This window comes from Miscanthus floridulus, chromosome 7 (genome assembly GCF_019320115.1).
Source record: "Miscanthus floridulus cultivar M001 chromosome 7, ASM1932011v1, whole genome shotgun sequence".
NCBI lineage: Eukaryota > Viridiplantae > Streptophyta > Magnoliopsida > Poales > Poaceae > Miscanthus > Miscanthus floridulus.
The window spans coordinates 40,627,701-40,771,879 of record NC_089586.1 but is presented as its reverse complement, the minus strand read 5'-3'; the positions used below and the strand labels follow the sequence as shown (position 1 = coordinate 40,771,879).

The 144,179-nt window shown below is 44.2% G+C and overlaps 3 protein-coding genes, 3 long non-coding RNA genes and 2 pseudogenes across 11 annotated transcripts; 6 read left to right on the top strand and 2 right to left on the bottom strand.

Annotated features, from left to right (window-relative positions):
* The first annotated feature begins 41,570 nt into the window (after positions 1-41,570).
* Positions 41,571-42,679, top strand: LOC136466912 (uncharacterized). Its single transcript, XR_010761500.1, has 2 exons — positions 41,571-41,972; positions 42,271-42,679. It is a non-coding gene; the product is annotated as an uncharacterized lncRNA (long non-coding RNA).
* Positions 42,680-43,003: 324 nt separating this feature from the next.
* On the top strand, positions 43,004-64,949 carry LOC136466911 (cyclic nucleotide-gated ion channel 1-like; annotated as a pseudogene).
* A 2,755-nt stretch (positions 64,950-67,704) lies between these two features.
* On the top strand, positions 67,705-71,134 carry LOC136463094 (cyclic nucleotide-gated ion channel 1-like). Its single transcript, XM_066462127.1, has 6 exons — positions 67,705-68,076; positions 68,202-68,414; positions 68,852-69,132; positions 69,216-69,327; positions 69,914-70,150; positions 70,436-71,134. Exons 1-6 carry the CDS (start codon positions 67,705-67,707, stop codon positions 71,132-71,134), a joined length of 1,914 nt encoding a protein of 637 aa, XP_066318224.1.
* A 1,813-nt stretch (positions 71,135-72,947) lies between these two features.
* LOC136465405 (uncharacterized) lies at positions 72,948-73,430 on the top strand. The gene has a single exon (XM_066464152.1). It carries the CDS (start codon positions 72,948-72,950, stop codon positions 73,428-73,430), a length of 483 nt encoding a protein of 160 aa, XP_066320249.1.
* An 18,013-nt stretch (positions 73,431-91,443) lies between these two features.
* LOC136466910 (uncharacterized) lies at positions 91,444-99,335 on the bottom strand. Its single transcript, XR_010761499.1, has 3 exons — positions 97,900-99,335; positions 97,570-97,629; positions 91,444-91,608 (listed from the first exon to the last, which is right to left on the bottom strand). It is a non-coding gene; the product is annotated as an uncharacterized lncRNA (long non-coding RNA).
* Positions 99,336-100,468: 1,133 nt separating this feature from the next.
* LOC136466909 (spermine synthase-like) lies at positions 100,469-110,884 on the top strand (annotated as a pseudogene).
* A 1,539-nt stretch (positions 110,885-112,423) lies between these two features.
* On the top strand, positions 112,424-117,956 carry LOC136463093 (uncharacterized). The gene is made up of 3 exons (XR_010760908.1): positions 112,424-112,632; positions 113,123-113,312; positions 117,357-117,956. It is a non-coding gene; the product is annotated as an uncharacterized lncRNA (long non-coding RNA).
* Positions 117,957-118,594: 638 nt separating this feature from the next.
* Positions 118,595-132,477, bottom strand: LOC136463092 (uncharacterized). Of its 6 annotated transcripts, none has more exons than XR_010760907.1 (8): positions 132,325-132,477; positions 129,747-129,838; positions 122,169-122,288; positions 121,988-122,066; positions 120,930-121,016; positions 120,216-120,278; positions 119,906-120,138; positions 118,595-118,996 (listed from the first exon to the last, which is right to left on the bottom strand). XR_010760907.1 is itself a non-coding variant. In XM_066462124.1 (8 exons), exons 3-8 carry the CDS (start codon positions 129,800-129,802, stop codon positions 120,061-120,063), a joined length of 483 nt encoding a protein of 160 aa, XP_066318221.1. In that variant the 5' UTR covers positions 129,803-129,838; positions 129,989-130,098; positions 132,325-132,477; the 3' UTR covers positions 119,734-120,060. The 6 variants fall into 6 exon arrangements, 5 of the variants coding, with proteins under 5 accessions (XP_066318221.1, XP_066318220.1, XP_066318219.1 ...); XM_066462124.1 differs by lacking the exon at positions 118,595-118,996 and adding an exon at positions 129,989-130,098 and having other exon boundaries at positions 119,734-120,138; XM_066462123.1 differs by lacking the exon at positions 118,595-118,996 and adding an exon at positions 130,041-130,098 and having other exon boundaries at positions 119,734-120,138.
* Between the last annotated feature and the right edge of the window lie 11,702 nt (positions 132,478-144,179).

Genomic DNA, 144,179 nt, shown 5'->3' with positions numbered 1-144,179 from the left:
TGGCACTCGGTTCCTGTCCATGTCGGCCACTGAACATTTTGATTCAGTCGATTCAGACAAGGAATGCCGAGCCTGACAACGTGTTTTGACGTTCATCTAACTACTAATCCATAGCTCTATTGCGTAAACCATCTAAATGGAACTTGTAGACCGATGTACCATCTACAACTTTCATTCAAGAATCTAGTTCTCATTCACAACCGAGACAGAGTAAAATCATGCTCAAGGTCAGCTTGTTAGGTTGTCAGTGATCCAGGACTTAGAAAAAATCGTTAAGTGTTGAAAGCTTGATTTTGCTGGTTTTTGTGGGACCCATTCAAACATGTTAGAAGCTAAATCAGACCATGACCTAAAAATAAAAGTTGTTCCTTATGTCAAACACTACAACTTTGCTTTAGTGATCTCCTCCATGCAAGGTCTCTAACACCTAGTTCAACTTTAGTCAAACATGTCACTTTTAAATGATGATACACATCAAAGCATGGCTTAATGACCTTCTTACCCCTAACCATGAATATCAAAGTTGTTCATAATGATACTCTAAACATGTTTAAGCAATTTGCAAGGTCATTCAATCATTTCATGTAGTAGTCACTCATAGGGCTAGCTAGTGTAATCACATGGAGCTTAAATGTTGGTTCATGAAATGTAACCATGAACAAGGTCCTATTTGCTACCCTAGGTGTGGCTACATGTTTGTGTGACTCACATCCACCAAGTACATGTGTCCACTCATGATCATATGCATAGACACATGGAGATAGGAAATGATGAGAAAAGTTGCATATGTTTAAGAAACATGCGATAATAAGCAAACGTTGCAGGTGTTTCAATCCAATGTTTCAAGTGTCAAAGCTTATATATGAATGCTTTCTGATCATGCTCATGCTATGTAAGTCAAGTTATGCAAGGCTAACACCTAAGGTGTTACAGATAGGTGGAGAAAAAAAGATATGAAGGTACATGTTGAAAGACAAGAAGAAGAAATAGTTGCAACAAGCTCATTGTTGAGATTCAACATATTATCCAGGAAGTCAACAATACTGAATTCAAAAGCAGCAAAAAATGAGGAAGCCATGGAATACCTTATGGCAGAATTCAACAAGATGAAAATTAATTTAGATAGAATGTTATCTGCTCAGCAAACAGGTGAAGCACAAAATGACCAGCAAGGAAAACTATAGCAGCACAAGCTAGAGATCCACAGACTGAAATAGATGATCCACAAAGAATTTAGAGAAAGGGAAGGCCACCTAAACCTGTCCGAATGAAGACACATATAGAAGAAATAAAGATGAAACTAGTGGCAGCAGAAAAGAAGAAAAAGAAGAAAACAAATGACACAGACAGTGTAGGTAAAAAATTTCAGGACATACAAATAGAATTTCAGTACATACAAATAGAATTTGAATCCAAATGCAAAAATTCTTATTTATGTGAACTAATAATGTTTTGTAGGCTCCCCAGTGAAGCCAAAAAGAAAGAAGAGAAAGGAAACACCAAATGGTAGCATTGATCACCAAGCAACAGAACACTGAGGACATGGTAATCAAATATGATCAACAGAAGGAAAGCAAAATTTATCAATCAGAAGGAGGGATGTAGTCAAATTCAATGGCCAATTAATTTATGTAATTTGTTTAATGAATAGGATGTTATATTCTTAAATTAAATTATGCCCAGAACTACAATTGCATATGCTGAGAACTAAAATTGCAGTGCCCAATAGCTGCAAAATTATATTGTTGATGATTGCAATTGTGTAACCGAATATTTTATTTGTCTCAGAGGGCAAAAAATTGGTGTGCTGGCACAAATCACAAAAAACAAACTTCAATATATGTTAGCACAAATTACATTAAACAATTTTTTCTATGTAAGGACAAGGACAAAAAATGAGATGTGCGTTGGCACAAATTAGAATTATCAAAGTTCATGAAGTGTTAGCACAAATCACAAGAGAATTTTTTTTCTATGAAAGAAAAATGACAAAAACTTGGTGTATGTTGGCACAAATCACAAAAAAAAATTTAACATGTTTTAGCATAGATCACAAGAGACATTTTTTTCTATGAAAGGACAAGGACAAAAAAGAGGTGTGTGTTGACATAAATAAAAATAAACAGATTCAAAAATGTGCTAGCACAAATCACAAATGATATTGACTTGTAATCACTTATCAGAAAGACTAATATTGACCTATATACATAGTTCACTACAAATAATATACAGTCACACAGAACAAGTAAATGGAAGAACACTTACCAAACTATATAACTTTAGGAAAAGGCAACTTCCTCAAACAGGTTGCAGCTCCTGATAAGAGTTCTACCTCTAAGGGTGAACATCCTCCAATGGTAACTGAAAGCAACCAAATATTTACAACAAGGAATGGGAGAAAGCATGTATCAATACAACATACATCACATTCATTAAAGTATATCATGCTTAAACTAAAAAAACAGAATGCATGTAAGATCACTAACCGAATTAGACTGTCACCTTTACAAGAACAAGAGGGACCTCCACAACCCTCAAGCTTGTTCTTGTCTTCACTATCAAAGGTTACTACACTAACACATAGTGGACAAAAAAGACACACTAACACAGAAGGACATAAACTTAGAATAATGGTAAAAAACAGTTAACATCAAGCATCCAAACAAACCATCCAACCAAATATTATCATCCACTTTAGTTTAGCCTCTTGATTGTAGATTAATATTTACAACCATTTGAGCACCAACTATTCTCATCAACGCAGCTGCTTCTTTACAAAGTACCATGCACTCATAGCATGAACCTACACACTACATGATAGGAACCTAAACATAAGATCTGAACACAACACGCAGGTCATGCTCTCTTATAGTACTATTCATAGACCTGAGAAAAAAATATTAGAAACAACTATCAATTGAGTACATGATGGAACAATACACAAAGTGATATTGCAACTGGAATTACCTCAGCATCATATTTCATCACTTTAGATCGACCATCATCAGAACTATTGTATTCATTGAAAATCATGTCATTGACGTACTTGATACGAAGATGCCCAATATCAGCTTCAGAAAACTTATCCATCAAATAGACATTTTGCTCTCAAAGCTCTAGATTCTTCATCACAAAGATACCACTATCATTGCTAAAGCTGAAACAAGATATGAGAAAGATAAGATAGAATATTATAACCACCACACAAAATGATATGATCTAAAAAAATAAAAAAAACACTATACATCACCTACTTCTCAATCTGCTGAGGTACATCTGCATAGATAACTTCATACTCATAAAACCCAAAGTCAATTTGAACAACTTCACTCCAGATTGTGGTCAAGTTTGGTATCTAAAAGCAGGTAGAGGAAATAATTAGAGTGCGGATATATACTTTTTTCTTATTTGAACAAAATTACACATTGCATTCAAACAAAATGATGTGAATCCATGTGCTGCCAATACTTACAAATTCATCTCGGACAGCTTTATGGAAATATGAGTCTACTCCAAAATGTAGAGTACAGGAATCCAAGATTACAATCAATCTTCGAGTGATATACACAACAACCACATACCACCGATCATGGAAGAGAATTGGAAAATAAAGCTGATAAAATAACATAAAATAAAAAAGAAGGGATTATTAGCACAACTACAATACACACAACATATGTGCTAAAGCTTAAAAAAATAAAAAAGGATGTGTTACTCACATATTGGCTATATGATAATGACTTCGCACAACCAACACCCTTAAAGCATTTCACTGCATTATCATATAGCTCCTTCTCCATGCTATCCTTAGGACCATGATTTCTAATAAAATAGTCCCACAAAAATAGATTGGCCAATATTATTTTATTTGATATAGTTACCACATGTAATTGAGAAAAAAAGAAATAAATGACACTTACACCAACTTTAGAGAAGAAATCATGCTTGTAAGAATTCTTAGGGTGCTTCCTATAGAATAACAATCTGCACAAAGCATTCACTACAAAGTAATGGATCTTTCCTTGAGGCTTAAGAGAACTTGCAAGTGCACTTAATTTCACAACCACTTGCCCATAATCGATTACCACAAGACCGAGACAAATGAAAACAATTCATAATTACTTGGTTCAAGTGTACTCATGAGTGGTGAAAACGCTAAGGAGGTTGTAAACATTTAAAACTTACTCGGAATGTTCAGTTTCTGCCATCTTTAAAACAACAGCATACACATCAGCTTCAAGCCTTGACACTGTCATCTTTGAATAAGACATCATATAAGGGCTCAACTTGTATTTGCTTGGGATCACTGTCCTCCTAGGACGATGAACAACCAACTTTGCACTAGAACAGTACCAAGGACCTTGGTTTGAAAAGGACTCAGAGTCGTCTGATAAACCATTGCTTCTCATACTTTTTGTAGAAACAGAAGTCCCACCTCAAAAACAGAGTCTAGATGCGTCTTGGGTGACCAGTTTAAGGCAAACTGGTCCTAGAACCCGAGATGGGCTCCAACTTCAGTTGGACTGGGCCTCCACCATGAGAAAGATGAATTGGACGCCCATAGTGGTCCTCCTCCCCTCCTTAGCTTGTATGTGATGAAGAAGTGATGTCCTCATCAAGAAGATAACACTCAGGCTTCTCTCTGAAGATTATCATCTAAAGTACAAGCTGTACCAGATACTGGACTGACACAATGTCTCAATTTAGGACCTTCAACATAATTTCCTAAATAGGGAGCCTTATTCTTCATACAAGGTTTCTGAACAGGTGCTTTCCCTACTTTATCAAACACTAAATTGGTAAAGAAGGTTCAAACTTATAGGTGACAAAGAACAGATATTGCACATGTCAAATACCATAATTGTAGTATTTTAAAAGTGCAATTTACTGCTAATAAATGTGCAATCTAGAAATAGGTAGTAACCAGTACGATCCAAAGCAGGAGCTACATTTTCAGCCAGTTGAGTTTTAAATGGCAGGGAATAGCTTTTGGGTCTGAAAACATTGTCTGTGCACTAGAAGTTTGGACATTCTTCAATGCATCTAATTTCACATTGTCCTTGGCCTGAAAAACAAATAGGAAAAATGGCTATCAACTATCACATGATCAGAACAAGATAGTCTGGACTAGAACACAATTCAGTTTTAGTTCAACCTTCTGATGTTTGGTTGTACCTAACAATGGGCCTTCTTCAACAAGTACATGATTATCCTTTGTACCTCCATTTCTAGTATGATCCAGCATAATTACCTAAAATTGACAAATACAGTATTCAGGCAATAGATAAGCCATGCACTACATATTATATATCTGTAGTGCATTAGTGATCAATCACAGGGATTTATTGTCCATGACACTAGTAAAAAATAAAGCATCAGTGATCAATTGTAGGGATTTATTTTCCATGACACTGGTAAGGTAATAAATATTACCCAATGGTGGAAGGGAAATGAGCATGCAATGAGGATAACCTTAAGTTGGCTCTATTAATTGAAATTAATTATCTTATTCTAGGACACAAGGTAATGCACGATGCAACACTGCCAGATTGTACAAGATCAATACTTTCTGTGTCCAAGCATATCATACAAAAGAATATGCTCATTTCTTTGATAAGGCTCAGCAGCATGTTTTAAAAGGTACATGGAATAAATTAGCTTTTAAGTGCTATGGACAATCTTTTACGCCCCACTTCTAGCTTCAGTTTCTCTTGCTAAACGCTAAACAGAGACCATATAGCTGCCTTCTACTATTGGTTTTTAGAGAACCTGAGGCTGCCATCAAGAAAGAAGCCAAGAGTTTTTCCTTCCTAGCTTTTGTCTAGCTTTCCCTCTGTTGCCCACCCACCAACCTACTGGGTTTCTCCCACAAAATAGTTTGGAGTGCCATCCAATAAGATGCTAGCATCTACCAACCTAAGACAAGCAAAATCCAAAAGCCAAAAAATTGGACCACTGCCAAACATGGATATACAGACACAATCAGCATGAGATGAAGACTTGCTTCCCAGTTCAGTGGATGACCACAACGGGATGCTGCCACTGGCATTGCCCGCACCTACCCAATGGACCATGTCCACACCTACCCAATGGCTTGGTCACTGCTGCATAGTATTCTAAATCTGGAGCACTGCAAGAACTGTGTGACTTGATGCGAAGCAGAGAGAAGGTAAATGGAGGAGAAGAGATGTGTGGAAGCGGAACACTTCTCAACAGAAAGGACCTTGGTTAAAACCTTTGATGACCCTGTCCTATATATAATTTTGTTCCCCAAGGCTAGGCAACGCTACACCAAATTCTTATGGACTTGATTGCCCTTTTTACATACTGCACCAATGCCATTTGGACTTAGTTGTTCAACCATTGGAAGATAAAATAAACACTACATTTTTGGTAGAAAAAAGATTTAAGAATTTTGTAATGAATCTAAACTAGAAGTGAAGATCATGGGACATCATCGCAGATGTTAAAGGCACCGGTGCTGCTAGTGAGATGTTTAGTAGAGATGTTCAGTAGAGATGTTAAAGGCACCGGTAAAGGAAAATCAACTGCTGGTGAGAGTTCATCTGCTAAAGAAGGAAGTAGGTGCAATAACAAGTATTTTGGAGAGAAAATAAGAGAATTGGATGAGCGTAAGAAAAAGATCATCAGGGATCATGGATTTGGGATCTTGCTTGAGTATGATGGATGTTCAGTGCCTAGAAACTTTGTCTAATGGATTGCGGATCAAGTCGATGTCAACTGTTGTGATATACTTGTTGGAGGCAAAATAGTTCCTTTTTCTACAAAATCAATTCACCTATTCTTAGGGATTCCAATTGGTGGTGAAGACATTAGGCAGGAGAAAGATGAGTCTACAAAGGCTAATTTTCTTAAAGAAATCAATGAGACTTCTTTGTCCATCATCAAGACCTTTGGCAAGAAGTTGGTAGGCAACACTTTGTCTAATGATGACATCTTTTGATACTTCATGGTTGTTGCATTGTCAACTTTCCTGTGCCCAAACTCAAGTACTCTTTCCAGCCCCAAGTATCTAGGTGCTTTGATTGATGTTTTGACTATGAAAGATTGGGACTGGTCCAAGTTTGTATTTGAATGGCTGTTTGCTTCAATATCATTATACAGAAAAAAGCAAAGAAGGGCAATCGGTGGCTGCATATACTTCTTTGTAGTATATCTTTTTTCCATTGCTTGTTTTCCTATCAATTACTTTTTGTCATCTATATGTAATGTATTTACTGACCACTTTGTAATTTCTTGTAGGCTTACTATCTAGACTTCCTGAACTTCGGATCTCGTCACCAGCTTCCCCCAAATTTACCAAGAATTCTATGCTAGAAAGGTTCTATGATAAAAAAAATATGCTTCATATGATTGTGTCTCTGTTGATAAGTTTGGAAAGCATCCGGTAAGTCTTGGTTTGAGGTTTTATGAGTGTTGTCATGTTTGTTTTGTTCTTGTTTAGATTATTGACTGACTAATTGTAATATATTTTGTGTAGGTCAAATCTATTGAGGAAACTTGTTATGCTGAATCATTGTTATCAGTTGATGCTTGTGCTTCTTTTAGGGATTATCTGTATACTGATTATAGATTATTTGATGAACAAGTAGGTGCCTTGTTCAGTATGTTCATGAGTATTTCATTTAGTTTAATATTTGTGAATAAATTAATGGTTTAGTTCATTGCTATTTTAATATGCTTAATCCGCAATTTTTGCTATTTTAAATTACTATTAATTTGACATGACAGGACAATGAAGCTTTGTGTGGCATTTTCCAAGAACATCACACAGCACATGGTTTCAGGAGTCCTGGCAAACTTGTCATCTCAATGTTCTAGTATATGAAAAACCTATCATGGTCATGCAGTTGATGATGATCCACTGCCTAAGAATTCTATTGCCGGAATCCCTTCTCCAGCCAATGTTAGTCACAAAGATGATGATGCAATGACTCATGAATTTGAAGTCCCAATGCCTGCTGCTTCAACTTATACAATTGTGAAAGATGTTTTGGATACCACATTGTCTACTGCTACTGCATTTAATGTGGAAGTTGTTGATCCCATAATGGTTGCTGCTACTAAAACTAATGATGAAGAAGTTTATGTGACTAAAAAAGTTGATTCAGATAGTGCGTACAATGTTTTTGGTAGTGACAATTGTGGTGTTTCTCAGGCAACTATAATTATTTCTTCCAATAACTCATCAGCTCAAGGTACATAAAGTGTTTTGTAGCATTTTTTCAGCATTGAGTTAACTTTGTATCTCTTGTCCATACTCTTATGAATATTTTTGAGGTGCAGATTCAGGTAGAAGGAAGAGGAGGAGGAAAAACTATGCATCACAAACTTCCACTCCTGATAGTGTAGCTTCAAGGACTCGACATGGACTATCTCAATGTCTTGGAAAATCCCCTCTCAGTTGCAGAAAAGATGATGATGATGAGGTCAATGTTTTGAATATGTTCTTGTGTTTTGAATAGAGATTTTAGTTACAAATTATTTTCGTGAATAATATGTATTTGTAAATTTTAGTCAAGTGTACTAGATTATGCTGGAAATGGAGGTACAAAGAATAAACTTGTACTTGTTGAAGAAGCCCCAATGTTAGCTTCTAAAGCTGCAACCAAACGCCAGAAGCTTGTTCTAAAAGTGAGTTTCTGTGTTTTGCTATTTTTTTGTTTTCTGTGTGTGCACCTCACTGCTATATATAGACAGCCTAAATAATATGTCTAGTTGACGTGCACTATTCTCACCTGGTAGTCCATCATTTAGCATAAGTTACATCTTTTTCCTTCCATTTTATCAGCTATGTCATTGAATAGCCTTGTTTAAGGCAGTAGCATACTGCTCTGCATAGCTACATTATTGTGTCTATCTTGATCACTGATTCCTAAGGAAGATATGCATAGCAGAAGTAACACTTTTGATAATTTGAGCAACTTTTTCTTGTTGGAGAGAATATTCCTATAACTGAAATACGATGATGTCCCATGATCTTCACTTCTAGTTTAGATTCATTACAAAATTCTTAAATCTTTTTTTCTACCAAAAATGTAGTGTTTATTTTATCTTCCAATGGTTGAACAACTAAGTCTAAATGGCATTGGTGTAGTATGTAAAAAGGGCAATCAAGTCCATAAGAAGTTGGTGCAGCGTTGCCTAGCCTTGGGGAATAGAATTATATATAGGACAGGGTCATCAAAGGTTTTAACCAAGGTCCTTTCCGTTGAGAAGTGTTCCACTTCCACACATCTCTTCTCCTCCATTTACCTTCTTTCTGCTTCGCATCAAGTCACACAATTCTTGCAATGCTCCAAATTTAGAATACTATGCAACAGTGACCAAGCCATTGGGTAGGTGTGGTCATGGTCCATTGGGTAGGTGTGGGCAATGCCAGTGGCAGCATGCCCGTTGTGGTCATCCACTAAACTAGGAAGCAAGTCTTCATCTCATGTTGATTGTGTCTGTGTATCCATGTTTGGCAGTGGTCCAGTTTTTCTACTTTTGGATTTTGCTACTCTTAGGTTGGAAGATGCTAGCTTCTTATTGGATGGCACTCCAAACTATTTTGTGGGAGAAGCCCAGTAGGTTGGTGGGTGGGCAACAGAGGGAAAGCTAGACAAAAGCTAGGAAGGAAAAATTCTTGGCTTCTTTCTTGATGGCAGCCTCAAGTTCTCTAAAAACCAATAGTAGAAGGTAGTTGTTTGGTCTCTGTTTAGCGTTTAGCAAGAGAAACAGAAGCTAGAAGTGGGGCGTAAAAGATTGTTCATAGCACTTAAAGGCTAATTTATTCTATGTACCTTTTAAAACATGCTGCTGAACCTTATCAAAGAAATGAGCATATTCTTTTGTATGATATACTTGGACACAGAAAGTATTGATCTTGTACAATCTAGCAGTGTTGCATCGTGCATTACTTTGTGCCCTAGAATAAGATAATTAATTTCAATTAATAGAGCCAACTTAAGGTTATCCTCATCGCATGCTCATTTCCCTTCCACCATTGGGTAATATTTATTACCTTACCAATGTCATGGAAAATAAATCCCTGCAATTGATCACTGATGCTTTATTACCTTACCAGTGTCATGGACAATAAATCCTTGCGATTGATCACTGATGCACTATAGATATATAATATGTAGTGCATGACTTATCTATTGCCTGAATAATGTATTTGTTAATTTTAGGCAATTATGCTGGATCATACTGGAAATGGAGGTACAAAGGATAATCATGTACTTGTTGAAGAAGGCCCATTGTTAGCTGCAACCAAATGTCAGAAGGTTGAACTAAAACTGAATTGTGTTCCATTCCAAACTATCTTGTTCTGATCATGTGATAGTTGATAGCCATTTTTCCTATTTGTTTTTTAGTCCAAGGACAATGTGAAATTAGATGCATTGAAGAATGTCCAAACTTCTTCTAGTGCATAGACAATGTTTTCAGACCCAAAAGCTATTCCCTGCCATTTAAAACTCAACTGGCTAAAAATGTAGCTCCTGCTTTGGATCGTACTGGTTAGTACCTATTTCTAGATTGCACATTTATTAGCAGTAAATTGCACTTTTGAAATACTACAATTATGGTATTTGACATGTGCAATATATGTTCTTTGTCACCTATAAGTTTGAACCTTCTTTACCAATTTAGTATTTGATAAAGTAGGGAAAGCACCTATTTAGAAACCTTGTATGAAGAATAAGGCTCCCTGTTTAGGAAATTATGTTGAAGATCCTAAACTAAGACATCGTGTCGGTCCAGTATCTGGTACAACTTGTACTTCAGATGATAATCTTCAGAGAGAAGCCCAAGTGTTACCTTCTTGATGAGGACATCACTTCTTCATCACATACAAGTCAAGGAGAGGAGGAGGACCACCATGGGCGTCTAATTCATCTTTCTCATGGTGGAGGCCCAGTCCAACTGAAGTTAGAGCCCATCTCGGGTTCTAGGACCAGTCTGCCTTAAACTGGTCACCCAAGACTCATCCGAACTCCGTTTTCAACGATCCACATATGGTTGGAAAGCTAATTTGATAAGGAAGCCAATGCAAGTGGTCTTAGGTCAAAAGCCCTTTAGAATCAATAGGAATCGTCGAAACAAGTCAGCATCCAGAATCTATTAGGGTGCTGCGACACCGTCTTTTGGTCCATTGGAGCTCTTCTCATTCTTAAGGATAGCTACTTGATCATTAACCAAGGAATATTCCTTAGTCAATTTCCCAATTGAGTTATTGGCTAAAAACAATTATATGGTTAACTTCTCAACCTTTATCTCTTCCTCGGCGATAGATGCTTCAAGTGCAAGGTTTCTCTCTCTCTCTCTCTCTCTTGAGTGATTATATCTCCTTGCGTCTCTAAGCATCTATCCCTCTTCTCTAATTTCTTCATTAGAGTTTTTATTTTAGTGAAGGCCTTTTTACCAAATTTCTTTATCATAGTTGCTTCAATTTCTTCTATGTTCTCATCACAACTATCATTCTCATCTCTAGAGGAAACGGGTGTAGTATATACCTTCTCCCCTTTTGCCATGAGACAAGTTGGGGTGTAGTAGTCGTTGTCGATGAGGTTGGGGAAGAGTTTTGGTGGTGAAGTTGAGTCTGAGAATATCATGGTCGGTGAAAAAGAGTGGTGGATGGCGATGTTTGGAGCTCCCTTCTTCTTCTTCTCATCATCACTTGAGTCACTATCACTTGACTCCCATTCTTCCCCAAGATGAGCTTCACCTCTCTTCTTGCCTTTGTTCTTCTTGTCTTCATCCTTGTCATGCTTGTGCTTCTTTTTCTCAATAGGACAATCAGCTATGAAGTGACCGGTTTGATCACTTCCATAGCAAAATCTCTTTTTGAACCTTCTCTTTCCATCACCATAGGTCTTGCGGTTGCTTTTCTTCTTCATAAACTTTCTAAGATTTCTAATCAAAAATGCAACCTCCGCATCAGAATCTTCTTCTCTACTTGAGGAATCATCCTTCACTTTCTTCTTCTTTTCTTGACTTAAACCTTCACCTTCATGTTGTTGAGTTGCTTTAAGGGCTGCACTCTTGTTGAATCTCATTGCATTAGCATTTTGATTGTGAGCATTGATTGCATCTTTATCTAACACTCATGATGCTTGAGTTTTGAAAGAACTTCTTGAGGTGTCATCTCATCATCACTGGGCCTTTCCATGATCACGGACGCTAACATGTTATTCTTGGCTCTATAGGTTCTCAACATCTTTCTAGCAACCTTGTTGTCATCCCATTCGGTGCTTCCAAGGGCTCTTATGCGGTTGACCAATGCCATGAGCCTATCAAACATGGATTGTGTTGTTTCATTTTGCAAGAATACAAATCTTTCCAATTCACCATGAAGTAACTCAATGTTGCCTTTTCTCACACTTTTATCTCCTTCAAATGACACTTTAAAAGTATCCCAAATTTGTTTTGCACTTTCCATTCCATTTACTTTTCTAAACTCATCTAGAGCTAGGCTTGACACAAGCAATGCTACGGCTTGTGCATTTTGATGGAGGTTGTGCACTTCTTTCGGAGTTATCTCTCTATCTTCATCGGTAGGAATCATCACACCAACATCCACAACTTCCCAAAGTCTTGCGGCAATGAGATGCATCTTCATCTTGAAAGACTAATCAGTGTATCTTGTTCCATCAAAGTGAGGTGGCTTGCCAATGTTGATGGACGGAGTATGTAGTGTTGAACCTTTTATGAGTTGTCCATAGTCAAAGCTCATGTTTGAATATATTCCCTTTCCATGAGCATGCTCACCGGCTCCAATATCACTAGCGACATCTTTGTTTGCTTCATTCTTGTCACTTGTATCATTCTTGCCACTTATTGCATCATCAACCTTCTTGCTCAATTCTTCATTCATCTTGCTCATCTCATCTTGCATATTTTTCATTTCATCTTGAAAGAACTTGACTTGAGCACCCATCAACTCTTCAGCTATTTTCTTGGCCATCTCGGCAGCAACAACTTGCATTTTGTTGGACTCCGACATTGTTTCTTCTCACATGGTGAAGCGCAAAGAGAAGACCTTGCTCTGATATAAATTGAAAGAATCTAATAATGCCTAGAGGGGGGTGAATAGGTGTATCTAAAAAATTACTACAAATGCTAAGTTCGAATTTGTCAATCAACGTCGGAAGTCCTGGCGTTTGGGTCAGAACTCCCAACGTCGTCAGAAGTTCTGGCGCAAACGTCAGCAGTTCTGATGCCTACATGAACTACAAAAGCAGTGCCAAATTTAACTTTGTGGATAAATAATCTTACAACCCCACTTCCTAGTGGTTTGGTGAAGATGTTGGGTCACTCCCTTGATGCCGGAATGCCTCCAAACTGTTGATCGAGTCCAAGCCCTAAAATGATAGTTTGGGAGAGAAAGAGACAAATAGATATAAGTAATCTCTAGCAACCACAACAACAACAATAAGCACGCGGGACACGGATTTATCCCGAGGTTCGGCAACCCCAAAAAGGAGCTCCTACATCCTTGTTGTTGAGGTGACCACCAAGGTCAAAGTCTCTTCCACCTCCTTGCCTCTCTCAAAGTGACGACTAAGGTCACTTGAGCTTTCCACTAAGAAATCAAGGGTAATACAAACTTCCCAAGGCTCTTCCACAAGATGGAAGCTCTTGGACAACGCCTAGATGGCTAGGGGCAAAGCCCCAAGAGTAATAGATGTAAAACCAACCGGCTTGACGAAGAAATCAAGTGCCCAAGCTTTCCAAAGTGATGCTCTCACTTAATCCACTCTCCTTTCACTCAAAACCCTAAGGGAATCAAAGATTGGAGCAAAGGGGGGAGGAGAGGGGTGCTTTAGTTGCTTGGGAGCTGTTGAGCACAAAGTGGTCCAACTGTGAATGAGTCCGTAACTGTTAGAAGTGAAGAGAGGGGTATTTATACTCCAAGTGAAAATCTAACCATTTAGATCTACGTCGAAAGTTCTGATGCAGATCTCGGGACTTCCAACGCTAATAGAAAACACTATTTACATAGGGTCAGAAGTCCGCGTGTGTAAGTCAATGTCGGAACTCCCGGCAAACATTGGGACTTCCGACGGTCGAAACTTCTGACGTGCGCAGTTAAACAACTAGCCAGCACTGCTGATGCTGGAACTCCCGGCTTGTGTCATGACTTCCGACGAGCGCAGACAGCTAGCCAACAGAACCACCAATGCTGGGACTCCTGACTTGGGTCAGGACTTTCGACGTCCATAGTCACCGCACAGGCTAAGTGACTAGGAGTCAAAACTTCCAGCAAGAGTCGTGACTTCCGACTATCGGGAGTTCTAGCTTATGTCGGGACTTCCGACACCGACAGTCACAGAAAAATAATCTACGTGCCCGTGGAGTGCTAGAGTGTCTCTCTTTTGATTTTATTTTAATGCTTAAGCACTCTATCTTCCTTAGACCAACTAAATTTGCATCCCTCTTTATAGTGCGGCGGATCCTAAACTCAAAAACAAAATTAAAACCTTTGGAGAGTATTTTGAGTTCGTCCGCCTTTTCAACTTCAAGAATTGAGGGATACCATTTCATCTTTATCAACTCTTTGAATCTTTTATGGGACTAATATCTGCGACATATCTCATTAAGTTCACATTAGTCCCTAATTTGGATGTCATCAATACACCAAACCCACATAGGGGGCAAATGCACTTTCAATCTCCCTCTTTTTGGTAATTGATGACAACCAACTTAGGCTTTTATAAGAATAAAAGAATTTAAAGCTTTTGAACCCCAAAATTTATGAAGAGCTCCCCCTTGATGTATTCATGAATTTGAATATCAATTAGAATCATCTATACATGATTTGCATACCTCAAGACAAAAGCTCCCCCTAAATTTTGCAATCTATGGGGTGCAACAAGTGTGTGTGAACAAATATACATCCATGAAAATAAATGCAATATGACATGTTATTTCACACAACAGGTAAAAGAGAATATGATGGCCAAGATTTCAAAATAGAATTTAAAGCAACACATGGCCATCCAAAATACATTCATCATCATAAGTAGAGACAAGTATAAGCTAATAAGATGAATAGATAACCATAACTTGTCCTACAATCATTCATCACAAACACATATAGATAGTTGTCCATCACAAGCTTGCCACCACACGACATAGTTCATACACGCTAAAGGTTTTAAAGTTTCAAAACAAAAAGACCAACTAACTTATTAAAAGACAAATCAAAGCCTAACACTCCCCCTTTGTCAACAAGTGCCAAAAGGGGTATGCCACATGAAAAACCAACTACTCATCCTCGTAGGCATCATCCTCATCTTGGTCACCGTCCTCACTACCATCGTCGTCTTCATCATCATCATCCTCTATGCATTCCTCATCTTCTTCCATTGCCTTGCCCTTGCCATGAGGGCGATAAGTCGCATCATCTTCGTATGCCGCACAAGCCTCATCATATAAGGCCAATGGATCATGGGGAGGCACAAAAAGTGGCGGCGGAGAAGACACAATCCCTACGTGCTGTTCCAACCGACAGAGCCTCTCTTGCATATCATGCTCACGTTGAGCACTAGCACAACACTGTCAAAATATGTATGTCATGAGACAGGTTAACAGTGTGTAGATCTAGTATAGGGTAGAGCATTGAAAACAAATCAAAGAAAGAACAAGGGTTTGATCCGTTTCGGATTGAAACCCTAACCCTAACCGGGTAAAAGAAAATAGAAAAGAGACCAGGAGGGTAGCGGGCATCACTGACTGCCGGTCACCACCGCCACCGCACAGGGGAAGTTGCACACCGCCGTCTTCGCTGGCATGCGGCAAGAAAAGATTAGAGGGTTCAACCGAACCCAAACCGAAAGAAAAATGAATCAGGTTAATCCTAACCCTAACCCTAACCCTAATCCCCAATCAGCAAAGAACCAAGAAGAAAACAGCAAGATCTCCAGACAAAGAAGGGGAAAGGGGAAAGGGCATGGGAGGCGGCTCGTCGGAGCTAGACCGACGGCCGCCGGTAGCTAACCCTAATCAGGTGAAGCACAGAGAAGAGAAAGGGTGTCAATTTTGGAAAGGATCTCAAAGCCGAACCCTAACCCACGAGTCAGTCTCAGAGAAGAAGAACAGTGAACCAAACCCTAATCTCCAAATCGGACAAAACCGAGAAGAAAAGAAAGGAAAATCAAAGAAAGAAGAGAAGGAGGGCTCGGCTTCAAGTCTACTCGAAACCGAACCCTAAACCCACAATCAATTCGGGAAGAAGAACAGAATGAAACCCTAACCCTAGATCCCCAATCGGTTAAATCCGAGAAGAACAAACCAAACCCAAATCAGAAGGGGAAGAAGGGGAAGGGGAGGCCTGCCTCAACCGCTGTTGACACCACCGTAGTGCATCTCATCGGCGTGCTAGGAGAAGAAGGCTGAGCCAGGGGCGCTGCTCACCGAGCTCTGGCCAAGGGGGCGCCATAGCCAGACCACATGACGACGGCACGCTCACTCATCGGGGAACACGCTCGCTGGTGAGGGGGTCAGCGACAAGGCTCTACTCGCCCGTCGTCATCTGCTCACTCAGACTCGCCTCGTTGCGGCTGAGAGAGTGAGAGAGAGAATAAGGAGGCACAAATGAGCGTTTAGGGTTCGGGAGAGACCGACGTCCGTGGTTTTGTTCGGGTGAGACGATTGGGCGACCGTCGGATGTGATCCGATGGCGAAGCGCGACTGGGCCAGTTTCGGCCCAGGTAGGGCACGCGGCCGCGTCGCTTTGCCGACCTAGGCCCACGTTGCGGCCTAGGTGGCAGTGCGCGCGCGAAAACAGAAACAGGTCGGGCCATATTTCACTGTTTCAGTTGGTTTGGGCCAAATGAACAGTGTTCATATGAGTTTAAGTTTTATTTTTCTAGAAGCAATTTTTGATGAATTTTGTCTAGTTTAATATCTTTGTTAAAATTTGAACCAACAGGATAATTTTTTAGAGAATATTTGAGAAAGTTTAATGCTTCTGAAAAATAGATAATGAATTTTTTCATGTTTTCGCTGCTAAAGAAATTGTTTATTCTCCAGTTATTTTGAACCAATGTGATATTTAATTAGAGAAAAAGAGATTTAGACATGATTATGATGTTGTTATTTTCTGACCAATGTTGTTAATAACAATATCGTAATTTTAATGATTTTATGCATTAATTCTATTTCTGCCCAACGGTGATGTAGAATTAGTGTATAAGAACAGTTGCATGTTTTAATTTTGACCAATGTTGGAATCAAGGCATGCGATTGCTGTTATTTTTTATGTTAAGAAAAAGATTGACCTGGCCTTTATCTTGGCTAGGGTGGACTGGGTAGTCACCTCACCATGTCCCACTGATCCTGTGGCATCGGTGAGGGAGACAAACGAGGCTGATACCGCTTGGGCAACTAAAGAGAAGGATTTTGAATCCCAAAAGATATCATATGACCTTAAGCATAGGAAGTGGGTCACTGCCAATAAAAATGTTTGGCTGTGATAAAGAATATGATTAAGCCTGTAATTGTGGGCTCAATCCCAGAGTGTGACACAGTCACCGAATACCTCGATAGAATAAAGAGTCAGTTCACTGGCTCTTCAAAGATATATGCTACCTAGCTGATAAAGCAGCTGGTGACAGAGAGTTACTCTAGAAATGGTGGCATAAGAGAGCTCATCGAAATTATGGCACTATCGTTTAGGTCATATTTCGAGGGGACAATAGAAAGACTAGTTAAGAATGATATTCTTCCTCCATTAGAGTTCTTAGATTTAGAACAATGTAGAGAATGCATAAAAGGAAAGTATATAAAGAAAATTAAGAAAAATGCCAAACGAAGCGCAGAAATTTTATAGATTATTCACAAAGACATCTGTGGTCTGTTTTCTGTAAAGAGTGTAGATGGTTATGATTCATTCATAACATTCATAGATGACTACTCCTGTTATGGCTACATTTATCCAATCAAAGAAAGAACATAAGCATTGGATAAATTTAAGATATTTAAGGCAGAAGTTGAAAACCAACACAATTTAAAGATTAAGATAGTTAGGTCAGACCGTGAGAGGGAGTACTACGGTCGGTATACCCCATATGGCCAAGTTCCTAGACCTTTTGCAAGGTTCCTACAGGAGAATGGCATAGTAGCCTAGTATTCAACACCGGGCGAACCTCAGTAGAATGGAGTAGCTGAAAGACGCAATTGTACCCTGATGGATATAGTGCGCAGTATGATAAGTTACTCCACCTTATCATTGAGCCTATGGATGGAGGCGTTAAAACCGCCATTCATATTCTCAATAGAGTACCAAGTAAGTCGGTGCCCTAAACACCGTATGAGTTGTGGACAGGAAGAGTACCCTCACTAAACCACTTACATGTGTGGGGGAGTCCTGCTGAGGCTAAAGTATTTAACCCAAACATTGGGAAGCTAGATCCCAAAACAGTAGGTTGCTATTTCATTGGCTACCTAGAAAAGTCAAAATGTTTTTGTTTCTACTGTCCAGACAGACATGTAAAGTTTGTGGAAACGAGACACACTGTCTTCCTAGAGGATGAAATGATGAGGGGAGCATGGTAGCTCGAGAAATTGACCTTGAAGAGAAGTGGGTGTATGCGCCCACACCGATGATTCATGGGCTATTTTTCTCACTACCTGCTATCGCTGCACCGACAGTGTAAGATACTGTGGTGCCAGCACCTATTGTTATTTCGCCTGTGGCAACAATCAATGACGATGAGGAACCTATTCTTCAGGATCCTATAGACATTAGCGGAGCCAAGATGAGCACCTCGGGGGGGCTAATCAATAGAGATTTAGAACAAATGTCGAAGATTAACGGTGAAATCATGTTTTTTCTACAGTAAATATAAAGGAAAATCACTCTCACAGGGGGGCTACTGCCCCCCTAGCCCCCCCCCCCCGGTGGATCCGCCACTGCCTATAGAACCTATTTCCACACATGAGGGGGAGCAACAACAGCCTCAAACAGAAAATTGTGCCAAATTTGGAGGCCCCTAGAAGGTCTCAAAGAGTTAGAAAATCAGCTATTCCTGCTGACTATGAAGTATATAACACTGATGAATTTCAAATGGAGGATGATCCCACCTCATTTGAAGAAGCCATGAGAAGTGATCATTCATCAAAGTGGCTTGAGGCCATAGAAGATGAAATGAAATCTATGAATGCCAATAAAGTTTGGGACTTGAAAATAATTCCTAAAGGAGCCAAAATAGTAGATTGTAAATGGGTCTACAAAACAAAATTTGACTCTCAAGGAAATATAGAGAGATATAAAGCGCGACTTGTGGCAAAAGGCTTTAAGCAAAGAGAAGGCATTGATTACAATGAGACATTTTCTCCAGTCTCATATAAGAATTCCTTCAGAATCATAATGGCATTAGTGGCATATTACGATTTAGAATTACATTAGATGGATGTAAAGACGACATTTCTCAACAGGGACTTGGAGGAAAATTTTTACATGGCACAACCGAAAGGTTTTATCATGGAAGGAAAAGAACGAATGGGATGCCACCTAAATAAATCCATTTATGGATTAAAACAAGCTTCAAGACAGTGGTACTTGAAGTTTGATCAGATAATAAGAAATTTTGGATTTAAAGAGAATATAGAGGACAATTGTGTCTATGTAAAGTTTCAGAATGGAAAGTTTATCTTCCTTGTCCTGTATGTGGATGATATCTTACTTGCTAGTAGTAATGTCAGTCTACTACTGGAGACAAAGAAGTTTTTGTCCTCAAAATTTGATATGAAAGATCTTGGTGAAGCTTCGTTCGTTCTAGGGATCGAGATTCACCGAGATAGAAGTAAAGGGATATTAGGACTGTCACAAAAGGCATACATAGAAAAGATCTTAAAGAAATTCAGTATGCATAAATATAGTCCCTCACCTGCTCCTATAGTCAAGGGCGACAGATATGGGGATTTTCAATGCCCCAGAAACCAGTATGAGATCGATCAAATAAAAATGGTTCCATATGCTTCTGCTGTCGGAACCTTGTAATATGCTGTATGTACGTGCCCTGACTTGGCATTTGTTACCTGGTTACTTGGCAGATTCTAGAGCAATCCTAGAACATAACACTGGAAATTGGTAAAGAAAGTCTTGTGTTATTTGCAAGGAACTAATAGCCTCATGATGACGTATAGAAGATCAGATTCACTCCATATAGTGGGATATTCTGATTCTGACTATGCGAGAGATGATTGAAAATCCACGTCTAGATATGTATTCACTCTCGCATGGGGAGCTATTTCATGAAAAAGCTCAAAGCAAACCGTCACTACATCGTCCACAATGTATGTCGAGTTTGTAGCGTGTTATGAGGCAACGGGGCAGGTGAATTGGCTAAAGAAGTTCATACCCGGTTTAAAGGTGGTTGACGACATCTATAGACCACTTAAGTTATACTATGATAATAATCCGGTAGTACAGTATGCTCACAACAATAAGTCAAGTGGTGCTGCCAAATACATTGACATAAAGTATTATATTATGAAAGATAAAGTCCGGGATCATGTCATAAGTCTTGAGCATATAAGTACTAAAAAGATGCTCGTGGATCCACTTACAAAAGGCTTACCACGCAACGTGTTTAGAGAATATGTAGCTAGCATGGGTTTAAGGGAAAGCCTATAATTCCTGGATAAAAGAAGGCCTAAAGTTAAGTATCTATTTCAGAACAGAGTGGTGTGTTGTAGCTATTAAATCTATCGGTAATTGACCGTGACGATGAAACATGCTCTATGCGCTAATCTGTAATGGAATGAACAAAAGTAAATGATATGAAATTGAAAGATGGTAGTGAGATCAAGGGGGAGAATGTTAGTTGATCTCCACCAATAGGCCTATTGGGCCCTTGGATCTACGCTCTGATCGAGGGCGCCCAACCCTAATATAGTTGGTGGGCCCCTATCGCACAGCACTACAAAGAGAGGTGGGGATCAGGACTCTAACTACGAGGTTGACTAGAGCCACCGTGACCGACCAACAGCTAAACCTAACCCAATCTAAAGAGAGTGTTGCCAGCTATACTTGGCCATATGGCCCGAGGCCTGTTGGCCCAGCCCACGGCACGATGTTTTGGCCTGGCCCAGGCACGGCATGGCCTGGTGGCTGGTGGGCCCGGGCTGGCCTGGCCTGACCCTTGGACCGTGCCTGGGCCTCACTTTCGGCACGGCGTGCCGGCCCGGCCCGGCCTGACACTTTGCAGGCCCAGAAATGGCTTCACAGTATATATACGTTGAGCATAACTAAAACCCTAACCCTCTCTGTCTCCCTCAGGCACCGCGCCCTCCAACCCTCTGTATCCGTCTCCCTCGGGCGCCGCTCCATCTCTCTCGCTCTCTCTCCCTCCCCCTTAGGCGCAACTCCATCCCTCTAGCTCTCCCTCATCCCGAGCACAACCGATCGGCCACGGCCAGGGCACGCTCCATCCCTCTCCCTCTCCCTCTCCCTCAGGCGGCCACGGCGGCGCAAGAGGCGCGCATGGAGGCCAGGGCTGGCTCGCGCACATGGAGACCACGACGACGCAGGGTGGGCTCACGTGGGTTGTGGGCATGCGGATCCGTGCAGCAGCGCTCCTGCACCTTCCTCGACAACGGATCTAGCGCCACCACCTCCACGTCGGTGGCTGCGCACATCGTCATCAACTCTGACAGCAGATCAGGCAGGAGCAGCTCCTCCCTCGTGCAGATCCGGTGGGCTCCATCTTCCCTCCCTCTCCCTCGGTGGATCTGGTGACCCGATGGAGCTGGCAACCCCAGCGGCGGCCGGCCTTGGGCGGATCCGGCGGGCTCCCTCCCCCCTCTGCCCGTGCGGATCCGGCGCATCTAGATCTCGGCGGCGGGCATCTAGATGGGAAACTTTGTGTAGCTTGTTCTAACTTCTATCGTTTTGCAGGCCGCAGGCTTCTTGCTCAGCTGCGGTAGCCGCCGTTGAGGGACCGGAGTGCCCGCGATGGCCGATGGCGACGATCCCCCTGTGTAGCGCTGCCTACGACGCTGGGCCAGTCGGGCCATCGGGCCGGCACGGCATGGCGCGAGGCCTTTTAGGGCCGTGCTTGGGCCGTTAGTGCTGCCCGTGGGCCGGCACAGCACGGCCCGATGCACCTGACGGGCCATGCCAGCCTGATGACCTCCGGGCCGGGCCGGGCAGCCCGAATGGCCATCTATACTGCCAGGCACGGGAAGACCCACTGACTTCGCCGCCACAAACTTCACCGTCGCCTCTGCATCACCACTGGACCTCGCCACCACTACGCTGGACTCCACCGCGCCGAGCTCCCACTCACCGGCGTCCAAGCCGCTGCGGCGCCATGGACCGAATGATGACCTAGGGCGAGTTACATAATAGATTCTCCATCTAAATAAGATGCTTACCCCTGATCTACGGTTTAGAGGCACTTTGTTTTTTCCAACAGACCTCTTATCTGATCTTCATGGAGCCACCATCTCGGTCCACTTAGAAATGCCTCCACCGAACGAAGGCACTGCCTCCAGCCCGTGCCCGGCGAGAAGCATGCCCATCTCGGTCCACTTAGAAATGCCTCCACCGAACGAAGGCACTGCCTCCAGCCCGTGCCCGGCGAGAAGCATGCCCTGAGCCTGTTCAGGCGAGTGTCCAGGAAGATGTCGTCCAGATAGCTCCCAGTGGCAATGGACATGCGCTGCCTGTTGCCGAAAAGAAGCAGATCACCAAGGCAGCCTCCGTCGTCGTCGCTGGCGGAGGGGTGCTGCTGCTTCCTCAGCTCGAGGAGGTGGGACGCAACCTGGCGGATGGCGGTGTTGGTCGGCGCGCACGTCAGGACGCGGCAGCCTCTGCTCTGCTGGCTCATAGTAAGAGCAAGTATAATAACGCTTTTGGGCCGGCGAAGAGCAGTCCACGTCGACAAAAAAGACGCCACGGTAGGAGAGGAGACTGTGGAGCGAGCGATTCCCTTCTCGCCGGCTGCAGCCGGCTGCAGCACAAGCCACGAGAAAAAAGCTTGTCTCTCAGCCCGCAATGCTCTGAACATCTGAACGTATATTGATCTGAGCATTAAATACTACAGTCAACCCTACAATCTGCCCCACTGTATCAGTCTTCGTTGCTGAAGGCTGCAGCAGACTGACAAGTGATGTGGCATGGGTGTGCAGCCTGCTGCCGGCGTTTTTATTAAACTTGCTCTAAGTCATAAGCTAGTAGCAGCACGCTGATGGTCTTGGTCTTGCCTGTGGAAAAAAAAAAGTAGCATAGGGAGCTGCACCGTACGGACGTACACAGAATTCTGACCAGTGAACCTCTTCCTACCGTGCTGCATCGTATGTTGCTCCTAAACCTCTTTCCACCTGGCGCAATGTGACTGGACGTCCGCATGCTGCTGGGTGCGGACGGTCCCTACCAAATTTGTTTCCTGTGCTGAGTGGGCCCCATATGAGGCTGAAATTGTTCTCCCCGGCCCCGCCGCCGTGCTGCGTCGCCGAGATGCAGCTCAGTATGGCTTCGGCCTGCGAATCGTTGAGCCTGAACGCGGATAGTCTGGTCACCAGCACGTTGGCGGCGACGAGGGCAGCTTCTCGGCTTGGAGTGGAGCCCAGGAACGACGTGGTCTGGCCGGAGATCAATACACGGCCGATAAATTAAATTAAATAAAATATGTGGTGAAATGAGAGCAGAATTACGGATTTTTTTTAGAAAGACAGTAAGAGTTTTGCCGAATTTTTATTAGACGAGGAAAAAAGAAAGAACAAGTAATTACAACACAGGATTGGAGATTAAACTCCCCGCCAACACTACTACTGCTACCCAACTAGAGGCCCCATGGGCGACGAACTACAACTCTGAAAACAAGCAGCGAAAAAAAACATGAACAAGCAACCAAGCCCAGGGCAGATGGGCGGGAATGAAAGACTGAAAGAGAAATTTAGACTTGCTGGAGTCCAACATTCGTCCTTGTTGCCAACTGATACTGCTCCAAATCTTCTTTGTACAGCAGTGCTACTTGTCGTGGCTGCAAAGTCTTGTTCTGAAATGTTCGTCTATTGCACTCCTTCTAAACATTCCACCAAAAATATATTATGATTCCATCAAACTTCCTTCTTTGCTCCTTATCAATCTCTGAACGACACTTGCGCCAGTAACCGTGAAGCGACCCCGTCATTGTCACCGTATCTATGACTGATAATCCCAGCCATTGTTTTAGGATGGACCAGACCTGCTTTGTGAAAATGCAATCCTTGCAGAGGTGTGCTGGGGTTTCTGGGTCTGTACCGCAGAGCTTGCACAATGGGTCGTTTGGCCAGTTGCGTTTGGTCAAATTGTTCGCTGTTAGAATTCTTTTGTGCAGCAGCGTCCAGGCAAAAAAACGGCATTTGGGTTCCGCCTTTGCCTTCCAAATTGGTAGTAGCTTCAGCTTGCTAAAGGTTCCTTGGAATTGGATAGCAGAATTACAGATGTATGTAAAAGAAAAATACAAGATCAGTGCAGAGCACTCACCATGTCATGCGCATCCGTCGACGTCGCCGGCGACCAACCTGACAAGCGCAGGTTTCCTCTGCACCGCGGCGGCGTAGTCGAGGCAACGCCAGATGCGCTCGTAGGGTATCAGACTGATCAAACTGACACCAAACGCGTAACACGTCGAGGCTTGCTCAAGTCTCTCAGACGCCACCACCTCGAGCTCGAAGGCCAGCGCACTGTCGTTGACATACCTGACGTGCGCGAGACAGCATGAGCGGCCGTTGCCCTTGAGGTCGGCCGGCCGCCGGCACAGCGACGTCGCGTCCGAGAGAAGGACGACGTCGCCGGTGCACGGGAAATTACAAGCCCCACGGCGGCCGCGGGCGACGGTGAGGCTGTACATGGACGGGGAGGCTTGCACGCCGGATTTGTCCTTCCGGGCGGGAAGGGTTCGTACAGCGTCGATGGGGGAGTGGCGGCTGGACGAGAGCGCGTCCACTAAGTTGGCGCTCATTTCCTCTCGCATCTCCTCCAGGAGCGGGAGCCTGAATGCCTCCAGGTAGCCCATCAGCCTGGAGAACCTGTCAGGGATCGTCTTCACCGCCTGAAGCATTGGATGATTAGTTTCAAGCAATCAGTGCATGGTACAAGTCCATCCAGAAGTAAAATCAAAGCGATCATGAACAAGGAGTAGATAGCAGAAGCAACCAACTACAGATGCAAGAGCTAGCAGGATCTCGCAGGATGGAGAAGGAACCTTGTCTGTGAAGAGGTTGTGGTTCATGATATCGTGGAAGGACCAGGAAAAGATGAGCCTGACGAGCTCGCGTCCCGGATCAGGGGAGCTCTCACCCCTCGATCTGCGACGAGCCCTTCACTTCACCCATTCTGCGCGAAGTCCTTGGCCATGGCTGTGCATAAAGTTTACAGAGCTTGCTGGAGTAAGCGTGGCGCCGGGCCGACTTCCTAGGATACAACGGGGCGCTTCTGGTTTCGAGGACGAGGCGGCGGCCGTTCGTCCCCTCGGCTTCCGCTAGTGTTTTACTACTATCGTACGGTGACACTGCTGTGTGCCTCGCGTAGTCAAACAGGGGGCAACACGGGCCGTTTGGTATGGCTCGCAGGGCAGCTCCTGAAGCTGTTTCGTTGCTCCATCAACTAAACGGCCAAAAGGCAAAGGGCTCCTCACGAGGATCCACGGAAAACCCGCTCTCACATCACCATCTCTATGCACGGAGCCAGAAATACTAGCTTCACCTGGCACCTGCTCTCACAGCACCATTTTAGCTGGAGCCGGAGCTCTACTAAACGGGTCTTTAGGCACGACCGGGAAAAAATTCTATGCACACGTGGTGTACAGCACCCCCGCGTGCGGCACCACTCAGGAGCCGTCCATGTGTTGATGGGCTATGTTGCGTGCCGTGGAAACATTGAGCTGGAAGATGGGCCAAGACCTGCATGTTACATGCAGGGATCAGGAGTTCAGGACCATCGATGAGGATGAATCAACGGCGACAGAGCCGTGCTGCACGGAAGTAATGTGCATCACGGGTGGATAGAATTTTTTTTCTGCCACGACCCGGTTTGGACATGGAAAAAATTACGCCACCATGGAGGACACAAACAAATCGGACACGTCCTTAATTTGGGCGAGCCGTGCTTCCAATCCGTGAAGACGAATGGGAACCAAGACATGGACACACGTCAAGAAACCAAGCCATGTATGCATGGCACCACGGTGAATACATTTTGCACGTGATTTTTTTTCCTTGGACAAGAGCTCACACGTGAAGGTGTTTTGAAAAAGGGTGTTTGGCAAAAAAAAAAAAGCTCATGGAGCTGTTGGTGAAGCTATGCCAAACAGACTCTAAGAAGTTGTGCGAGAATTGTAGCGTTAGGAAGGATGGGGCCAGTTTTTTTTACCAGAAGATGGGCAAAACCTATCCCAAACAGCAAATAGGGTCATTGTTTCTTCCGCCGCCTCTCGCCTTTTCTTCCGGTGTCATGCCACGCCATCAGTAGCTTGCTTCTGCCACACAACACAATCACCGTTGCTCGAGTACTCGCTTCCTCCACCTCGATGTTTCAGTACTATGATGAAGCTCTAAAAATCTTCCCTGAAATAAAATCCGACCAAAATTTGATGCGTATGTTTAGTAAGTACTACAAGAGCAAGGTTATCATCATGTTCATCGTATATCGAGGCCCTTCTGATCCATATGAGACAGTCACGAAGTGGGATTTTAATGTTGATAGCCAACCCAAAAGCAACATAGAGCTTAATGAGGATGATTACCTTAGAAACCTGGCACCACAGAGTGAACATGTAGGTGTAGATGAAGAGGCATTGTACTTGGAGACTGTACCACTGAATGCACTACTGGTTGTGAATTATCTAATTGAAAAAGAGAAGAGAGGTGATGAGTCCGAGGATGATAGTGAGGATGATGATGATGATGATGATGAAGTGCAGGAGGACAATGAGGTGTCATGTAATGATGGAAATAATGCTCCAAATGCAGACTATGGCACAGATGATCCACCAATGGTTGTAGGCTCCACTTATTCTAGCGTGGATATTTTCAGATTGGTTATTTCTTAGCATGTAATCAAACATCAGTTTGAGTTCAATATTGCTAAAAGTGGACCTCAAAGGTTCAGGGCATATTGTTCAAATAGAGACTTGGACAAGTTGTAAGGGACCGTGACGTCTAAGAGGGGGGGGGTTGAATTAGGCAACTTAAAATTCTGACTCTAAACTATGGCCTCTTTTTCTACCCTTAGCAAAACCTATGCAAAAGATAAACTATCTAATGTGCAACTACGGTTTTGCTAGTGTGTTGCTATCTCTACCGCAAAAGGAGTTGTGCAAACAATGTAAATGCAGAAGTTAAAGACCAAGGTAGAGATATACAAACTCCCGTCGATGACTCCAGTACTTTTACCAAGGTATCGAGAAGCGCGCAAGCTTCTCCCTAGTCCTTGTCGGAGCCCCTCGCAAGGAATCCCTCGCAAGGGCCAAGGGTAACTCCGCGGATAGCCCCGTGCGTTCCCCACGCGCAAGTAGGTCTCTGGTATGTCTTCCGGCAAGCCTCTCCCGGACCGCTCCCCGCCGTCTTCACTATCAAGCTTCTGGCCAAACCGCTGCGGGCCTTGTTTCCTTTGGTACACGGTGGCAGCCACACCATAAACGTGGTTGGTGTGATCTCGCAAGACTACAAGCTCCTCCGATGTACAACAATAGTGTGCGCAAGCACCGAGTGGTAAGAGGTATGCAAACCTCACTAAACACTAGGCCTAAACCTAGAACAAGCGTATAAGCGGTGGTCTAATCAACCTAAGCACTTCGCAAAGCACCTACGCTAATCACCTAATGAATCACTACGCACTATGCAAGTGGAGATCACTAAAATGGTGTATCAACTCCCAAGATATGTTTCCTCAGCTCCACTCATGTCAAATGGCCGGTTGGAGGGTCTATTTATAAGCCCCACTGAGAAAGTAGTCGTTGGGGACGAAACTCACTTTTCTGCTACTAACCGACGCTGCTTTCGTCCTAACCGGACGCATCCGATCCTCTCGACCGTTAGAGCGTGCAATCAACGGATTGGACGCTGATGGCGTCCGATCATATGCCACCGGACGTGTTCGGTCGTAACTTCGCCGCTCTGGAACCTCTCTGGACTCGATCGGACGCTGCAGTTCCTGTGTCCGGTCGATTTACCGCCAGCGTTCGGTTAGTGCTGAATGTTTTGCTGGGATGATGAACAGTGCCATTGGTGCGTCCAGTCACTTTCAGTCCTCAACGTCTGATCGCTGCTGCTGACGCCTGCTATTGCCAAGCAAATGATCGGTCGTGTCTGGTCCCTATAAGGGTCGCGTTCGGTCGCTGCGTCCGGTCACCTCTATAAGCTCGTTTCTTCGCGATCTTGCGTCCAGCTTGGTTCCTATCTTCATGCTTGGACTTTGCTTGATATCTTAGGTCTTCTCTTGTGCTTCTAGGGTCTTGCTTATGGTGTTGATCGTGGGATCACCATGTCGCCTTCGTCCAAGTCACGTCTTGCATCCTATTGAACTACAAAACAATCTCTTTCAAATTCATTAGTCTAATTTGATTGTGTTGGTCATCAAACACTAAAATCCAAAGTAAATGGGCCTAGGGTCTATTTTTTTTACAATCTCCCCCTTTTTGGTGATTGATGACAACACGACCAAAGCAAACAAATAATAAAATTTTTGGAATTTAAAAACTATCTACTTGCTAGGATGCAACGCAAAGGGTAAGGTTATATGATGCTAAAAGATACCAATTTGAATATACTAATTGTAAAGCTAAAATGTACCACATGTAAACATCTTTGAAAACTTATCTTGCCCTTGCTTTTTGGTCCTACAAATTCTCTCTATTACATAGACTAATCCATAATCCACTATCCTCTCTTTTTTGGACCATTACCACTTGTAAATTATTATGATCGGACTTGATTTTAGTCCTACAAATTTTCCCCCTTTGGAATCAAACACCAAAAAGGAAGACAATAGTAGCACAAGGGATGGTCAAACTTTGTGATCCTTTGTATGTGAAGTGGAATAGGTCACAAACTTTGACTCTCACATTACATAGACTAAGATCCCCCTAAATATATGCATACATATGATGGAGAATGAAGTTTATGCATAATTGGTAAATTAATGCTCAAGGGAGTTTAATCTATATAGTGCATGGAGAAAGCATATAAATACCAAAGTAAAATCAACATGATGATATCGGTTTAGAAATACCATATGTGGAAACCAATTTGATTTATACCACTTGCAATAGGTGGTGGATATTTGAAGTATGATGCTTAACTACGGGGACTCTATTTTCCTTGCAATGAGACTACTACACACATGATAAGCTTGAAAAAGTGTTAGTCTCAAAGCATCCAACTTATAGAGTAACCTCTCCCTAAATTTGTGCACACAAGTATGGAATACTTGTAAGAGATATGCACATTGATTTTAGAACCAAAAATACCACTTGAAAGATGACATCACATGAATGTGAGAATAATTTTTGAAAATGATATTCGGAAGAAATTATCTACAATTTGGACTTTGGCACATATTAGATGAACAATTGAAAGACAAGCTATGTGATGTGCTCCTAAACAATTTAAACCATGTAGGTTTGCTCCAAGGGTTAAGAGTGAGACCAAGCAATCCTACCATAAGATGTACCTAGTGTATGCATGACAAAGGATTTAAGTATGCAAATGCAAACCTAGGCATGAAAGGGAACTAGATGCTAATTGAAATTGCAAGAAATTAAATCTTGATACCAATTGAAAGGAATTAAATCTAGTTACCTAACATGGGAAGGGGAATTTGGGTCCATAGTATTCACTAACCCACTTGGCAATTGACATGATCCAATGTGATGCACCCCATAAAATGCACCCATACTTAGCCAAGTCTCCAAATTCTCCGAAGTCCATCGGACTTCTCACTTCCCTTTCGGGATCCAAACCTTCTTGGTGCTTTTCATGTTGGAAATGATTTCCTTTGGCACCTAAAAGCGTTTGACCCCATTGTTGGCTTGCTTGTTCACCTTGATGGCCACCACCTTATTATTTTTCTTCTTCTTTAACAAGTATGGTGTGGAGGCCTTCTTGTCCACCTTGTTGGTGTAGGTGTCGGAGAGCTTGTTTGTTTCCTTTTTGTTTTTCTCTTCCTTCTTAGCTCCTCCCCCATTCTTCACCATGCACTCATAGGACTTGTGACCTTCCTTGTGGCACACGTAGCAAACCATGGTTTGTCCTTCATCAAGCTTCTTCACTTCCTTGATGGTGTTATCTTGACGAAGTGGGGCTTGCTTCGTCTTGCCTTTCACTTGAGTCAAGTCCTTGGTGAGGCGAGCCACTTCTTGGTTGAGTTTCTCATTCTCCATTTCAACCTCTTGTGTGCATGTATCTACAACAATTTTCTCAACACAAACTTGGTTGCACAAGGGTGAGTCTAAACATAAATCATTGCAAGAAGTAGAGACATCCTTTTTGGACATGTTAAAAATTAAACCTTTCTTTTTAGGTGCCTTGGTGGGGGTGGTACCGATAGCTTCAAGATTAGCAACTTTATTAGTTAGCTCATCACAATGTTTGCACATGGTTTCCATTTTAGCAAGCAAACTTTTATAAGCATCTTGTGAGCTAGCTAACTTTTCTTTAATTTTTCATTTTTCTTTACAAGTTGCTCATCATTGATTGTGCATGTATTTGTTGTTGCACTAGCCTCAAGTTGCTCAATTTTAGTAGATAGCTCCATATTAAGATTGGCAAAAGTTTTATATTGTTCAAGCAAAGTAGCATAAGCTTGTTGTGAACTATCTAGTTTTTCTTTTAATTTTTCAAGCTTCTTTTGTTGACTAGTGCAAACTTTAGCAAAGTTAAGATTTTCTTGCATAATTTGCTCATAAGAAGGTAGCTCATCATCACTATCACTATCATTGTCACTATCACTTGGGATAGACTCTTGGTTACCTCATGCCATAAGGCACACGCGTGAAGAGCTTGATAATGAGTGCTTGTGACTTCGCCTCTTGTGATGGTCTTCTTCTTCACTTGAAGAATCATCCTATGACCTTATTGATATGAGAGCTTTATGCTTGCACACCTTCTTATTTGTCTTGGGTGTGGGCTTGTTTGGATAAACTTCCATAAAGTGCCCCAACTCGCCGCATCCATAGCCTCCTCTCTTTCTTTGCTTATTTCTTTGATTGGTGAAGATGAAATCTTGAATTTGATGGGCACACCCTTGACATTGAGTATTCAGATCATCTTCTCCACCTTGTTGATAAGCTTGATAGATTCTTCATCAAGGTCGGAGGTGGAGGAGGAAGATTGATCATCATCACTTGATTCATCATCATCATCCTCTTCTTCTTCTTCATCTTCACTTGAGGAGCTTGAGCTTGTCTTAACTTGCTTGCCCTTCATCTTCTTTTTCTCACTACATATGAGAGCTTTGCCTTTGCTTGATGGAGAGGCTACTTCTTGACCCATCTTGCGTGACATTTCAAATGCCACTATCTTGCCAATGACTATGGCTAGGGTGATGGTGCTCAAGTCCTCCATGTTGTGAAGGATGGTGATGATACTTGCATATTTCTTTTGTGGTAGCACGGAGATGATCTTCCTCATGATGTCCACATCATCTAGCTTTGTTAATCCTATTGAATGGAGCTCATTGATAATTAGATTCAACCGAGAATACATACCATGAATAAGCTCATCATCATTCATTTCAAAGGAATCATAACTTTATTTAGCTAGACAATGTTTTTGCTCACGGACATTAGTTGTGTCGTCATGGAGCTCTTGGAGTTTTAACCAAATTTCATGTGTTGTATTTAAAGTGAACACTTGGTTAAACACATCCATACTAAAAGATTCAAATAAGTAATTTTTAGCTCTAACATTGAAATGAATTTATTTTTCTTCACTCTTTGTGGGTTTATCGGGATTCTTAATGGGTTTCATCCCATCACGAGTGACTCTCCAAACACCCAAATCAACCATCTCAAAATGACAAGCCATTCTAGCTTTATAGTATGGGAAGTTAGTGCCGTCAAAGTGCGGAGGCCTAGAGGTATCCATCCCAACCACTCTAAATAGCGTCGGCTCAACGGCGGTGAAGCCAAAGGTCCAAATTGAGCCAACCGGCTCAGATACCACTTGTAGGGGACCGTGATGCCTAAGAGGGGCGGGGGTGAATTAGGCAACTTAAAATTCCGACTCTAAACTATGGCCTCCTTTTCTACCCTTAGCAAAACCTATGCAAAAGGTAAACTATCTAATGTGCAACTACGGTTTTGCTAGTGTGTTGCTATCTCTACCGTAAAAGAAGTTGTGCAAACAATGTAAATGCGGAAACTAAAAAGCAAGGTAGAGATATGCAAACTCCCATCGACGGCTCTAGTATTTTTACCGATGTATCAAGAAGCGCGCAAGCTTCCCCCTAGTCCTCGTTGGAGCCCCCCACAAGGAATCCCTCACAAGGGCCAAGCTCCCGGTCGGGTAACTCCATGGATAGCCCCGTGTCTTTCCCACACGCAAGTGGGTCTCTGGTGTGCCTTCCGGTAAGCGTCTCCCGGACCGCTCCCCCCGTCTTTACTATCAAGCTTCTGGCTGAACCGTCGTGGGTCTTGTTCCCTTTGGTACATGGTGGCGGCCACACCATAAACGCGGTTGGTGTGATCTCGCAAGACTACAAGCCACTCCGATGTACAACAATGGTGCGTGCAAGCACCGAGTGGTAAGAGGTATGCAAACCTCACTAAACACTAGGCCTAAACCTAGAGCAAGCGCATAAGCGGTGGTCTAATCAACCTTAGCACTCCGTAAAGCACCTACGCTAATCACCTAATGAATCACTAAGCACTATGCAAGTGAAGATCACTAAAATAGTGTATCAACACTCTAGATATGTTTCCTCAGCTCCACTCATGTCAAATGGCTGGTTGGGGGGGTCTATTTATATGCCCCACTGAGAAAGTAGCCGTTGGGGACAAAACCCGCTTTTCTGCTACTGACCGGACGCTGCTTTCATCCTGTCCGAACACGTCCGGTCGTCCCGATAGTTAGAGCGCGCGGTCAATTGATTGGATGCTGATGGCGTGCGATCACATGCCACCGGACGTGTCCGGTCACAACTTCACCGCTCTGGAACCTCTCTAGACTTGATCGGACGCTGCAGTTCCTACGTTCGGTCGATTTGCCGCCAGCGTCCGGTCAGTGCTAAATGTGTTGCCGAGATGATGAACAGTGCCATCGGTGCGTTCGGTCACTTTCAGTCCTCAGCGTCCGGTGGCTGCTGCTGACGCCTGCTGTTGCCGAGCAACCGATCAGACGCGTCTGGTCCCCATAAGGGTTGCAGGCGGTGGCTGCGTCCGGTCACCTCTATAAGCTCATTTCTTCATGATCTTACGTCCGGCTTGGTTCCTATCTTCGTGCTTGGACTTTGCTTGATATCTTGGGTCTTCTCTTGTTCTTCTAGGGTCTTGCTTATGGTGTTGATCGTGGGATCGCCATGTCGCCTTCGTCCAAGTCACGTCTTACATCATATTGAAGTATAAAACAATCTCTTGTAAATTCATTAGTCTAATTTGGTTGTGTTGGTCATCAAACACCAAAATCCAAAGTAAATGGGCGTAGAGTCCATTTTCCTTACACAAGTGTACATGATGGTTGTATGCATCTACCACAAAGGACAGTACCACTAACGGCTAGGTAGTAAGGATGTTAGAACTACAAATATGCCACTTGACAGTCCATCCATGGGTACAAGAAGCAAAAAAAATACAACCACCTAGCCATCTAATGAGCACAAGAAGTAAAAGAAGGTTTAGGCTTTGATTTTAGACATGCATGTTCTCATATTTGATGCCATGTGTGCCAATGTTTGTAAACTTAAACGTCTTCTGTATGCACTACACCACAACATTAATATAGCGTCACATGTGTGTCGTTATAAGTTCAATAATAACGTTAAATGGTTGGTCGGTATAACTGCTCCACAGATTGAGTGTCGTTACATGTACTTTTGCAGAGTAAACATCGGTCGCTAAAAGTATTTAGCTATAGCGTCGAACGAACAGTCGGCATAAAATGATAAAGAAAACCCACAGTGGGTTGGTATAGGGTCATGTCTATCGCGCGCGCTGGCAATGAAAAGAAAAATTTCGATGCCCATCCTCTCCAAACCCTATCCCTTCACCTTTTTCATCTGTCGCTGTGGCACCGCCCGCACAACTCCCTAGCCGCCACCAGCCTGCCACCCTCCCCTCAAATCCCGCCGCCCTCCACGGTCAGTGCCAACCCCGCCGCCACACTAACTCATCTACACAGCGCACGGCGCGCCGCAGCCCACCCAAATTCCCCGCCGCCCCTCCACTTGTTCCTAGCCCTTCATCTTCCTCCAAATGGAGCTCGATTCAGTGTGAGCTCAAAGCAGCAGCCCAAGGAGAAGAAGAAAAGAGCAGTGCTCGAGAAGAGAAGCGCGCCACCGCTGCTTTGTTCGAGATGGCAACGAGGCACAGGGCGTGGTCCTACCCCACCTCCCCGCTCACCCCATCCTCCGGCACTAGGTAACCGACCGCCTACCACACCTTATTGTCTTGTGCCTTTCTTCCTTCTATGCAGGCCCCCTTGGTCCTGATCTGATCCGCTGCAGGCGGGGGTGGGATTTTCCGTTGCTACTGCTACTTATTTGGGGATAGGGGATCCAGATGAGGATGTCATGGATTTATTCTCTCTTGATTCAATTACGATGTATTCAACTGCACTGCCGGCTGCTTGGTTATATACTTAGATTCTACTAGATCGCGCACCTGTAGGCGCACATATTATCCATGGGATTGATGTTAATGACCCATGTTCTCTTCCAAGATCTGTGCGAATCTACTGATGCTATTGTTTTGTTCCTGCTCTATTCCTAAGTGTCACCAAGATCTTGACAAGCAGATGAGTCAATGGAAAAGAAAAACCATAACCAAACTTACTTTTCTAGCCTAATCTATTTACTGTACTATCCCCCCCCCCCCAATTTTAGGTATCAACTTACTTGCACTACTTTGTTTTCAAATAATCTGCAAATCCACAAAATTGCACTACTTTACAATGTTTCTGAGTTTTTCATTACCTTTTTGATAGAGTATTGCATATTTGCATCTGTGAGTTGGTGTTAATTGTACAGAATTGTGATAGGTTGGTACCTTTGTAGGAACTTTTCTTCGAAGAATTTGAAAGGCCCAATTCCTACAAAGATTGGTTAATTGATAGAGCTAAATAAAATGTATGTTTCACTATCTGCTTTCATGTGAATTCATGCTTTTCATTTGCTGCAAGGTGTTGACTTGATTTTCTTACTTGGGTGCAGTTATATGCAGTATGATAACATCACTCGATGTATTCATGCATCTTTTTCTGCCCTCGGACACATACTGATGCTTTAAGAATATGCTATCCTCTCTTTTCTCCTTATGATATATACATAGATAGTTGAGTTGAGCATGTAGGATTTCTTTATTATGTGTTTATATGTAGGAGAAAATTAAATTGTATAGATCTTGATCTAAAATGTAGGGCAGCATTTTATATTAGATCATAATGTGGGCAGCATTACATCTGTACACCTGCATTAACAAGATCAGTTCGAACTGTATATATTGCTAGTTCTTGTTCATTGCCATTTAAATGTATCTGTTGGGCTATTTGTTAGGTAGCTAGTACCCCTGCCCCTATATAATCATCCATCTAGCTAGTTCTTGTTCGGCTGGAATGTGTGACTGTTTGTTTGTGCTTGGATTTTGGGGGCTTGGTTTGGTTTCATGTGCCTGTTATTTTCACTGGTTAATTCTGTGAGACCAAGCTTAATTCCAATTGCACAATAATTTAGTTATTATGCACAAGAGGTTGCATACTTGCATGTCCATTGCCTTACTCCATCAGTTAAGAATTGAAGATACTGAGTTACTTGCATTGGGATTAAATTGAATGTTGACACATCATAGCTTATCTGTACGTTACCTTGCCACAAGAAAGGCTGCGGCACAATTTCACTTTGTTATAACATCTACAGTCTCTAGATTCATATCCCTACTTATGGATAAACGCTAACGTGGAGCTACTGATTCTTACAAGATACAGATCCTCCATAGCCAAACCTCCGCTTAGGCACTCAATACAAAATAAGTTTCCATGTCCACTGCAAGGTGCAAGCTCTCAGTTAATTTCTCTGGGCTTCTTTAGGCTTGCCCTTTATTTATAATGTGAGGTGAGCATCTCTTCTTTGCTTGTTTTTTATCAAATATGTTTGTTACATAGACGAATTAGAATGGAGTATGATTTTTTAGAGCCTATGCAATGATCTTGTGTAGCAGGATTTTTTTATGTAAGCACATACTGAAGTTCATACATTGCTTTCTCTATTATTTTACTTAGAAAGTCTGTCCAACTAGCAATACATAAAAAAGCACATCCATTTGTCGGGGCTCTACAGCCAGGGGTTTTCCCCTGCGCGAAACCTCTCCCCTCAGATTAGAAGCAATCCAGATGTTGATAGGTAGAGCGGCGCATGGATTTCTTCCCTGTTTTGTTCAGCGATTGCTGATGCCAAGATTGCTTCTTTGCCCCCCTTTTCTTGTTCGGTTTAATCGATTGATGATACTGTGATAGCTTTGACACTGATGATTCATTGGTTTGTTTGGTTTCTTGTGCAGTCAGTACTTGGCCGAGCTGCTCGCCGAACACCAGAAGCTGGGGCCTTTCATGCAGGTGCTGCCCATATGCAACAAGCTGCTGAGCCAAGGTGAGATCCTTTGATCTCTGCCTTGCTGTTTCCTGCGGCCCCCGAATGCCCGATGAGAGTTTTCTTTGGTTACGAGTGAGCTTTTCATCTGCAATCATGAATTGGGGACTGATGTCCCCAATGCTTGGATGAGTACTCAGTTTGGATGGCATTGGATTCTACCTCTATGCTTATGATCTTTGGTCCTCACGATTCCTTATGTTTCGTTGGTTTAGATTTGTATTGCGAAGCTTAATCCATTGGTTAGAATAGATGATCGGACTTCTGGGAGATAATGCCACCTTGCCGATCGATCTAACTGTTATAATTTATAATGTTGATGGTTGAGGTCAACTTCTTGGTCGAAACAACTGTGGCTTATGGCCCATTGATATTTCGTATGCTTCAAAGGATTAGAGACTGTAGTTGATCTTAACAAAAGCACACAAAAGCAATGACAAAGCTCCTGTATTGTGCAAGTGTTAGATGTTTTGGTGGTGATCATCATACGTTTTCCAGTGCACATTACCAGCAAGAGGGTGAATACATCACACAGCATACACATAACTACTTTGATTATTGGAAACAAAATTTCTAACCTATTATGAACAGTTTTTTTGTGAACGAAATTATGCTTCCTATAATACAATTTTTTCCTGTTGCTGATACTGGAAATGCTGGAGCCTTGATTGGGCAATTGTGATATGTCAACTGACTCTACTCTTTGTGTTCAATGCATATTACCAGACCAGTCTTTTAGGGGGTTCCCTTTATTTTAACATTGTAGATTGAATAATGCATTGACTGATCAAGTGTCCATTGATTGACTTCGGTGTTATTTAGTTGGACCATCCTGTAAAAATAATTTTCCGTATAGCTAAGTGGTCATCTGTATATTGCAGGCATAATAAGGTGATTTATATCAATGTGCATGTCTTGGTATTTGCTGATAATTTTTCTCTTGTTGATTCTCGTGGTGTAGTGGGAGTGTCATCTTCTGACCTCTGTTAGCCTAGTTCTAATGAACGACTTATCTATTTCTTATTATATAAATGAAATGATCTTCTGAGTTCTGACCTTTGTTGTACACCCAGAGATTATGTTCTGAGTTCTGACCTTTGTTGTACACTCAGAGATTATGCGGGTATCAAGCATTGTCCACAACCATGGATTTGGCGATTTCGACAGGCATCGGTTTAGAAGTCCTAGTCCGATGTCTTCTCCAAACCCTAGAGCTAATCTCCCTGGCAATGGGTTCAGTCCTTGGAGTGGACTACAAGAGGTAACACTTCATAATATATTTGCAATCAAGTGGGTGACTCTTCTGTACTTCATACACAAATGGATGTGCTTTTTCCTCTAGGAGTCCTGCCCCTTATCATTGATAAAGATGAACCACATAGGACTTTTATGCTTTGGGCAGGATTACATCATTACACCCTGCCGGATTTTTGGAGCTCAAATAATGAGTAATACTGTACATAGGCTATGGTACGCAGAAAAAGAACACTAGGCTGATGGTTATTTTATTAGTTATATCAGCATGTATAGGCTATGTTTAATTCATCATCTTATATGTTAACCTCCAGTGCCAGCCCATATACTAAATCTATATATTGCTTTGAGTTAGGTACTATCAGTTTACTTATTTATTTCATTTACAATGGTTTGCGACATTGAACTTTCCTTTTTATGAAATTTGGCTATTAATTTTAGAGAACCTCTTGGAGTTGATCTTATTGGCTGTCTTTCTCTAACTTTGGTAAAAATTGTCGCTAATTGGATATTCATATTGCATTTCAGCCATCCTGCAAGGCCTAGGCAGCGTACCTGATGGTGTCGACAAGTTAAAATGGCTCATCGAAGCTGTGTTTTGTTTTGAACCTATTAGGGACAAGACTCTGAGCTCACTGTTAGTGAAATTTGAGCAGTGAGCTTTAGGTGTTAGTGAGCTAAGCTTTTGGTTACAAGTGGTGGATGTATGACTTTTGGTCACATGAGGTAGATGTAGGGATGTTGATGGCTTGCTCATCCACAAACTTCATGTTTGCGAGCTTCTAATCTATTTTGTACTTATGAACTTGAATCTGACCGACCTTACATTGGGCTACTCATATATGAATGAAACAGTTATGGTTAATATATCTTGTAATGAATGCGTGTACATTGATAATAGATTATTTTTGGGTTATTATGTATTGCTGATTAGCAACATATATATTGTTTCTATGTGAATGATTTGCGTTGGATTGTTAGTTGCTAAAAGTATTTATAGCTTCAAACTATGTGTCGGTATATGTAGCCCCTAAGGCGTCAGACTGTCGGTCGCTAAAAACTTGTCGGTCGGCGTAGGCTATACCGACGCCACTTTCAGCGGCTGCAAGTAAGTGTCGGCATAGATCTATACCGACCGACGGAGCGTCGCTATATCGACCTATACCGACCGACGGTACGTCCCTAGTCTGGGGCTGTGGTGTAGTGATGTGTGCACCTTGTTCATGTATGACCTGAACCTATCTCCTTAATGTTTCATACAACGATTTGTCATTATTGTGTATGTGTGCACTTGGATTATAATTGTAGATTTTATATGCGTTTTAAATAGTCAGTATGATGCTGTCACATGCAAATATATATTCTACCTCAATTTTATGTACATATTTCTACCTCAATTTTATTGTGTATGTGTGCACTTGGATTATAACTGTCAATTTTATATGTAATTTAAATAGTCAGTGTGATGCTGTCATGTGCAAATAATGTATTATAAAAAAAAAATTCTAGCTCAAATTTGAGAAATTGTTGATATAAGCAACCTGAAAGACACGTACAGTGCATTAGTAGGTTTGAACTGTTTAATTCGGCGCTAGGGGCAAAATAGTAATTTCTCATACAACTCAACGCTGTTATCCTATCAAACTAATGGAAGGGCGAAGAAGCCAAATAAAATTTGATTCTGGGCCAAATAGCTAAGTTTGACAAAAAAAAAATGGCCAAAAAGCTAAGAGACACTTTTTTTAGGGTCAAGGAAATAATTTTCTCTTATTTTATTAGCAAGAGTCCGCTATAAATCTTTTACGTCATAAATGTTGCAAACTTAAGATAGTTTGACTTGCACAGATTCTAACATAAAATATATTCTATGATATATCTAATTATATTAATTTAATATTATAAATCTTGATGGTATTTTTTAGAAATTCGATCAAAATTTTAAAAATTTGACTTAAGATAACTCTATAAATCTATTTATTTGGTGCAACTGCGACCACGTGGCGAGACATGATGGCTGTGACAGGGCAAGCACTGGCGCAACGCGACGCTGCCTGGCTCGGGTCGCACGGCAAGCACAGGTGTAGCGCGGCACGGCTCAAACGGAGGCAGACGCTCTATAGGCTCCGTTCGCATGCTGTTAAACCCGACTTGATCCGCTTCTTTTTTTATCCGCAACAGTGTTTTCCTCTCACAAATTCATTCAGATTCCTCCAAAATTCCTCAAAGGGCCTTGTTGCAAAAGAGACGTCACGGGGCCATGGTGGTTTCATGCAAAAGAGACGCCACGTTGTTGGAGCAGCCTACCGAGGCAAGTTCATCTTCCAACGCGAGCAGTAAAGAGCAGCCTCAAACTTCAACTGTATATGTTACATCGAGGCCACATACTCATTTTGCATGCTTGGTTTAGCCTCTGCTGCGAGGCCACTAGCTCTGATAACGTGGATAGCCAGGGCCGAGGTGGAGTTTGGGGGGGCGCCCTCAGGGTGCTCAGCGAGGCACCCTGGCCGCGACGGTGGAGGTAGAGGGAGCGCAAGCACAACACTATGACTAGACGACAAACAATTTTTTTTTTTGAACTTGGCTGATTCATTACTCTTCTGACAAACTGTCAGAAACGATTACAAGAACATCATCAGGGATAGCGCTAGTGATTAGCGCCTCACCTTCGACACACCCATAACCTAGACTCGCCAATACATGGGCAGCCCTGTTCCCAGCTCTACCCAAGAAATTACAAACGAAATCACTGAAATTTAACCTAGAAAAGGACTTCAGCTCCTCAATCAGCCCCCCTTCAGGTCGAACATCGAATCTTTAGGACTGCATAGCCTTCTGAATATCGAGCGCATCTGTCTCAAGGATCAGCTTCCCAATACCCAAACTGCTCGCCACCTGGACACCTTGCAAACAGGCTATCAACTCAACATGGAAAGCACTCAACACGTTATTAATTCTTCCTCGTCTCGACATCACCACATCTCCGTCGTGGTCACGAATCAGGAAGCCCCAGGTACCGATCATTGATTCCTGAACGAAGGACGCATCACAGTTTAGTTTTAGAAAGCCCTCCGGTGGTTTTTGCCATCTTGTTCTCTGTATTGGTCTCATCGGTCGTGAAGGTCGTTGAGATTGTAAGATTTCATTAGCATATATTGATTGAACGTGCTAACTCCTCGGCTCTCCTCCCTCTTCCTTAGAAACAAGAGGATAAAGACAAAGGCAAAAACAATATTTCCTGGCCTTTTCTCTTCTCAGGTATAAGAAAATCATTAAAACAAATGTTACGATATGCTATGACAAATGATCAAGATTTTATAATAGTATCTAGCAAATTTTAATGTTAATGTTGAGTCAATTTCACTCTTGTTCAGCCATGAGCAAAATTTGCCTTAATATAATTCTGTAATTCCTCTTCCTTTGGGAAAAAATATTTTTTCGATGATACATAGTACAAGCAATTCTCCTTAAAATAACGCGGGCTCGCTTTGGAGTGCCTTTTTCACAAAACAACCGGGTACTCGTCTGCTTCCTACGACTTTTGCTTCTCCCATTCACCGCTCTGTCTCTCGTGCGGCAGTTGGGCGGCCGCTGATCGCCGCCGCCGTGTCCCGTGTCCGTCACAGTTAATCCTCCTCTGTCTCCGGGCTCCTACTCCCGCGCGTCGCTGCCTCCAAGATCCACCGCCGCCGCCGAGCTCCTTCCCCGCGCGCGGCCGCTGGACTCCTCCCCACGCGTCGCCGACTCCGCGCTTCAAACTCCGTTGCTGGGCTCCTCCCCGCGCGAGCTCCGAGATCCTCCACTCCCGAGCTCTGAGATCCGCCGCCGCCACCGAGCTCCTTCCCCGTGTGCGGCTGCTGGGCTCCTCTCCAGGTGCCGCCAACTACGTGGAATCGGGCTCCTTCCCTTCCCGGCGATGCAGGCAAGGTCCCAGCGGCTTTTCTCCTTCCTCACGCAGCGGACGCCTCCCAAACGCTACGCTTCAACTTCCTTCGTTTCTTGGGAAAAGAAAGCTAGCTTTTGCTGAAATCGAGCTTCGAATCCAAGCGTGGGCAATTTAAGTTGTTCCAAACAGGGCCTTCTACATTTTGCTTACTAGGCAGTTACTGAGAATCTACTATTTGTCCATTTTGCTTACTACTAGGCAGTTACTGAGAATCAACGATTTGCCCTATCTGCTTTTCGAAGGCTCTTACACCTTCGTGGTTGGTGATTTTCAGGGAGGCTGATACTTCCATGCTGCAGTTGAAGATTTGATCAGCTATTGCCTTCACTGCTGGCCTGTTCTCCTCTGGTGTTACAAGGAAGCCATGGTGTTCGGCTGGCTGGTGGCTGGCTGTCCAGCCCACTCACTAAAGCACTGCTCACATGAACAGTGTTTTCAGATAGGACATTATTTTTCTCTCGCAACAATCAGCCAAGACAGTATTTTGATTTATTTTTCAGTCCTGCCAAGCAGGCCCAAGCTTATCCCCTTGTTGTGCACGGCATTGAATTTGTTGTGAGAATTGCACTACAGTGACACAAGTTCAGCATGCGTCCAGACTCAAGAATATATTAGTGACTTGGTATCTTAGTTTTGAAAGAAAAACATCAGTTCAGTGGAAATGTACGGTACCAGATTCATTCTATGGTGTACAGAAAGTTAACATATCCTAAGAGCCCCTTTGGTGGGGCTCTCCGAAGAGCATCTGCTCTGGCTCCGGTTCTGCCAAGAATGGTAATCAAAACAGCTCCGGCCAGGGAGCCAGCAGAAGCCGCTGGAAAAAATGAACTACACGCATGGTGCTGGAAATTATGGCTTCCAACAGCTCTGTTCGTTTCCCTGCTTCACATGGCACAAATTTTGAAAGTTTGAAAGCAATTTTTTTCCAAAATATGTACTGATTTTAAATCCGTTTTGACCATGATGTTATTTGCACTTAATGCAATAAAACAAGATCAGACATGAATATATTTTGAAAAAAAAAACAACATTCTCTACTTCAAAATTAGAACATTGGATTTTTTCTTCTTTTGTTCGGGACATTTTTCTTTGTTCCCATAACACCTTTTGTGCTAACACTTTCTCGCAAACGTGGTGCAAAATAGCAGGATATCATAGACATTATACACCTTACATTCATTCTAGAAAATACAAGAGAAGCCGTTCTAGCAAACGTTATCCAAAAGAGCTTCAGCTCCACCAGAGAAGGGACTTCTCTGAAGGAGCTAGAGCTGGAGCTTTGGGAGGAATTTGAGCCCTGCCAAACAAGCCCTAAGTACAATTTTTTCTGTTGTTTCTGTCATGCACAGGTTTCAGGACTGGAAATCAGAGCAATCTGTTTCTGTTATTTCAGATAGGGTAAATTCAGAAAGAGGGCATAACATCTTTGGCTTGTTAAAGGACAGAACTGCAGGAGCCTTTTCATTCCTGGGGAACTCTTCACATTCTGAAGCTCTAAACAAATCAGGCCCAGAGGAAAAGAAGTCCAAAACAAGAGTTCTTGATCCTCAAGGGCCATTTTTGCAGAGATGGAACAAGATATTTGTGATATCATGTCTTTTTGCAGTTTTTGTGGACCCATTGTTCTTGTATATCCCAGTAATTGATGGTGGCAACAACTGCCTGTACTTGGACAAGAAGTTAGAGACCGTAGCAAGTATCCTGCGCTTTTTCACAGATATCTTCTATTTACTCCATATGCTATTTCAGTTCAGAACAGGCTTTATTGCTCCCTCTTCTAGAGTGTTCGGTCGGGGTGTCTTGGTTAAGGACACATTTGCAATAGCAAAGCGATATATGTCAACACTGTTCCTGGTGGATTTCTTAGCAGTTCTGCCCCTCCCTCAGGTACTTGATATGCCATCTACTTAGTGAACATTTCATAATGGAGCTACTTCAATCCGATCACAACTGCTTGTCTTTTTGGAAAAGATACAGTCAAACTTTTGAAACTTAGACTGCCAATAACTTTTATAATATTTAGTTTGAAATCATGGAAATAATTTGTAGATATTATGCCCTAAAAATGCTTAATAATGTCATAAAATTTCTTGCATTTTATGGATACACTCTAATAGAAAATAGTTGTCAACAGTACATATTGGAGACTGTCATCCAAAACGTCAAGTGCTTTTCTTGACTGAAGGAGTATCTAATGGCATACAGTTGTTATGCTAGTGTTTTGTATAAACATAATATATTAATATGCATGCACTTTGGTTCTAGGTAACACTTATACAAGAATGAGGGGCTATGATAAAATGTTGCTAGCAATTTTAGGTTACTTTAATGAACTTCAATGCACCAAAGGCACAGAAGACATGCATGCATAAGCCATCGGTGCAACTGTGCAACAAAATGAAAAACTGGAAACCGGTACCTTACTGATTAGGTGATCTGCACCAAGCGTTAGAATAGTGATGCATAAATGTCAGTTGGTTTTGGTTCTCCTAAATCCCATGCCTGGTTTTCTTTGTTTGCTGTATATAAAACTCTTCTCTTATGATGGTTTTATCTTCGACACTGAACAAAATTCGTTACTAAGTTCCTCTTGGTTCAAAAAATCTGTCTATTTCCCATTCAAGGTAGATGCAAAATCTTGGCCAACAGCAGCAGATCTTGTGCGCCTGATCTGCTCCATGCCAAACTGTTTCCTGTTTTCCCTTTTTTTATGGTTTGTATGTTTTCTTCTAGTGCAATGGTAGAAATGTAGAATAGGTAATCAACATTATTGTGTTTGAATTAATGCATCTCATAATTACAAGGTTACACACATTTAAAAGTGCTGACCATGGGAATTAACACGAGGATCAATTTTTTGGTCTGGGAAATTGAGAGGGAAGAGAAGAAACATTAGGTTGTGATGCACCTAATGGGAGCTGTGCTGAACAATTTTTTGGTCTGAGGAATTGAGAGGGAAGAGAAGAAACGTTAGGTTGTGATGCAACTAATGGGAGCTGTGTTGTCTGTCCATGAGGTCTTTATTGTTTGACCTGGACTTGCCTGAATTAATTATCTTGGCATGTTTTCCAGTTGCCGCAGCCATGGCATGCACCGCCTTATGGTGGAAATCTGCTCCGTAGAAAATGGCATCAGTGAAGGGACTTTCACCTTTTGAATTATAAACTATGATATGTATAGCGCACTCCATAATTGTCTTGCTGTGTATTGAGCTAATGCCTATAATATCCAGTTACATGGTATGAACAATGCTTTGAGCTACTTTCAAAACGTGCCTGAAAGGTAGATAAAATCATGAACATTCTGATTGTTCTTTATCATGAACATGGTATGATCAATGCTTCGTTCTGCTAATGCCTATTATCATGCTTTGCAGCTCACTTATTATTAGATTGAATTGCTCTTTGTTTTTCAGTTTAGATCTGATTTTTCATTATTAGGTGTTTGTGTTGGTGGTGCTGCCTACTCTCCAAGGTCCTGAAGTTATGAAGGCAAAAATTGTACTACTGGTTATTATTATTTGTCAGTACACTGCTCCACATAATACCACTTTACCTTCAAATCATGAGATCTGCTGGCATACTTACAGAGACAGCATGGGCTGGTACTGCTTTCAACCTTATAATTTATATGCTTGCCAGTCATGTAAGCCCTCTCAATGAATTATTAGTGAGAATTTATTTTAAAATGTTTCCCTTATCCTCACTATAATCAGTTAAACAATCACTTACGATTCTGAATTTGTACTGATTGATTTCTTTGGTGTATGCTCCTTATCTCTTTTCTTCGTTGCAAGTCGTAAACCAATAAGCTGTATGTTTTGATTAGTGAGCGTGTAATGAAGCTCATCAAGGTATAAACACTGCCAGAGGATATCTAGGTGGTAAACAGCTGCTTGAAATGAGGGACCAGCAATGTTTTCAAGTCATCCGATTAATCACGATTAATCGCGATTAATCGTCCTAATCGGTCCCTGCTGACCGATTAGGGGTACTGTCGACTTGTACAGATTAATCGTGATTAATCGTCCTAGTCGGTCCCATGGCGACTAGGTTCGACTGGACGACTTGAAAACATTGGGGACCAGACTAGATTAAATAATTCGAGTAGAACAAGATTTTAACCTAGTGGCGGAAGCATAGTTTTGCATATTCTGGTGGCATTCTGAATTTTCCTGTCAGGAAATGAATCCGAGAATAATTGTTTTCTAAACATACCCTGCAACTAGAGATGGCTACACTAAAAGATAGTGAAAATATTGGATATCTATTAAAAAAGTGGCATGCATCAACCACATTTACATTTCTGATTGCAAATTCTGGGATTGCTAATTATGGGCATGTTTGCCAAAGGGCCTCTAGTCCAACTGGTTAGAGCGTCCCAGCGGCACTCCTCAGGTCCTGGGTTCGACTTCCCGTGGGAGCGAATTTCAGGCTGGGGTTAAAAAAATCCCCTCGTCTGTCCCACACCAAAGCACAGGTCTAAGGACCGGTTCGTTCTCACAGGGCGACGGTGCCGCTGTGTAAGGGTGGGGCAGGAGTTCGGGGGTTTTCTGGGCCTGCGTGAGAAGGTCTTCTTCTTGCCTGGGGGTGGTCATACCCTCGCAGGTCCAGTTTTAATTATGGGCATGTTTGGGACTGCTCCACTCCACCAAATTCAGCTCCATGGAGTGGAAGGAGTCCCAAACACCCCAATTCCACCACACTCTGGAGGAGCCACAGCCAACTCCATGAATCTGGGGACCAAATCCACGGATTTGGTGGTTATCCTCAAAGGGTGCTCCAGAAATCTATTTTTCAATATCCTCATGGAGTTGGGGGAAAATTACCCACCAATACATTACACCCCATCTTTTTTGGTAATGTTTCGTTCCCAATCGTCGGTCCTTGTCCTTCACACACCCAGCTTGCTGCCTCTTCCTCCAATGTAACCCTAGACACCACCACCTTGGAAGCCACAAAATGGATCTGTGTTCAGGCTCGCAGCATTCCCAGACTTGCTCCGTGACGACGGGCGTTTGCAATGTTTTCAAGTCGTCCAGTCGAACCTAGTCGCCATGGGACCGACTAGGACGATTAATCGGATGACTTGTACAAGTCGACGGTACCCCTAATCGGTCAGCAGGGACCGATTAGGACGATTAATCGCGATTAATCGGACGACTTGAAAACATTGGGCGTTTGCCTATGGCAGTTGCCGTCGCGGAACTTGAGGTGCTCTGCCACAAGGCCAGGGCACCAACATGATGCTTAAAAACTCTGGCACACCGCCAAGCATAGTTGTCTGGAGACCCACATGAACTGGACAGTCAAGCTCACCGTTGTCCTGTACTCCTGTTCCTCTATTCCACTGCTGCTCCTCATGGGCATCTGGCTTGGTGACCACACTCTTACACAAGAGGGACTTCTTGCCCAAGGACAACCCAGACGACACATACAATTGATACAGGATGGCTGTGGAGGTGGTGTTTCACGTTCATGAAGGCAGTTGGCAGTGATCCAGTTACAGGTGATGATTGTTAAGAATAATAGTCAAAGGGCATTAGTTTAATCTCTCTAGTATAGGGTTTCCCTCATGTAATGATCCCCATTGCGCTGCACATCTCCATGGTGATCTTGCCCGTTAGAAGTCTGTAGAAATTGTGCTGTTAGCCCATGTGGTACATGAGGTGTTGTTGTTGGGTTTAGTACCACCTTGAAGTTTAGGAGGGTGAGGGCCAGCTTATAATCCTTGTCGTTCCAAACGTAGCACCTCCGGGTTAACCTTTTTACATGAAGCGAGGACGGAAGTGTAAGAGAGGTGCTACATGTATATGCGGGTCTGTTCCGAGTGAGGAGCTGGGCCGTAAGCAGATTTTGGACGCGGGGGGCAGGCCTTCTTCATTGTGTAGTGCAGGCACATGTTTGATGGCTAGTGTCAACCGGCAAGCCAAGTTTTAGTGCCACACGCTCAACATAAACAGGACCTAGAGCACATCAAGTATGTGTTCTTCTGACAAGACTGGCATACTCACCGAAAATAGAATGGAGTTCTGGTGCACCAACGTGCCCACAGCTGACTTCAGCAACACTGCTGACAGGCATTCTCATGATCGGTAAGCATGTTTGTGTTCGGAGAGTTCAGCTCAGAATCATGCGCTGTGTTTTAGCATCGATCATGTAGGTATCTTGTTGAAATGTTTTTTTTTCTCAAACAAGCAGGAGAGCTGCTCATCATTTCATTAAGAAAAAAAGAAACAAAGGGGACGAAATCCCCACACACAAACACACTCACACCAGGACACACAACAAATCCAGCAAGACCCTAAAAACACCGGTGACAAGAAACAGAAAAATGACCCATCCAAGGCGGCAAGAGCCTTAGCAACAACAACAACAACAACATAGCCTTTCAGTCCCAAGCAAGTTGGGTAGGCTAGAGTTGAAACTCACCAAGAGCCCCAAGTCACGGTTCAGGCACTTCAATAGCTGCTTTCCAAGTACTCCTATTCAAACATAGATCTCTAGGTATATCCCAAGCTTTCAAATCTCTTTTTATTGCCTCCCCCCATGTCAATTTCGGTCTTCCTCTACCTCTCCTCAACAACAAAAAACATCAATGGCCTCCAGCAAGTGCCTTAGCAAGCAACTCCTGAAGCCCTTTTGCTGCGCAGCACAAAATGCATTCATCGGTGATAGTCTGCAGTAAGACACGGATGCTTGGGCTAGTGCCATTGAAGACACACTCATTTCGGTGCTTCCAGATTCCCCAAGAGTGTTATTCATGCATGGTTTGGTGAACTAGAATGTGAAATAGTTTAATTATGTTGGTTTATCAAGCGAGCACAGATGAACCGTTGGGATGCTTTGGAATGGTTCTAACTTCTAAGACCTAAGACGTGTTTACAGAGAAGAGGCAGGGAGAGGATGGAAGTAGCTATGTAATGGAAAATATATTTTTCTCTAATTTCTCTGATAGTACAAATGTCCATTAAGATTAATGATAGTTTTATGTGTAAACTACAACTCTAGTGTGATCCATTTGAGTTTATTTGAGCTCAAAAGCCCTTATAGATTTGGCATTAAAATTCAGTAAAGTTTGGTACTTTTAGGAATTTTTATTCCTTAAAGATAGTTTCCAAAAGTCTGCAAGAAACTCTGTGTTCGAGAAAAATCTGCAAGAAACTCACGATTATTTGTATCACTCAATCTACATCCAAACAAGAATACAAGATACATACAATGCACAGGGTCACAATAGATCATTCCCACAAAACCTCCAATTCCTGGAACTGTAAGCCAAACACCTTTCCCTGCTCCATGGTGGAGCTACTCCACTGTAGAGTTTTTGTTGTGGTGCTAAATCTGGTGGAGTGGAGTAGTCTTAAATAGACACTATATTGATGCACATCTTATATAAAGTACTGGTTCACTAACCAGTAAGCAATACAAATACTACTAATCCTTGTAATATGTGAACCAGCTAGTTTTCCATTCTTGAAATACAAGTGATTTGCCTACATTTTCCCATTAGCTTAAGCTTTTTGGTTAACTGGTTGGCACATGCCACTCAATATGGTATCAGGGCTAGAGGTATCGAGTTTTAATCCTAGCTAGCTCAATTTAATAAAAATAATTGTTGCTGTTCCTATTAAACATCTGAGGGAGGCGTGAAAGTGTAGTATTGAAATATAAGTGAATTGCCCACCTTTTTTCATCAGCTTAAACTTTGGTGCAGTCAACTCAATAGTCATCAGATAATTGAGTTTTCCATTAGATGGTTCGCCTCCAGATAATTACATGAGATGTATTACAAGTTACAACCCTTGAGAAGTACCTCATGTACCTTCACATTAACATTTACAGGCCGTTGATCTTCCCAGGAAAAAGGTTAGGAATAGAAATTATTATAAACGTGGTCATTTCGGTAATTGTTCTTATAGCTCGTCTCCCTGTGTCAGATTTTTGTTGTTGGTTGTCTGTCTCAACCCACCAAAACCAACTGCTCCTACTGTTCATAACCAAACACTGCAATAGTGCTTTAGCGTCCGGTTGGCCATGATGAGAAGCATCAGGGAGGGAATGAAGATGAGAAATCGATAGATGGATTGGTCGTTTGCTGTTTGTCAGTGTTCTCTTGTTAGGGTTTCATCAGGGCTGCGCTACATGGCTCATTCATTGCGTTGTCCTTCCCTAAACGCGAGAGTGCGTAGTGAACAGCTCCACATCCACCTTCTCCAGCAGTGACATGAGAGCTCTCGGCCGGGGGGCTGGGTCAGGCGCGTGTGTGAGCGCACTGATTCAGCAAATGCCTGCCACCATGCTCTGGTGCGCCCTACATCTACCAGCCATGCTGTTTGCTGCTAGGTTCCTTGGCTCACCTAGTCATTTGCTCTGCTTCTTCATCTCAGTTCTCTTTGAAGTGCAGACAAGATCACCCTGGCCTTGCTGTACTTTAAAGCTTAGACAGCATCGTCCTCGGTCTCCGTTATATCGTAAACTCAAGAAAGGATGAACAATGATGGAAGATCTAGCACTAAATTACCCTCCTGCTATAATCGGATGGGAGGACGAAAATACCAATATGCCCTTGCTCTTAATAACTCCGCCTATGGTGGGGCGCCTTTGGTGTCCCAGCATAGCAGGTCCTAAGCCCCAGTAAAGGAGAAGGATTGTGTTAGGCGCGGCGAGCCACTATAAAAACTTAGCCACTTTTATGGAGATGAAACCCAAAGGAATCCTATTGGGGCGTAACCCTCTTAACGACGCGCCATGTCGGAACCCGGGTATGGTGTTAAATGAGCAAGGGCCGGGTCGTCACCCCTGTGACGCGCCGTGTCGCGATCTGGACACGGTGTCAAGTGAGCAAGGATCGGGTCGTCGCATCCTTAGTTGCGCGCCACATCGGTGCCTAGGTGTGGTGCAAAATGAGCAAGGGGCTTCACACCTATCTCGGCAGGTGCGAAGGGTAAGGAAGCTAGTCGAGCCAACTAGGATCCGTTTAAGTAGCTGAAATGTATGGTCCCTTACTAGTAAGTTAAGAGAGTTAGTGGACACAACGGTTAGGAGGCGTATAAATATCTTATGCGTCCAAGAGACTAAATAGATGGGGCAGAAGACGAAGGAGGTGGACAACACCGGCTTCAAGCTCTGCTACACAGGGACAACTTCAAATAAAAATGGAGTAGGAGTTTTGATTGATAAGAGCCTCAAGGATGGTGTGGTGGAGGTGAGAAGGCAAGGGGATAGGATCATCTTAGTTAAACTTGTCATTAGTGATATGGTCTTAAACGTAATTAGTGCGTATGCCCCCAAGTAGGCCAAGATGAGAGTGCTAAGCGGCTTTTCTGGGAAGACTTATATCGTTTGGTTAGAGCTGTCCCTAGTAGCGAGAAGCTCTTTATAGGAGGTGATCTTAATGGCCATGTAGGTACATCAAGTGCAGGTTTTGAGGCGGTTCATGGGGGTTTTGGATATGGTAGTAGGAACCAGGAGGGCGAGGAAGTCTTAGACTTCGCCATAGCTTTTGATCTGATGATAGCTAACACTTTCTTTCGTAAGAGACAGTCTCATTTAGTGACCTTTAGTAGTGGCCAGTACTCTAGTCAAATCGATTTTGTCCTTACAAGTAGTAAGGATAAACGAACATGCGTGGACTATAAGGTGATACCTGGAGAATGTGTGGTCGTTCAACACAAGCTGGTGGTGGCTGACTTCTGTTTTCTGGTGCAAGCTCGTGGGAACAAACAAGCTAGGGTTGTTAGAACGAAGTGGTGGAAATTAGAATGGTCATTGAAGAGGGTCCTTGGAAGGATGAAGGTGATGCAAACAGTATGTAGGAGAAGATGGCAACATGTGTTCGGAAGGTTGCTTCAGAGGTGCTTGGAGTGACCAAAGGAAGCAGATGCGACTCGAAAGACACTTGGTGGTGGAATGAAGATGTGCAAAAGGCTATTAAGGAAAAGGAGTGCTATAAGCGCTTGTATCATAACAGGTGTGCAGACAACATAGAGAAGTATAAGGTGGCAAAGAAAACTACAAAACGAACGGTGAGTGAGGCAAAGGGGCGGGTCTATGAGGACCTTTGCCAACGTTTGAGTATGAAGGAAGGAAAGAAGGACATTTATAGGATGGCTAGAGTTCACGATAGGAAGACAAGGGACTTCAACCAAGTCCAGTGCATCAAGGATGAGAGGGAGCAACTGTTGGTGAAGGAGGATGAGATCAGACATAGATGGCAAGAGTATTTTGATAAATTGTTCAATGGTGAGAACGAGAACACCACCGTTCAGCTGGACGGCTCGTTTGATGACACTAACAGGCGCTTTGTGCGGAGGATTCAAGAATCGAAGGTCAGAGAAGCCTTGAAAAGGATGAAAGGGGGCAAAGCGATGGGCCCTGATGGTATCCAAATCAAGTTGTGGAGATGTCTCGAGGATATAGCTATAGTATGGTTAACCAAGATGTTCAACAATATCTTTCGATCAAACAAGATGCTTGAGGAGTGGAGAAGAAACATATTGGTACCAATCTACAAGAACAAGGGAGATATCCAAAGTTGTACTAATTATCGGGGAATTAAGTTGATGAGCCACACTATGAAGTTATGGGAGAGAGTCATCGAGCAGCGCCTGTGAGGAACGACGTAGATATCAACAAACCAATTTGGTTTCATGCCCGGAAGGTCAACCACAGAAGCAATCTTCTTAATAAGACAAGTTATGGAGCGGTTTAGAGAGCAGAAGAAGGACCTCCACATGGTTTTCATTGACTTGGAGAAGGCTCATGACAAGATAACAAGAAATGGTATGTGGTGGACTTTTGACAAACATAAAGTCCCATCAAAGTACGTGACCCTCATCAAGGACGTGTACAACAATGTTATGACTAGTGTTCGAACAAACGATGGTAACATAGACTACTTTCCGATTAAAATTGGACTTCATTAAGGGTCAGGCTTAAGCCCGTATCTGTTTGCCTTGGTAATGGATGAGGTTACCAGGAACATACAGGGAGATATCCCTTGGTGTATGTTGTTCACTGATGATGTAGTTTTAGTGGACGAAAGCCAGGCGGGAGTAAATAGGAAACTAGAGTTACGATGACAGACCCTTGAGTCTAAAGGTTTTAGATTGAGTAGAACTAAAACCGAATACATGAGATGCGACTTTGACAGAGTTGCACGGGAGGAGAGAGATGTGAGTTTGGAAGGTCAAGTAGTGCCTAAGAAGGATACCTTTCGGTATCTGAGATCAATGTTATAGAGGGATGGAGATATTGATGCGGACGTTAGCCATAGAATCAAAGCAGGGTGGATCAAGTGGCGACAAGCTTTTGGCATTCTCTGCGACAAGAGGGTACCACAAAAGCTAAAAGGTAAGTTTTATAGAACGACGATTAGACCAGCTATGTTGTATGGAGCAGAATGTTGGCCTACAAAGATTCGACATGTTCAACAACTGAGTGTTGCAGAAATGCATATGTTGCGATGAATTTGTGATCATACAAGAATGGACCGAGTTCGGAACGATGATATACGTGATCGCTTAGAGGTAGCACCAATTGAAGAAAAACTTGTCCAACATTGGTTGAGGTGGTTTGGCCATGTCCAACGGAGACTTCAAGAGGCACCAGTGCATTGTGGAGTCCTAAGCCAAGCTAATAATATGAGGAGAGGTAGAGGAAGACCGAAATTGACATGGGGAGGCAATAAAAAGAGATTTGTAAGCCTGTGATATACCTAGAGATCTATGTTTGAATAAGAGTGCTTGGAAAGCAGCTATTGAAGTGCCTGAACCGTGACTTGGGGCTCTTGGTGGGTTTCAACTCTAGCCTACCCTAACTTGCTTGGGACTGAAAGGCTATGTTGTTGTTGTTGTTGTTGCCCTTGCTCTTAATCTTTAAATTGGTTCCTGTTATGCCCCATGGCCGCGGTGATGGCCGGCGACGTGAGAGAACAGCTAGGCTCAGATGCCGACGAACGAGACGAGGACACTCCCTCGATGTCTCGGTTTTCTTTTTCAGAAATGCAATAGTTCCCAGTTCAGCTTACAACGCACGCTTATACCCAGTTCTGGCCTATGGCCCACATGTCACAGATACATAAATAAGCAAGCAAATAAGATACGTTTGATAACTTGTAAAACGTAAAATGCCAGTGCGCCATCTTCAGTCTTCCGTGGGTGTAGGCCTGACAACTCCCCCCGCTGAAGTTCCTGCTTGACCCCAAGCAGGTGTGTCGGGGAAGCGCTTCCTGAGAACGTCATAGTCCTCCCATGTAGCTGATGTCGAAGGTAGAAGGGACCACTTCACGAGCACTTGTGGTATGGCAGTGTTGCCCTTCTTCACCAGATGGCGATCAAGTACTTGCTCAGGCACAGCTGCAGCGGCTTCCAGATCGGTTGTGACCGGTAGTGTGGAGTAGACAGGTGTATGATCTACAACAAATGGCTTAAGTTGGGAATTGTGAAAGACTGGGTGAATCTTACTGTCAGGAGGGAGTTCCAAGCGATAAGTTCCCACACGTTCCAGAATCTTGAATGGGCCGAAATACTTGTAAGCCAGCTTGGGGTATGGTCTGTTGACTACAAATGACTGAGTATGTGGTTGCGGTTTGAGCAAGGCTTGATCCCCCACCTGAAGCTGCAAGTCTGAACGCTTTCTGTCAGACATGAGTTTCATGCGGTTTTGCGCATTGGCCAAGTGTTGTTTCAGCAACTGAAGATGTAATTCCCCGTTTTCCACCAGCTCTGACACTGTGGTTGAGGTAGATGGTTGAATGGATGAAGGTACTCCAATGTTAGCTTCCATGCCATAGAGCAAAGTTCAAAAAGGCGACGCCTTAGGCACGCCTAGGCGCGACTAGTCGCTAGTCGATGGGTTCCCGCCTAGCCTATGGGGGTAGGCGGACATCCAGGCGCAAGGCGGCGCTAGACAGGAGGTCGCCGGTGGGGGAGGTCGCAGCGGGAGGTCGCCGGTGGGGGAGGAGGAGCTGCGAGCGACGGCGTGCGTGGGCGGGTGCGGGCGTGGGTGTGCGTGGGCGGCGGCGGGCGCGCACTAGAGCAGAGAGAGAGATGCCGGAGAGGAGAGGAAGAGGAATCGGTGGTGGCGGCGGCTGATACGGGAGGAAGCGGATGCGGCGTCGAGAGGATGCGGGAGACCGAGATGCGGCGTTGTACGGGAGACGAGTAGATGGATAAGGTTGGAGACATGGAGTGGGATAAGGATGGAATAGTGGGCTGGACTGTTGCCTCTTGGGCCTTTCTATCTCTCTAAGCCAGCCTTTCTATCTATCTAAGCCCACTATTCAGCTGTTTATTTTTTCTTTTAGAATATAAATATATGTATATTAGTATATATACAAAACGCCTAGAAAAACGCCTTGGAACGCCTAGGCTGGCCTAGGCGCTAGGCTAAGGGTCAGCGCCTAGAAAGCGCCTAGCGCCTTCTTGAGCCTGTTGAGACCACTGAAACTGTGTGTGCTTGGGGATGTTTGTTAAGGGCTTTGCTATAATCCCATATCCCTTGACAAATTTTCTGTAGTAGCCTGTCAGGCCTAAGAATGCTCTCAACTCAGTGGTGTAGGCCAGTGCTACATTGCTTGTACCTTGCTTGGATCAGTAGAGACCCCTTCTGAAGAAATGATATGCCCTAGATATTCCAATTTTGGTTGAGCAAAAGAGCACTTGGACTGCTTTAGATATAATTGATTGTCCAGCAGAGTTTGCAGCACTGACTGAAGGTGTTGACAGTGTTCATCCAAAGACTTGCTGTATATTAGTATGTCATCCAGGAAGACTATAACAAATTTTCTCATGAAGGGCTGCAACACTTGATTCATTACACACTGAAAGGTTGCAGGTGCATTAGTGAGACCAAAAGGCATCACTTTAAATTGATAATGTCCATGATGTGTTTTAAAGGCAGTCTTATACTCATCCTCTGGAAGCATTCTCACTTGGTGATAGCCTGACTTCATATCCAACTTGGTGAAGATCTTGGCTCCAGGCAACTCATCCAAAATCTCTTCTATGATTGGTAGAGGAAATCTGTTTTTTATAGTGATGTCATTCAACTTCCTGTAATCAACACAAAACCGCCAGGTTCCATCTTTTTTCTTCACTAAGAGGACAGGAGAGGCAAGAGGGCTGTGACTGTCTATTATAAATCCTGCCTCCAACAACTGTTTGACCTGATCCTCAATCTCTGTTTTCAATTGTGGAGAGTAATGATAAGGTTTGGCATTGATGGGTACTGCTCCTGGGGTAAGTGGGATAGAGTGATCATAACTTCTTGCAGGGGGAAGTGTTTGGGGATCATTAAACACTGTTGCATATTGTTGGAGCACCTGCTGGATTGCTGGTGGTACTGGACTGCTGCTATCTTCAGCTGTAGTAGACAGAGATGGTTGAGCTGTGTTGACAATGGCAAAGGCCCATGCATCATTGCCCTTGGTGGCATTGTACAATTTGGTAGCTGAAATTGATGTTGCACCCAGTGGTGGTGGCAGGAGGCCCTGTAACTTTATCTGCTGATCTTGATGTTCAAATTCCAATGTTTTTGTGTCCCAATCACACTTCATTGGACTGTGTTGCTTGAGCCAATCATACCCCAGAATGGCATCATATGGTGCCATATCCAGCACTGTCATCACTAGACAAGGTGTGTCCTTGGATGTACCATTGGAGATTAGGAACCTGGGTTGCTGTTGTAAGATAGTGACCATTTGCCAGCTTCACTTTCCTTGGTGGTGAAGGTACTGTTGTCAATTTTGCTAATTGGACAAAATTTTTGCTGACAAAGCTGTGAGAGCTTCCTGAGTCCAACAGGATAAGCATCACTTTGTCTTTGACCATGGCCCTGAGCTTAATGGAATTTTCTGTTTCTGAGCTACAGAGGGCATTTAGTGAAAGCTGACCAAGGTCTTCAGTTAAGGCATCCTCCACTGCCAACTGGTTCAGCATATCTTCTGTGATTTCAGTTTTGTCCAGGTCATTGACCACCAGTGCATTGATCTGAGGTTTTTGTTTCTTTGGACAAATATCAGCGTGCCCTGGTTCATACTTCTCTCCACAAGAGTAGCATAGATTGTTAGCTCTCCTGTAGTCCCTCAATTGTCTGATCCTCTGTAAATTGACTGTGGATGTGTTCAGTAGGGCCTCTGGTTTTTGGTTCTGAAATCTTGGTATTGGATTTTTGTTGGACTTGGACTTGTTTCTTTCCAAAGTCCTCTGCTGTATTTTAGCTATCACTGCCGCTCTATCCAGTCACAGGAACATGAGGTTCCACAGTAGCTTTAATGTCATCTCTGAGTCCCTCCACATACTTGGTTGCAAAAAATAGCTCATCATAGTGACTATTGTGCATGGTCAGCTCAAATTGTAGGGCTTGAAATGCTTTGGTATAGTCTTCCACAGTTCCTGTTTGCTTGAGATTCAGCAAATCAGATATTGCAGTCCTGAAATCATCAGCACCAAATTTATCTTGTACTATTTCACAGAACTTTTTCCAGCTTGGAATTTGATGATTCTGTTTGTATGCTTGCCACCACTTGGCTGCATTGTCATGCCAATGCATGGTTGCAGCAGTAACCTGAAGATTTGTTGGAATGCTATAGATTGTGAAATAGTTGGTGCAGTTATCAATCCAAATCTTTGGGCTGCATCCATCAAACTTTGGGAAGTGCATCTTAGGCAGAGTATGGTGTGGCAAAGAGTCTGTCTTGGGTTGCTCTCTCTTGTTCTTGGATTTTCAGGAGGGTTCTGCAATATCTTTCTCTTTGCCAAACACATTGGTGAAGGAAGGTTCTTCTTCAGACAAGATAGATTCTGCTTCTGAGTTATCATACTGAGCTTCAGCTTCCATAGTACGCAGCGTCAAGGCCGCCACTGCCTGTCCATTAGCTTGGACCTGCTGAGACATAACTCTCTGAGCCTCGCACTGGTCCTGGAAATCTTTCTTCATCTCTTGCTGAATGAGGCCAATGTCGTTCACCCGAGCAAACAGAAGATCAAAACCCTCCATAACCTGATCCCACCGTCCCTTTTCTTCGTCTGTTTTGCTGGACATGGCTTCCAAGATGATGTTGGTTTGTGCTGAAGGTTTTGGTGGCGCCGTGATTGACAGATCAAAGAAACCCCGTGCAAATCAGAAATTGGATGTGGCAACTGGTTTGGTGAACACCTCCCTGTTTGCCTGCCACACCCGATCGCCGACTACGCCTGAAAGTGCGGCACGACCAAGGAATTTTACACAGGAACACTGTCCTGCAACCCGAGTGCGTGGGCACTTTCCCGCCGTCACCTCCCACACCCCAATCGGCTTGAGGAAGCTCTGGAATTTTACACAGGAACCTGAAACCCTTACTCCCACCGATTGAGTGTACCGAAAGAAATTGGAGCACGGATGATGTGGTGCTCACCAAGGTTCACACCGCCGAACCAGAATTGTCGATGTAGTCCCCTAGTCGAGTGTTGTGCCGAAGAGGTTGATTAGGGTTTGATGGAGGTGGAGATGGTGGGGCTCAAGCTCGGTAGTATCGCTGCCGGTGCTGACCCAGTTCAACCACAGGAGGGACCTCTGGGATCTTGCCTCGAACACCCCAAGATCACCTGCCCACCGGAATTACGAACTGAAGATCGAGGCACGCGGTGTTGGAATGTACCGTGGAACAGCTGAGCGCCTTGGTGGTGGTGGTGGTGACGCCGGATCGCCGGATCCGTCGCCTGGGTTGTCGGAGATGAAGGATAGGGCGGAGACGATAGGTTGTTGTGGAAGCCGGGTAACTGGCGGTGGAGAGAGCCCACTGGAGCCTGCGCCCACGCCGAGGAAGGACGGTCTCTGATACCAACTGTTATGCCCCGTGGCCGCCGGTGATGGCCGGCGACGTGAGAGAACTAGGCTCAGATGCCGACGAACGAGACGAGGACACTCCCTCGATGTCTCGGTTTTCTTTTTCAGAAATGCAATAGTTCCCAGTTCAGCTTACAACGCACGCTTATACCCAGTTCTGGCCTATGGCCCACATGTCACAGATACATAAATAAGCAAGCAAATAAGATACGTTTGATAACTTGTAAAACGTAAAACGTCAGTGCGCCATCTTCAGTCTTCCATGGGTGTAGGCCTGACAGTTCCTGGTCCATATATTTGTGGTATCAGCTCACAACTCAAGTACCTTTTACTAGGTACCTTTCATTTTTAAGTTTTAACCATTGGATCTGGGTAATGAATGGTTATTATAATTCCCAAGCACCGTAAATCTCTTAAATGAGATGGCCAACCTCCGGATAAAATGCATTTTAATACCCATGATTCATCGTACGTGGTGAAGGTATCACAAACTGATGTTATTACTACTTACAGGGCTTTGGAGCTCTTTGGTACGTTCTTTCCATCCAGCGAGAAGACACCTGTTGGAGACAAGCATGTATCAATCAGACTGGCTGTGAGCTTACATCTTTATACTGTGGGTATCATCCACTTACAAATAATTCTTTCTTACAAAGTGCATGCCCAACAAATAGCACTTCCAATCCCAATCCAGACCCGATATTTGGAATCTTTCTACCTGCTCTCCAAAATGTTTCACAATCAACGAGTTTCTTTGAAAAACTATTCTATTGCTTTTGGTGGGGCCTACAGAATCTAAGGTTTGCTAAGAAAAATTAGCTTCCAGTTTTTTCCCCTGTCAATGCACATTTATATATTGGTCTATTTATTGCAGTTCCCTTGGCCAGAACATGAAAACAAGCACTAATACTTCTGTTTGCTGTTTTTGTCTCGACATCGGGTTTGGTTCTATTTGCACTACTTATTGGTAATGTGCAGGTACAGACACTATTTTGGCATTGTTGATATTTTCTTGTAATGTATGTTATTCGATTAAGTGGTAACTAATTAGTATTAATAAGGCCGACATATCGAAAGGAATCTTTTGATGTGCACCTGCAGATCTAATCTGTTATGCTAAAATCTCACTGCATAATGTTGATGCATAGTCACGTGATTATAGTCAAATTCATTGGATAAATGTGAAAATGGAACTGCCTATAGATTGAGCTCATCCATCTTAATATTCACACCATGCTAGTACCAAATATACAGGAACATTTTGTTTACATAATTCTCTGAAGTTAAGTGCTCAAGTGATTCTGCACTAAATGCTTTTCCTTAATACACTGATGGAAAAAAACTGAAATTGGAATGCATCAGAAATCTTATTTTATTTATTTTTAAAGATAATCTGTCTTTTATTGCCTTCAATGTTAATATTTGCCTCAAACAGCTAGATCCATATATTTTAGGCCTGTATATTCATAAATGTGGGGGCCATGCCCTGTACCAGGTCTGCAATAGTTGCTAACTGTGCAGTTGACACCACAATCATCCCTCTAATTAGAGCTGGTGCTGGTAACAACTTGGTTGTTTTGAAAAATAAAATAGGCTAACATACATGTTTAGATATTTTTTTCTAAATGTTTTGATTGATCTTCTCATTATAACCCACAATTAATTAGCTATACCAGTCCATTTCCTTTATTTATCATCTCTGGTTTACCAAAATTTATCCTGCAGTGTACCATGCCATATCTGAAGACAACCGCGTGTTTGAGAAAAATAAAAAGACAACAGCCTCATCATTTTAGTTTGAGGCAGGAACTATTAGTTTAACCATTAATTACTTGGCTACTAACTAGTCAGCTAAGCTTTGTGCATGCCATATTATATAGTTTTCTTTTTTTGTTTGGTGAATTGCAGACCTATTTACAGTCAGCTTCTGTGCGTATAGAAGAAATGCGAGTGAAAAGGCGTGATACAGAGCAGTGGATGGCACATAGGTTACTCCCTGAGAATCTCAAGGATCGGATTATGCGCCATGAACAATATAGGTGGCAAGAAACAAGAGGGGTTGACGAAGAGGGCCTTCTTAAAAATCTTCCCAAGGATCTTAGAAGAGAGATAAAGAGACATCTTTGTTTGTCACTTCTCATGAAGGTGCTTCTCTGAACCTCTATCTGATTTGTTTTCTCCTTGCTCGTCTTGTGGTGTATGGTTGAATGGTTATGGGTATACTAACAACACTCTCAAGTACTTTCTCCTTGAGATAACATTTATCTGCAGCATCCATGCTGACTGGATATTTTGACTTATTGCCATGCGCCTATGTGCTGATGATATATATATGCCTAGCCTTATTTGCCAAGGACCACAAGTTCTTGAAGTAGTAGGTGTTTTAAATCGTAAATGGAAGCTCCTGGTTTCTTATGTTGTATGGTTCTGCTAAGCATAGGATTAGCAAGTGCCAGGTGTGGTTTTGTTCTGGACCAGGCAGGCTCTTATCTGGGCTTTAGTGCAACTCATGGCTGAAGTTTGACGACGTCTAGTGGAAATTTATTTGTGTCAGCAAGGCAGAATGTTTAATTGGCCCCATGTATTCACCATGTTCGCTTGTTGGTTTCAGCTTAGCTTATTCAACCAGCCAACAGTGTTTTTCTCTCACAGAAAACCAGCACCAGCCAGTCCAAACCAGCACCAGCACCAACCAGCGAACAGGGTGATTGTTTGACAGGCCTAATGGTACTTTGAAGTTTGAACTGTGTATATGAGGAGCTTGTTCATACAATTCATACAACAACAACAACAAAGCCTTTAAGTCCCAAACAAGTTGGGGTAGGCTAGAGTTGAAACCCAGCAGAAGCAATCAAGGTTTAGGCACGTGAATAGCTGTTTTTCAAGCACTCCTATCTAAAACTAAGTCTTTGGATATATTCCATCCTTTCAAGTCCCCTTTTATTGCCTCTACCCAAGTCAACTTCGGTCTTCCTCTGCCTCTCTTCACGTTACTATCCTGACTTAGGATTCCACTACGCACCGGTGCCTCTAGAGGTCTTCGTTGGACATATCCAAACCATCAACCGGTGTTGGACAAGCTTTTCTTCAATTGGTCCTACCCCTAATCTATCACGTATATCATCGTTCCGAACTCGATCCCTTCTTGTATGACCGTAAATCCAACGCAACATACACATTTTCGCGACACTTATCTGTTGAACATATCGTCTTTTCGTAGGCCAACATTCTGCACTATACGACATAGCAGGTCTAATCGTCGTCCTATAAAACTTGCCTTTTAACTTATGTGATACCCTTTTGTCACATAGGACACCAGATGCTTGACGTCATTTCATCCACCCTGCTTTGATTCTATGGCTAACATCTTCATCAATATCCCCGTCTCTCTGTAGCATTGATCCTAAATATTGAAAGGTATCATTCCTAGGCACTACTTGACCTTCCAAACTAATATCTTTCCCCTCCCGAGCAGTAGTGCCGAAGTCACATCTCATATCCTCAGTTTTAGTTCTACTGAGTCTAAAACCTTTGAACTCCAAAGTCTCCCGCAATAACTCCAGTTTCTGATTCAATCCTGTCCGGCTTTCATCAAACTAGTACTACATTGTCCGCGAAAAACATACACCAAGGGATATCCCCTTGTATGTCCCTTGTGACCTCATCCATCATTAAGACAAACAGATAAGGGCTCAAAGCTGACCCTTGATGTAGTCCTATCCTAATCGGGAAGTCATCCGTGTCTCCATCACTTGTTCGAACACTAGTCACAACATTGTTGTACATGTCCTTAATGAGCCCGACGTACTTCGTTGGGACTTTATGTTTGTCCAAAGCCCACCACATAACATTCCTTGGTATTTTATCATAAGCTTTCTCCAAGTCAATAAAAAACATGTGTAGGTCCTTCTTCTTCTCCATATACCGCTCCATAACTTGTCTTATTAAGAAAATGGCTTCCATGGTTGACCTTCCAGGCATGAAACCAAATTGGTTCATAGAGACCCGCGTTATTGCTCTCAAACGATGCGCGACACTAAGGAAGCGACGACCCGATCCTTGCTCACTTGACACCATGCCCAGATCGCAACACGACGCATCGCAAGGGGGTGCCGATCCAGCCCTTGCCCATTTGACACCATACCTAGGTTCTGATATGGCGCGTCGCTAAGAGGGTTACACCCCAACAGTTTTCTTTCGGGTTTCATCTCCATTAGAATGGCTAGATTTAACGTTGGCTCACCACGCCTATCACAACTCTCCTTCTTTACCAGGGCTTAGGACTTGCTATGTTGAGACAACATAGGCGGAGTTTTGTTCATACAATTCATGCCTTCAAAAAACAATAATGTTATCACTTGACCGCCTTCATTCACTCCAACAGCACTCTGTCATGCTAGATGGAGCTTGATTCAATTTATGTGCTGATCGCAGACGCAGAAGACGAGGGGAAAGCCCAATTAGATAATGTTCTTGGGTAATAGATATTGACAGAAAAGGAAATTCTGAGATTAGCTTCCTTTGCTAGCCTATGCGGCATGGACATTCACTTTCTCTTGAATCTCTGCAAAGCTAGTTATACTTTGCCAACTTATTTTTAAAAAAAGGAAATTAAGGTATTCTAGAAGGTTTCATTCTATCATCTCAATTCCAGTTCCCTTCAAGATGTGTCTGAATTGCAATATGACGTGTTTCAAGAAATTCCTTACATGAGCTTTGATTGCATGACCATAGAAAGTTGAATAGCAGTTAATAACATTTGAAGACTTTATTGAGCCTATAAATTTCCGGATGGGATCTATGCCTTTTATACTTGATTCAATATTACTTTCTTTTAATGTCATGTTTTAATGAACAGCTGCCATACCTTACTATGTTATTAGCATGGTTAACCTTTTGCTGTTGTTTGCAGGTTCCAATGTTTGAAAACATGGATGAACAACTGTTGGATGCCATGTGTGATCGTCTGAAGCCTATGCTGTACACAGAAGGAAGCTGCATCATTCGCGAAGGTGACCCAGTGAATGAAATGCTCTTCATCATGAGAGGAACACTAGAGAGTACCACAACAAATGGTGGACAAACTGGCTTCTTCAACTCTAATGTTCTAAAAGGTGGAGACTTCTGTGGTGAAGAGCTCCTCACATGGGCCCTTGACCCCACTTCAGCTTCAAATCTTCCTGGCTCAACTAGGACAGTGAAGACGTTGTCTGAAGTTGAAGCTTTTGCTCTGAGGGCTGATGACTTGAAGTTTGTTGCCACGCAATTCAGGAGGCTCCACAGGAAACAACTCCAACATACCTTCCAATTTTACTCACAGCAATGGAGGACCTGGGCTGCTTGCTTCATACAGGCAGCTTGGCACAGATACTGCAGAAAGAAGCTGGAAGAGGCTTTATTTGAGAAGAAGAGGTTACAAGCAGCAATTGTAAGTGACGGCACTACTTCGCTCAGTCTTGGTGCAGCGCTCTATGCTTCACGTTTTGCTGGCAACATGATACGGATCTTACGGAGAAACGCCACCAGAAAGGCCCGTTTGCAGGAAAGAGTACCTGCAAGACTGTTACAAAAGCCAGCAGAACCCAACTTCTTTGCTGAAGATAGCTGAACTTGGACCCTGTAGCAAGTAGGCATTCATGATCCAACCGGTAAAATTTGTTCACAATTTAAAATTGGATGCTGTAGATAGACACAAGGGTGGGTCTGGTGCAAGCGGTAGAGTCTTACTTTCTGTGACTGGAAGGTCCCAGGTAGGGCTGGACAAAATACTCGCGGCTCGCCAACTCACTCGACTCGTGGTCGGCTCAGCTCAGCTCGACTCGGCTCGTTTTAACTTTTTCACGAGTTGGGCTAAAAGTCTAGCTCGCTAATTTAACGAGCCAGCTCGAGCCAGCTCGTGAGCTGCTCACGAGCTGAAACGAGCTGAGGCCTATCAGCCTACGACCATGAATCCAGAAGAGGATGATGTTAACCTAGAAGTGTACACCTATTCTATTGGTATGCAATCCTTATTTTCAGTTGTTTCATATGAATTTTAATTTTATAATTGTTGTGGTACTTAAATGTTGATTTATGGATTGTTTTTTAGGGAGAAGATAATAATGCTGACATTGAATCTTTAGACTTTTCTAAGTTTGTGGTGGCAAGCAACTAGTTAGTATGCTGGAACTGTATAATTATGGATGAACCGGCTATGTTGCATAATTGATACTTTTGATGAACCTAATATATATTAATCATGTATGGTTGCATTATGATGAATGTCACCTTCTGGAATTAATGTAGCATAAACATTATAAATATGAGTGTCCTATTTTTTTAGTAGCTCGTAAGCTAAACGAGTCAGCTCGAATTCAGTAACGAGCCGAGCCGAGCTGCCCCTCTAGCTCGTAATATTAACGAGCCAAGCCGAGCTGAACCCAGTCGAGCTGGCTCGATATCCATCTCTAGTCCCGGGTTCGAGTCGTGGTCTCCTCGCATTGCATAGGCGAGGATAAGATTTACCACTAACATTCTTCCTCAGACTCCGCACAGAGCGGGAGCTCTATGTCCTTTTTATGCTGTAGATAGACAGATCAGGCGCTCTAATGCCGTCTGGTTTAAATCATGTAATTTAGTGTATATTTCGATTGTATACATGTTGCATGTATTCTAAACATCCGAATTCCTCTTGTGCATTTGAAAAAAAAAGAAGGTGCTGTGAATGTAATCGATCAATTGTTTGTTAACTTATTTCTGATAAGGATGTTTGTTAACTTTGGATATTCTCACGTGTAATTCTGTGTCGAAGTTTGATACGATCAAAAGTGTTAAAAATTCCAAACCACGTGTACATGTGGTAAATTTATGTCTTCGTAGCATATATTTTTTCAGACCAGAGGTTCGGTGGAATTTCAAGAAAAAAAGCATAATTTTAGGAAAGAATCTAGCCCTGCCCAAAATAAGACCTATTTAAAGCTCATCAACTCATTAGTTTTTCAATTGTTTTCTCATTCAACTACCAAAACCCACAAGAGTACCTAGATGCCTTAGGGTGTGTTTAGTTCGCGAAATAAAATTTTTTAGGTGTCATATTAATGTGTTGGAAAGATGTCGGGAGGGATTTTTTTATACTAATAAAAAAACAAATTACAGAACCCATCAGGAAACTGCGAGACGAATCTAATGATACTAATTAATCGGTCATTAGCACATGTGGGGTTACTGTAGCACTTAAGGCTTTTCATGGACTAATTAGGCTTAAAAGATTCGTCTCGTGATTTTGCCGAGAATTGTGCAATTAGTTTTTTTATCGTCTACATTTAGTACTCCATGCATGTGCCGCAAGATTCGATGTGACACTTTGAGTTGAAAATTTTTGGAAACTAAACAGGGCCTTAGTATAGTTTTTGTTGTTGTTGTCTTGAGCTTGTTTTCCGGTGCTTTTTTTTCCTCTCTTCTGAAGGGATGAAAACGGATCGGATACGGACGGATATCACCAATATTACATTTCTTTTCATATTTCTGTCCGGATTCGGATTCGAATACGGATAGTGTCAACTATGTCGGATATGATACGATTGGATATCGACATCATAAATATGCGATTTGAGTATTCGGATACGGATACGGTATCGGATGTTGGATATCCAGACTCGGATACGGACATATCTCAATCCCTCTAAATGGATTCGGTTTCGAATGCGGTCGGAAAATATCCGTACCGTTTTCATCCCTATTCCAAGGCTTCTTTGTACCGCCTTTGTTTCTGTTTAATATAATAATGTCTACAGTGGGGGCTCTCCCGTGCTGTATTTTCTATTCCAAAAAAAAAAAACTGGAGTACCTAGATTCATTTTCAATGTCATGTCTTATATCTTGTACCTACTATCTCATGCCATGTGAACAATCATTTGAATTTTGGCCAGAACAATGACTGTTCTAAATTACATGTCTTTCAAAATACTATCTCTTATGTCGTGTGAACAATCATATGTTTTATCAAATCTTACCGTGTTATCAGCTTATTTGACGACAGAAATAAAGAAAAGGAGTTCAGGCTCCGTTCTTGGTCCGCTACTGTCAACATCAGACGCTATTTATTAGCCATTCTGTTCCGTGTCCAGTGGACAGCAGAGCCAAGTGAGCAGGAGAAGCTGGAAACCCTCGGCAGCTTGTTCGTTTCGTCGTAAATAATTATGAATTATTTACTGCTGACTGGTTTGGTGTGAGAGAAAAATCCGCGATAGTACGAGCAAGCGAACAGAACGCGGTTTGCTGGCGCCGGCTGACCCAATCAAATCGAGTCCAGGAGTCCAGCATGCACGGCGAAGCAGACTATCCAAGGCTGTCCGTTGAGCTTGGTCTTCTCCGCCACCTCGTCGACCCTTGTCCTTTGTAAATGTCCACATCCACGTCCCTGCTCCGTCGTTCCCAACTCCGCCACCTCGGCCGCCACGCCTCCTCGAAAGAAAAGCTGATTCTTTCGAGGTTTTGTTCTCCGTACGTCGGCGATTGGCACTTTGGCAGGTGATTGTCATTCAGAGAGGCGTAAGCTTCACGAATGGAGTAACTGTTTCTGCCTTGCCGCCGGAAGTGAGGAACCAATGGCACTGTCATTGCGACTGCGGGGGGTAAGCTTCTCTGATCCTATCCTGCATTCATGCATTGCAATGCAATCTTTTGTGTCTGTCAGCTCTATCAAGTTCACACTGGAGTGGACTGAATCCCCAAGTTTCGATTGGTGATCGATCTTTGTCGAAATGTCTTACTCTGACAACTAAATTTCGTGTGCAGCACGTGCAGGGTTTCAGAACTGGAGATCAGAGCAGTTCATTGGATCGGATGACATTGTAACCTGCTAGTGCTAGCATCCTGCGCTGTAAAAAGGAAAGAAAGAAATGAAGCCCAGCGCAAGAGTTCTTGATCCTCTGGGGCCATTTCTACAGAAATGGAACAAGATATTTGTGATATCATGCCTTGTTTCAGTCTCCGTGGACTCGCTCTTCTTCTATGCCCCGGCGATCGATGGCGACAACAGCTGCCTGTATCTGGATGACAATCTTCAAAAGATAGCTAGCATCCTGCGCTCTCTCACCGATATCTTCTATTTACTTCGCGTAATATTCCAGTTCAGGACAGGCTTCGCAGCTCCCTCATCTTCTAGAGCGCTTGGTCGCGGTGTCTTGGTTGATAACATGTTGGCAATAGCAAAGCGGTATCTATCGACATATTTTCTGATTGATATCTTAGCTATTCTTCCCCTTCCTCAGGTACCCTATCTTTCAGTTCTGATGGTCTTATACTTACTATTACTAAAACACAGAAGATTGATTCCACAATTTTAAGGATATCAGGATGTCTTAACTCTGCACTTGACCTTGATGTTTTCTATCAGGTTTTTGTGTGGTTAGTGCGGCCACGTCTCCAAGGTTCAAAGATTATGACCGCAAAAAACATATTGATGTTCATAATCTTGTTCCAATATGTGCCCCGACTGACCAGAATAATACCACTCTACCTTGAAATCACGAGATCAGCTGGTACAGTAATGGATACGGCATGGCCGGGTGCTGCCTTTAACCTTCTAGTTTACATACTTGCTAGTCATGTAAGTCCTCTAATCATTTATCAATACTGTTGAAATATAAGTGATCTATACACCTTTTTTTTTCTTATCATCTTAGTCTTTGGGCTGAACTACGGCATGCTAGAGGTCTCGATGTCAAATCTTGGCAGGCACAATTAAATTAAATAATTGCAACCTACTCGTAATTTCATATTTTGTTCGCTTGTCTTATAAGCCGTACTTTTTCAGCGAAGGAACAGTGTTTTTCTCTCACAACAAATCAACCAACAATAATTGTCTTTTTAGCAAAGCGAACAGTGTTTTCTCTCTTCATTAAAAAGGGTTTTCATCTGAAACTATTCATTCTTTTCTCGATTCACACAGGCTAAGCCTCAAGATAGATTAACACAATTAATCTTGCTACATATCACATTGTGCATGACCAAGATAGTACTAACCGATGCATTGACTTCTTACAGGTCCTTGGGGCTCTTTGGTACATTCTTGCCATACAACGAGAAGACACCTGTTGGAGAGAAGCTTGTAATAACCAGGATGGTTGTGATCTGGCAACTCTATATTGTGGAAGTACTGCATTTGGAAACAATACTTTCTTACAAGATGCTTGCTCAACAAATGGCGGTGCTGATGTAGATCCAATCTTTGGAATTTATCTACCAGTTCTCCAGAATGTTTCACAATCAACAGATTTCTTCGAAAAATTATTCTACTGCTTTTGGTGGGGGCTACAAAATCTATGGTACACCACCAACCCACACACACACCACCACCAAAGACTAATGCCCTGGGACTTGTACTTATGTGTTGCCATTTGTATTGCAGTTCCTATGGTCAAAACCTTAAAACAAGCACTTACATATGGGAGAATCTGTTTGCTGTTTTTGTCTCAATGTCAGGTTTAGTTTTGTTTGCTCTCCTTATAGGAAATGTGCAGGTACAGTTTTAACTTTTAAACATTTATGAAATTTTATTGTTATCTGTGCTTTTAGATTAAGTGTCAATTTATTTAAAGTAGATGTTATGTAGCTCTGTATTTGCTGTCTAGAGATGATGTCGCTCCTAGTAGGCTCATCCTTCGGGATTCTAGCCTTCCAAGACCTTTATAAAGAATCTCATGGCCTTATGCTGGACAACATAATCATGTTTGTTGCCTCTAATCTAATTGATACCGGTACCAGCTTGGCTATTATCTAACTCTTATCAAAATAGCATGGACTAAATCAACTTTAAGATCTTTGTTTCATTGTTTGCAAGAAATTCAAGTGACATTTTTGATACAATCCTGAATGAGCTAGCTATGAAAACCCATTTCTCTATAAGAATTGGCCATAGAGATTTATCCTTAAAATGATTCCGTATGTTTTGACTTCGTTGTACTTATGCTAGCTATATGCAAGAGGTCATTGTTTAAGGAGTAAGTCTGGACAACATGTTGAATTATATAACTAGTGATGATTTTTGACCTGATCATATTTTTCCAAATTTATTTTCTTTTTCTTGGTTGGATTGAATTGTTGCAGACCTATTTACAATCAGCCTATGGGTATATAGAGGAAATGAGAGTGATAAGACGTGACACAGAGCAATGGATGGCATACAGATTACTTCCAGAGCATATCAAGCAACGAATATTGCGTCATGATCAATATAGATGGCAAGAAACACAAGGTGTGGATGAAGAGGGTCTTCTTATAAATCTTCCTAAGGATCTCAGGAGGGATATAAAGCGTCATCTTTGTCTATCACTTCTCATGAGGGTACTACTTCCCTATACCTTTAAGCTTTATTTATTGATAGTCATAAGGAATTGCTTTGATCTTTGTCAAATTCAATACGTGAGACTCAAACCCATCATGATTCCGATGACAATGGCTACATGATTTACACACCATTTAAACGTTACACAGTGGTATATCAATTTCCATTTAATCGGCCGCATTTCCCATTTAACATTTAGCGTTTAGAATATAACTAGATAATATGTATCATCGACCAAAGAAATTAATTTAGTTAATTGACATTAATTCCATCTGGTGTTGCAGGTTCCAATGTTCGAAAACATGGACGATCAGCTCTTAGACACCATGTGTGATCGTGTAAAACCCATGCTGTACACAGAAGGAAGCTGCATCATTCGCGAAGGCGACCCAGTCAACGAGATGTTCTTCATCATGAGAGGGAGACTTGAAAGCATGACAACAGACGGTGGGCGAACGGGCTTCTTCAACTCCAATGTTCTCCAAGGCGGCGATTTCTGCGGCGAAGAGCTCCTCACATGGGCTCTGGATCCTGCTTCGGGCTCAAACCTTCCCAGCTCAACCAGGACGGTGAAGACGCTGTCGGAGCTCGAAGGTTTCGCCTTGAGGGCTCATCACCTGAAGTTTGTGGCCAACCAGTACAGGAGGCTCCACAGCAAGCAGCTCCGGCACACCTTCAGATTTTACTCCCAGCAATGGCGTACGTGGGCTGCTTGCTTCATACAGGCAGCTTGGCACAGGTATTGCAGAAGGAAGCTGGAGGATAGCCTGCATGAGAAGGAAAGGATGTTCCAAGCAGCAATCGTGACTGACGCCTCTAGTTCTCCCAGTCTTGGCGCGGCGCTCTACGCTGCCCATTTCGCTTCCAACATGGTACGGATCTTACGGAGAAACGCTGCCCGAAAGGGCCGTTTGCTGGAAAGAGTGTCTTCAAGGCTGTTGTTACAGAAGCCAGCAGAACCCAACTTCTTCGCTGAAGAATAGTGTGACCTTTTTTTTTCTCGAACCACGCAGGAGAGCTACGCATCATTTAATTAAGGTAGAAAAAAAATGTACACGAGTCCAGAAGGACCCAAACTTGAGTAAAAAAACACCACTCACACCAATACCACTCATACAAAAACTGTTAGATACTCCTATGTGCTAAATATAGTTAGTTTGCATGTTTCCCTTATCCGGCAGCATGCGTGCAGGATCCGGCTTGTGGACTCCGCGCGCTTAGGACGTCGTGGCCTGAGACTCGCTCAGCCACGAACTGGAGCATGCAGCAATGGCCGGCGATGCAGTGCGTGGGGATGGACGCGCACACTCCTTGCGTCGTGCGCGCTTTGCTCGGCATGATTTTTTTTCTTCCAATAAATAGAATACAATGCATAAGAAAACGCTGCGCTTTGCAGCACCAAAACCTATGTCCAGACTTCGCGTTGAGTTTTTCGCTCTTGTGTTCTCGTTCGCCCTCGGCGCTCGCCGGAGCTCGGCGACGGCCTTCCTCGCTTCTCATGACTGGCAAGTGGTATCAGAGCTAGGTGCGAGGAATCCCGCCGTCGCCATGGTGTCTCCGACGAGACCTCGTGGCCGTTCACTGGCCGGCAAGAAGGATGACTCCAAGAAGACGGTCGACGGTTCCAGCGGCTCCAGCAACAAGACGCCGAAACGCATGCCTTCACCGACTCACTCTCCCCCTTGCCGTTCGCGCACGCACGGCGCACGCCGTTCGCGCACCCGCGACACACGCCGTCCGCGGGAAGTCGTCATTGAGCGGATCATGCGAGAGGGCAGCAGCTCCGGCAACTGGCCGCAGCTGACGCGAACGAACTACCACGAGTGGTCGCTCCGCATGAGGTTGAAGATGCAGGCCCGCCATCTGTGGGACGCCGTCGAGTTCGACGACGCGGACTACGACGACGACCGCAGCGCGCTCGACGCGATTTGCAGCGGTGTCCCGACAGAGATGGTCCCCATCCTGGTGGCCAAGGAGTCCGCAAAGGAGGCCTGGGAGGCCATCAAGACCCTCCGCATCGGCGATGACCGGGTGCGGAAGGCAACGGCGCAAACCCTTCGCGCCAAGTATGAATCCATCGCACTCCGAGAAGGCGAGCCCATCGAAGACTTCGCTCTACGCCTGACGGGGATCGTGCAACGTCTGGCAACTCTCGGTGACCCAGAGCCCGATGAGAAAGTGGTGGCCAAGTATCTGTGCGTCGTCCGCCCGCGGTACAAGCAGCTCATAATTTCAATCGAAACCTTGCTTGACATCTCTCAGCTGTCGATTGAAGAGGTGACCGGAAGGCTCAAGGCGGCCGACGATGTCGAACCCGCCCCGACGCACACCGCGAGCGGCAAGCTGCTTCTCACTGAGGAACAGTGGGCCGAAAAGTACAAGGGCACGGAGTCCCGCCGGCGTGGCTCTGGCTCCGGCGGTCGGGGAAAAGGCCGTGGCCGAGGCCGCGGTCGTGGCACCGTCGACAGCGGTGACTCTCGGAACGGTGCGAACTCAGGCCGTGCCCCTCCGGAGGACCCATGTCCACGCTGCGGCAAGAAGGGTCACTGGGCCCGTGATTGCCGTAGCAATAAGAAGGAGGAGCCGGCACAGCAGCAGGCCCACCTGGCCCAAGAGGAGGAGGCCACGCTCATGATGGCCATCGCCTCGTTCCCATCCGACGCGTTGTCACAAGTTCCGCCACCGGCGCCACACCAAGCTCCCGCACCGGCGCTGACCCACGTCTTGCACCTCATCGAGCGCAAGGTGTTCGCCGCACTCGACTCCGACACAGATCCGTATCCGAAGTGATGGATCATGGACACCGACGCCTCCAATCACATGTCCAGGTCCAAGGCTGCCTTCGCCGACCTCGGCACCGGCGTCATCGGCCCCGTCAAGTTCGGCGACGGCTCCATCGCGCGGATCGAAGGGAGCGGCACCGTGCTTTTCACCTACAAGAACGGGGAGCACCGATCGCTCCCCAACGTCTACTATCTGTCGCGCCTCACCGCCAACATCATCTCCATCGGCCAGCTCGACGAAGGTGGCTTCCAAGTGCTCGTGGAGGAAGGCGTGATGCGTGTACGGGATGAGGAGCGCCGCCTGCTCGCGAGGATCCCACGGAGTCCAGGCCAACTGTACGTGCTCGACGTCACCATAGCACGGGCAGTCTGCCTGGCCACGCGCCACGACGATGTAGCCTGGACGTGGCATGCACGGTTCGGCCACATCAACTTCGCCGCGCTCCGGAAGATGGCGCGCGAAGGGCTGGTCCGTGGCCTGCCCCTGCTCAGATAGGTTGAGCAGGTCTACGAGGCGTGTCTCGCCGGCAAGCAGCGTCGGGCGCCGTTCCCACAGAAGGCGCTCGGGCTTTCGACCGAGGTGTTGCAGCTTCTTCACGGTGACATCTGCGGCCCCATCACACCTCCAACACCGAGTGGCAACCGATACTTTCTTTTGCTTGTCGATGATTACTCACGCTACATGTGGATCGCCCCTGTTGCCGAGCAAGGATGCTGCCGCCGCCGCCATCAAGAACATCCAAGCCGCAGCTGAACGCAAGTCCAGGAAGAAATTGATCGCCCTACGTATCGATTGTGGGGGCGAGTTCGCCGTGGCAGACTTCACCAACTACTGCGCTCATCTGGGGTCCGACGCGAGCTCACAGCGCCGTACTCGCCCCAACAGAACGGCGTCGTGGAGCGTCGTAACCAGACCATCGTAGGCACGGCGCGCAGCATGTTGAAGGCCAAGGCTCTCCCTGGCGTGTTCTGGGGGGAGGCCATGGTGACAACTGTGTATCTCCTGAACCGGTCCTCCTGCAAGGCCATCGGGAGAAAGACGTCGTACGAGCTGTGGACAGGGAGCGCGCCGGCGGTGCACCACCTCCGCACGTTCGGGTGTGTCGCCCATGTCAAGGTGACCACACCGAACCAGAAGAAATTGGATGATCGCAGCCGGCGCATGATCTTCGTCGGCTACGAACCCGACTCCAAGGCGTATCGGGTCTACGATCCATTGACCCAGCGTGTCCACATCAGCCGCGACATCATCTTTGACAAAGCGGCGCAGTGGGCATGGACCGCTGACCATGACATCAATCCTGGTGGCTTTGTCATCGAGGAATCCAAGCCCCTGGAGCCAGTGGTGATCACCACTACTACAACAGCAGCAGCTACGCCCTCGACGTCAGGAACTGCTTCGCCTACACCCTCAGCATCGACGCCGTCATCAGCCGTGGACATGTCCACGGCGACTCCCACGACCAGTGCCCCTGCGTTCATGACGTCGAGCCCGGTGCCACATCAGGACATCGAGTTCGCGTCGCCGCCTGGAACTGGAGCCAGCGAACTGTTGGACGCTGACCACGACGACGATGCGCCCCTCCGTTTTCGCCACATCGACAACATCATCGGGCATGCAACTCCGCCTGGGTTCGCAACACGGGACCTAGAGGAGCACTTGATGCTGGCAAGCGACGCCGAGCCATCATCGTTCTAGGAGGCGCTGCGTCATGAACATTGGCACCACGCGATGTTGGATGAGATGACATCCATCGAGGCAAGCGGTACATGGGAGTTGGTCCAAACTCCCCCAGGTGTGAAGCCGATTGGGTTGAAATGGGTCTACAAGACCAAGAAGGACGCGACGGGCGTGATCACCAAGCACAAGGCTCGTCTCGTCGCCAAAGGGTACGTGCAGCAGCAAGGAATTGATTTCGAAGAGGTTTTCGCTCCGGTGGCGCGGCTTGAGTCCGTACGGTTGCTGCTTGCTCACGCCGCCTCACGAGGCTGGGCAGTGCACCATATGGACGTCAAGTCCGTGTTCTTGAATGGCATACTCTAGGAGCAGGTCTATGTCGAGTAGCCACCGGGGTTCGTACTGCGCGGCCACGAGCACAAGGTCCTGCGCCTGGTGAAGGCACTCTACGGCCTGCGCCAAGCCCCTTGTGCCTGGTATGCTAAGCTTGATTCATCACTGATCGAGTTGGGGTTCCAGAGGAGCACCTCCGAGCACGCTGTGTACCTGCGTGGAACGGGCGACCGCCGGCTGGTCGTCGGCGTCTATGTTGATGATCTGGTGATCACTGGCGCAAACACCACCAACATCAACAAGTTCAAGGAGGAGATGAAGGCAACATTCATGATGAGTGATCTCGGCCTGCTTCATTACTACCTGGGTCTAGAGGTGTCCCAGACCGAGGCCGGTATCACCATCAGCCAGAGCGCGTATGCGGCGAAGATACTGGAGAATGCTGGTTTGGCTGGATGCAATCCAAGCCACACCCCCATGGAGCCACGACTGAAGCTCAGTAAGTCAAGTTCTGCTCCATCTGTTGATCCAACCATGTACCGCAGCATCATCGGCTCCCTCCGCTACCTGGTGAACTCAAGGCCAGACCTCGCGTACTCGGTGGGATACATCAGCCGGTTCATGGAGAAACCCACCACCGAGCACATGGTTGCAGTAAAAAGGGTGCTCAGGTACATTGCCGGCACTCTGCATTTTGGCTGTCATTATGAGAGGAAGAAGGAGGCACAGCTCGTCGGCTACAGCGACAGTGACTTGGCCGGCGACATTGATACTCGCAAGAGCACAACCGGAGTCGTCTACTTCCTTGGCGACAACGTGATAACATGGCAATCACAGAAGCAGCGCGTTGTGGCTTTGTCCTCATGTGAGGCAAAATACATAGCTGCAGCTACTGCCTCTTGCCAGGGAGTATGGCTCGCACGCCTTCTTGCAGAGCTCAAAGGCGAGGAGGCAGGCACCGTCTCACTGAAGATCGACAATCAGTCTGCCATCGCACTCAGCAGGAATCCAGTGTTCCACGACCGAAGTAAGCACATCGACGTCAGATTTCATTATATTCATGAATGTGTCGAGGAGAACAGGGTTCAGCTTCAGTCCATTAGGACGGTGGAGCAGCTGGCGGACATCCTCACCAAAGCTCTGGGGCGTGAACGTTTCTGAGAACTACGTTCCAAGCTTGGTGTTTACAATGTAGAGTAGGAGGAGAATTGTTAGATACTCCTATGTGCTAAATATAGTTAGTTTGCATGTTTCCCTTATCCAGCAGCATGCGCGCAGGATCCGGCTTGTGGACTCCACGCGCTTAGGACGTCGTGGCCTGGGACTTGCTCAGCCACGAACTGGAGCATGCAGCAATGGCCGGCGATGCAGTGCGTGGGGATGGACGCGCACACTCCTTGCGTCGTGCGCGCTTTGCTCGGCATGATTTTTTTTGCTTCCAATAAATAGAATACAATGCATCAGAAAACGTTGCGCTTTGCAGCACCAAAACCTGTGTCCAGACTTCGCGTTGAGTTGTTCTCGGCGCTCGCCAGAGCTCGGCGACGGCCTTCCTCGCTTCTCGCGACTGGCAAGTGGCATCAGAGCTAGATGCGAGGAATCCCGCCGTCGCCACATACTACTAGAAACAAACGACCAGCAACCACAGGCATAAAAACCAATGCAAGCAACGTTCATCAGCTTGCAACCTGTAATCCTTTTAGAAGCATCAAGTGATAGATCTTGTTAATATATCGTCAGCATCTATGATTGGATGCTGTAATAGCAAGACACCAAATGGTCTGAAGCTGTCAGGTTTGATCGAATAACGTAAATCAGTTTTACCCATTTATTGGTTGGTTATCTGTACATGACGAAATGGGCTTTAGATATATGGAATGCGTGGATTAGTATACGCTTTCCACGCTGAATTTTTTTCTCGAACAGGCATTTTGCCAGTATTATTTCATTAAGCACAGTGGAAATAGGAGTCTTACAGACAGTGCACGGAAGCCCTGCGATTAAGAACCACAGCTGCCTGCTGACAGGGCATCCCAGTAGCAAGTGGCTGACCGTCTCTGCGTGCTGGTCACAGAATGTGCAGGCGTCCTCATCTTGCAATCCATGCCGACATCGCCGCTCCGCAGTCCATATTCGTTTATGAGACAAAGCCAGAAGAAGAATTTGATTTTCCCCAGCGCCTTCACCTTTCCACGCTGAATCCATAACTAATAAATCAATATAAAGCCCATGGAGCAAGGTGCTTCCGCGGAGCAAGCACTTAGGTGCCCGACCTGCTCAAGCTCATCAAGCGCGAAGAGCCTAGGTTGTCTTCTTCAACGAGTAATACGGTAGTCGAGTGTAACTTTAGGGAGGGCATTTGCTTAATGGAAATTTCTAAAGCCCCCCAACCCCTGTAATCAAATTCTCCCCACTTAATACAAAAACACGCAAATCTTTTGTGTAATCGAGAAAATATAAAGCCCACGGTCAAATTTGTACACAAAGCTCATCTTTTGCGGGGAGTAATCTGTACACAAAGCCTATGGTGCTTTGAGAGAACTCTCTTTATCTTTTCCTTGCAATAGCCTTTCCATGGAGCCTCTCCTTTTGCGGGGAATAATCTCTTTTTCATTTTTTTTTTTGAATGAGTCCTTTTTCATATGATATCCCGTTGATCGCCCTTTCATTACCTACTTTTCGAAAGGTGATTGGAGCCAACTCCTTTGGTTTCGTATCCAAACTAGGACTTCGACCTGTCTGAGAGAAAGGTTCAGCAATCAAGGAAGGATGGGCAAATTTTACAGAAATTTCAAGGATACACTACAACACTTCAGTTCCACGAGAACCGAGTAAACTGCCAAGTTTGAATGGAGAAGTTTCAGAGTTTCTTCTTTAAAATAAAGGGAAGAATCAATGGATCGGAGATCTTTCACAGAATTTTCTTATTTAAAATTAAATAAAGTGAGGAATCAATCTTTACGTGTAGTCCATCGTTAGTAGATAACAAAAGTAAACAGGAGATGATCTGTTCGATTTTTTTTTTAATTTTAACACTTTTTGATAACTAATTTTAAATCTAACACTGTAGTTTTTTAAAAAAAACTAACACTTTTGGCCGCGCCTATTGCCCTAGCGCGGCCAAATACCTGTGCCGTGCCATGCATGGTGGCGTAGCAGAGGTCTGACGTGGCGACGACCGGTTTCGGTGACCGGTGACGTGACATCTCTTGCTGCGCCACCGATCTTGGCGCGGCAGTGCCGCGCCCTGATCCATGGCGCGGCAGAGCCGAATAAATACCGCCCGCCCGCCTGCCCGCACGCACCTGCCCGCCCGCCGCCAGCGCCTACAGTCGCCCGTCAGCCGCCACGCAGCGCCCGCTTGGCTACGCCATACCCGCGCTCGCTCGGCCTCGCCCGCTCGACCACGCCGCGCCCGGCCACTCCCGTCGCGCAGCGCCCGCGCCGGCCGTGCCACGAACACCGGCGCGTCAAGGCCGCCCACTCCTAAGGTACCTCCTCTCGATGTCATATTTTTTTGCTTATTATTTATTTAGGATAATTAGTGATTTAGGATAGTTAGTAATTTAGTATAGTTAGGGTTGATTTCATATTTTTTATTATTATTGATTTAGGATAGTTAGTGATTTAGGATAGTTAGTAATTTAGGATAGTTAGGGTTGATTTCATTTTTTTTGTTATTGATTTAGGATAATTAGTGATTTAGGATAGTTAGTAATTAAGGATAGTTAGGGTTTTATGATTGGTATTGATTTATGATAGTTATGTTAGTGAATTTGTTTGTGATTTACGTAGGTTTAAGGTTGTGTGTTCTAGTTTAGTTAGGATTTTGGGTTTAGGGATTGTTTATGTATTTATTATTTAGTTTATAGTTAGTTATTTAGTTAGGGATTTTGGGTATAGATACTAGTTTACTCTAAACCCAAAAGGGTTTAGGTATTTTAGGGATTGATTATGTATTTATTATCTAGTATAGTTAGGATTTTGGGTTTAGGGATTTATGATAGTTAGGTTAGTGATTTGTTTGTGAACTTACTAATGTTAATTTAAATTTTGTTAATTTGAATACTCTAACGTTTTGTTTATCAATTCGTAACAGGATGGCTTCTCCCACGCAGCACTCGTTGTGATGAGTACAGGCCCGATCTTCCGAGAGGTAGCCGGTAAATTCGATTTGTGGAGATCTCGATGTTGGCGATCCGGCTTCAAATCAGACACGACTCGAACCATGCAACCGTTACACCACTGCTCCGTTGGTTATCAACCAAGCACAACTTGATTGACCTCGCCAAGAAGGCTTTTCCTGCAAGCAAATCGAAGAGCACAAGCAAGAAGGTAAAACACGCAATCTGAAATTGTAAATATGAATGACGCGAATATCAATAAAGGATTCAAGAACTCGGTTTCAAAGGACTAATCGACACAGTGGAGGAGATCAAGAACGGAGCCCTGGATCACTGTAAAAGGATTTGTCACCACAGTTACAATGAACGATTCAGTTTCTCGATGGAAAACTAAACTCTAAACAAAACCCAATTGTGTAGCAGCGGCGGCGGCTGTGTTTATAGTCTAAGACTCGACCTAGGGTTGGGGACGGCCAGGGGTTGGGCGCCCACAACTTGGGCTTAAGGCCCGACACGATACATGGCCAAGTTGGCCCAAATAGGTGATGCAGCACCTTGCCGTGGTCACACAGAATGATCCACGGACCTTCTGGAGCTGGGACCAGATCCAAAACGACGGCATCGTCGTCCCCTTTCCAACGCATCCAAGAATGGCCCGTTTCGATGTCGTATGAGGAAGTTATGACCGAAACAGTGACGACGTGTCTGCTGAATCCGAGGACGATGTGGCAGCTGAGTTGAAAACGAATTGCAACTTGGGGAAGACCATGGCGTCGATGTGTCCAGCGTGGCGATGTCCTCATCATCCTCCCCTTCTCGAATTGGAGTCGTCCTCGACTCCATCTTGACGATGTCCTCATCATCCCCTCCTTGTAGAATTGGAGTCGTCCTCGACTCCATCCCATCATCAGCGAACTCATGCAAAATGTTAGTGACAGCAGGCAATGCACCAGACATAAAAGGTTGACAAAATATAGTATAACATGGTGCATCAGGATTATCACATAACTCAGCAGTAGCAGGAGTTGTAGCAAGAAAAGCACCTCCTTTTAACTTAATCCCATTATTTTTAGCAATGTCTATTGGAGGTTTATTTTTTATCTCATTAGCATGTTTAATAATATCCGTAGGAGACAAAGGCAGCAATGTAATTTTCTTGTCCTTATGTATGATAGTGTATGTATTAGTTCTACCATGGTGTAAAGCATCATTATCAAATTCCCATGGGCGACCTAACAAAATGGAACAAGCTTGCATAGGGACAACATCAAAATCAGCAATATCATGATAAGAGCCTGTGAAAAAGCTAATGCGTGCTGATTTAGTTACCTTAGTCTTACCACTATTATTGAACCATTGAAGTTTATATGGATACGAATGTTGTCGTGTGGTCAAGCCAAGCTTGTCAACCAAATCTGAACTCACCAAGTTGTTGCAACTCCCGCTATCAATGATAGTGAGAACACGACAACCCTGCACAATGAGATACATGTGGAATAAATTGTGGCATTGGATCTTCATCTCTTCTTCATGACCCACACGTGTACTCAACACACGCTGCACAAGAAGGCTAGGGTAGTCCGCGGCAGTAGCCACGGAGTCAATGGTGATGGCCTCCTTGTCATGATCGCCCTTGATGGGATCTGCATCAATGTTAGCAGCAAGGGCTAAATCATCTTCAACATCACTAGCACTTACATATCCATCCTCGGTAGCAATGAAAGCGCGACGACTGGGGCATTCCTTCATGACATGTCCCATGCCTTTGCATCGGTGGCAAATGATTTTAGAGCTGGACGAAGAGGAGCTAGTAGAAGCACCCGGAGTGCCACCTTTCTTCAGCTGTGGAAACTGCACATTAGACAATTTACTTACCCCGGAAGAAAATGGAGGTGTAGATGGCTATGGTGCAACAGGAAGCTTGGGCGTCTCCGGCTCGAAACACTGCTGAAAATTCCTCCCATTGTTAGACCTGAAAGGCTGGTGTTGTTTGCGTCCCTGTACTTCTCGTTCGGCCTTAATAGCAAGATGATACAATTGGGAAAAATTACGCCATTCTTTATAATCAAGTATGTTCTGTATATCATGGTTTAAACCACCAAAAAATCTAGCACTAGCATCATCATCATCTTCATTTATACCACAACGTGCTAAACCAATAAGCAATTCTTGATAGTATGCTTCTACTCCTTTATCACCTTGTTTTAAAGTTTGTAGTTTCAAACGTAAATCGCGTTGGTAATAAGGAGGAACAAAACGAGATTTCATACGTTGCTTTAAAACATTCCAAGTTTGAGGCACAACAGCAGCATTATTGGCATTGCAAAGATCACTCCACCAGAACAAAGCAAAATTAGTAAACTCACTAGTAGCAAGTCTAACTCTATGCTCAGCAGGAACATTATGAGAATCAAATTTTTGTTGAACAGCAAGCTCCCAATCTAAATATGCCTCTGGATCAACATTACCAGCAAAAGGTGGTAGACTAAATTTAATTTTAGCAAAAGGATCATTATTACCATGATTATTACCTGCCATACCGCGACGATTGAAGTTGAGGCGGCGACGGGCACCACCGTCAGCATACGCATCTTCATCATCAGCACGATAAGGTGGAGGGCGTTGCTCAAGCTGTTCAATGCGGGTGACCAGATTGTTCACGTTGCGCGTCAGCTCGGTCATAAGATTGCGTTGTTCAGTCATGAACGTTGCAAGCTCGCCCTTGGACACGCACTCATTGAAGTCCGTCGGAGTTCCTGCCATGGTTAGAAGATAGAAAAAGACAACACCAAAGTATTATCCCTATCAACTAAAAGGAAACAAGTGGTGGTGGTGAAAGTGGAATGTAAAATCACAAGCGGCTTACCACCGTCTTGCCTGTATTCTTACCAACGCCAAACAGGAGCAAAACCAAAGTGGCGAAGCAATCTGTTGTTGAGCGTGGGTAACAGTTGCAAGATGAACCTGTGCTGACAGAAGAATATGTGGAGCTATGGGTAGGCACACAATATGACAGCAAGGATTAGCAATTAACGAGTGCAGAGTAGCGATTGTTCAATCTGGATCCAAAGTACAAATCACAGGTGCTGGCTAAGACGTGTCAAGACGTAGCGCAACAAGGTGAAAACAAAGGACGATCGAAAGACTCACAGAACAAGCAAATAGCCCGGATTTCTCCTTTTTCCTGAATTTTTTCCCGGATTTTTCCAAAAGGCACTAGTAGGAAACAAACTTTTTTTTACTATTTTTTTATACTTTTCTCTGAACAAGGATCACAAAAGATGCAACCACAAAAATTGGCACCTACAACTGAGGTGGGATGTGGTCTACAGAAATTCAGCACGTTCTCTGAAAAGCGTGCAAAAACTTTGACAATTTTTTTTCTATATTTTCCCAAATTTTTTTGGCAATTCTGATGAAACCAACAGGGCGAAGCCGAGTTTGGGTCGGGTCCAAATGGTGTCAAGAAGCTGCACAAAAAATTTTAGATTTTTCTGATAAACGAGCGAAAAGTTATGCCTGTTTTACCGAAGGTATCTCAAGGTATGTTTTCCGGGAGGCACAACACGGCGACGGCAGTTAGGGCAAAGCGTCCCTAAACTCTAACACCGATCACAGCAGTAGGTATTCGCCTGATGATGTAAGGAGGGCTGCGATGCAGGCAAAATAAGAGCGGCTGGCAACCTATCTAGGGTTTGCGCGGCGGCGAGAAGTTACACAAGGCGGCTAGTGGGGCAAGTCGAGTAATGTGGTGGCTTCGACTTGTTGTTTGGGAACGGTGGATGGGATAGCGGCGGAAAACAAAATCACAGCAACGGGCGATTGAACTACGACCACGAACACAATCCTAAACCAGCAACAAGACTCGACCACGGACACAAACTCAACAACACGAATCTGAAACGAAATTGCAAAGGCACAAAGGGCGATAGGACAGTGGAAATTGAAATATTTTTGGGCTTTTTGTGGACTCTAGGTAATGAACAAATATGAATCTAAGGCAAACGAGATTATACCTTGCGGTAAACCTGAAATATCTGATACCAATTGATGAGTACAGGCCCGATCTTCCGAGAGGTAGCTGGTAAGTTCGATTTGTGGAGATCTCGATGTTGGCGATCCGGCTTCAAATCAGACACGACTCGAACACTGCAACCGTTACACCACTGCTCCGTTAGTTATCAACCAAGCACAACTTGATTGACCTCGCTAAGAAGGCTTTTCCTGCAAGCGAATCGAAGAGCACAAGGAAGAAGGTAAAACACGCAATCTGAAATTGCAAATATGAATAACGCGAATATCAATAAAGGATTCAAGAACTCGGTTCCAAAGGACTAATCGACACAGTGGAGGAGATCAAGAATGGGGGCCCTGGATCACTGTAAAAGGATTTGTCACCATAGTTACAATGAACGATTCAGTTTCTCGATGGAAAACTAAACTCTAAACAAAACCCAATTGTGTAGCAGTGGCGACGGCTATGTTTATAGTCTAAGACTCGACCTAGGGTTAGGGACGGCCAGGGGTTGGGCGCCCACAACTTGGGCTTAAGGCCCGACACGATACATGGCCAAGTTGGCCCAAATAGGTGACGCAGCACCTTGCCGTGGTCACACAGAATGATCCACGGACCTTTTGGAGCTGGGACCAGATCCAAAACGACGGCATCGTCGTCCCCTTTCCAACGCATCCAAGAACGGCCCGTTTTGATGTCGTATGAGGAAGTTATGACCGAAACAGTGACGACGTGTCTGCTGAATCCGAGGACGACGTGGCAGCTGAGTTGGAAGCGAATTGCAACTTGGGAAAGACCATGGCGTCGATATGTCCAGCGTGGCGATGTCCTCATCACGTTGTACCCCATTCTTGAAGTGGAGTATGACGACTAGCACCGAGCACACATCTTGAGTGACAATGGCGCAGAGGTGTCAGTTGTCTCCTTTGAGGCCCCGCACGCACACCAGGGCGCACCAGTGGGACGAGCGTTATGCGCCGTACATACGGCGTGCTGGCTTCCTCGAGCTTGTTCGTGTTGTCAACCACGGTCTTCCGCCCCTTGACTCAGCACTACTTACTGCAGCTGTAGACAGGTGCGAGTGCATTCTTTGTATGTAAACTTTCTTCTAACAAATTTGAGGCAATTAACAGTCGTTCTATTCTTATAACAGGTGGAGGCCTAAGACCCACACGTTCCACCTACTTGTGGCGAGATGACCTTGACGTTGCAGTACGTGAAGGCTATTATAGGCCTTCGGTTGGGGGGACTTTCAGTGACAGGGATAGTTGACAACGATCACTAGAGGGAGCTGGTGACTCAGTTTACTGGCTTTCTTCCACCAGACGACGATGCTTCCAAGAAAAATAAGTGAGTAATTCAAGTCTATTTAATACTTGCATTGTTTTCCTATAGTCATGGGGTCTCATTTTCTTTGGTCAATTTCAGGAAAAATTCGGGGTTTCGTCGTTCTGGATCACGGAGCGCTTTGATTACTTGGACCCACAGGCTGAGGAGGCTCTGATCGACAGGTTCGCTCGTGTGTGGCTCTGGCACTTTCTTGGTGCTTTCCTCTTCCCAGATGCCTCGGGCAACACGATTAGCTGGATGTTCCTTGACATACTACGACGTAACACCCTAAAAATTTCAACTTTGGAAATAGGGTTAAAATGATTTGTTTATGAATTTTTGTGCTCATGAAACATAGCAGAATAAAAAAAATCCTTAAAATAAAATTTGTCATAGGGCTTAGCGACTTGTTTGCGCATTCATGCTGATGCATTTGATTTATTGAGATGGTTGTTTTATCTAAAACTTCAAAATGAATTCAATTGCTTTTGAATTTTGTTTAAAAATAGCTTTGAAATGAAAGAAAAACAAAATAAAAAGGGAAAATCCCTCCTTCCCCATTCTGGCCTAAAGGCCCAGCCATCCCCCTCTTTCTCTCCCCAACATGCCGCTCTCCCTCTTTTCACCATGCGGGCCCAGCTTCATTTGGCGCCGAGGCCCAGCACCCACTCGCGAGACCAGCGGTAGGCCACCTACTAGCTTGGGGGCCTAGCGCACCGACCCAGCAACGCCCGCAGCCCAGGCCGAAGCCGTGCCATCGCCCGATTTTTCTCCCCCACCTTGTCTCACCGACCGCCCGGGCCCGCTCGTCAGCTCTGCCTCCTACCTCTGCTGCGTCGTCGAAATGGACTCTCACAGAGTCCGTGTCCGCCCTGTCCCGCTCGATGGTGTGCGCCCTAAGCTACCCTGCCCCATACGTAGCAAGCCTCCGCGCCGTGCCATCTATCCCGCGCCCTATCTCGCATCACCCGTGAGCACGCTGCCTTGCCTCCGAGCCGCAACCGCTGAAGGAGATCCGCCGCCGATCGGTTCGCCGCTACATCGTCTCGTCAACTCGACGAACCACCTACCTTGCTTCGCGTGAAGGTAATGAAGCCTACTGAGCCACGCGTTAGTTCTCTCTCGCTCTCTGTCACTCCCGCATCGTCGCTGGAGTTGCCGAGCCGTTCCGCAGCGTAGCCCGTCGCCGCCGTGCCACGTCGGGCCACCCTGATGCTCTCATCGGGTTCGCCATATCATCCTCTTGCTCTCCGTCCTCTTCCCGTGTCTCATGGGGCTCGTTTTTGCCCAAACCGAGCTCGCCGCGAAGCTTCTCGTTGCCATCAATGGTGGGCCGCCGCGCCGTCCCTATTTCCCACCAGCGCAGTCGTCTTCTTCCCCATCGATCCAATCGTGGCCACCAGTTTCTAATCGGACGGCCCCAGATGAAAGATACCCCTTCGCTGTTCTTTTTGCTAAAGAGACCCTCTATTTTTGGCAAATTAACCCGCAGTACATAGCATCTTTTCAGAATCCGTTTTCTTCTTTGGAAAGCGTAGTTTCATCAGTTTAGATATAAAATACGCTTTCACTTATTTACAGATTTGCCACTGATTTTGTTTTAGCCATAACTTCTCTGTTTTAACTCTGATTTGATCCGTTCAACTTGCGTTAGGTTTGTATTTACGTTGTATATATGTTTATACTACTGATAAATATGTTTTCAACTTTTAAAATTTGAGGTTAGATTTAATCTATTATTTTAATAAAAGGAAATATTGTTTACTTCATATCTTCTGCGTTTTAGCTCTATTTAGACTCATTCAAGTTGCGTTAGATTCATAGCGACGAGATCTATGCATTAGTAATGGTGTTTACCATATTACTATTTCTGAAATTTTATGGTTTAACCTCTAATTTGAATAATAATCATGCAACTGGATTTTATAAATAAAATATGATTTGTTTTACTTTAGTTTTATAATTCAAATCTAAATTTGACTTAATTCAATTTATATATGCTTTTATATAGTTAAAACACATGAAACTTACAATTTTATGCTTTCTCTTATGGGTAGATCTGTCGCTAGACATATCTTTTTCACCATAGCTCCGATTAGAGTGCTTCTCGCGACTGTGTGTTCATAGCAAGGCATAGAATCATGTTTCAAACTCTTTTACTTATTTTTCTATGATTTGTGTACTATTCTGATTTAGTTCTATTGTTTGCTTCGTGTATGATTGTATGGATACTTGTGTGGTGCTTTATGATTACGTCCAGTCGGTGAGATATACGTGGTGATCAAGAAGAAGAAGAACGTTGAAGATTAAAGCTTACCGAAGGATCGGTGTTTTAAGGCAAGTATAGCATGGGATCTTCCTTGTTGTCATATACACCTTTAATCATTTAATTCATACTGCATGTGTCTACCTTGACTACCACTAAGGATTTCCTAGTAATTTGTACTTGTACCTTGTTGCCTATGGTGTATTGCATTAGGTAGTATGATGCTAGTGCTCAACTACAACCATGATCTTGCAACTTGACTAATGGTATATGCAATAAACACTAAAAGATGTTTTATTTGCTGAGTACGACATGTACTTACGCTTGCTTTACTTTTTAAATCTTTGAAAAAATTCCAGATGGGTACCAGATTGCTAGAGTTTGAAGGAATTAGGCTTGTGATCAACCAGTCAGTTGTCCCTGTGTATTTGGAGTCTTCGCTTGAAGATCAGAGTTGTCTTTACGCTGTCTATACTCTGAGTTTATTTCTTTATACTAATACGCTATGTATTTAAGCATTGCCTTTTGATATTACCCTTATCTGTAGCTATATGTGAGATTTGACTTCCTGGACTCACATATGGTATATATCTGGTTCTGTTCTTAAAACCAGGTGCTACATACGACAACCGTGGGAGAACATAGCAGCGTACAGCTGGGGCAGCACAGTCCTGGCATGGACGTATCGACAGCTATGCGTTACTTGCCATCGCACCTCAGGATATGCGAACCTTGGAGGTTGCTCGTACCTACTTTAGGTATGGTGTTGGGAGCGATGGCCCGTTGGGAGGCCCCTTAATAATGGTTTACCAGTAAGTACTTCGGTTCACTATATTTTTAGAGGCAGTTACATATAAATTCATTATTAATGGCTAATTCATTATCGTGTTCAATGCAGCAATGGAACGGGCAGGATACACTCCCTACAGCTCTGTATATCTGGACAGAAGCAGAGTTAGAGGAAATATGAGGCGCAAGTACAGGGAGCACACGGACGGTCTCGACGTCCTAACACAGCACTAGGTTACGCTCTCTTTACTATCATACATGTGTCTTGTTCGATGTACACTATATCACAACCTAACTCAATTACAAAATTCAGGTGCATTGGTGTCCTTGGGATGCTCTGGAGCTCCAGTACTATCTCAGTCCTGTCACTAGGGACGAGTATCGCTACGACGTTCCTCTTATTTTCTTCCATGTGGTCGAGATTCACTTGCCCATCCAGGTCTGTAGACATTTTAGGAGAATGACAGGCTGCCCACCACCGCTTTACTCCACCAACCAAGAATTATACGGGTGCGTTATCGATTAATAACAATGCTACAATCCAGAGGTGTGTGGTACAACTAACATCGTTTTGTTGCAAGTATGACCGCAGGAAGAGGTACAAGACCAAGGATTGACGCGTGACACACAGCTCGTGCATCCATTTGTGACAGAACAGGGTACGACATCCGGTCCATGCAGGTCCTCCACACGACTAGCACACCTTCGATGAGTACCTACGGTGGCTTCACAGGTCTACGAGGACACATATCAAGCCCACGTACATTGACGTGGCGATTGACGAGGACTCGGAGGAAGATGTCATCGAAGATGTGTACGACGTTACCACTAGGGAGGACACACAGCTGGAGAGAGCCCCGCTTCAAAGATACGTGGTAATATACTTTGAATGGTACAATTTGTTATCCTTTTGGTATTAAATATGTGTACTAAAATTGTCCAACCGTATTTTTGTACCCAGGCGACACAATTGTCAAGGCTATCCAACGAAGCAGCGTTCCGACTTCACGAGTCTAGAGGTTAGGGGCCAGGCGTTCTCGCGGCTTTTGTGGAGGTAACATAAACTTGTCCGTTTCGAAAATGTTTCTTTAGTGTATATACGTTTGAGTAATGTACTAACTTTAACGCCTATTTATGCAAAAGGTGAAGAAGAGCTACAGAAAGCTAGCTCAAAAGCTGAGCTGCATGGACACTCCTTATGAGGAACCGCCACTCCCGACGCGGTCGGGTGGCACGTTTTCAGCCTCTTTAAGGACACCAGCCGGCTCTTCTCAATAGATGACAGGTGCCACTTCCACGGTGCATACACCACTATATCATAGCGCTGGGAAGTTCCCTGCAACCGAGGACGACGATGACGATGACCCCCTAGGCTTCCGCAGACAGCATGACCAGTGGGACGATTGGCCACAGCACAAGATCGGCATGTCTCAGCTAGATGGTGCCCCGCTTGGTACCCAAGAAGCCTCACAGGTACTATCAAAGATAGTTTATTTAAATACGTAGGCTCCATGAACTTACGATCATAAAGAATTATAAGTAATCGTGCGTATCATATACTTGCAGGGTACGAGCCATACGCACCGTCGACGCGACCATACCGACGTTGGCTACACTCCCAATGTGTTGCCAACAAATCCGAAGAGACAGAGGCGTCCGAGGGATCCTTACACTCCTGGGTCTTAGTTTGTTAGGTCAAACAAATATTGGCGTCCAAAAATTACGGGGTTATTTGGTTATGCTATGTCAAACTTATGCCAAAACAATGAAAATATTATGTGGCAGCTTGTCAACTTGCGCACGGACTTCATTTATCTGTTTCATATTCGTTTCTTTGCGTCACGGCAGCACTGCCGGCGAGATTATGTACCAACTACTTCGGGAACCGGCAGTCCCGACGTATCTCGACGCCGGTGGTAATTTTTCATAATCGATTAGTTAAATTGGTGGTTAACCGTATTATGAAAGACGGAACACAAATCATTGGCTTATCAAATTCACCCGTCGGCCGTGAAAAAAATTCAACAAAAGACAAACAAATCTACTATTGATTTTACGTCAAGCAATACTTAGAATAACTCCCACTATCGGCGCGACGCGTTCGGATTAAACCGTTCAGGTACCGCCGGTCGGGCGGCGGGCGCGACGGCCAGGCGGGCTTGCTGCTCGGGCAGGCGGTACTAGACGCGGTATTTATTCGGCTCTGTCGCGCCACTTGTCAGGGCGCGGCACTGCCGCGTCACGGATCAGGGCGCGTCACTGCCGCGGCAAGGGCGGTGGCGTGGCAAGAGCTGCCACGTCACCTATCACCGAAACCGGTCGTCGCCATGGCAAACCTCTACCGCGCCACCATGCATGGCGCGGCACAGGCATTTAGCCACGCCAGGGCAATAGGCGCGGTCAAAAGTGTTAGTTTAAAAAAAACTTACAGTGTTAGATTTAAAATTAATTATCAAAAAATGTTAAAATTTAAAAAAAATCATCTGTTCTGGGCAGAAAGACATATATTCCCAAGACTAGAATAAAGAGGCTCTTGCAAACAAAGGAGCACCGTGTGGCTATATATAAGTTTTGTCGGCATATATTACCTCTTGCGTTGCGTCTTGGAGATTTCTTAATTTTCTCATGAGAGTAATGCCTTGATTTGTTATTGCTTTCGGACTTGGATCAATGGAAGATGTGCTCTTGGAATTTGAGAAAACCAGGTTTGATGACTATTTGAGGTAAACCGTTCCAAATACCCCCCCCCCCCCCCCCCCCCCCCCCTTTACTTTGAAGTTCTGCGCATATTTTGTACTTGGACAGTGCCTTGAGCGGAGTTCCTTGACATCCACGGCTATTATGAACTTTTTTGACTTTTGAATGCAAGTCCCAAAAAATGCAGAATGAACAGAATTGAAATAAAATACACATACGAATCTAGATAATATATGTTTGATTGACCCTTTGAAATTACAGGACACATATGTAGACTAAATCCAAAACGAAATTATCTACTCCCTCCATACTAAAAAAATAAAGTCGTTTTGGATAACGACACGGTCTCCAAAGCATACCTTTGACTACTTATTTTTATAAAGATATTTATCAAAAAGTAATATATGTAAATTTTTGTGAAAGTATTTTTCAAGACAAATCTATACATATGGTTTTCACATTTCCAAACTCAAACTTAAAAGTTATTCATGATTTATATTCCCAATGTTTAACCTAAGGCTTGTTCAAAACAACTTTATTTTTTTAGTATGGAGGGAGTATTTAACTAAATTGGCTTATTCAAAAAGACTAAGAGAAAAGTGTTCTTTAGCCGTTCCCGACATACAACATCATGGATGTTAAATGACTGTCACGGGGCAGTGGGGGACAACATATATACCATCTTAAATATAAACATCGATCGACTGAATACCCAAAACTATAAAATCGATTGACCAGAGATATAGTAATATGCAATAGTAGACTTTTAGGTTCCTATGAAATAATATCATGGTATTGGTACTATATAAATATACAAGAGGTGAGCTATATCATATTTATGATTATGTGTAAGACTCCACCCCTGCAATGTTGGCTTGAAGTGTGATCTAAGTGGGTAGACAGTATTTGAGCATCATTGTGCACACTACAACGTAACCAACTATAGCTAGAAAAACTAGAAACTACGCGCGGCTTTGCCGCGCTACGCGCTGTAGTAGGGCCAGTGAACCTATATATTTTTTTTAAAAAAAGTAGTGATGTCCATATGGAGACCATCAGTGTGGGAATCAGCATAGCATATTGCATTTCAATCCCGCACAGCCTATATCAGATAGGAAGGATTGCATACATATCACATTTCAATGCTCGATTTTAATTCTATTAAAAAGGAAACAGTCCACTAAGTTGTAGTACTCCCCAAATAAGTCTGATAATTATTAATTCGTTCATATCAATGCCGGTTGTAAGTTGTAACGTGTAATCTAAAGTAATCAATCGGTAGCGGCAAAATATCTGAAACCTGATCCATGATTATCACATTGTTGGTGGTTCTTTAGTCCACAGAAGCAATCTCCATGGCTATTTGCCCATTTCCTGCATCCTAGCAAAGCAGAGGCCATGTGAAGCAGGTTGAATGGCAATGGTCTTAACCAATGGCAGATCCTGTAGGAGTATATTGGGTTGAGAAGGTAATCGATAATGCTTGCAAAATTTATGTAGTTCGCACAAAAAAATGAAAATATAGTTATATAAATTAAGTTTGGCAGTATAAGGATGTATCTGTATAAGAACTGAACTTGAGAGGAAGGTAGAGGAAGAGTTAACATGAGGGCTCAATGTACATGAATCTGTGATCATAATTGGTTGAAAAGGTAAACAGTCTCGATAAGTTTGTTAGAAGATGACCGACTCCCTCTATTGCAAGGCCCGAGAGGGCAAGTATACACAATGTACATATGCAAAGAAGCCCTCCAAGTAGAGGGAAAACATATACACCTCCTATACATCTAACACCCCCCCTCAAACTCATGGTGGATCTACAACACTGAGTTTGGAGAGTAGGAATCTATGATGAGCCCGGGTCTGTGCCTTGGTGAAGAAATCAGCTAGCTGAACCTCTGAAGGCACATGGTGGAGCGTCACAACCAGATCATGCACCTGCGATCTCATGTAGGAAGCATCAACGCCAATGTGTTTGGTGAGCTCATGCTTGACTGGGTCTCGAGCAATACTGATCGCACCGGTGCTGTCAGAAGAGAGAGGAGTGGGTGCAGTGGCAGGCACACCAAAGTCCTCAAGAAGCCATCGTAGCCATGTCACCTCCGCAGTCACAGTCGCCATAGCACGTAGCTCAGCCTCAGCACTCGAGCGGGAAACTGCAGTCTGCTTCTTGGTTTTCCAGGCAATCAAGGAGGAGCCAAGGAAAACACAATAGGCAGAGAGAGAGTAGCGATCATAGTGATCACTCGCCCAGGTCGCATCAGAATACGCCTGAAGCTAAAGGGAACTAGAACGAGGGAAGAAAAGGCGCCGAGAGATAGTTCCACGAAGGTATCACAGAACACGAAGGAGGTGAGCATAGTGGAGCTGGGTAGGAGCTGAGACAAACTGACTCAAGATATGCACAGAGTGAGAAATGTCAGGACGAGTGATCCCAAGGTAGACAAGACTCCCAACAAGCTGACGATAGCGAGTAGGATCAGCAAGTGGTACACCATCAGTGGGTCGTAGGTGAACACCAATCTCCATAGGAGTATCAACAGTGCGGTGATCAGTGAGAGCAGCATGGGAAAGGAGGTCCTGAGTGTACTTCTCCTGAGAGAGAAAGATACCATCAGATGTGGAGGTGACCTCAAGACCAAGAAAGTAACGAAGGGGACCCAAATCAGACATAAGGAATGTCTCACCGAGACGCTGCTTCACAAAATCAATGTACTGGGAATCATCGCCCGTGATGATCATGTCATCGACATAGAGAAGAAGAAGGGTGCGACCAAGAGGGGAAGTGTGAACAAAAAGAGCAGGATCGTGATCACTTGGCGTAAAACCAGCATCGATGACAACAGAGGAGAAACGCTCAAACCAGGCCCGAGGAGCTTGCTTGAGGCCGTAGAGAGAACGGCGCAACCGACAAACCAGGCCATCAGGAACAGAGTATCCTGGAGGTGGCTGCATATAGACTTCCGCTCGCAGCTCGCCATTGAGGAAGGCGTTCTTGACATCCAACTGGGATATCGACCACTGACGAACAGAAGCAACTGCAAGAAGAGTGCGAACAGTAGTCATGTGCGCGACAGGAGCGAAGGTCTCCTCATAGTCACGACCTTGCTCCTGTTGGAAGCCGCGCGCCACAAGACGAGCCTTGTAGCGCTCAAGAGAGCCATCCGAGCGGGTCTTTACCTTGTACACCCACTTGCAAGTGATAGGAGTGACGTGAGGTGGCAAAGGAACAAAATCCCAGGTGCCAGTACGTTCTAGGGCAGCAATCTCCTCAGCCATCGCATGTTGCCACTCTTGGTGAACGGCAGCTTCCCGATAAGTCGCGGGCTCAGCCAAGACAGCAACTGTGACGCCAAGGCGATCGGGAGGACGAAGGGTGTTGCGGTCACGAAGAGAATAACGAGGAGGAGACTCAGGATGAGGTCCAAGGACGGACGGAGAAGAGTCAAGTGGTGGCGCATGGCGCGGACGACGAGTGTAGTAGTGAGTGATCTCACGGGAAGGACGCAACGATGATGGTGGAGGAGGGACTGGTGGTGGAGAGGTAGAAGGAGGTGGTGAAGGTGGAGAAGTAGGTGGTGGTGGTGGAGGCGGAGTAAAAGATACCTGAGGTGGTGAAGAGGATGGAGACGACAGCGGAAGATACCACTCAGGTAAAGTGAGGAATGAGAGGGACTCAGCGGTACCAGAAGAACCGGAAGGGGAACGAGGATAGTAAGGCCGGGACTCATCGAAGGTGACATCCCGAGAAATCCTCATCCGACGAGCAACAGGGTCATAACAGCGATAACCCTTATGTTCCGTACTGTACCCAAGGAAAACACACTCAACAGACTGAGCAGTGAGTTTGGTGCGCTCACGAGGTGGAAGTAGGACGTAACAGACACACCCAAAACAACGAAGATGGCTATAGGAAGGAGGGGTGCCGAAAAGACGCTCATAGGGAGTGCAACCCCGAAGACAAGTAGAGGGTTGGCGATTTATAAGAAAAACAGCTGTAGAAACCGCCTCAGCCCAAAAATGAGGAGCAAGCATAGAAGAGATCAAGAGAGCACGAGCAGTCTCAAGAGTGTGGCGATGCTTGCGCTCAGCAACACCATTTTGAGCATGAGCACCAGGACATGAAAATTGGGCAAGAGTACCCTGCTCAGCAAGGTAGGAACGATGAGCAGTGGAGATGTACTCACCAGCAGAATCCGCACGAAAAACTCGAATGAGAGAGTTGAACTGGGTACGGATCATGGTGGCAAATTGCTGGTAAATAGAAAGAAATTGACCACGAGAAGACATCAAATAAATCCAGGTAAATCTCGAATAGTCATCAATGAAAATAACATAATATGATTGACCTCCTTTTGAAACAAAAGGTGCAGGACCCCATACATCAGAGTGAACAAGATCAAAAGGTTTCTGGGACTTAGACTCACTAGAAGGGTAGGGGAGTTGCAACTGTTTGCCAAGTTTACAACCCATACAATGAAGAGTAGTGTCACCAGAAACAGGACCTAACACACCACTACCAACAAGAGTGGACAATCTAGAACCAGAGAGGTGGCCAAGACGACGATGCCACTGCGCAAAAGAAGTGGTAGACGAAGCAGCTGACACGGATGCTGGAGAACTGGGTGATGTGGGAGCCAAAACGGGTGAAGGAAGACGCAACCAATCAAGCTCCCAGAGGCGTTGGGAGTCCCGACACCTAGGCCCAGTTCCCACCAAAAGGCCCGTACGGAGATCCTGAACACAACAAGAATCAGACTCAAGGATTATGCGACAGCCATGATCAGTGATTTGACCCGCAGACAAGAGTTGCATAGTGAGCTTAGGAACATGCGAAACAGTAGGAACATTAAACGAAGAGGTCGAAAGAACACCTCTCCCAGCAACAGGAAGAGAAGTGCCATCTGCGGTGCGAACAGAAATAGGTGGATCGGGGGAAGATAGAGAGGACAAGTGTGTTGCATGAGGTGTCATATGAAAAGAGGCACCAGAGTCGAGGAACCACGGGGATGATATACCTGACGGAGGAGGAGCGGAACTAGAAGCCTGAGCTGTAGTCCCGTGACCGGAGGCCTGAGCTGCAGTAGTGAGGCGACGAAACAGGGCAAGAACCTCCTGCTCCGCTGCAGACACGGAACGAGTACTCTGTGAAGTAGAGGAACCACCAGAGCCCTGAAAAGAGCGTCTGCCACGACGCCCTGATCGATCGCGCTGCTTCTTGCGACAATCCTTCTCCTCATGGCCATAGAGCTTGCAGTAGCCACACTGAACACCAGAAGGTGCCCCCGTCACCACAGGAGAGGGCTGAGACGGAGGCGGAGAGACCTGGGGAGGTGTGGCTGCTAGGACGGAGGGCTGCGGCGGAGCACAAGTCACACCCCCAGCTCGAAGACGTGTCTCCTCAGCTCGTAACTCAGGCATCGCCTCTGAGAGCGATGGGCGCGGACGACGAGTCAGCAACTGTGCTCGAACAGTCTCGAACTCGGGACGAAGCCGAGAGAGAAACTCGTGAAGGCGAAGAATGTCTCTCTGGTCCCGATGACGGTCACAGCACCGGCAAGTACCACCACCGCAGAACTCAGCGCCCAAACTGTCCAGGCGATGCCAGACAGCTGTCATCTGACGGTGGAAGGCCTCAACTGTGGAGTCAAGCTGACGAAGCGACTGAGCCTCCTCAACAACAGCAAGGTACATTGCTTCGTTACGAATCTCGTAACTGCGACGGAGGTGATCCCACATAAGATGTGAAGTGGCAAGACCTCTAAGGGATAACGAGAGATCGACCTCCATGCTCGCAAGTAAGATAGCCTTAGCAGATTTTTCCTCGCGCAGCCAAGTCTCATAGACACCGAGATCAGACTGGTAGCTCTCCATCTCAGTCTCAAATGCCTCAAGTAAAGCATTCTTGGCATCATCATCGGCATCTGGCGGGTATGTGGGCGGCGTGGGAAGAAGAGGACGGGGAGGACAGATCCGCTCACCCGTGAGGTAGCCCCACAGCAGCTGCCCATCCATGTGGACCTCCATATGGAAAACAAAATCGCCCCAATTGGTGCCATTGAAAATGACGGGGCACCGAGGGACCGGAACAGCGCTAGGGCGTCCCCGTCCAGGGGACGCCATGGAGGAGAGAACGAGCCTCTCTTCTTCTTCTTCTTCTTCTTCTTCTTTTTTCTTTGTTTTTTTTCTTTTTTTTTAATAGAATGAGAGGAGAGGAGGGCCGGCCGGCTCACAGGACCAAAAGCGTGCGAACTGGCTCACTGGACCGAAAGTGTGCGAAGGGCTCACTGGGAAGTAGCTACCCGCAGCCGCAGTCGAAGGCGAGCCGCGGACTCGCGCACCCGCCCCGGGCGCCCCGCTCGCCTCCTTCCCCGACGGCGACCGAGAGGTAGCGACGCGCAGGCGCCAGGCGCGGTGGCGCGGGAGGGCCGCGCGAGCAGCGGCGGGCCGGCGCGCAGTCGTCTTCTTCGTCGGCCGGCGTGGCGCGGCGGCGAGGGACGCGACAGCTCCAGGCGCGCCGATGGGGGCAGCTCCGGGCACGCCTGCGGGGAAGCCCGCGGGGCGCGGCTTCGGGGGCCTTCCGCGCCCGCGCTTAGCGGGCGGCTGCGGCAGAGGTAGAGGCTCCGGCGCCTCCTCCCCGTCGACGGGCCGGCGCGCAGGGGCGCGCGAGCGTGCGGCGCGGGTTCGCGACGGCTTGCACGGATCGGTGGAATTGGTATGAGGTAAGAAAACCTAGCTCTCTGATACCATGTTAGAAGATGACCGACTCCCTCTATTGCAAGGCCCGAGAGGGCAAGTATACACAATGTACATATGCAAAGAAGCCCTCCAAGTAGAGGGAAAACATATACACCTCCTATACATCTAACAAAGTTAATATCTGATTCTAGAACTCTAGTATTGCAAGATAAATAGCGACTTATACATCATATCCAACTAAATGAAAATTGTATTAACCAAACAAATTTAGGTGGTTGTCATACCTAATCTTGTAACTTGATTGTGATTGTTGACATATTAGGCATGTACACTTAAATGAAACGCCAAATAATACTTACTATTTCCTAAAAATTTTGAATGGAGAAGTGCAAAGTTGAGGAACTATATATGATAAAGACAATGATTGTTGTTAAGTTACAATCGAGCCATTTGATGCATCAACCACTCTGTGTTATGAGAGTGAAGACAGGAAAAACAAATAATTCAGTCACTTGTCCTGTTGAAGGATTTGCATAAACATCTGTATCTGATAATTTGGTGCTCTAGTGAACAAATGCATATGCATTGTAATGAACATACCAAAGTTTAAGGGTAAAATTATTTGAATTTTTCTTGTGCCGAGGTCTCAACCATATGCCAGGTTAATTATGCAATCCAGATTAGTGCAATGGATGATAGAGTTACCTCAGGCAAGCACAACAGCTTGAAATTTTCTTCTTTGTTTACTTCATCGAGTAGGATTTTCTGTCAGTTGCATGTAGTGTCAATTAGGCAAAGCATTAAACATAGGCACATCACATAGCGCTTACTCATAACCTAGAAGAAATAGATACAACAATGTCCATTATATTCTGACGGTGCAAGAAAGGATTCCCCATTTAGATATGCAATGGGCTTCCCAAACCAAAATTCTGCAACTCCAATTTGTCACATGCATTTTATTAGAAGTAGAAAATGACATAAAACCAGCCCGCATCATTTTAGGAGAGAAAGCTAGCAAGAAAAAGGTTTTACCGTTTGCAGGGACTGTACGCACCGGAACCTGGCTGCGTAGGAGGCATTGCGGCAGCTCTTCTCCAGATCGTTCACTGCCAGCGGTAGGCGTGGCGCTCTTGGCCGCGGCGCCAGCTCCGACGGCGAACGTGGCGGGGCAGCAGAGCCAGCCGATCTGGTGGAGCCGGATGCCGCAGAAGCAAAGCACCGTGTCGCACGTCGCCTTGGGAAGGGGTAGCGGCACAAGGCGCTTCCCTAGCGCGGCGCCCAGTGCGTCAACGCAACTCTGGGCTCCAGCCCCTCCTCCAGGGCGAGCACCGAGGGCACGGACAACGTGGTGTGCGCGTGTGCGGAGAAGAGCCAGATCGCGAGGACTGGGCAGCAGCGGTCACGGTCGAGCGAGCCCGGGGCCCCGCCGGTGCCGCACGTCGCGGCCACGCCACCGACCAGCTCGGCCGAGAGGTCGAGGTGGCAGGGCGAGGTGCTCTCGGCCACCGGCACGGGTTTAGACCGGCTCCACGGTTCTATTTCTAGAAATAGTTTCCCAATTTCTGAATTTAACGAAATGGCTATTGGAAACAAGGATGGCACAGACATGATCTGCTAGTGCCTTTTTGTGGCTTTAGCACTTGGAAGGTCCATGTTGAGCAGCTCCATGGCCATGTCCGCATGCCCATTGCTAGACCATGCCTTTTCACACTCTTCAGCTATCTGCACTTCTCACGGGCAATTCGTCAAGCACACGGTGTGCAGGCATTGCTCAGAAGCAGCGCGAGTGCGCTGCTGGCTCCCCAAGCTGGACCAATCCACTGCTTCACCAACGCCAGCGGAAGGAAGCACTGGAGGCGGTCGAGCTGCTTCTGCTTTACAAATGGCGACTGCTATGGGATGAGCGTCACCAACGCTCATGGCCGTGGGGCCGTGCTCCGCTTCGCCGACGCAGGTGTGACGAACGAGGCGGTGGCCGCAGGGGCTGCGAGGAAGGGTGTCGGGCTGTCGCGCGTCGGGGCTTGATGCGCCGCGGCCGAGGAGGGTGGCGATGAGGGGCAGCGCCGAGGGAAGGGGATGTGAGGTTCAGGGGGCTGAGGAAGCAACGCCTTGCTGGGCCATGGCATCGGGCATCGGGCCCGTGCCACCCTGCGCTAGCGCCGGTGACCCATCTCTACTCGCGCCCCACTCCCAAACGCTTGCACCAAGAGCCGCCGGCGTCGCCCGCTCCGCCGCCCTTGCCTGCGGGGGAGGAGGGAGGTGCGGGGGGCCGCGGAGGGCAACGGGGCCGGAGGACTGGAGGAGGAAACGCACACGCAAATCCCGTCGATGAGTCTGGAAGCGAGACAACCTGTCCACGTGACCACCCGATGAATCTGGAAGTGAGACAGTTGCACGTGACCTGTGCACGTGACCACCCACGATTCAACGGCCGAGCAAACGTGCCTATCGGATCGGACGGCCGAGAGATGACGAGGTGACGTGGCCCTATTAGAATCATTTCTTTTGGAAGCCGGATTCCTATTAAGAGATGGGGCGCTGATGCCTAATAACTAAAAAAAAATAGAATTAGTCTCATCTCATTATGGACTGGGGTAATAACTAAAAAAAATAAAATTAGTGCCATCTCATTATGGACCGGGGGCTGCTATTTTTCCAAGATCTCCTACTGTTTTTAAAGCCATAAATAGTTGCTTAAATGTTTACTTGTTTCACTTATACCGTGGGACCTAGTAGGTGACGTCTACCAATGCAACCCAAGACTCCAAGAGTAGCGACGGCACCGCTAGCACTATAGTCTATAAAAAGGCCTAACATGGCTCTTTTTGATAGATAGAGTGACATGATTCAATACATGAAGCTTTCGTTCATGTACAAATACAAATACTTGCATCATTTTGCACACTATGTCGGGCGGATCTATGTACTCCCTCGGTCTGCAAAAAAAAAAGAAGTAATTATAGAAAGTGTGCCGATAAAAGTTCAAGTTCAGCCAAGTTTATTTTAAATAATATTAATATTTATATCTCTAAATAAATTTATTATAAAAATATATTATATAACTAATCTAATGATACTTATTTTGAATCATGAATGTTAATATTTTTTTTATACAAATTCAGTTGACTTCTCGAAAAGTGAGAATTGCATTCTTTTTGTGGACATAGGGAGTATTATGTACTGCAGACGCACCACAGAAAAACAAAAACCAGTGATTGTAATTATTTTTCACCATGTACTCACACGCACCAGAGAACTTTTTTTTACAACATACTCCCTCCGTCCCATAATTTAAGTCGTTATAGGGTGCGTGCAGGTCAAACTTTTTTTTTAACTTTGACTAGGTTTTTAGAAAATGTGTGCAACAATTATATCTCCAAATAAGTTTATTATGAAAGTATATTCAACGATCTATCTAATGATACTAATTATATATTATAAATATTAATATTATTTTATATATAATTAGTTAAAGTAAAAAAAACTGACTTGTGGAAAAGCAAGAATGATTCCTATTATGTGACGGAGGCAGTACGGTGATTATGATGCACGCCCCTATCTCTCCAGGCCTCTACACAGCTCCACCCGCAGGCCGCAGCACAGAGCACAGATTCCAAAGAGGGAAAGCAGGGAAAAAAAAAGGAAAGACGGGAAGGAGTCGCAAGTTGCAGAGAATCCACCGCCACCACCGAGCAACGCGCGCCGGCGCCCTTCTATTTCTTCAGCCCTCGCGCCGCCGCTCCCCTCCTCCCAACCCGCCCTGCTTCGCCATCGCGCATCTGCCACCTGGTAAGGAGCACCCCCCCCGCACGCCTCTACACCACACGCCACAGTATTTTCTAGAAGTTTCTAGACAGTTGAGCATTTTCTAGATGCTATATCAGGACTAGTTGAAGTTGATTGGGTTAAACATGACTTATGATGCTCTAATCTAGCCACGTCTTTGTAGCCAGCACCAGCAAAGATAAAGTTGGCGTGGTGTGGCTGGTAGTTGCCCACACCGTCTGTTTCCATCTTCGAGGCCCACGTTTTCCTGTACCCTGCAACCTGTTCGGCGTCCCATTCCCATGCTGGCACCGATGCTCGTTGATTTGTGCTTGCAATCGCTTGCCGCTTAGCCTTGGTGCTGTTTGTTGCTTTGATCTAGAGGCTGGGAACTCCAAAGAGGAACAGGGTCCATGGAGGCTGGAGGCGCAGGAAATGGTTTGAATGGGGCGGTGCAGACAAAGGGGAGTGGGGGTGACGGCTCTGCCAAGCCGCTGCCCCCTTGCTGTGTCAAGGCAAGAGCCGCCGCTCCCGAGTCTGAGGCCAAGTGCCATGCTACCGTGGTTTCAGGATGGTTCACTGAACCGCGATCACGATGTGGTAGGCCTTGATTGTCTTGCTTGATAACATAGATGCTACAACAGTGCAACTTATTACTGTTATATCTGTTCACCAGTTATTTTGTTTGATCCTGATTGTTGCCTGTGCAGGTAAAGCCAGCAAAGTTCAATATTACAATAACCCGATGTGGCCAGGTACTTGTCCAGCCACTGCCAATATTGTTTACCTCATGTGGAGGGACTTTACTCCAAAATTCAAAAGTTAAATTGTTTGTTTGTCTTCGGAATATCATTTTTCTGATAGATATGTAGTTATTGGCTTGACAACTTCATGCTTCAATGGATGCAGTGCTCAATTATTAAAATTGCAAATGAATTTTCATTCAGTGATTTAACTAGAATTTATTTATGTGAGAAGTGGTTTAGAGTTTAGACTGGCTTTTTGTTGAAAGAAAATTCAAGCATTTGCTGAAAGTTGATGTGCGAAGGGCAGGCCTGGTGCAGTGGTGAGAGCTGTCTCACTGAGTCACCAGGTCGCGGGTTCGAAGCAGCCTCTCCGCAGATTTGCAGGGGGAAGGCTTGCCTCGGTTTTTTCCTTCCCAAACCCCACTCATGTGGGAGCCTCCGGCACTGGGTCTGCCTTTTTTTTGCTGAAAGTTGATGTGCAACTTGTCCAGCTTTTGTACAAAGAAGGGTTTTTGACATCGCTAAGGCCTCCTTTGGATCAATCATGGGGATTGGAGGAATTCCCCCTCAATCCCCTCCAATCCCCATGGGGAATGATTGATCCAAAGGAGCCCTAAGTTGGTATCTATCTGTATTATGACAAGCACACCCTTATAGTACATCGCAAAATTTTGTATAGGAAGTTCATCTAGCATAGTGCATGTTATTCAGAGTTAGGATTTGTTTTTCTTCTTATTTACTTGTTTGTAAATCGTAAGGCACACTCTATAGTCTGTTGACTGTGCTAGTGGTGCATGTCTCATGCCTGCGTAAATTTTCCTCATGGCAGAATGACCGAGTGCATTTTCAGATGAGTGCTACTTTGGTTTTTTTTATATATATAATTGTCAATGGTAGTGTGCATAGTTTTGTCGTTTCCACAGGAAAGCCTAGGCTCTTTTTGTTTCATTTCCTGACCCCTGTAATGTGTTAAAATTTATGTTCCAATGTTGTATCATCAGTGTTTGGGGCTTTTGGCTATACTCCCCAGTGTGGTCTTTGTCCTTAACTTCTTTAATACATTGTTTGGCATCCTATAATATGCTATTTTGGCATTGAAGGGAATTTCCAATTGTTCTCCATTGCAGTAATTTTCTGACATTTGCCCTATAGTGAAACAGCTGTACTTTCTCATATCTCTTTTCATCTTATTCTCGTATATAGGAGAGGCCAATTCTTTGAAAGTGGAGAAGATCTTGTACCAGGGGAAATCACCATACCAAGAAGTCTTAGTTTTCGAGGTTCACATCAGTTGTTTATACCAGAAATAAAAAACTGCAGTTGGCTTCTATTGTTTATAACCTGGTAATTTTTGTATGCAGTCGTCGACCTATGGGAAAGTCCTTGTGCTTGATGGTATTGTTCAGTTGACTGACAAGGATGAATGTGCATACCAGGAAATGATTACTCACCTACCACTTTGTTCAATTCCATCCCCTAAAAAAGTATGTCTCCTGATCTTTGTTTTTCATCAATATTGTGAAATTATAGATAATGCTGTGTTGCTTAGCAGAAATTCATTTGGAAGATATTCTGCAGCTATATCTCAGCACATGGAATATTTCTTTTTTCCTGAATTTGAATGGAAACTTGGTGACTTATGTCCTTAGGAACTACTTTGCAGGTTTTGGTTATTGGTGGTGGTGATGGAGGTGTACTTCGAGAGATATCAAGACATAGTTCAGTGGAGTCTATTGACATATGTGAAATTGATCAGCTAGTTATTGATGTAAAGTTGTCCTTTGATGCCTTAAACTTTTGAAGTTTAACTGCTTAATTATACTTTGCTGATATAGATCTGAACTCTGTAGGTTTGCAAAGATTTCTTCCCACACTTGTCTGTTGGATTTGAAGATCCTCGTGTTCAACTTCATGTTGGCGATGGTATGCCAATAATTCCATGAGGCCATGATGAGTACATTATTTTTTGATATCTGCTGAAGTTTCCTATTTGTTTTAGATATTGGTAAATACTTTTTCTTGAACTGTAATTTCACAAGAATTGTTTTTCTTCTACTTTCAGCTGTGGAATTCTTGAGAAATGCTCCTGAAGGGACATATGATGCTATCATTGTTGATTCATCAGATCCAATAGGTGAGTTTATGCTGCCATGCATTGTCTTCCTTGAGCACAGTACCATGGAAAGTCTTTGCTATGTCTTTGGTGTTGTATATCTGTTCTGTGCATTTTGGTTTTCTGCTTCCTATTGTATTACTCCTGAACGGCTGAACTCCATGCTGTTCTGTGTAAATGATGAATAATTTGCTCATATTTTCTTTCAAAAAGAACTTTGACCTATAAACTTTCAGTCAAAGACTCAAATCTTATTTTCTTAGTTACTTTTGGTATTTGCAGGGCCTGCTCAGGAACTTGTGGAGAAGCCTTTTTTTGAGACAATTTCTAGAGCTTTGAGGCCTGGTGGCGTCCTTTGTAATCAAGCTGAGAGTATGTGGTTACATACACATTTGATTCAGGATATGCTTTCAATTTGTTGTGAAACTTTCAAGGGTTCTGTACGCTATGCATGGACTAGTGTCCCACCCAACATACCCAAGGTTCTTCACTTCTCTATTCTCTAGTCTCCTTATCTTTATCCTTTCTTGCTTCCATTGGTCCTAAGATCATTTTTATTATTGATGGAATGGTGTGTACTTAGAAGTTAAAATACAGTTCTAATTTCATTTTTTTAGTTTTCGCAGTTGCGGTCTCTCTGAATAGTATCATTCATTATTTTCTTTTTCTTCTAAATATATGTATCAGTCGTTTCTATTTCATTGCATGTACTAACCCTAGCAACCACCTATTTGTGTGAAGATTTAGTTTTGGTTTGTTATCCATGCATCAGCTATGCACTATGCATATGGAATTATGGATAGCTGTTTATCTAAAATTCTTATTCTTAAATGACATGGAACAAATATAGGTGCCCATTGTTAAAATCATTTAGTTAAAATAGCATTTTTGGCATGAGTTTTCTTTCCTTGCTCCATCTTTTTCTATAAATTCGGTCAAAGTTAGAGAAGTTTGACATAGGACAAAATCAGAGTGAGAGGGCGGGAGATGTTTTTTTTTAATCTAAAATTCTTATTCTTACATGACATGGAACAATATGGGTGCCCATTGTTAAAATCATTTACTTAGAATAGCATTTGTTACGATGATTTGTCTTTCCTTGCTCCATTTTTTTTGTATAAATTTGGTCAAAGTTAGAGAAGTTTGACTTACGGGAGAGGGAGGGAGGGTCATTGGGTCATCAAAATGAACTAATCTCGGATTCAAAGCAAGAAAAATGGAATTAAAATGAACTAAGGGGATGACTCAGAATTACACATTGGATACCCACTTGAATTCCTATTCTAAATTAATGTTAAATTTTCTGCAAGTTTGTGTGGATTGAATCATTTTGTAAGAGTTTTTGGAATTTCTTCCTTTGTACTTCCATATTACTTGGTTTCCCTTTGTTTACAATGTGGGGCTAAGTGTGGAAGGTTGGTTGGGATATGGTGTTCTTATTAGTTGTGAGTTGTTCCAAATGCTCGCTGTAGTCTTTGCAGTTCTAGATAAAGAAGTCTTTATTGTGTTTAAGTGTTTCTGTTTGGAACGAACTTCTAACAGAATGTTTACTTGAATTTTGCAGTGGGGTGATTGGGTTTTTACTATGTGCCAAAAAAGGTCCATCGGTCAACTTTCTGACTCCTATAAATCCAATTGAAAAGGTGGAAGGAGCTACAAAAGCTGGAAGGGAGATCAGATTTTATAATTCAGAGGTCTGTTTTCTTTAATCAATCATATAGGATTTGTCGCGCCAATATTTTGTATGTTGAAAAACGTAATTACGTGTATGTCTAATTGCGATTAGGCACGAGGTAGACCCCTGCCGCATCGCCTAGGCCATAGGCAGTCAATAAAATGCGAGAGCAGGGAAAATCTGGAGCAAGGCGGATCGTGTGCGGGTGCATGGCAGCACGGGAAAAAGAACCGCAAGCTGTAAACTAAGAGCGTCTAGTGGGGAAAAAAAACTGTCATGGAGAAAAAATAATTGTGACCGGAAGGTCCCGGGTTCGAGTCGCGGTCTCCTCGCATTGCACATGCGAGGGTAAGGCTTGCCACTGACACCCTTCCCCAGACCCCGCACAGAGCGGGAGCTCTCTGCACTGGGTACACCCATGGAGAAAAAATAATTGTGCCGTGGCTCTTTGCAGCCACCGCTATCGGGTCTTCTGCTTCCCTGCCCGCTGCGAGGGGAATCTGAGCTCGAGCACCTTGCATCACTGTGGCCGCAGCACCACCCGGCTCCCCACGTGCACCTTCCCTGACTCTTTCACCTCTACAGCTCCTCACACGTGCTCATCCTCCCTGCTTTCCCGTGCTGCTCTGAAAGTTCTCACCGATTCACTTCTGCAGAAAATTGAATTCCTATTTGGTCTTCTCTGATAGTTCTCACCTAGTCATCTCTGCATAAAATTGAATTCCTATTTGGTCCTCTCTCTCTCTTTCGAGACCTGATTTAGCCATTAGGTAGCAAAAATCAGGACTTCTATATCGAGAAATTTCGATATTTAACCCTGAGTTCGCATGCCTCTCAATATTTGACATCCAATTCGCAAGCCTTTCGATATTTGACCCTGTCTGTGTTGTGATTTTCTTCTCGGTTCTCTCTTTACTGGTTGTCTGATTGAGTGCCTTGTCCCCTTGTGAATATGTGATGCTTTAAGCTTTATATTACTCTGCTGTGCGAACCTCTATGTAGTGAATTCATATTACATATAAACCTCCTGATTATGCTACCAGCAGCAAAAAGAATATTAAAAAAGTAAAAATTTCACAAACATTTAATCGTGTTTAATCTAGCCTTAATCTTCCTAGGTGCTAAATCACTGCCTTGGGATTTTGTAACCTGTGTTGCCATTTGTTCTAGTATGCAAAATTTATCTTAATGACATGATCTAAGAAATTCTATTTTTTGTTGATTGTCCCTTATATGTTATAATGATAATGAAGTCAGAGTGGAACATACGACAGGGCCATACCAACTAGTTCAGGGCAGGAGTTAGGTTCACGGCTTGTACGATTCAGTAGTACAATCCAGTTGTGTCTATTTCCATTTGTAATATTAGGGTGTTAACTCCGCCTATGTTGTCTCAACATAACAGGTCCTAAGCCCTGGTAAAGGAGGAGGGTTGTGTTAGGCGTGGCGAGCCAACGTTAAATCTAGCCATTCTAATGAAGATGAAACCCGAAAGAAAATCGTTGAGGCGTAACCCTCTTAGCGACGCGCCATATCGAAACCTAGGTATGGTGTTAAATGAGCAAGGGCCGGGTCGTCACCCATGTGACGCGCCGTGTCGCGATCTGGGCACGGTGTCAAGTGACCAAGGATCGGGTCGTCGCATCCTTAGTGGCGCGCTACATCGGCGTCCGGGTGTAGTGAAAAATGAGTAAGGGTCTTCACATCTGATTCGACGGGTGCGAAGGGTAAGGAAGCTAGTCGAACCAACTAGGATCCGTTTAGGCAGTTAGAATGTAGGGTCGCTTACAAGTAAGTTAAGAGAATTAGTTGATACCGCGACTAGGAGGCGTGTAAATATATTATGCGTTCAAGAGACTAAATGGAAGGGTCAGAAGGCGAAGGAGGTGGACAATATAGGTTTCAAACTTTGGTACACAAGGACAGGTGCGAATAGAAATGGAGTAGGAGTTTTGATTGATAAGAGCCTCAAGAATAGTGTGGTGGGAGTGAGAAGGCAAGGAGATATGATTATCTTAGTCAAGCTTGTCATTGGTGATATGGTCTTGAACGTAATTAGTGTGTATGCCCCCCAAGTAGGCCTCGACGAGAGTGCTAAGAGACAGTTCTGGGAAGACTTAGATGGCCTGATTAGAGCTGCACCCAGTAGTAAGAAGCTTTTATAGGAGATCTTAATGGACATGTAGGTACTACAAGCGCAGGTTTCGAGGCAGTTCATGGAGGTTTTAGGTATGGTAGTAGGAATCAGGAGGGGGAGGAAGTTCTAGACTTCGCGGTAGCTTTTGACCTGATGATAGCCAACACTTTCTTTAGAAAGAGAGAATCTCATCTAGTGACCTTCAGTAGCGGACAACACTCTAGCTAGATTGACTTTGTCCTCACAAGAAGAAAGGACAAACGAGCATGCTTGAGTTGCAAGGTGATACTAGGGGAGTACGTTGTTTCTCAACATAAGCTTTTGGTGGCAGACTTTCGTTTTCAGGTGTGTGCCCGTAGGGATGAACAAGCTTAAGATTGAAAGAACAAAGTGGTGGAAACTGAAAGAGGAGACGTCAGAGGTATTCAGGGAAATGGTTATCAAAGAGGGCTCTTGAAAGGAAGAAGAGGACATAAACAACATGTGGGAGAAGATAGCAACCAACATTCGGAAGGTGGCCTCAGAGGTGTGTGGAGTAACCAAAGGAAGTGGAGGCGAGGCTAAAGATACTTGGTGGTGGAACGAGGAAGTCCAAAGGGCTATTAAGGAGAAGAAAGAGTGCTATAGACGCTTGTACCATGATAGAAGTGTGGACAACATAGAGAAGTACAAGGTGACAAAGAAGACTACAAAGCGAGCTGTAAGTGTGGCAAAGGGTAGAGCGTATGAGGATCTTTACCAACGTTTGAGTACGAAGGAAGAAGAGAAGGACATTTATAGGATAGCTAGGGTTCATGAGAGAAAAACAAGTGACTTCAACCAAGTTAAGTGCATTAAGGATGAAAGGGAGCATCTCTTGAAGGAGGATGAGATCCGACATCGATGGCAAGAGTATTTTGACAAATTGTTCAATGGTGAGAATACGGATACAACCTTTCAGTTGGATGACTCTTTTGATGACACCAGTAGGCGCTTTGTGCGGAGAATCCAAGAATCTGAGGTCAGAAAGACGTTGAAAAGGATGAAATGAGATAAGGCGATGGGACCGAATGGTATCCCAAACGAGGTATGGAGATGCCTCGGGGACATAGCTATAGTATGGCTAACCAAGCTGTTCAACCATATTTTTCGATCGAACAAGATGCCTGATGAGTGGAGGAGAAGTATATTGGTACCAATCTACAAGAATAAATGGGATATTCAAAGTTGTACTCATTACCGGGGAATTAAGTTGACGAGTCATACTAAGAAGCTATGGGAGAGAGTTATCGAACATCGCTTGAGAGCAATAATGCGGGTCTCTATGAATCAATTTGGTTTCATGCCCGGAAGGTCAACCATGGAAGCCATTTTCTTAATAAGACAAGTTATAAAGCGGTATAGAGAGAAGAAGGACCTACACATGGTTTTTATTCACTTGGAGAAGGCTTATGATAAAATACAAGGAATGTTATGTGGTAGGTTTTGGACAAACATAAAGTCCCAACGAAGTACGTCGGGCTCATTAAGGATACGTACAACAATGTTGTGACTAGAGTTCGAACAAGTGATGGAGACACGGATGACTTTCCGATTAGGATAGGACTACATCAAGGGTCAGCTTTGAGTCCTTATTTGTTTGCCTTAGTGATGGATGAGGTTACAAGGGACATACAAGGGGACATCCCTTGGTGTATGCTTTTCACGGACGATGTAGTGCTAGTTGATAAAAACCGAACAGGAGTGAATCAGAAATTGGAGTTATGGCAGGAGAATTTGGAGTCCAAAGGTTTTAGACTCAGTAGAACTAAAACTGAGTATATGAGATGTGACTTCGGCACTACTATTCAGGAGGAGGAAGATATTAGTTTGGAAGGTCAAGTAGTGCCTAGGAAGGATATCTTTTGATATTTAGGATCAATGCTACAGAGAGACGGGGATATTGATGAAGATGTTAGCCATAGAATCAAAGCAGGGTGGATGAAGTGGCGGCAAGCATCTGGTGTCCTATGTGACAAAAGGGTATCACAGAAATTAAAAGGCAAGTTTTATAGGACGACGATTAGATCTGCTATGTTATATGGTGCAGAATGTTGGCCTACGAAAAGACGACATGTTTAACATATAAGTGTCGCGGAAATGCGTATGTTGCGTTGGATTTGCAGTCATACAAAAAGGGATCGAGTTCGGAACAATGATATACGTGATAGATTAGGGGTAGCACCAATTGAAGAAAAGCTTGTCCAACACCGGTTAAAATGGTTTGGACATGTCCAACGGAGACCTCCAGAGGCACCGGTGCGTAGTGAAATCCTAAGCCAGGATAGTAACGTGAAGAGAGGTAGAGGAAGACCGAAGTTGACTTGGGTAGAGGCAATAAAAGGAGACTTGAAAGGATGGAATATACCCAAAGACTTAGCCTTAGATAGGAGTGCTTAGAAGACAGCTATTTACGTGCCTGAACCTTGATTGCTTCTGCTGGGTTTCAACTTTAGCCTACCCCAACTTGTTTGGGACTTAAAGGCTTTGATGTTGTTGTTAATATCGGGGTGTTGGTATACCTACTCTTTCTTTTTCTTCGGTTCTTACTCTTCTTATTTTTGCTCACCCATTAAACTGCAACTCTTATGTGAGATTGCTCCCATGAAGCTTCCTTCACCCTGATTAATTTTGATCATTGAACAGATGCATAGGGCAGCATTTGTTCTTCCGGCCTTTGCAAAGAGAGAGCTAGAAGCATATTGGGCTTCCACTGAAACAGTAAGTTCTTTTCAAATTGGGACAAGTGATTTATTTACTCTTCTTGCACTTTGCATGTTTCCACAGTTTAAGAATATTTTGAAAATAAATTAATATGCACAGAATTTGTGCACCATGTCACAGGAGCATGCTGGGGAAACAGCGGCGACACCACTGAAGTTAACTCTTGCATCCAAGAGTGAAATTCTCACTGCATGACTGGGACTCAGTGACCTACTACAAGATATCAAGAAACCATTCCTTCCTGGCACCCTACCTCCAGCATCGCCATTGGATAGAGTCTCGTACTATCACATGTTATAAGCATCAGCATTGAGGGCGTGGCATATTTGACGTATAACGAGGCATCATGTGTCAATAATTTATTCTCCAAACAATGCCATGAGGTTGGCATGCTAAGGAAAAGACGAACTGACAGCAATGTATGATATGAGTGTGTGACGTGATGAGAATTCCACATGCATTTAACTTTTAAAATTTTGGCGGTGTATTGCGCCAGTATGTGGTAGTCATTTCTCACCACCAAAGTCGTCCGGGGGGGTTCCACTATACACTTGTACCGGTACTTGTTTGAGTGACGTAATACATGCAGAGAATCTTGCTCACCAGATGTGATGCCAACCTCATGGTATACCATGGGATGCAAATGTGTTTTCGTCCTAGAATGGATCACGAACAATGTGTCGGTGAGATAAAAATCAAGGCCAGTAGCATATGGGGTTTACACCGAGTCTAGGTATTGGTTTTCAGTGCAAATTGCATATAATCTTCTGATATTGCACAATGATTGGTAGTGCAAAATCATCTATCTTTGTAGTTGATATATCATAAATGTAGAGATTGCATGTATATTTATATGGTTTACTCGATTTGATGTATTTCTGGAGACTTTGGATATTTGTGGAGACATTGGTAAGGACTACAAATATCAAATTCTCGTCTAGATGATCATATAACCAAATGTGCTTTTGTTGTAACGCACGGACATATTTTGTAGTGATGCCCAGCACACATCATACACAAATAGTACTTTTGTGTATATATTTATTCGAACTTAAGAGTGTCCGACTCTCCTATAAATAAGATGTGTATTTATTTTAGGAGGGATGAAGTAGACCAAACTTGGTGAAAGTAGTTTTAGACCCCCCCCCCCCCCCCCCCCCCCTCTAACCACCCCCCTCTAAAATTAGACTACAACCATAATCAACGGAGGTGAAATAGACTTCTACCATTTCCTAAACCAAACAAGCCCAGACCGATCCATTAGACACGACTCACAAGTGAAGGAAGACGAGGTGGTTGTTTGTTTGTTTGTTTGTTTATACTAGATATGTACCCGTGCGGTGACAAATTTGATTATTTTCCGAAAATTTTAAAAAACTAATACACAAATTTATATTGACGACCCTAAACTATTTATAAATTTCTTTTTTATACATATGGAACCATGTTATCTTTCCATCTACTATGTACATCCTTGTCCTTTTTTTCATGTTGGAGTGTCCGTCCGTCAGGATTTGTTTTTTTCTCGTCGTTTGCGTTTGCGTACGCCCCTCGCGACCATGAAGCTCCACAAGGGCACTCCGTTTCACGGATGATCTTCGTCACCGTTGCCACACCGGTCCTCGTGTCCTGCTTGCCCTCGCTGTCGTCTCGTTCTACGACGTCAACTTCACTGATAGTTACGAGTACATACGCTGCACCTCCTTTTCATCCTTTTCACCGTCGTCAACGACGTCTCCGCTTACCACCTCCTTGTCTTGGAAGGCATCTTAGGTCAACTCCTCCTCGTCTTCGCCATCTTCGGCCACCGCCACTGAGGCACGTGACCTTATGCGGGCCAATGTGTGTCGGACGATGAGGCATCTAGTAACGTGTCCGTTCATCGACTACATCCTCTAGAACATCATGAAAACGCTTGTGGATTTATTAAGTACAGGTGACGCGGTTGCTGATTGGACTCACGCCGTAGTCGGTGGAGAGACAAGTTTTTCCAGGGCCAAACTCAATGATTGGTTTCATCGGCATGTAATCAATCATTTATATGATTTTTGATGTGGAACATTTTGTTTCGAAAACGTTTTTTTTTTTTGCTGTATACGATTTTCGATCTGGATGAGTTTGTTTCTGAAATAGTTTTTTTTGCCGTATTTGTTTTTTTCGCAACCGTTTTTCTTGCTGCATTTTTTTTGGAAAGGTATTTTTTTTGAAACGGGGGAACTTTTTTTTTGTCGGTTTTTTTTTTGCCGTATTTGTTTTTTCGATTGGAAACGGGGACGGTTTTTTTTTCTTTTCCCGTGGGGGCGGGCCGACCCTGACGATTGTGTATATAAATAATAGAATAGATTTTATTTACAACAAAGGCGAGGCTTTTAGTTTTATTAGGGCTGTGCGCCTGTGCCTATAAGCAGCGCCGCGCCGCCGCCCTTCTGTTCAATCGCCAGGACGAAGCTACTGGCTGCTGCCGCCCGGGGTTTCTTCTCCGTGGCGGCGGCTTGCATCGGAGCGGAGGGAGAAGATGGTGGCTGCGGTCAGGGTTCCCAAGACCCAACGCGCCAGGAGGGAGCTCCTCAAGCACACGCCCAAGATCGTAAGCCTCCTCTGCAGTCTGCACCTCATCCCACCCATGTTCTCTTTCGTCTTTCCAAAACCTAGGTGCGGCTCTCGCAAAATCTACTATGCCTTCCACGGGCTTGGCGTTCCATGGGTTTCGGTGTCTGCTGAAGACACGTTTCAAATGTTCCGTTTCGGCAATATATTTATACACACACGGCTGTCAATGAGAATGAAACATTGCATTATCTTACCTGTAGCGTTGTAAATATATACAGTACTGTATAGCTTGTATGTGTGATTGCTATTTGGTCTGAAGAAAAAGCAATGCTTTGTTGCTACTTGATATTGCTACTAGTAGGGCATGACTTCTCCATACCTAATTGTTAGATAGCTGGTATAGGTATTAGACAATTGGTTCTGGTTATTTCAAACCTTGTATATGGTAACAACTTTGAAAACAAAAAACATCATGTGTTTTATTGTGACTGAATCGCATCTGACTTGTGCTCTGATAATTTTGTCAGGTTGAGACAGGCAAGACGATGCTTATCCTCCATGGTACAAAGACTTGTGCCATGTGGAACTCTGGAACTCTGTCCTGTCAGATATTTACCACCTGATGAAGTGTGATAATGCTGTGAAGTATATACACCAAGAAAAATGACAACATTAGGCCTTTGGAATCGGGAGTTTTTCTCTCTCAACCTTATAGTGGTGAGTTATTCGATTTGTCTCATATAGTTTGCGTTTATTTGTGTGTTTGGTGACAAACATGATCATGTGTTTACTAGTGTTGCAACAATTCATTGTATGGATTGGAATTAGAATAATTCATTAACCTGAATTATTGAATTCTAGCCAACCTGATAATCCTATCAGAAATAGAATGTAACATTCTTTGCTTCTCTTCTAATCTTTTAATTCTTGATTGAGTCGTATCATAGATTATCTCCGTTCGTTGGTTTCATCTGTGCTTTTAGAGAATCAGTCTACGCATGCCGTCATGCAAGGGACAGGCGCAGTCACTTGGCACAGCGCCACTCTCAGGTGCGACACGTCGCCCATGCCTAGCGCACTCCTCTCCATGCCACATGATCGTTGCGCCTATATAGGACTAACACGTTGTGTTGTAATCTGTATAAATTGTATACCCTGAGATCAATGTAAATGTGCGGTTGATTAATTCTCCCTCTTACATGGTATCACTGATAGGTGGATCCTCCTCCTTTAATCCGTTCGCCACAACTTCCGCATCCATGGAGTCCTACCCTTCCAACTCTGACACCTCTTTCGACTCTGACCTCAACCGTCCACCATATCCCGTTGCTGCCGTTCTCCAAAGTGTCAACATATGTTCCCACGTCCCAGTCACCCTCGACCTCGACGATGGCAACTACTCCCAATGAGGCTGCTTTTTTGACTCCGTTCTTGGCAAGTTTGGACTCACGACGCCCGTCCGGTCGCTAACGCCGAAGGAGGAGCGCACGCAAGTGGCAACTCATTGACCCCCCTGCATCAATTGGATCCTCAACACCGTCTCCAAGTCTGTCTTTGACATCGTCCATAAGTGTCGACAGAATATCGTCGGCAGTTCTCCGAGGGGTATCCCACGAAGGTAGATTGATCGGCAGAGGTGCGCGTAATCAAGAACAAGAAGGCATCAGAGACACAAGAGTTAGACAGGTTCGGGCCGTCTGCACGACGTAATACCCTACTCCTATGGTCTGTTGGTTTGTATTGGCTATCGTATGATATTGCGTGCGTTTTGAGGGGGTCCCCTACCCGCCTTATATAGCCGGGGGTAGTGTTACAAGTCGGTTAGATCTAGGAGATAACCGGTAAATAATAACAGATTACAGGAACTTGAGAAAGAACATTGTTTCCTGGATGTCCAAGGCATTGGCGCCACAAAGAAACTGCTGATGACAATGAGGCAGTGAGAGCTTGATGTGGTTGGAACCGAAGTGGATAAATATCCCAACTGCTTTCACATCGAAGCATCTCCACCCGCGTTGGAAGATCCTTGATTGAAAAACCAGAGGGGTCGAATTCAATTGAAACATTGTTATCACGATTAAGCCGCTGGACAGGAACTAAGTTCTTTATCAAAGAAGGAGCAACAAGAACATTGTGTAAATAAAGTAGGGAGGAAGATGTTGGAATGGAACTGAAGGTTTGGTGAGAGGCAATCGGGCACCATTGCCGACTGTGATCATCGAAGAGGAAGGTTTGAAGCGGGTGGTAGGGAAGTTACCAGGGAAGGAAGCCATATGAGTGGTAGCACCTATGTCTAGGTACCATTTGGCAGCACTTGGAGTATGGGTGCGCACGCCAGCTTTGGACAGCGCCGTGTAGGGGACGATGAGTCCCAAGTCCCTGTTGATTTGCCAGGAGGGGTGGGAGTCGGAGCCTGATATGCCATCATGGCCTGCTGCTGCTGAAGGGGTGGTCGAGAACCCAAGAGGCCAGTGCCGGGTGCCCGAAAAGGGGCGTGCCAGGCCTGCACGTAGCCGGTCCATCGGTTGTAACCCGTGGTCCAGGGTCTAGAGGGGCCCTGGGGACAATGGCTGCCGCATTGGTGTAGCCTCCGCCGCGTCCATGCCGCCTGTACTTGAACGGTAGCGGTAGCCACTTGAGCTGGAGCCGCCGTCAGCGGACCCGACAGTGCGGGACGTCAGCGGAGGCCGTGCTGTTGCCGGATCCATGCCCGGCGGCGTTGCTGTTGCTGGACCAATGCCTCAGCTTTGGCGTCATGTTTCTCGCTAAGCTCCTCGAGGATCAGGAATGATCTGGTGCTCATGAAGGTGCGGGGCGAAAACTTGGCGGTGATCACTGGCTTGAGATGACGGTACCGCGGGCTGAGACCCTGGAGTAGGTTGAGAACTTGGCTCGGCTCGAAGATGGGGTGGCCGATGTCGCGAAGTTCATCGCCAAGGCGTTTGAGCTTGGTGCGGTAGTTGTTGATGGCTATGTCATCTTGATGAACGCTGCGCAGCTCGTCCTCGAGGTACACGGTGCGTTGGAGTTCATTGTCGAGGAAGAGCTTTTCGATGGCGGTCCACAAGGAGAAGGCGGTGAGATGGGGCTTGTGGACGATGTCGAAGATGGACTTGGAGACGGTGTTGAGGATCCAATTGACGATGCTGGGGTCGATGAGTTGCCACTCGCCAGTGCGCTCTACCGTCGGTGTTGGTGATCGGACGTGCATCATGAGTCCGAACTTGGCAAGAACAGAGTTGAAGAAGCAGCACCATTGGGAGTAGTTGCTGTCGTCGAGGTCGAGGGTGACTGGGACGTGGGATCGTATGTTGATGCTTTGGACAACAACAGCAACAGCGGGTTCTGGTGGATTGAGGTCAGAGTCAAAAGGCGTCGTTGTTGGAAGGGGATGACGCCATAGATGCGGATGCTGTGGCGAACAGATTGAAGAAGGATCAGGATCTGTCAGTCCTTGATACCATGTAAGAGGGAGAATTGATCAACCGCACATTTACATTGATCTCAGGGTACACGACGTTAGTCCTATAGAGGCGCAACAATCCCGCAGCATGGCGAACAGTGCACTGGGTGTGGGCGACGTACCGCGCCCGAGAGTGGCGCTACGCCGAGTGACTATGTTTGTACGTTGCATGTCGGCATGCGTAGAGTGCTTCTCGAAAAGCACACATGAAACCAATGAACGGATATAATCTAAGATACGAGGACAGAGAATTCAATCAACAATAAAAAGATTAGAAGAAAAACAAAGAATGTTCATTTTATTTCTGATAGGATTATCAGGTTGGACAGAATTCAATGATGCACCATACAATGATTATTGCAACACTAGTAAATACATGATCATGCATGTCTGTCACCAAGCACACAAATAAACACAAACTATATGAGACAAATCGGAGGCACAGGCTTCCAGTTGAAAGTTTGAAGAAAGAAGCTATGAGGACTGCTGAGCATGCTAAGAAGGTATACAGCATGGAACTAACTGTTCTTCATTTCTCAGTCACTGTAGTCATCTATCGCCAACTGCGGTTCCATTAGCCTTGTACAACTAATGTCCCCTCCCATGTCTTCTATTGTTCTATGTTCTCACTAAAATCTTCCTTAGTCGCTATGGTGTTCACAACCACCATGAACCTTGTAGATGAAAAACGTCACCAAGGATCCAGTGCAGGGCAAGCTGGGCAAAGTCTACATGCCAGACCAGCAGGTCTGTACTGAATTTGTTTTTGGAACAATCATAAAGGTCGACATTGCATTTGACATGGTAACCTGATTCGTGGTTTTGACTGAATTCAGGTTGGGAAGTTGACCTTATCAAATGACATAAAGGGACTGAGGGAGCGTCGTGAAGCCAAAATAAACAAGGAGCATTATATTCAAAGATGCAAAAGGTCAACCCGGAGTAGAGAACACTGAAGCCTATTTTTTCCTTGGATATTGGTCAGATCAAGGACATTTGCTTGTAACTGTACCCAGCTGTTGTGTTAGCTGAGTGGAAGCCACTTGCTGTTAGATTGAGTGGTAAATAGTTTAGGGCTATTTTCTTATCTTATGCAAAACCTTTGTGGTGGTTTCCACAACAGTATTACTGCACACCACCTCATCTGTCAGACATTAAAATTTTGAGCAGTGATAGTATTTTACAGTTTTTTTTCGTTCTTCTCTATCCATGCGGTTGTGAATGTTGAAGTTGTTAGGAATGCGCTGTGCTACCAGATCATATTGTGATGCTAACTTACGTTTTCTGTGCTATGCAAGGCCATCCATCTTGTACATCTAGAGTGACTGCTATCATCATGTTCTTGATTCTGGACAGCCCCCTCCCATCTAGAGGGGATATAGTTATAGAATCTGAGAGTGTAACAACCTGCTGCCATTTTGTCACCACTGGAGCCTTAAAGCCTTTTGTGGCCCCAAGTACGGTCAGGAACTCAGTGTGTCTACTGGAGGGCTGAAGATTACATTTGTGAAAGGTTGGTTGAATTTTATTCTGTATCGGAGGCGACTGTTCTTCAGCTGCCCTTTCAGTCAGTCTTGTTGGCAGCATCTTGGAATTAGCTGGGATTTCTCTTTGGAATTCTTTTAAATGATGCATCAGGCGAAGCTTCAATATCAAAGCACCTTCTTCATGGAGATTTTCACCATTGCGGCATGGGAAATTAGGAAGCAAAGAAACAATTTTATCTTCGATAGAGTCCGGCCTTCCTTTGTTTCCTGGAAGAGCTCTTTCTGTGTTGAGGCCAAATTACAAGCTCATAGATTCAGTGCGTTGAAGCGTCCTGTCTTCCTAGATTGTATAGCTTCCTTAGTTTTTTTTGTTTTGTTTTGTTTTGTTTTGGCTGTCCCTCCCCTAGGTTTTTCTTTTCCTCTGTTGTTTCTCCTCCCTTTGGAGGTTTTTCTGTACAGCTCTGTTTCTTTTAATAAAATCATACAGTGGCTGCCTCCCCTGCTGTATTTCATGTTAAAAAAAACCATGCCCACTTAGTTTGTGTTATGTTCTATGTGAGTGAAAAAAAAAGTCTTCAAAACAACAGCACTTTCATAAATCTACGGAGATATGTTTTTTTTTTCCCTAGGTGCATAAAACATTAAGGCTCCATTTAGCATGGTTCCGGCTCCTAACTATAGGATTGGAGCTCCTGAAGCTCAAAATATTGGTTTCATAAGCTCCTAGTTCATTTTAGTAAGACAGATTAAAACATCTGTCATCTTCTACTATAATGCACGGAGGGGTGGAGCCGGAGCTGGCCATACCTCCACCAAACAAGGTCTACAACATAAGAAACATCGAATGCCATATTTCTAAGGAAAAAAGAAACGATAGGTTCGGCCTTATCTGAAAGCCATGGTCTGGCTTTTAGCAGCCCATTTCAATATGGCGTTTTGTTACAGAAGTCTGGATCTGAAGCTAGCCCAGAGCCCCAGAGGTGCAAATTAGAATAGGAACGACCTGCGATCCTTACACCATTGGAAGTGTGGGTGAACGCCACACTGTGAGACCTACACAACTTAGAATAGGAAGGCCTGGAAAGGAACATCATGGTCCCAACTCCCAAGCTAGCGCCATCAGGTTCAATGTTCTGCTCTTGTGTCGAAAGCAAACATGGGAGTGGCAAAGTTTCTTCCAGCATTCGGTTGACCTGCAGCATTTGTTGAAGTTGGTCCTCAGATTCAGTGGCTGTTTGGATTGTGTCCTGGCCGGCGGCAGGCAACCCAGCCTGTTCGCTTGCTCGTAAACGATCGTAAATTTCCAGCCGGGAACAGTGTTTTTCTCTCACACCAAACCAGCCAGCAGTAAATAATCCACGATACGATACGGCCTCCCGAACAAGCCGCATCTCAACCCTAGGCGATCAAAATTGAATGCCTAGGAATCATGCTTGGTTATGCAGCCTTGCCTGCGGACAAAACCTGAGTGTTGAGAGAAGTGGAGCCAATATCTTGGGTTTAGTGTTGCTCAATCAATATCTACGGCTACGGCTCAAGACCCAAAATCCTTGAAAACATAGGCCGGTCAGATAGATAGTCGAGGAGAGCGCTAGCTGAGTGTAAAAATCCTGTTTAGGTTTTGGTAATTAATGAGATAAAAGGTTATAACTTCATTTCGTCCAGGGGCTTTGACCTCTAACAGGTAACAACTGCCAGCTCCGACCATAAAAATCGCAAATCACTGACGCTGGAAAAAGAATATATGCAAAATGCTCAGTCCTGGCTGAGCGGTAAATTATTTATTTACCAAATCCAAAGGTCCATAGGTATTTTAAAGCTAATCTATAGGCATGAACAGTACCCCACTGTACATGAATACATGACATGAATTTTAGCCTGTTTGATTTATGGCCTGCCCTCATGAGCCAGGCATTCATTCATCAGCACCCGACACTGGCTTGTTTGGGCCATGTTTAGTTCCACCGAATTCCCAACTTTGACACTATGCAAAAAGAAGATTTCCCATCATATCAAACTTACGGTACATGCATGGAGCACTAAATGTTGACGAAATCAAAAACTAATTGCACAGTTTGGTTGTACTTTGCGAGACGAACGTTTTGAGACTAATTAGTCAACGATTGGACAATTATTACCAAATACAAACGAAATACTACAGTGCGCTACAGTGTCGCTGGAAAATCCGGCGGCGCCAATTCCGGGCGCAACTAAACGCGGACTTGGTTAGTGTCCTAAGAAATTTGCCCAACAACTTTGGACACCTAGGATTGCTGCCTGAACAGGCAGCCTTTCCAGGATCCAAACCAAAAAGAAATCAGACCACTGATCGAGATTCTACACAGCACCAGGCAACTTACCTGAGTAACAACCAAACAGACCATTGAATGAACTGGTTAAGAGTCAAGACACCAGTAGAGCCTCACTGCATTTCAATTATAAACAACAACTGCCTCCATGCTACTCAAGTTCCCAGGATTACTCCTAAGGCAAATTCTTATTGACAGATCTAGTTTCAGTTTGTTTCAGAACACTTGAAACCATGCTTCCTGAAATATTCACGAAATCCATACATGCTCTGATCATAGTTGAACTGCAGGAGATACAATACATCGTCAGCTCAACAACAAAACATGAATTCAACTATTGAACGGAAAGGCACCAGCTTACAGGTAGCACTTTTACAGAATACTTTGTGATGTTAGGATCCACGCTCTTTCCTTGGCTTGCAGCCTAAAGTATAGAAAAAAGTCAAGCCAAGACCATAAATGAAAACATCTTCATGGTTGTGAAAGAAAAATATCTGCAACTCTACAACCAATCAATAGCGATGCCTGAGGATGAAAGAATGAAAACAACATTTTGGCCTTGTAGGCAGCTGAACAAGTGCTCCCTCCATTTTTTTTTTGAACTGTAGCTCCCTCCATTTTAAATTAGTGGGCGTGTAATTTTTGAATTGCTGTGCAAGATTAGAGGGAGCACACATGTTCCCAAGTATTTTTTTACTCGCTTTTAGTCAAAAGTACCCCTGTAAACTAGTAACACACTAAATGTGCATGCAGGCTAGTAGCTAGTTCCTGTGAGTTGTTCGGCAAGCAGAAGTTTGTCATGTACCAATCTTGTTTCACTTATCATCATCTAGCCATGAGTACTAAGGAAATTATAAAGAATATAAAATATTAAGACGGAAAAATTATCACAATACAATGATACTAACTTAACAGGCAATGAGCTCACAACAAAATCACGCCTTGGTCCACTATGCTGCTATCTGTTATCCCAGTTGGCACAATTTTTTTTTTAAAAAAGCAGTGAAATAGTAACCAGAGAATGAATTAAAATTGCATGAAAGATCCAAACAAATACCAAGTAAACAAAGATAACCTGTTCTGGGCTGTAAAATACTTCAACAAATGGATATTCGTTCCTTTGCCTGGTGAGGCAAAACCCTGGATACTTCGGGCACTCAACCTGATGGCAGACAAGAAGATGTTCAATGGTTCCTTGCTGGAGGCAAGCCTAACCAAAAAGAACCGACCCCCCCCCCCCCCCCCCCCCCCCCCCCCCCCCCCCCCAACCTCAATCAACTTGCTTGTCTAAGTGAAACAGGAAGTTGAAAAAAGAACATATACTAAGCCATATATGCAAACATAGACAACACATAATTTGATCAAGTGAAGCTAAATACAACAACAGAAAACATTGATTAAGGATAGATGTAACATCAGATCAATTTACACGGTAAAATTAAAATGAGCCAACCAGGAACAAAGTTTATAGCTTTATCATCAGATAAATTATAGTTTTAATAAAAAGGACGTACCCAGTGCAGAGAGCTCCCGCTCTGTGCGGGGTCTGGGGAAGGGTGTCAGTGGCAAGCCTTACCCTCGCCTATGCAATGCGAGGTGACCGCGACTCGAACCTGGGACCTTCCGGTCATAGGTGGTAAGACTCTACCGCTTGCATCAGGCCCGCCCTTCAAGATAAATTATAGTTTTAATCACCAACAAAAAGTTGCACTTTAGGCATAATAGGCTATAACATGTACTCCCTCCATACTAAAAAATGAAGTCGTTTTAGATAGCGACACGGTCTTCAAAGCATAACTTTGACTACTTATTTTTATAAAGATATTTATCAAAAAGTGATATATGTAATTTTTTGTGAAAGTATTTTTCAAGACAAATCTATACATATGATTTTCACATTTCCAAATTCAACAACTTAGTTATTCATGATTTATATTCTCAATGTTTGACCCAAGCCTTGTCCAAAACGACTTCATTTTTTAGTATGGAGGGAGTATAGTTTTAATTTAGGCAACAAGTAGTCAATGAAGCACCATAAGTTCACAGTCTTATCCAAATTGTTCATCAATTAGAAGTGATCTGACAAGACTAAGAGGAATTTTTCTTGTAAATGTAAAATGAAGAGTGGCTTACTCTGACAAACTTGACATGCGGATAAAATGTAGCAGCAGCCTCTTCCAGTAGTTTGTCAAGATGCTGTGTATAAGTGCACCTAACAAAATGCAATTTTCAGGATTGAAGTGAGAACTGCTCATGAGGATTTGCTATTCGAGTTAGTTTTTCTGAAAAAAAAAATACAGCAGAGTTAGTATACTTAATAGTAAAGGCAACAAGTACAGGCCTGCCTTCATGCAGTAGCTGCACAAACTGACGCTCAGATGTGAATGGTATAATTCTTGAAGGCCCTAGGTCCTTGGGATATCCAGTGTAGTAACTGTAATTTTCAAGATTAAGATAGCATTAAGACGTAGTGTTACATGATAAAATAAAAAGGCAATAATGAGTTTAGTTCCAAGAACAAGTATATCTACAGGAAAGGAAAAAATACTGTAACACCCCAAAGCCTCCCTACCTAAGATGTCACCACAAGGGATAGAACTAGAGCAAACATTGACAATTTTGGCAGCATCTCCCCTAAAAATAAGAGTAACGCGGAAGCAAAAACATATAGAAAGATATGAATAAGCTTAACAACAAGATATAGCATCCTAATGAGCAGGTAAACATCAAACAAAGTCTAGAAAGACTTCCCAACAACAACTACAAGCCAAAGTTAGGGTTAACCAATAAATAGGGACAGTTAGACAGCCTGCATGTGCACCTGGGCCATCGGCCCATTATGGTTAGCTATAGATTGATTGATGTTATTAGGCAAGGAGATCCGACGGTGGTCATACTTCTATAAACCAACCTAGGGTCCTCCTTGCCTACATATGTAACCTTGCCATTGACCTCCTAATCAATCTTTCAATGGGCCTGTTCATTTCGCTGAAATTTGGCTTATGCTGATTTGTTGTGAGAGGAAAACATTGTTTGTTCGCTGAAAAATACTGCTAAAGAACAGGGCGAATTTCCTGTGCCATACTCTGCTTTCAGGGACTTTAAGTTCTAGTACTATTATTATTATTATCATCATCATTATTATTATTACACAACACGAGATTTCATGAATGTGTTGAGTGTGCTGCTACTTTCCCACCCTTCAAGCAAAAGCCACTTGAGTGCCTGGAAAGATAGAAAGGGTGCTTGAGATAAAAATCTCAGCAAGTAAATTGCTTTAACAAGCTTTTTAAACTACAAGTTCATTAAGCATCAATTCAATCTTCAATTATATGCAAACCAACAATAGGCAATGAGATAATTCCAACAAGTGATACATCCTCATATAAGATAAAGATTAGTCATCGCCAAACCTTGGAGAAGCATAACTTCTCACAAACTCTCCCAAAGCCTTAGTCCAAGGCTTTCATGCCTAAAATCATAATGCATATGCAATGCAAATGCCATGTCTCCTGCCTTCATACCCAATAAGGTATGAAGCTGCATCATTATGCCCAATAAACGATGTTGTACCGGTACGGTTGCAGCTAGCAAGCGGCGACATAACTCCATATGCCAATGAATGCGTTCGATGCAATGCAAATGCCATAAGAAGAATGATAAATAATCACATATAGCACCATGAGCATCTCTCCATGTGGACAACAAGCCTTGTTCCACTAAATCAACATGAGCATCATCAAACCACAAGTGTTGGACATAGATATTCAAATAGAGAGCATAGAGCATGTCACAAAATATTATATCATGGTTGAGAGGTAACATTATATTGTATTGGGTTCTGAAATTTTAAGGTGGAGGTAGAATAAATAACAAGTTAAAGCTTGTAGCAAACCACCACTATGTTTACTTGCCTCCAATGAAGTAATGATCGCTCTATGTGTGATCCGAAGCACTACCACCTGCTTAAGTAGTATAATATCAGAGGTACTACTCATTTCAACAAAAATAAACAGTAGGTAAAGTGCTCCTACGCCCCAACCCAACATACAAGCAAAACAGCGAACAAAGCACCAAGTCAAGTGCAGCAATGCTACTGCACCTTTTATATTTCAATCCATTAAGGCTATGATACCAAACAAATACACTTTTGAAATCTACACAACAAGGCATACAACTTTCATGAAGATCATATATTTTTATCACGCCTTAAGATGGCCTAAACTGTTGTTACAAATAGGCTTTAGAAATTGTCTAAGAATTGAGACAGCAGGCTTTACATTTTCATATATCCATATCCTTATGTGGCAAAAATTATGCAATTTTACCAGATAGCAAAACATTTCATGATCTACAACTTTCATATTATGCACATTTGCATATAGGGTCCACAAGATGGCCTAATGCATGAGCAAAGCTTAACTGAAAATTATGCAGAGAAAATAGTACATCTAACTTTGAAAATCTAGAGTTCGTCTTATCCAATAGTCATGATCTTTACCAATTTGTAAAGCTAATGAAAAAGTACGGTAAATCTCTTATGATTTGTACAATCCCATCATGCCTCTAAGGTTCTCCAAACCCCCCTAGAACAAGTTCTGTCTAGAACTTTGTCAGGGAAAGATAACTTTCTTAGAAAAATCATAACTCCTGAACTACTTATGCTAAAATTATGAGCAAATAGATCTGAAAGTTCGCTAAAACTTACGTATTATCCACTTTCGGAGAAAAACACATTTAGGTTGCAGAAACTACAAGAACAGCTACAATGCTCAAACTGTTAAGTAGTAGAATCCTAGATTTGATTTTCAAAAGTGATTCCTCCCTCAAAACCCCTAAATTCTAAGACAAAATTCCATAGAAAACACCTCAATCAGAAGACCCCAAGGGGAAAATTATCTCACCTTGGCTATCCCCAACCTAGGGAAGCAAGAAACAGTGGGGAAGAAGTTGATCTACACCCAAGATGCAGCTCTACTCGATCCTCTCCTCCTCTTCAACCCATTTTTCCTCTTTTCCCCTAGTTATTGCTGATTTAGAGGAGGTGCTAGAGAGGGAAGGGTGCAGGTAAGAGAAAGGGGGCGTAGGGAAGAGGGAGGTCAGACACACGAGAAAAAGAGAAGCATACCAGGGGAGGAACACTCTCTGCAGAGGGTAGAGGGGGAGGGGGAGTTGGGGCTAGGAAGGTCGTGGGCTGGATGGGCCTTGGCCCTCTTCCAAGCCATTTTTTGATGTGTTCAACATCAAAAACTGAAAGAAACGGGCTAGACGGGCCAAAGCCCAGCCAGCCCACCACCTTCTCAGGCCCAAGTCGCCCCCAACCCTAGAATTCACATTCCAGACCCATCAGCCACTCACCCTTCTCCTGTTCGTGCTCCTCCCCTCCAGCACGTCCCCCCTTCTTCCTTGCGTCCTCACCCTCTCCAACACATTCCCCAAACCAGTAATAACCAAGGGAAAGAGGAAAATGGATTGAGGACGAGGAGAGGATCGAGTTGAGCTGCAACTTGGTGTAGATCGACTTTCCCCCATCTGTTCTTGCTGCCCTAGCTTGGGGATAACCAAGGTGAGATGATTACCCCTTTGGGTCTTCTGATTGAGATGTTTTGGATGGTCTTTGGTCTTGGTATTAGTTATTGAGGGAGGAATCACCTTTGGAAATCAAATCTAGGATTCTGCTGCCTGACAGTTTGAGCACTGTAACTGTTCTTGTAGTTTCCGCAACCTAAATTTATTTTTCTGCGAAAGTGGATAATAAGAAACTTTTAGATAATTTTTAGATCTATTAGCTCATGAAATTCTGTGATTTTAGCATAAGCAGTTTGGGAGTTATGTTTTTTCTAAGCAAGCTGTCTTTCCCTGACAAAGTTCTGGACAGAAGTGGATCTAGGAGGTTTTGGAGAACCTTAGAGGCATGATGGTACTTTACAAATCATTAGAGTTTTTTAGTACTTTTCATTCGTTAGCTTTCCATATTGGCAAATATCATGGCCTTTGGATAAGAGGAACTCTAGATATAGATTTTCAAAGTTAGATGTATTGTTTTCTCTGCAGAACATGCATCAGGCCATCTTTCTGACCCTATCTGCAAATATGAGTAATATGAAAGTTGTACATCATGAGATGGTTTGCTATCGGGTGAAATTGCATAATTTTTGGACATAAGGATATGGAGATATGAAAATGTAAAGTCTGCTGTCTCAATTCTTAGACAGTTTCTGAAGCCTGTTTCTAACAACAATTTAGGCCATCTTAAAGTGTGATAAAAAATATAAGCTCTTCATGAAAGTTGTAGGACTTGTGTGGATTCTAATAGTTTATTTGGTTGCTATCATAGCCATAATAGATTGATTGATACAAAAAGGTGAAGCAACACTGCTGCAGTTGGCTTGTTGCTTTGTTCTCTGTTTGCTTCAATGTCAGGTTAGGGCATAGGAGCGCTTTACCTACTGTTTATATTTGTTTAAATGAGTTCTCTCTCTGATATTATACTACTTAAGCAGGTGGTAATGCTTTAGATCGCACATAGAGCGGTCATCACTTCATTGGAGGCAAGTAAACATAGTGGCGGTTGCTACAAGCTTTAACTTGTTATTAACTCTACCTCCACCTTAAAAATTCAGAACCACAACTAATACCCTATGGCCTTTCAAACCATGTTTCTTTCATTTGACTTGTCCTCTATGCTTTCTATGTGAATATCTATATTCATTTACTAATGGTTGATGACGCTCATGTAATGGAATGTGGCTTGATGTCTCTATGGCGAGACGCTCATGATGTTATATGTGGTATATCTTTTCCTTTCTATAACATGGCATTGCAGTAGAGTTTGTTACCTTGTGCAGTCTAGGATTTCCCTTGCAAATACCTTGGGCTGCCTCTCTCTACTAAGAAGCTGACCACTAAGAAGCTGACCAAGGAATAATTCCAGTCAATCATTGACAAACTTGCTGATCAGTTACCTGGGTGGAAAGCAGACACGGGCAGGAAGGGTGGTTCAAGTACAACATGTCCTGACTGCATCACTGATTTATGTGGCCATGGCGACTGATCTACCACCATGGGCTATTAAAGCCATTGATAAGGTTAGAAGAGCCTTCGTACGAAGAGGTCTAAAGGAAGCAAAAGGAGGGCACTGTCTCATCTCTTGGCCCAAAGTGTGTCGAACTCAGGAGCTTGGGGGATTGGGAATTGCTGACCTAAAATCCCGAGGATATGCATTAAGGACAAGATGGTCATGGATTAAGAAAATTGATCCAAACAAACCATGGGCCTGTCTACCACTAAAAGTATTTAGGAACTAGCACCGAGGGTATATGCTTTGGTTCCTAAGAGAACATCAAGCATGCGTATGGTGAGGGACACCCTTTGTCATGGGAAATGGCTTGAAGATATCCAAGGGGGAATTTCTGTGGAAGCCTTGATGGAATTCTTAGAATTATGGGATGTGTTATCTGATGTGGAACTTCAAGAGGGGATACATGACAAGCACGTTTGGAGGCTCTCTGGTTCTGCAAAGTCTGCATATGAGGCAATATTCCAAGGCACCACTTTATCAGACCCTATGAAAGAATTTGGAAGTCATGGGCCCCCCAAAATGTCGATTCTTCATGTGGCTGGTCGCTCACGACCGATGTTGGATAGCTGACAGGTTAGCTCGGCGAGGTCTTCCCCACCTGGACAAATGCCTTCTATGCGACCAGGAAGAAGAGAGCATTCAACACCTCCTCATTGTGTGTGTGTTTGCTAGACAGTTCTGGTATTCTCTCCTGCGTGGGGCTCTCCTCCCTCGTCCCACAACCTACTGATTCAATCTTGGATGATTGGTGGGCAAAAGTGGAAGTAGTTGTTACTGGTGATGCAAGGAAAGGCCTAAACTCACTCATTATCCTTGGCGCCTGGAGCATCCGGAAGAACTGGAATGATTGTACCTTCAATGAGCGGCTCTGTTTCGCAGGAGCTAAGGGTCTATCCCTGCTCACAGCTAGGGGAGCTTAGATTGAATCTTAGAGGTCATTTCTTCCATTCTGTAAAAGATGATTGAGTCTTAGCTCCATAGCTACTGAGTGTGTGTGTGTGTTCGGGTCTATGTATGACTCTTTTCTCCTTTTAACACACTGCGTGTTTGAGTAAAAAACATAAACATTGCATTGCATCCCATTCCTGCATTGGCATATGGAGTTGTGTCGCCGCTTGCTAGCCGCGACCGTACCGGTACAACATCGTTTATTTGGCATAACGATGTGCGGCTTCATACTTTGTTGGGTATGAAGGCATGAGACATGGCATTTGCATTATATGCATTATAATTTTGGACTATGGCATATCTGGCTTGGACTAAGGCATTGGGAGAGCTAGTGAGAAGCTATGCTCTCCAGGGATCGGTGGTTATTAATCTTTACCTTATATGAGGTCGTATCAATTGTTGGTTATATCTAATTGCTTATTGTTGGATTACACATAAACAACTTTTAAAATCAATGCTTATTGAACTTGTAGTGTAAATAACTTGTTAAATTATTTTACTTGCTAAGATTTTTATATCTCACACCCCCTTTCTATCTTTCCAGGCGCTCAGGTGGTTTTTGCTTGAAGGGTGGGAAAATAGCAGCACACTCAGCACATTCATGTCGTCTTTTAGTGTGAAAACTTGTGCTATAATAATAATAGTACTAGAACTTAGTCTCTGTTAATTGGTTAACCTTAACATTGGCTTCTGGTTGTTGTTGGGAAATCTTTCTACACTTTGTTTGATGATGACCTGCTCATTAGGATACTATATCTTGTTGTTGAGCTTATTTGTATTCTCTCTTTATGTTGTTGCTTCCGCATTGCTCTTGTTTTAAGGGGAGAAGCCGCCAAAAATTATTGTTGATCTTTCTATCTGTTGTGGTGGCATCTTAGGTAGAAAAAAAATGATTGGGGATGGTCCCCATGGAGCAACCATGGGCACCCACCGTGAATTTGTGACACGTGTCCATGTGCTTGCATCCAACAAATAAATTTGTTCCATAAATTTAGGAGGAATAGTTAGAAAGAAAAACCACATCTTTCTCATGCGTTAGATGCATACACATGGACACACGTCACAAATCCACATTGGGTGCCCATGATTGCTCTATGGGGACCGTCCCCACCCATTTTTTCCATATCTACAAGCCAGCTCATGCATTGTGTGTATTGACAATTTACTTAAGATTTAGGTCCACATCTACCAAGACTTCAGGTGCTGGGAAACTGTTTTTGCATACTCAATGCTCTATTTTAAATTCTAAATGATGTAGATCAACACAAGGTATGCTTTGAAGCCAAGATGACTGGTTCACATTACAAACAGAGCATAGTAGTGAAATGACTAATTGAAGAATGTGATATGAATGTCAGGAGGCATGAAATCAACCTTTCTAAACCTTAGTGAAAAGACAGGTGGCAACCACACTTGTCACTACTGAAATGTGACATGAGCCAAGAGCAAATGTAGGCTAAGAATGAGTTCAAAATCTATCTTACATTCTTATATATAACAGCAGCAACAAAGATTTTCAGTCTCTAGGGTAGGCTAGAATAAAAACCCAACATGAGCAACCAACAAAAACAGATAAAAATATATCTTCTGATCTAATTGAAAAATAATAACCATTATCAAATAGAGCATGTTCAAATTTCTCTCTAATAATTTAAAATATAGCTAAGAAAATTAACTAGAAAGATCAACTGTTAGTTATACATTCTTCTACACTCCATAATAGTCTGTTAAACTGAAATTAATTGGCATAACAGCAGTATGATTAATAGATAAACGTAAACTTGTGTGAGCTGCATATTCACCAGAAAAAAATACAAATGAATAATGAGCTGGAATGCTTAAAGACAGTACATGTATCCTTACTTGCAGGTTGACCAAAGTTGGGAAGCCATCCTATCAAGAAAAGACTCATTCATCATCTCTAAGGATCCAATGCAGTTCAGATGCACTTTGTCCTACAGTAATGAATAGATTACATTAATGATGGACAAAAATAAGAATGAACTGATAGAATCTTACATGACTTTTTCTTTCTCGAACACAACCTTTCTCACACAAAAACATAAGTACGTAAAATTGAACATTTGTCTCCCTCACACTCCTACCACTCTCAAGGGCAGGTGCTGTATGTATGATTAACATAGAGGAACTGCTAACCGAACAGGAATGGCATAAGTTAGCAGGGCCTGTGAGCACCAACCAATAGCTTCCCTCACTGCACCACAGGATCAATTGGCCAAAACAGAACCAGAACTAAAAATATCACAATCATAGTAATAGTTCAACATGAATCCTCCAATGACATCAACAAGCTAACATGTTAGGTGGAACTTTGAAAGTGTTAAACAGTTAGTTCTGCAGCATAACCAGCATTTCAATAACATGAAAAATCATAAAATAATCTTAGAATTTGCAAATTATTGCATAAAGCAATCAATATATCAAGTTACACCCTTACACAAATTTCCCATAAATCACCCTAGAACCCAAGTGGCAACAGGCAATTAGAGAAAAAATGCCTATTGAGCATCGGAATATGACACGGTTCTTTATTTAGCACTGAAAGATAAAATTTGCCAATATAGCATTGGGTTCATTTTTTGTTCCGTATATAGCACTGCCGTTAAATGTGGCATCTAAGAGCATCTCCACCAGATCGCTTATACTCTCTCCTATCCCTTAAATAGGAAATATAACAGCCGCAGCAGATCTCCTATCACATCTCCTATCCCTATATTATTTAGAAGATCTCCTAAATTCATCACCATCTCTCCTAAAGAAAGGGGAGACCCCTCCCTCTCCTAAATCAAGATGAGGTTTTGGCAATCTACTAGACCATAGGTTTCTTATATCCTAAATTTACTTTTGAAAGATGTCATATAACTGGTTAGAGGGGAGAAGGAATAGGAGATTTGGTGGAGATGCTCTAACACCGCCAACTGCGAGGGGAAAAGACCACTTTACCCCTGTTTCACATGTAGCGCCATTACATGTTAACAGTGATATTTTATTGTACAAATTTTTTGACAGTACCATTTTCTTATATTGAACATTTTTTGACGGTACAACTTTTTTGGACCATGAATATTTTTTGGCAGTACAAGTTTTTTTTGCATAGATTATTTATGGCAGTACAATTTTGTGAATAATGATCATTTTTTTACAGTACCAAATGTACATAAAGTCCACATAGGCACATATACACAAAATTGTGTGTTTGGTACTGTCCACAAAATTGTACTATCATAAATAATCTGTGCAAAAGAAATTGTACTGCCAAAAAATATTCATGGTCCAAAAAATTATAGTGTCAAAAAAATGTTCAATGTAAGAAAATGGAACTGTAAAAAAAATCTGTACAATAAAATATCATTGTTAATAAACTGATGTGGCTGCACATGAAACAAGGGTATAATGGAATTTTCCGCTTATAGTTGACGACGTTAGAGGCCAAATTTAGCAGCAGTGCTATATAGGGAACGAAAACTGAACCCAGTGCTATATTGAGAATATTTTATCTTTCGGTGCTAAATAAGGAACCATGTCATCTTCTGATGCTAAATAGGGAATTTTCTCTAACAAATTGTTTGCCACAAAGCAATAGATCTGATGTTTTACAAATATGAGACAATGCTTGAAACTGTCATTCACCAAAATGAAAATAGCACATTACAGTGCCACAGGAGAATCGAAAATGAAGGAAATAATCACCCAATTCCAATACAACCCAGTTGCCGCATCACCGATATGTCCATGATGCCCTAGTCTGCAGGCCACAGCTCCCAAGCATGGCCAGCCCTGCCGTACTCCCTACAGGCCTATACCGCTGGTCTATGCTCATCCTACTCATCACCCACCATACCTAAGTATTGTGATTTCACCAAGCACTAGTGCAAATGCTGCCTACCCACACCAATCGAGTATAAACCAGGGCAATGCAAATGCATAACAGATACGAAAGTTATCTGACCTTAGAATGCATTAAAAAAAACTAAGATAACTAAGACGAATACCAGGCAAAAACAGGGCATAGTCCAATTACTTGGACAAGGAATACATTGTATCATAATTCGTCGGTAAAACTAAGCTCGAGATTAGGCCAACCACAATAATACAAATTAGTCATCTGAATATCGACTGCTCTTAAATAAATACGAGATTAATTCTTAACAAATTCCGGATCGACACTCATGAACAATTCGGTTTTCTTTGGCCTATCCTCCGTGGAAAACAAAAAGATCCCTATTTACGAAGTGGAAGTACAGATGAGGGCAGAGCCAGCATATGCCATGGGTGTACAATTGTGTACCCGATACCTAAATAACGAAGCTGGTAGGCATAATACATGTATACACAGATCCGAACACAGACATTAGGGTCTGGGTCACTGGGTGCTCGGTTTCGCAAAGCAGGAAGGAAAGAGAAGGTATGGTAGGCATACCTGGCGGCTGCTTGTCGCCGGAGAAGGGCCCGACGACCTGGGCACCTGGCGTAGGGCGGTGGCGGCGGCGACGCTCGCCTTGTCGTCGCCGCCAGAAAGAAAGGCACAGAGAGAAATCTACGTCAGACGGACGTCCTGACGCCCGATGCCATGCGTTGGCCATCCGACGGAAGGCAACACATATGCGCGATGCGGCCCAAGCTAGAAGCGCGAGCACCTGCTAGAAATGATTTTCGCCGAATTTCAGCCCAAATTCTAAACTCGGGCCTCGTTTAGATTGCAAATTTTTGCAATCTGGACACTGTAGCACGTTTCATTTGTATTTGACAAACTTTATCCGATCATAGACTAACTGGCTCAAAAGATTCGTCTCGTGATTTACAACCAAACTGTACAATTAGTTATTTTTTTTATCTATATTTAATGCTCCAGACATGCGTTCAAAAATTGATGTGATGGAGAGAGAGTGAAAAAACTTAAAATTTGGAGGCAATCTAAACAAGGCCTCGGTTGATGACCGGAGCAAGCACATCCCACACCCATTTTCATTTCATCCGCGAGTGTGTTGACCATCGTAGCGTGGGCATTGATCATGTTCATGTCGTACTGAATGGCAATGGGCTGATATCCTGTCCGAGGCTCCCAGACAAACCCAACAAAATAGAGATTAACCCTTGATATATACACTACAACGCAGAGAAAAAGTCTATTTAACCCCTTCGATTAGTTGGTAGTTGTCTATCTTACCTGCTCAAGTATTTTACTCCTTAAACTATTGAAAATCGTCTAAATAACACCATAAAATGATTTTAAAAGTGGTTTCGTTGATGTGACATATTAAAAAGTATATATAACCACCTAATACATCAAGCATCGACTATATAACCCCCAACACCCTATCAACTATAAAACCTGAGATTGTAACCCTTAAATCGTCTAATAATGTTCAAGTAAACCCAAGTAGGTTTTGTAGGGGGTTAAGTAGACTTTTTTTCTAAAACGCAAGGTTCACCCTACCGGTTTGAGACATAAATATCGGAGGGGATTGAAAGAAACGAAAATCACGAAAGCCGATGAAAATACACTGAGATTTCGATCAAAGTTCAATTCTACCTAAATTTTTAGCTAAAATTTGAATTAAAATTATCAAAATTACAACACCAACAAATGACAACGGATAGATAAAGTTCTTGACGTACAACCTGTTCGCTTGTTGGTTTCAGCCAGGGCTTATTAGCCAGCCAACAATGTTTTTCTCTCACAACAAACCAGCACCAGCCGAGCTTATCAGCCCAGAAACCAACCAGCGAACAGGCTCGTTGTTACATATACAAATGCCAAGCGCTGATAACAGGCTGGCATACAACTATGTTTTTTTATTAATATCATTCTCTCCACTTTATTCCAAACTATAAGTTGTTCTTGCTATTCTAGATAGGTAATTTTTAGTAGGACGACATAGTTCAGGAGCTTGAGGTGCAGCTAGGGATGAAAACGGTATAGCTATTTTTTGACTGTATTCGAAACCGAATCCGTTTAGAGGGGTTGAGATCTGTCCGTATCCGAGTTCGGATATCCAACATTCGATACCGTATCCGTATCCGAATACTTAAATCGCATATTTATAATGTCGATATCCAATCGTATCCTATCCGACATAATTGACACTATCCGTATTCGAATCCGAATCTGGACAGAAATATGAAAACAAATGTAATATTGGTGATATCCGTCCGTATCCGAACCGTTTTCATCCAGCCGACCTAGCTGCAAGCTGCAGCGAACGGAGCCTATGGACGTGTAAGCATAATAAAACAAAGCATTCCTGTAGGCCTGACGCTGACTTTCCTTCTCCTTAATTTGTTTCCACATCAGCTCGTTTTGGGTGATCTACTCCATAAACAGTCCCCTTCCTTCAGAAGGCAAATATCGTGAAGAACAACAAAACAGCAATAAATGGATAACCCAAAGAAAGGAGCAGGAAGCGCAACCAATCAAATTAATGCCAAACCAGGAGTAAGTTCATACCTTGTATCTGCTGCCCACCCAACAGGCTTCTCTACTTTCATAACTGATTTAGTGTTTCTCAGACTCCAGTCCATGTGTACACGTCTAGGTCTTCACCATTGCGTTGGTGAAGCCTAGGCACCCACAGCGAGGAGAGGTCCTGCATATCTACATCCAGCCACAGCTGCTCCAGACTACCCAATTCCTCGACATGTCTTAAACTTGGACACCGAGCTACCCGTAGCAGTCTCGCATGGGGAAGATTTGAGACCCTCTCTAGGCATTTGCATCCAGAAATTAAAAGGCCATTTGAGAGGAACGGGAAGTTCTCCACCATCTTAAGGCTGCCCACACCTCTTAAACGGAGATACTTCAACATGGTGGCCGCCTGTCCAAGCTGACGTGGGAGGGCTAAGTTCCAACTCATTCAATCGTGGTAGCAGCTGCATTTGTTAGATAATTAGGTATTTTCATGATCAATTTAATCCAAAAATAAAACATCAACAGATTCGTGACGATATATATGTGTATGTGTATATCACTAACAAATGTTACAGCATGCAAGTATGACATACCGATCGATAATCAGAGAGTTAAGAGTGTACCCAGCGGAAGGTCCCATGCCGATGGCATCGGAGGCTCCATTCACACCAGACATAGTGTGTTACTCGAAGTCGTGGACCACAGTCGATGCAGGAAGGTGTTCGCAGTGCAGTCCCATGAACAGTCACCAGGAAGAAGACACCTTGCTGTTCCGCGAGCGATCACCAGGAAGAAGACGTTTGTGACGTGGACGAGCAGTCGCGGAATCGCTCCCCAAAAACCTAATCGCCGCACACCCCGTGCAAGGTTCGCAGGCGGACGAGGGTTCCGGAGGCACCTGCTCTGTCGTTGCTCCGTGCGCGCAGAGGTACAGGACGGGGAAAACCAAAGGGCGGCTGAGATGTGGTCTCTCATAAGCGAAGGGAAGATTGGACTGACGGAGGACTTCTACTTTTATGCCTGCGGCGGGGAGGGAGAAACCCACCCAAGGAACTCAGGAGACGGAGACACGAAGAGATGGTAACTGGCGCAAGCCACGCCCGCCTGTCTGCTCGCTCGCCGCCTGCCTACCTACCTGCCACGCCCACGCCCACGCCCACGGCCTTGGCTAGGCCCGACCGGCAGCGGCGGCGCGCGCGCGTGTGGCACTCCTGTGTCATTTTCTCAGCTTCTCAATTAAGATGGATAATTTCCAACCAAATAAGCTGAGTCAATGTTCAGTTAAAATTCCGTACGGTATTAAACCATACAACGCTTAATGTTACGGACCATAGAGTTTTATTTCATTTATTAAATATTATATGGGCTGAAAGCATCTAGGTGCCTAGTTGGGTTTCGGTGATTAATGACAATACGTTATTACTGTGACTAACGTGTGTTTTGCAGAAATAACTGAGTTAGGTCACGGTAATAGAGATCGATTAGGCAATCATGGTTGTCATGCCCCTACGATGGAAATCGTTTCGGTTTTCAAAGGATGGACGACAAGGTTAAGGATGAACTAGTTCTAAGTGTCGTTTAGAGTTGGAGAGACACTTAGGGTAGTTTAGGACTTTATTTTTCCTTTGACCGTACTATTAAAGGGGGTATGAACGGGTAGCTTAACCTAGGTGAGTCTAGTGAGTTAGGTGTGGTGCACACTTGTTAAAACTAGCACTAGATAGCTCCACAACAGCCCTTTGATCCAATGGAGCAAACTTCATTCACATATATTCAAGAATTGGAAGTGAATGGAGGGTCAAATACTGACTGGACGCTGGCTCCGGTGTGACCGGACGCTGGCTCAGGGTCCGGTCAGTTCATTTGACCAAGGTAAAAGCGTCTGGAAGTGACCGGATGCTGCAAGGTCATGTCACCGGACGCTGAGGGCCAGTGTCCGGTCGACTCCAGTAAGGTCCCAGAGAGGGAGAATCCTGATCGGACGCGTCCGGTCAATGCTGACCGGACGCTGATCAGGTTCTAGCTACTGACCGGACGCTGCTCAGCAAGTGACCGGACGCTGGGGGTCCAGAGTCCGGTCGACATCAGTAAGGTTCCAGTGAGGGGAAAACTGGACTGGACGTGTCCGATCAGTGTTGATCGGACGCTGCCAGCGTCCGGTCAACTCTTAACCACTGGAGTTTGGGGTGTACTGACCGGTGCGTCCGGTCAACATGATTGGAGCGTCCGGTCACCCCGTAGAGGCACATAACGGTTCATTTTTCAGCCGGTGTTATAAATACAACGTCCGCTCGTGTGTAGGGGTACTTTTGCTCATTCCAACAGCTGAGAAACATCTTAGAGAGTGCCAAGAAGAGTAAGATCCTAGTGAGGTGATTGAGATTTGAGAATCCCAAAAAGAGCCCTCATTAGTGAAGATCAAGAGTAGCAAAGTGTGCATCCACCTTCTCATTAGGCTTGTCGTGGTCAAGTGAGAGTTCATGCTTGTTACTCTTGGTGATCGCCATTACCTAGACGGCTTGGTGGTGATTAGGAGCTTGGTGATCATCCGGAGAGCTTGTGGATGACCCAACTCAAGTTGTGAACGGTTGTGGGTGATTCACCGTGACGGAGTGTCGAAGAATCAACCCGTAGAGAGCACTTGATCCTTGCACGGATCAAGGGGGAGCTACACCCTTGCACGGGTGCTCCAACGAGGACTAGTGGGGAGTGGCGACTCTCTGATACCTCGGCAAAACATCGCTGCGTTCCTCCTTCTCTATTCACTTTGAGCATTTACTTTGAGCATTTACTTTGAGCAATTCAATTTGTGTCTTTACATTCATAGAATTGCCATGCTAGAGTAGGATTGGAATTTAGGTTGCAAGTCTTTTGTGCGGTAGAATAATTAGAAACACTTTCTAGGCACAAGGGGTTAATTGGGCTAACCATAGGATTTATTTATTGCAAAGAAATTTAGAATTAGCCCAATTCACCCCCCCTTGGGCATCTTGATCCTTTCAATTAGTATTGAAGCCTCGTGCTCACGTATTTAGGCTTAACCACCTAGAGCAAGATGTCTCATGGGGATGGACCTCCTCCTATCTTTGAGGGAGATGACTTTCCTTATTGGAAAATTCGCATGGAGGCGTATCTAGAGGCTCTAGATGTTGGTATACTTAGAGCCGCCTCACAAGGCTTCCCCAAACCTCAGGATGCTACTAACCTACAAGGCGACGAGGTGAATTACGAGAAGTGGAATGCAAAGGCTCGAAACACTATCTTTAGAGGCCTTTACAAAGATGTGTTCAATCGGGTGAGGAACCACAAAGACGCCCATGCACTATGGTTGGACGTTTGTGCGCTCCATGAGGGAACTAAGAGTGAGCGTGAGGAACACTATCATCTTGTCATGAAAAAGCTCAACTCTTTTGAAATGCTTCCTAAGGAATGTCCTAATGAAATGTATTCACGTTTAAATATTCTTGTAGAGGAAGTCAATGGGCTTGGACTCACTCAAATGCAACCATCTGATGTTATAAGAAAGATCTTGAGTGTCCTCTCCATTGACAAATATGGGCATATTGTGACCATGCTACATTAAGGTGATCTTTCCACCGCTATACCGACACAAATCTTGGGAAAGATCAATGCTCATGAGATGTACATGCACATCACGCTATAAGATGGCTCATCCTCTACCAAGAAGAAAGATAAGGACTTAGCATTCAAAGCTAGCCAAGAGAAGGGTAAAGCAAGACTTGAGTATGAAAGCTTAAGTGATGATGAAGTTGATGATGAAAGTCTTGCTCTCATAGTGAAGAAGACCACCAAGATGCTAAAAAAGCTCAACAAGAGTGGCATCAAGTTTGATGGCAAGAAGAAGAAGTGGTGAAAATGAAGATACTCATGGTGAAAATGAAGATACTCATGGTGAAAAAGAAGAAGACCGCCAAGATGCTAAAGAAGAAGAAGACCGCCAAGATGCTCTCATGGTGAAAATGAAGATACTCATGTCTCCCATGAACAAATGGTGGTACAAGCACAAGATGTTGATGCTCCACAACCTCTCCCTCAAGTGGTCAATAGAAGAAATACACCTCTACTTCAAGACCATCCACAAGATCTCATCATAGGGAGTCCATCAAAGGATGTAATGACTCGATCTCAAAAACTTGCTTCATTTATTGCTCATCACTCTTTTGTCTCTTGCTTTGAGCCTACTAAGGTAGAAGAAGCTCTTCAACATCCGGATTGGATAAATGCCATGCATGAAGAGTTAAACAACTTCACCCGCAATGAAGTTTGGACTCTTAAAGAGCGGCCAAAAGGTGCAAGAGTCATTGGAATAAAGTGGGTGTTCTAAAACAAGCAAGATGATCAAGGTGTTGTTGTGAGGAACAAGGCAAGCCTAGTTGCAAAGGGGTTCTCTCAAGTTGAAGGTTTGGATTTTGGAGAGACCTTTGCCCCGGTACCAAGATTAGAAGCCATCCGTATCCTCCTTGCATATGCATCACATCATGAAATAAAACTTTATCAAATAGATATGAAAAGTGCATTTTTAAATGGCTTTATTAATGAACTAGTCTATGTTGATCAACCTCCCGGGTTTGAAGACTCTAGATATCCTAATCATGTTTATAGGTTGTCCAAGGCACTATATGGGCTTAAGCAAGCCCCAAGAGCATGGTATGAGCGCCTTTGGGACTTTCTTATTGAGAAGGGCTTCACCATTGGGAAGGTCGACACCACACTATTCACCAAAAAGCTTGATGGGCATATCTTCATTTGTCAAGTGTATGTTGATGATATCATCTTTGGATCATCAAATGAAGATTCATGCAAAGAGTTTGGTGAATTGATGTCGAAAGAGTTCGAGATGTTAATGATTGGAGAGCTTACATTCTTTCTTGGTTTTCAAGTCAAGCAAATGAGAGAAGGGATTTTCATCTCTCAAGAGAAATATACTAATGATCTTCTCAAGAGATTCATGATGGATGAATGTAAGCCAATCAAGGCACCAATGCCAACTAATGGACATCTCGACCTAGATGAGAGAGGTAACCCGGTTGATCAAACTCTCTACCGCTCTATGATTGGTAGCTTGTTATATTTGACCACATCTAGGCCCGACGTCATGTTTAGTGTGTGTATGTGTGCTAGATTTCAAGCTAATCCTAAGGAAACTCATTTAATTGCAGTAAAAAGAATCCTTAGGTATCTTAAGCACACACCAAGCATTGGCCTTTGGTATCCCAAAGGAGCTATATTTGAATTGGTTGGCTATTCCGATTTGAATTATGCCGGTTGTAAAGTTGATAGAAAGAGCACATCCGGAGGGTGCCATTTGCTTGGTAGATCACTTGTGTCTTGGTCCTTCAAGAAGCAAAATAGTGTGGCTTTGTCCACCACTGAAGCGGAATACATCGTCGTGGGTGCTTGTTGTGCACAAATACTTTACATGAAACAAACTTTGCTAGACTATGGTGTAGTTCTAGATAAAGTATCTCTTTTGTGCGATAATGAAAGTGCGGTAAAACTTACAAATAATCCGGTTCAACACTCTCGCACCAAGCACATAGATATTCGCCATCACTTTCTTAGAGATCATATTGCTAAAAATGATATATCACTAGAAGGTGTAAGGACCGAGGATCAATTGGCGGATATCTTCACTAAACCGCTAGATGAGGCAACATTTTGTAGATTGTGGAATGAGCTCAATGTGCTTGATTTTAGTAACTTCACTAAAAATTGAGCTTGTGTTGTCCCTTGCATTACATTGTAATATACAACATGTTTAATGTTTCATAATGCATATAGGGCTTGTCTAACATGGTTAAGATAACCGCCAAAAAGCATATGAAGAAGCTTAACCTTGGATCAAATTTGACAAGCAACTAGATTTACTTTCAAGTATTGCATTGCATTTGCATGATTGTTGTTTGTCGTTTGTCTTCAAATTGCCCTCTTATTGCCTATTTTCTTAAAAAGAATTATAGCCTAAGGCAAAATATCTTGAAAACTTGAGGGTTTGAGAGAGGTCACTCATATCAGTCTCAATTGGTATTTATTTGGATCTTATTCAAGTTGGGACTTGATTGAGAACAGGCAGCACGAAGGACTTTAAAGATTCGCTGAAGAAAGAGTGACCGGACGCTGCACCGGACTCTGTGCTCCAGCGTCCGGTCAGTTCACAGGAGGTGAACTTGCTGCGAAGGAGTGACCGGACTCTGCATTTTAGCGTCTGGTCAGAAGGTTTTTAGCGTCTGGTCATGTGGAAGAAGACAAAGGCTGTATTGACCGGACTCTGGCTGCGTCTGGTCGGTGTCCACCGGATGCGTCCGGTCACGATTCCAGAGGAATTGGACCTCTCTAGAATCGACCAGACGCTAGGTGACAGCATCCGATTGCTGCCACCGGAGCGTCCGGTTAGTAGATAATGTGTGGCATCAGGTTTCTTTCTCTGTTTCCTTTTCTGTTATGGTTGGGGACCTCCATTTATTCGCGCAGGGTTCGATCCATAGCATTTGCACCTAACCCTAGCCGATCGCCGAGCCACCACGCCAGCCGTGCCCTAGCCACCGTCGTCGAGCTCTCCTTCGCCGCCGTAGTCCCGCGCCGTGCTCCACCCGCCCGAGCGCCATGCCACCGCACCACGCGCCGCCGCCACTCCTGCCCTGCTCTCCGCACAGCCGCGCCGCTCCTTACGCCATCGCCCATAGCGCCTCCCCGAGCCATCGCGAGCTTGTGCCTACCCGTGCCTCCACTGCCCACACGCCACCGTGCCACCCGAGCCGCACCAGCGCCGCTCGAGGGCTCCCCTGCTACACCATGCGCCACCGTGCTATGCCCTGCCTAAGCCGCCGTGCCACCACAACAGCAGTGTCATGCACGTCCAGTGCCGGTAAAGCCCTAACTCCAAAACCCTAGCTGCCCCAGCTTCAGCACAACGAACCCTCAGCCATCGATTCACCGCATCGCATTGCAGATCCTCACCGACCAGCAACTCTAGATCTTTCAGTGGTTCCTCGCGTGTCACTTCTTTTTCTTCGGATCGCCGGTTCATTAGGTAGCAAGCCAGTCATTTCAATTTCGTATCTAAATTGCTTGCTTCCTTGGGTTTCGCATCTTTAGATATATTGTATTTATTTGTATATCCTATCTATTCCATCGTGCAGCAAGTCGGTGCCATTGAGGTGTCCGTGGTAGTTGTCAGTTAACTCAGGGCCAAGCTCGCGAGTACGGAACGAGGCCAAGCCTCGAAAGTGTCAGTTCATCTTTTGTCAGGGGCAATTGTTTCTTCTTTGATCCTTCAGATGGCTCATACGAAGAATGCCGGAGGTGGTCCCGGTGATGAGGATCCGAGGCCCCCACCTCACTAGCCCGCAGAACCAAAAGGGAAGGCAACCAAGAAGTTGGCAGTAAGGAAGCGCAAGTATCCAAATGCAGACACAGCGAGAGCCGCCGTAGTTGCTGAGGCCGCAGAGCGTGCTGAGAGAGGAGGTGCTCGTAGTGGAGTCCGGATTGCTGATCCACTTTCACCAGAGGCGATGGCTTCACTTCAGCGAGTTGAGCACCTTCATGGTGGTCCAGCTAGGACTCTCATGATTGGTGGATAGCGTGTTGCCATTGATGAGGTTCAGCCTCAGGGGGAGCCACAGCAGCAGCCTCAGCCAGCTTAGCAGACTCAGGAGCCTTAGCCAGCTCAGCAGACTCAGGAGCCACAGCCAGCTTAGCAGACTCAGGAGCCACAGCTAGCACAATAGTCTTAGGAGGGTGAGTAGGTCCAGCTGGTCGAGGAGATAGAGCTGGCACCATAGCCACAGTTACGCTGCTCTGGTCGTACTCATGTTCCAGTTTCACCGAGGCCAGCCACTCAATGCAGGGGTTCTCGTCCACCGCCTCGACCACAGGGTCCGCCTCTAGTGACCCATCTTGACTTGAGAGCCGCCATGGCCAAGCAGGTGCAGCAGCTGAGGTTCGTGGACTTTGAGGTGTGGTTTCCACCTAGGCAGGATGAGAGAGCATCAGAGGGATTCTATACACCCTTGTAGGAGGACTTCTATAATACCTATCTCAATAGTGGAGCAGTCTTCAGATCATAGAGAGTGTGCAACATAGAGTCTATTGTTGCAGCAGCTAGAGAGCACATTCGCCCCTACCTTGCATATCTGCCGGGGCTGACAGATTTGATTGGACGGACCAGATTATATGTTCCATCTTGGGTTCATCAGTTCTATGCATCTCTCTAGATTGACCCACATCACAGGTTTATACACTTTGCATTCGGAGGCAGAGACTACCGGTTGACGAGCACCAGGGTCAGGGAGATTCTTAGGCTTTAGGAGTAGTCAGTCAGGCTCCATGAGGTGTGCTATGGACAGACTACACCCCCAGATGCCCTCATGGTGGTATGGTACCTCCTACAGACTTGGTTCATCACTGCTTCATAGAGCCCTTTGGTGAGGGGTTGAGGAGGAACCCCAGTGATCTCACTCCCACTGCTCGAGTGATTGAGGCTATCATTAGGAGGACTTTACTTCCGAGGATGGGATATAGAGAGGGATTGACTCGGATATAGCTCTGGCTTCTCAACTCTCTGATGCAGCAGACAGTCTTTGATATTTGGGATCTTCTTCTATCAGAGATGGAGGACACTATAGCTGAGGGCTTCAGAGGTCACATGCTGCTACCCTATGCTGACTGGGTCACATTCCTTATCCATAGAGCAGTTATTGTTAAGTCACCTAAGATGATTGCTGAGTATAGTAGTGCCACTATAGAGTTTCCTACTTATAACCTGACTCAGATGATTCGCCATAGTACACCATAGGCACCTAGCCAGCCGAGCCATCATCTAGAGGTGCCAGAGACTGCAGCCCAGTAAGATGATATTATCAGGGGTATTGCAGCCACAGAGGAGGAGCAGCTTGCTTAGCAGGAGGGGTTGGTCACTAGCGAGCCCAGTGACAGTTCTGATGATGACTACCAGCCTGTTTCTCAGATGCCTCCACAACGACATGATGCTGAGGTCGGTAGCTCCAGTTCAGCGCCACCTGCCCCATAGACAGACCTCGCTCTTCTGGCTATACTTGAGTGAATGAGGCAGGACTAGGCATGATAGGCTCAGGAGACAGCTGCTACATTTGCTTAGTTCTAGACTCGGTAGGACGAGTTCTAGCGCCAGCAGCTAGTCATTCAGCATCAGACACAGGCTCTACAGCAGCAGCAGCAGGCTATGCACCAGCAGTAGATCCTCATGCAGTAGTAGCTTCTTGGATTCATGCAGCATGTAGTGACAGCGATTGGGGCCCCACTGCCATAAGCTTTACCCCAGCTTGGTCAGCCTGCCACCACTTCGATGACTCCAGTGTTATAGCCTAGTGGGCTTCAGAGTCAGGGACAACCACCAGCACAGTATGCTTCACCGATAGAGTAGGTGTCCTAGTGGTTCGCTTCGCTAGTGGTAGCCCCACAGTTCACACCACTCCAGACAGGCTTCACACCAGCACAGACATCGTCGCTGCTTGAGCCAGACACTTCAGTCTCTAGGAGTCTTGGAGCCTCCTTCAGTGAGTTGACAGAGCAGCCAATTCCTCCATACCTGCATGTTCTAGGTCCTTCTATGGCTGCACCTATCACAGTGATGACAGAGACGCTCCCTTCCTCTATGGCATCATCAGAGCCGGCTGCTTCAATTATACCAGCTCAGCCTACAGCAGCACCAGTTCCTGATCCGACCTAGACTGCTTCAGCATCACTACCAGCTATAGAGGGTCAGATAGCCCAGAGCTCAGGATCAGACGATGATGGCACCTAGTTCCACCTCACTCCTCGTACCTCAGCGCCCGGCTCATCCGCTGCAGCCCCACCGACCGACCCTT

Excerpts from the sequence above, each read along its gene's own strand:
- LOC136463094 (XM_066462127.1), top strand. The coding sequence starts at position 67,705 with ATGAAGCCCAGCGCAAGAGTTCTTGATCCTCTGGGGCCATTTCTACAG. Across the intron at positions 68,415-68,851 it reads TTTACATACTTGCTAGTCAT|GTCCTTGGGGCTCTTTGGTA; the intron begins GTAAGTCCTCTA and ends GACTTCTTACAG. Across the intron at positions 70,151-70,435 it reads GTCTATCACTTCTCATGAGG|GTTCCAATGTTCGAAAACAT; the intron begins GTACTACTTCCC and ends CTGGTGTTGCAG.
- LOC136465405 (XM_066464152.1), top strand. The coding sequence starts at position 72,948 with ATGGACACCGACGCCTCCAATCACATGTCCAGGTCCAAGGCTGCCTTC.
- LOC136463092 (XM_066462124.1), bottom strand. The coding sequence starts at position 129,802 with ATGATGAATGAGTCTTTTCTTGATAGGATGGCTTCCCAACTTTGGTCA. Across the intron at positions 121,017-121,987 it reads CGCATGTCAAGTTTGTCAGA|GTTGAGTGCCCGAAGTATCC; the intron begins GTAAGCCACTCT and ends GTCTGCCATCAG. Across the intron at positions 120,279-120,929 it reads TATTTTACAGCCCAGAACAG|GCTGCAAGCCAAGGAAAGAG; the intron begins GTTATCTTTGTT and ends TCTATACTTTAG.